Consider the following 144,179-nt stretch of genomic DNA (forward strand, 5'->3'; position numbering starts at 1 on the left):
AAAACTTCCATTTATATACAGAGTACCATCTTTCTTACTAAGAATTTTCTTCTTCATTCACATTGTCAAGATATTTATTTTAATAATAAGTGCTGCTTTATTTGATTTGCTTCAGCAGCTATGCTATAGTAGTCTGCTTTTATAGAAAGAGCAGTTCCATTATTTTTCTGTTTTCCTCAGATTTTATGTGTATGTATGTACATATATACACGTATGGCATATATATGTTATTTTATATATATATATTGTATACATAATAACAAATATACATCGTGGCCTCCTATTTATGCAGCCCTGTCCTCTCAGACTAGAATAATAATGTATACAACTCACTATGTAACATCTCTAGCTAAGTGTATCAGAAGCATTTCAAACTTAATACAGCCAAAAGTATGTAAGTATAATAATAAATAAATAAGACATAATTATCCCTTCACATTTGCACTTTCTCAATCTTTACCACTTAGTAAGTAGCACCACTATCCACTCAGTTGCTCCAATAAAATTCTAGATGTTTTCTTTGATTCTTTTTTGTTATCCTTCTTTTCTCCTCATCTATTCCATCATCATGTGCTAAAATTCCACATGTAAAAAGATATTCCTAAAAGTGTGCAATTTGGATCCAAGCCAGTCATATTTCCCATAGGTTATCATTATGACATTCTAATAGGCCTCCTTATTCTACTCTTGCTGCCTGAGCAGCATTCTCCACCTAGCAACAAAAATGGTATTGTTAAGATATAAATCAGATTGTGTCACTGCCTTATGTACAATATCTTGATAATTTCCAATCCACTTTGAATCACAACCAACTCCTCCTTTACTCTAGTTACATTTCAAGTGTTTAACAGCCACATGAGGCTACAGTGTTGGGCAGCTCAGAGAAGATTTCTATAACTGCAGATAGTTCTACTGGATGGTGCAGCTGTAGACAAACTAGCTTATTCCCCGTTTCTTGAATATTCCAGGTTTGTCCCCACCATCAAGTCTTTACCCTTGTTCTTCTTTCCCCATGGGTTGATCTCCCCCAGTCTGTGTGTATAGTTTCTCTTTTTTGGCATCTCAGCTGGGGGAGAAAGAATATGTCTCATCATTACAAGGCTCTTGGGCGAGATTCGTATAACAGAAGACAGATCAACAAGAAAAAAAGCATCAAGATTTATTTAATATAAGTTTTATGTAACATAGGAGACTTCAGAAATGAAGACCCAAAGAAACAGATAAATCTGTGTATTTTTATGGACAGTTTTGCAGAAGTATGATTGGAGGACAAAAGGGTATGCTCTAATGGTAACAAATTGAAGGGACCTTAGCAAGGCCTGTTTGTTCAGACTCTTCTTGGTGTCTTTATGTGATGTCCACTCCCTCCAGCTATAGGACAGGACACGTGTATCATGAGGGTCTTCAGGGGAGAAGGTCAGGGAGTGACCTTCCAAAGTTTTATGACGTGCTTCAGGAAAGAAGGGTGAAGGGAAGGTAAGAGTGGCCTTCCTGCTTCTGCTGTATTCTCAAACACCAGGGAGCCATATTTTAGATTTGTAGGTCCTGAATCCTGTCACAGTGTGAATGTCATCTTTCCGGATCAAGCTATAGCTACACCCAGGTAGTCCCTTTATATCACCCAGTTCAAACTTCTGCACAGCATTTATGGCTGTTTCATATGTCTCTTGGCCATATTTGTTTGTTGTCTATCTTCCCCACAAGAATTTAATCTCCGTGGTACTGAGACTTCAACTGTCTCGTGTCCATGTCTGTATTACCTATACGTAGACTAGTGTCTGGCAGATAACAGTCACTCAATAAATACTGTAGAAGGAAGGCAGGTGGGGGGAAATATGTTACTACTTACAGGACATATCACATCAAATATATTAATATTTAGAAGAAAACATCTCACAAAAATAAAGGGAAGGCACCTAATATATACAATACTGAATTCAGTAAGTACATCTTGAACTGAATTACAAGTCCAATGCTTATATTCCAGCTCTTCCTCTATCTTGGACATATTTTGCTTCTAAGAGCTTCCATCTTATTTATTAAAAAAGCAATTCAGACTGCAGTTAAAAGATTCATTACAGTTCCAAATTCTGTTTTTTAATGAAGATGTTGAACCCAAGAGAAATATGCAATATTTTTAATATATCTAGAAAAATACTTGTTTATATACCATGTCTTATGCCAATAGTTTGTGAATATTTTAACTATGTTTTAAATCATCATCATATTGCATAGTCTTAAGCTGCTTAAATGTTCATGGAGTAAAATTTTAAAAAGCAAATTTAATCACATAATGTTAGAGAAAGTTTTGCTATAAAGACACTTAGCTAGTGATTAAATTGGAATTTACATCTGCTTATGGATGTTTAATTAACCACAGTCTAATTGATTGTTAAGCAATTGATAAGATCAAATTAGAACTATCAAGACCCTTACATCATTCTGCGGTAGGTATGTCATGTCACATAGATACAGCCAAAGAGCCAGGTGAAAAAAACCCTATCCTTATGAGAACTTCCTTTAGAAGTTTCTAGTTGTGGAAACCACATTCATTGTTCAAACAGAACTGGTTTACACAGTTGGGCTTTTATATATCTGGTCATCTTTGCAGACAGTTCTACTTAAAAGAAAGAAATTCTCCAAGGAACGTACTTAGAAGGATATTCATGTCCTAAAACTCAGAAAAGGCCCACTGTGGTATACTCCACGAAACTCATTAACATGAAGATTTCCTTAAGTAGTTATAAGCTGAGGTTTTATCATGCTCATTTTTGTATCACCCCCAGGAACTAAGACATTACACCGAATATTAAATTAACTATAAATACTTAAGTAATCAATGTGTAAAGGGAAATGATGTAAAATAGCATATCATTGTATTTTTAGATGAGGTTATATAACTCCAGTAAAACTTCTGGCCATTCATAGAGCTTCTGTTGAATTTTTCATATCCCTCGTAGGCACTCATGAAAGAGGCTCAGACTATTTTCAGAAAAAAAAAATGTGGGCAGCAATTCCCAGTGCAGTGTCTTCCAATGGAAACACAGTGATGAGGTAAGAATCATCTTCATATCCAAACTGCTGAATAAGAGCAAGTTCAACAGGGAAAGACCCACACTGCCAAAGATAGCTTGCTACTGGAGCATTGTAATACTTGAGATTTACTGCTTATTAAAATGCAAAAGGCCATTACTTCCCCTAGAACAAATTTTGTGAACAGAGATGAACCTAGGAAGCTTTTAGCCCATTTCCTGAATCATAAACAAAGAGCTCCATACACAGCAACTCTACAAGATGGAAAGGGGAGTATATTATATGATCCTTATTGGATTACTCAAAGCCTCAGTGAAGCTCCCTTCAAAAGTGATATAAATCAAAGCTAACTGCTTCCATAGAAAAGCAATCAAGTTTTCAAGAGAATATCTTTGTTCCCTGAGGTTGCACAGTAAGATTTAGATGCTTCTATTAGGATCTCTGCAATGGAGCATGCTTCAGTAATTATAAAAATCTAGCCTGGAAAAACACCTGGACAGACTCCCAGGGGAATTAAATAGAGCTTTTGGTTTCAAGTTTTGTATACTTTATCGAAATATTTTCCCATCTACCTTATGAAAACACACACACACACACACACACACACACACACACACACACCTACTTTCACTACATTAAATTAGGATATTAAGTATGGTGAGTTCTAGAATCTTTTACTCTTTAGTATTATTTTCCAGTTTTAAATAACCTTTGTTATGTACTTCCATAAAGAAATGAACCCCTAAAAAAGCTTAAATTTGAGGAAACATTATACCAAAAGAAAATGTATCTTTGGGAATATTGGGGAAGTTATTTAGGAATATGAAATCATTCCTTCTCCAGAGGCTTTTATATTAATCAAGATGGGGTTCCACTATCTTACTGAAAGATGCCTTTAAAACTAGGCCAAACAATAGTGATATCTTGGCTAAAAATAATTCCCTTCAAGGTGTTAAAGTCCTCAGAGGGTCCATAAGAAGACCTTCATTTTTCTTTCTATCTCAGCCATGTGGTCAAATATTTAACAATGCTCTAGGTTTAAAAACACATGCAAATCTTGCTCGGTTTTGAAGCTGACTTTTGCCGCTTGGAATAGTAAAAATCATATTCCATAATTAAAAGTTAAAAGAACTGACATTTATTTGTTGTTTACTTTGAGAATTTGATCAAATCAATATGCCTTCCAGATTTTGTCTTTTTTAGAAAATATATGTGCAAAATCAGTACCAAATTTTCCCCTTTTATAGTCTCTAAAAATGAATAATTATCCAGTTGAAAAGTAGTGAGTTGTACTTTTGTGCCTAAAACTGTGCTAGATTATATAAAATGCAAATTAACTACAAGCTATAGTTTATGGCATCAAGGAGCCTGTAGTTTAGTGGGCAAAGATAACATAAAAATATGTGAATAATACAAGGTAATAAATATGTGTTAAATTCTGTGGCAAAATTATAGGTGTTATAAGAATTCAGAGACATGAAAAATCAATAGAGCTTATCAGGGTTGGAGAATTTCGTAAAGAAAGTGCAACTTAATTTGGAGAGAGGGATTTAGACTTGATGTGATAAATTGTTCAGAGTAATTGTAGGTTTTTGAGCAGGGGAGTGACAGATGAAACCAACACTAGAGGAAAATTTATAGAGCATCAGTATGCAGGAAGTCTTAGATGATAGAAGAGCGTATGCTAACTAGAAGCCTAAAAATATACCTCAGGGACAATATGATAAAGGCTTGGACTACAAGGTGGGTTGTGGGAATAGAAAATTGACATTTTGAAGAAAAAATTGATAGGTCTTCATAACTGCATGGAAATAGTAGAGAGGGATTATATTATAACTTAGAATATATATTACATGAATTAACAACCAGACACCCATAAAACATAATAACACTGTCTTAGTTTGTGTTCCTCGGAAAGCACAGCCTGAGACAAGAGCATGGATGCAGGTCGTTTACTTGAGAAAAGTCCCTAGGAAGGAAAGAGTGAGAAAGTGGGGAGAAAGCAGCAGAGAAAGGATAAAAGCCAGTGAAGGGTACCATTAAAGAGCTGCCTAGCAATGTGGATGAATAGGGCTCGATTCTACTGGGGACCTCCACGGAAACCATGACTAACATGTTTGAGAATTGCCCTGCCAGAAGCTGGGGAGGCTAAGGAATTCATCCGCTGACTTCCTCACCCTTGGCTGAGAGTTGCCCTCAGTGGCATCATCTTCCCTGTACATCTTTGTATACCTCCCTATGGATTGAAGCCTTCTTTTGCCTTGAAGAAGGCAAGCAGAGTAGGGACACTCAGTGATGCAGGCCTGACAAGTAATGCTAGCAATGGCACTTTATAGCCACGGCTGCACAGAAATCAGGTGGGGACTCAGAATGTTGCACTGTAAGCCTCTGCAATAATCAATGCAATTGAATACTTAACATAAGAATATCACATAGACAAAAGCCATGGAGAGAGACAGATGTTAGTGAGTAATTACTCAGGCTCTGGACTCGGAGGTCTTTGGGTAGGAATTCAGTGTTCTCCTCTGCAAGACTTTAGGTAAGTTATACTTTACTTCTGCTAAATTTCCTCTAGTCCCTCTACTGCTAAGTGATGACAATAATATTACCTAACTGGTTGTTACAAGAACTCAATGAATTAATGCATATAAAATAATTAGAACAGTGCAAAAAACAATCCCCAAAAACACTGGATGGTAGAAGTAGATTTTTAAAATTTGAATTCTTAGGGAAATTTACCAACAACATTAAATTAGTAGTGATTGTCAACATAAGATACCGCAAATTAAAATATGCATTTTCATATGCATTCTTATTCCAATGACAGGATTGCTGATAGCTCTAATTAAGGTACTTAATAAAGCTCTGAAATTATACTAGCATGTGCCTAATAGCTGAATACTACCTTCTTCAATTAAAATTCTCACTTTCATCAAACTTTAATAAAGAATCATTCCATAGCCACTGCTTCTTATCTCTGGTAGCTGGAAAATGTCTCTTTGCAGCACTTCACTGGTAGTGAAACTGTATTCCTTCCCAGACTCTGAATAGCTGTCAGCACCAAGGAGGACAGCAGTTACTCTCTGAACTCAGGCAGTCCTTCTCATGTGTATTCTCTTTTAGACTTGACAAACACTATTCATTCCAGGTATGACACACGCATGTTATGAGTTCCATCATATACACCCACGTGCAGCAGACAGTAGTAAGGAAATGAATTTTAAAGATAGTTAAAGAGCAACTAAAGAGCAATCTGCCTCCATAATTATGGTCAATGTCCACCTCATCCTTTATTGATTATTAAGTCTCAAAGTCAGTAAGTTCTATAGAGGTACTACAGTAGTTTAACTGGAGGGACCTCAGATAAATATAGACTCATAAAAAAGGTCCAGAACACAGTTCCATAAAATATTAAGTTCAGAAATGACCTCAAGATCCAGACTTTATAAACAGAGGAAACAAATATGAAAAATATTTGCCCATAATCATACACTGTTCTCATCACGAGACAAACCATATAGACCTCAAGCCAGCCAAACAGGGCTCCTCCTGCTTCACTGGATTGCCTCTCAGAACCCTCCCCTGCACCATGTCCATGGCCCTGCACATGCCCACACCTCCATGACCCATGGAGAGAAAGGCAAGGTAAGTTCATTACTTAGACTATTTATCCAGTAACATTGGAAGACATTTTTGTGACAAAGGATTTCCACATCTAGTCTATTCCACTGATGGGCCTCATAGTGTATCTGGAAGAGTGTCCATATGGGCAACGTGAACTTCATTCATAAATACTTAAGTGAACATGAGATTTTGCACAAATGCAAAGATATAAATTAGGATAGGAGGGCAGGAGAGAAGGGGAAAATGGAAAATGTTCATGACAAAGGAGTAGAGGAAAGGAAGGAAATACACAGTGTTCAAATATAGTACCAGAGTGAGAATATATAGCTTGTACTTTTCAAGGATTCTTTTTCTAACTATGAAAATAATATGCAATCATTATAGAGAATTTTTTAAAATAAGAAGATAAAAATCAAATAAAAATCAAATATTATCCTACTTAATATTGTCTACTGCTAATAGCTTGTTTTGTTTCCCTTTTGTGTTTCTTTGAAAACACAGACAAAATAATTTACAAATTGGTATATAGCTTTTCCACCAAATTTTATGTTGTAAACATTTTCCTCTATCACTCTACAAAATGGTATAAAAATACTTTGTAGTAGATATACTCACTAGGAAGGATGGAGAAGTAAGTCTCCTGAAATAACATTTTTTAAATCTGGCATCTAATCAGAAATAAAGCTAAGTTTTCCTCCATAATACACTAAAAATAACAGTTTTATGGAGTACTTAGATATTCTCCCTCTCACTTATTTTGTTACTATTTAGGTGAAATGTAAAGTAATATTTCTTCATTCTGTATGGTGACCAGAAAAGGAACATACCGGCATCTCCCTAGTCTTAAGCATATGAAAGACGGTTATTCAAATGGTTCCAATAAAGCTGTTATCTCTACATGGTGCCTCAATTTCCTTACCAAGAAATAAAGCCTTTTATTCTACAACAAGAGTCAAAATGAAAATAACCCTAAGGGGGAAAAATGATGCTATTTCACACTATGGTACAAATGACTGATAGCAGAGGCTTTTCTGAGGGCAGATGTGGACCAGAGACATGGTAAACAAAATGTGATAAACTGAGTACCTCAAGAAAAGAGTAGACCTTCTCAAGGCACAAGAGTTACCTTTCTAAGGCACAGATTTCTGTTGCAAACAGAAATCGAAGATACTAAAGACAAGTATGGAGTTAGACAAGCCAGTCCTCTTCTTTTCAAATAAAGCGTCACTAAAGCCTTCCCCAGAGGTCAGCTGCCACAGCGTAAGTGAATATTACAGGACTGGCCTGAAGGAGTTACAAGGAACCAGGGAAATCATCCAGCCCACTCACCTGTCCCAACCCAAACTCCTTAGCTCATCCAGTTTTAGGCATGTCTAAATCTCAAACATTTATTATTGAGTCAAAAGTTTTGTTTTCCTGACTGTCACCCTCTGATCTGAATTCCTTCCTCTAGAGCCAAAAGAAAATCTACTCCCTGGAAGAAATGTCAATCTTTAAGACACTTAAAAGGAACTACCATATGTCCCCTTAGGCTTTTCTGCAAGCTACACATTTCTGGTTTCTCTCATTCCTTCTACTTTATGGTATGCCTTATCAGTTTTGTAATGTTAAATAACCTGCAGTTATCAATGAACTTCTTTTAACCAGTGTCCAGAACTGTACACATTACCCAAGATGTTATCTGACCAACACAGAATTTAGTAGCAATTACTCTTGTGATATTGAAATTATATTTTCTTGTTTGTCCTCAATATGAGTTAGCTTTGTTCATGTGTCTCATATTAGTTTTACAGTCAGTCACTCTGCCATCTACTTTGTTCCAGTTTTCTTAGGATCATCTAATTCTCAAGACATATTTCAAAATCTCTACATCAATGCATACGACATAGATGAACGTCAAACATATGATGCTAACTGAAAGAAGCCAGACACAAAGGCCACATATTGTATGATTTTATCTATATGAAATATCCAGACTAGAAAAATCTATGGAGACAGTGGTGATGTTTGCACAGCATTGGAAATATACTAAAAACCACATAACTGTACACTTTAAAATGATTAAAAAATCAATTTCAAGTTCAGTGAATTTGATCTCAATTTTTTTAAAAAGTAAATGATAATGTGATGGGAAAAACAAGGATAAGGACATAAACTTTAACCAAGATATACTCACGAAATATAATATTATTCAGCATGTAAAGGAATGAAGTATTCATACATGGTACAGTATGGATGAAACTTGAAAGCTAAGTGAAAAAAGCCAGGCATAAAAGGTCATGTAATAATTGATTGTATGTACATATCATTCTATGTAAATAAAATATCCATAGTAGGCACATTCATAGAGACTGAGCATAGATAAATCCCAGAGGATCAGGGAGGGTGGAGTTAGGAGTGATTGCTAACAGGTGCAGGGTTTCTTTTAGGGGTGTTGGAAAGGGCCTGTTCAGAAAGCTGGAGAAAAGCACATCTCTTTCTTCCTCTGTCTTCTAAAGCCTCACCTCGTAAGTTGAACCATAAATGTCTGCAGGGTACTGAACAAATCCTCAAACAATTTTTACTCCCTGTGAAAAGCTGGATTAAACAAGCCTAATAAAATAACATTAACAAAATAATAATAATGCCAATTGCTAATTTATAAGTAACAAGTAATGATTAAGCTCTGAATATTAACAGAAAAGTCAGATTTTTATATATTCACTCCACAAGTACTTATTGAGTACCTGTTGAGTCAGGCATTATGAGATAGTGCAGTGAATAAGTTACAGCCTGTAAAATCTATTTTAATGATTTTATTTTTATACCTGTGTACTATTACAAAACCATGTTTTTATAGATGGGAACATGAACAGACAAAGCTAATAAAGTTGCTCATATCACATCAGATTCCAAGGTACCTGTTGCTGAAGTTTTCTAGGCAAACCTGCATAGTCACATAGTAGAGAAAATTTGATTAAATGATCTTGACAAAGCGATCAAAACTTAGAGTATCATTTAGTCTAAATTTGCTTTATATTGGTTGTATATGTTACTCAACATTGTTATGTTGTTAGTATATAAGACTAACAATTTTTGTATTGTGATCTTTTTACAAATGATATTTTTGGAAAAAGAATACTCCCCAAGTTAATCTTAAGGTTATTTCTAAAGTTAAAACTCTGTACAAGTAGAAAAAATTTTCCCTTTGATAAAATTAAAATTTTAAATGAATCATGTACCTAACAGTGGTTCCAGATGTATGTAATATCAGGAGATTTTTAACTTTGAATCGATTTGCAGTGTTTTAAGTTCGAGCTCTTCTTTGTTAATTGGTCATTGTTCAAGATTATATGTGGAAGTCATAATAAGTTATAAGAATTTATTTCCTTGTTGGCAAGGAAAGTTCAATAAGAACATTATTTAGTGATTGCAGGATGTAACTGCAAATAACTGTCCTAATTTTGACTTTCTAATTAATTACTTTCAGGATGGAAATAGACTAGGTATCATTCATAATAGCAGAAGAAACAGGGTTTTGTTTCTTTTTTTAATTCATAATCATTTTGCTGTAAATATTTTTCTAAAATATGAGTGACTCATTATAAGACCTAGAAAATAATTTGCTGATCCTCAGTAAACATAAACATATATTTTGTGATATTTATTGAATTCGATCAATCCCAATAATTTGATTTTGAAGAGTTTGTATGTGTTTAAGCTTTTTCACAGTGCAACACATCAGATCTCTTGATTTCACCACACAACCACTAGGTACACTGTCCAAGCTGTGCTGACTTGGGAGTTAAAGCTTACTTTAGAGGAAGGAAGAGGGACTTTACATATCCCGAATACCTGCTACCATTTTCCAGTGGATTGGGCCAAACTATTCCATATAACTTATCATGAAAATGCTTTCTTTGACCTGAAATACACTACCAATAAGCCTTGATCAGATGTTACAGATAAAGATAAATTGTGACATTTAACCACTTCTAGCCAATCAGGGGCTGTCTTGGTGAAAGTGAACTAGAAAGAATCAACTACCATCAACTAAGAGGTTTCTCTTGGTGGAAGAGGGATGGAAATGTCCTTACATAGCAGATAATTTTTTTTAAGCTTGACAAAGAACAGTGAGAACTGGTGCATGAAATTGTAGAAGCTAGTTTATTACTATGAAAATATTAATTAACTTATATAAGCCAAGATAGAGTAATCAAGAACAAGCAGGATTTGTGTTGTATCTTTTCCACTAAAATTCTACACCTGACATTTGATTCCTATCTAATTCAAAGGGTCAGTCACATTTGTGCAGGTTCATTAAGGTTGTTAATATTTCTGAGTTCCCTAACCACTTACTTATCTCAGGCTTCCTAGTAAATAGTCTGCATGGAATACAAGGCAGAAAAATTGGCTCCAAGTGAATGGCCAGTCACTTAAAAGCACAGCCACCTTTTGGTCACCAATACCTCCTTACACAGAAAAAAAAAAAGATAATTTCTGAGTTAACTAATTTGTTAATTCAATCAATTACAAATATTTCTTGGGAAAATACTTGGTGTCAAGCCAAATAAAAAGAAATATTCTCATACCTCAGACACATATTTATGAGGAAACTTAGCAATACAGACAATGACAAAACTAAGACCATATTGAATGGGAGCTAGGAAGAACTATTCCAATTTGATACTCATCCCACAGTATCACAAAGGAAGTGGTTAGGACTGTAATACACACTGACCGAAAAAAACCTAAGAGTATAAAGGTTGAATTAGGCAAATATAATATTTCAGGGTTTTTTACCAGTAAGTTGGGCACAGTAAGAGATGGAATTGAATGACAAACAGTAATACATAACATCAAATGGGTTGCAACTTCATGTTTCTGAGTGGACAGTGATCAACATAGCTGTGATTACTGGTCACAAGTTTCTACATTACTATAGGAGAAAATAAAATCTGGAACCTAGTAAACTATTCACAGTTAAATCAAGGTTTTGGCTTTAGCTAGAGTGGTGGTTTGAAAACCAAGTAATGTAGCAGAGCATGATGGTATCAAAATCCTAAAAAGTTGTGTTTCTGTTAATACAGATTCAAAATACACAAAGCAAAAACCAACCAAAAATACACTGATATGGTTTGGCTGTGTCCCCACCCAAATCTTATCTTGAATGTTAGCTCCCATAATGCCCACATGTCATGGGAGAGACCCAGTGGGAGGTAATTGAATTATGGGGGCAGGTCTTTCTCTTGCTTTTCTTATAAATGAATAAGTCTCATGAGATCTGATGGTTTTATAAAGAGGAGCTCCCCTGCACAAGTTCTCTTGCCTGCTGACATGTAAGACATGACATTGCTCTTCGTTCGCCTTCTACCGTGATTGGGAGGCCTCCCCAGCCGTGTGGAACTGTGAGTCAATTAAACTTCTTTGCTTTATAAATTACCCAGTCTCAGGTATGTCTTTATTAGCAGTGTGAGAACAGACTAATACATCCACCAAGGAATAACAGATACGTCCGTAACTATATTGGACCTGTGAAACAATATATAGTAGTCAAACACATAAGTAACTGAAATATCAGAAAGAGAGGATATAGAGATTAATGCCAAAAAAAATTCAAATGGCTAAAATTGTCCAAATACTAAAAAAAACTTGAACACACAAGTCAAAAAATTTAACAAGCCATAAGAATAATAACTATAAAATAACTAAATCTAGGCAAATAATCATTAATTTTATAAAAACCATAGATATAGCCTAAGGAAAGGGGACTTCATGATGCTAAAGAAGTCATTTCCCAATGCTAAAAGGATGTGTTCAACACACAGCTTGAGAAAAAGAATGCTTTATAAACAGGGGACCAACCACAACATTTGACTTCTTATCAGAAACAATGCAAGTCAAAGACAATGGAAGAAATATTTAAAGTGCTGGGAGGAAAAAAAATCTCTCAACCTCAAATTCTGTATCTAAGAATTAAAGGTTAAAATACCTTTAAAAAACAAAATCAAAATTAATGCATCTTCAGATAAACACAAGCTGGGAAAATTTGTCACAAAAAGAGCAGACCTGCACACAAAAAATCATACGGGAAGTTATTCAATTTGAAGAAAAACGCAGCAATCAGATGAAGAATGCAGAATGATTAAACTGTGGCAAATGTAAGATGCTTTTCCTCATTTTGTTGTTTCTTTACAAAATAATAAATAATTCAAAACCAAAATAAAAGTCATATGTTATGGGCTTTATAAGATATATAGAAGTAAATGTATGCCAACAACAGTACAAAGGACAGAAGTCAAGTAAATAAAACTATAATATCATAAGTTTTTAATACATGGAATGATGTGATATTCAGGGTAGTATTTGATAAGTGTGCATATTGGATCCCTTAAAGGACCTGGTAAAAATAAAAATTCAAAAAGTTAAATTAAAAAGCCAATTCAGAGAATAGAAAACAATACTTAAAAGCAGCCAGAAAGCCAGGAGAGGGGAATAAAAGGTAACAATGAGCAAACAGGACAAAGAGAAAATAAATACAGGACAGTAGGCTGAAACCTAACCATACTAAAATTTCGGTAGATACACAGTAAAATTACAGTCAATGTGTGAAACCAATTATAAGTCAGAAATTGTCACAGTAGTTTTTAAAAGTAACCCAAACATATGCTGTTTATAAGTAAATTACTTTAAATAAACAAGTACAGAGATGATGAAAATCAAAGAAAGGAAGAAGATATACCATATAGTCTGTAAGCATAAGAAAGCAGGAGAAGCTATGCTAATATTAGGCAAATACACTTCAAGACATAAAATATTAACCAAGAGTAAAAGGGATTTTCGTAATCATAAAAGAATATGTTCACCATAAAAGCAAAAACATTCTAATTACACTATTAAAAGAGCATGAAAATACATGGAGCAAAAAACTCAAAAAACTAAAGAGAAAAACACATAAATACACAATTATAGTTAGAGACTTTAATTCTGCCCTCATTAATTGATAGACTAAGTAGATAAAAAGTTAGTAAGAATATAATACTTGAAAAACATTATGAATCAATTTGACCTAATAGCTATGGAGGACAGCATCTATTAATACATAATGCCCATTCTTTTCAAGTCTGCATAAATAATTCACCAACATAAATAGACCATAAGTTGGACCATAAAACAAGTCTCAATATTTTTAAAGAATTAAAATCACGGAGCATATTCTCTGACCTAGTAAGATTCAAACAGAAATTAGTAGCAAAAATACACCTGAAAATTGCCCAAATATTTACAAATTAAGAAAAACACTCCTGTATAATCCATGGATCAAAGAAAAAATTCTCAAGATACATTAAAAGGCATTTCCAAATTAATAATAATCTTAAAAAAAAGAAAATCTGAGGGAAGATTATAGAAATTGTATAAAGATTTTATTGCTAAAAAAGATTTTAACTAAAACTTCCCACCTTAAGAAGCTATAAAAAGAAGAGAAAATTCAATTCAGTAAGTAAAAGAAAATGAAGAAAATAATAAAGGTAATAGCTGATATCAAAATAGTGGACAAAGTTCAGAGAGAAAAATACATAAAAACAATAGGTTGTCTTGAAATGATTAATAAAACTGATAAACCCCTAGCTAAACAACATAAAAATAAAACACAAAGTATCAATTATAGAAATAGTGAAGAGGTCATCATGACAAATCTTATAGATATTAAAGATAAGAATATATTATGCACACATTTATTCCAATAGACTTGACAAATTAGAGGAAACGGATATGTTATTTGAAAGAAATAAATTATCAAAATAATAATTACCAAAACTGACACAAGAAGAAATAGAAACTCTGTATGTTCCTGTATTTTTTGTAGAAAATGCTTTTGGAATTAGACCATTTCCACACGGAAAATGTGAAGGCACAAGTAAATTCTAGCAAACACTTGATGAAGAAATAATACCAATACCATCAACTTTTTTCAAAATACAGAAGCGGAAAAAGTATTTCACAACTAATCATCCTGACGCTAAAACCTGACAAGCATATTAGAGAACAAATAACATAGCCACAAAAAGTCTTAATAAAATATTAGCAAATAAGATTTGGCAACATATAAAAAGGATAACACCACATAACCAAATGGGGTTGATTCCAGAAGTACACAGTGAGTTCAAAATATTTTTAAAAAATCAATACAATATACATATTATAAATTATATTAATTATAATTTATAATCTATATTAACAGAATGAAGAAAAAATATATATGCTTATCTCAATTGCTACAGAAACATTATTTACAATATGCAACAATTAATGATTAAAAACTCTCAACAAGCTAGAAATAGAAGGAAACTTCTCAGTCAGATAAAGACATCTATGAAAAGTCTACAGTTGCTGGGCACAGTGTCTCACACCTGTAATCCCAGCACTTTGGGAGGCTGAGGGGGGCGGATCACCTAAGGTTGGGAGTTTGAGACCAGCCTGACCAACATGGAGAAACCCCGTGTCTCCTAAAATACAAAATTAGCCAGGTGTGATGGTGCATGCCTGTAATCCCAGCTACTCAGGAGGCTGAGGCAGGAGAATCACTTGAACCCGGGAGGCGGAGGTTGCAGTGAGCCGAGATCGTGCCATTGCACTCAAGCCTGGGCAACAAGAGTGCAACTCTGCCTCAAAAAAAAAAAAAAAAGTCTACAGTTAACACCACACTTAGTGGTGAAATATTGAACGACTTCCTCCTAAGACTGAGAAAAGGCTAAGATGCTCACCCAAACTTCTCATCTATTTGATAACTTACTGGAAGAATCTCACAGTGCAATAAAGTAAGAACCAGCAATAAAAGTATAAAGTTCAGAAAGCAAGAAATAAAATTCTTTTTATTCACAGTCAATATGATTGCTTTACATAAAAAATTCTAAGTAAAATTTTTTAGATAAAAAACACTACAACGAATTAATTTAATACATCATGATACATAATGTCAGTATTTTAAAAATAAATTCTAATTCTATATATTAGTAAGCATTGGAAAATACAATGTTTAAAATGTCCTTTTGAATAACTAAAAGCAAATCTATACACACATACCTTTAACAATAAATTCAGTGAAAGTTGTACAAGACTTCACTATTATGTTTATAAAAACTATGCTGAAAAAAATAAAGACTAAAACAAATAAAGAAATATGCCATAAACAGAAATATTGGTATTGTTATGAAGACAATTCTTTCCCCAGCTGATCTGCAGATATGTTATCATCACGATCAGCATCCCAGCAGACATTTTTACATAATTGACAAGCTGTTTCTAAAATTTATTTGAAAATGCAAAGGATGTAAAGGGAAAATAATCAATCTTGGAAAAGAAGAACAAATTAGAGGATTTACAAAATGTAATTTAACGCTCTTAAAGCTCTAAAAACCAAATCAGTGTGGTGTTGGCCTAAGGATGGACAAACGGATAAAAGAACTAAATAAAACCTCTAGAAATATACCTGCTCTTGATCTAAGAAATCTGTTTCGAAGCAATTTAATGAATAAAGAAAGCTTTCCAACAAATAGTGTTGGGAAAAAGTGGGAGTGCTGGGAAAAAAAGTGCTGGGAAAAACTCACACCATTTATAAATTTGATTTAATAGACATAAGTATAAAAACTAAAACTCTAATACCTCTGGAAAAAAAAGGAAAATATTTTTATGACCTGGAATATGTAATTAATGTTTTTATACCAAGCACAGAAAACACACTATCCCTAAAAGTAAATAATTGATGAAATGGGTTTCACCAAAATTAAAAACTCCTGCTCATTAAAATAAACCATTACCAAAATGAATGGCAAGTCACAGATTGGGTAAAATATTTGTAAAACATTTATTTGTAAAAGAATCCTTATCTAGGCCAGGCATGGTGGCTCACGCCTGTAATCCCAGCACTTTGGGAGGACAAGGAGGGTGGATCACGAGGTCAAGAGATCAAGACCACCTTGGCTTTCATCCTGGATTTCACATGGTGAAATCCCGTCTCTACTAAAAATACAAAAATTAGCTTGGTGTGGTGGCATGCACCTGTAGTCCCAGCTACTCAGGAGACTGAGGCAGGAGAACTGCTTTAACCTGGAAGGCAGAGGTTGCAGTGAGCTAAGATTGTGCCACTGCACTCCAGCCTGGTGACAGAGCGAGACTCCATCTCAATTTTTTTTTTTTTAAAAGAACCCTTATCTAGAATATACAAAGAATGTCTACAACTTAATAATAATTAACAACAACAAAAAAAGCAAATTTAAAAATGGATAAAAGACCTTAAACTGAAACTTTACAAAGGGAGATTCACAAATATGCAGTAAGCAGTTAATAATTCTCGAAAATTATTGGGCAGCAGGGAAATGCAAATTAAATTCGGTAAGATGTCCCTATCTACTCAAAAGAATAGCTATCAAAATATTGAAAACCTTAAATTTTGGCAAGGATAAAGAGGAAATTGAACTTTTATGCATTGTTGGTAAACATGAAAAATGGTACAACTACATTAGAAAACTATATGGAAATTTCTTATAAAGTTGAAGAGTAAATATAAGTTTGGTCCAGCAATTTCACTCCTAGCTATGTACCCAAAAGAAATCGAGCTAATATCCACAGCCAAGACAGATATAACAGTGATCATAGCAGCTCTACTCATGAAAGCCAAAATCTTTTTGTAAACTGCCTATTCACAGACAAATTGTGGCATATTCAAACAACTATTACTCAACAATAAAAATGTACAAGCTGATATTTACAACAACATGGATGAAACCAGACACAAAAGAGTATTACCACATAATTACATTTATATAAAATTTTAGGACAGCAAACTAAACTGGTAATAAAATCAAAACAGTGATTGCCCATTTGGGTTGGGGAGGGGGATTGACTTGGAAGGAGACATAAGAATTTTCTTAGCTTATAAAAGTATTCTATACTTTGATAGAGAAGTGGCTAACAGAGATGGCTGCATTTGCCAAAACTTACCATATTGTACACTTAAGATCTGTGTGTTTTGCTTTATGTCAAATATGTTCCAATTAAAAATTAAAGGGGAAAATAAACTCTGATGAATATTGGAAACCTGATTTTAATGGCTCACATCTTCTAAACATATTTTAAACAAATTAGTAATTTTTTATTCTGCTGTTGTTTTTCCCTGCTATGACTATAAATGATCCTTCATCACCACTCAGTGATCTGCCTCTAAGACTGGAAATTACTAAGAAAATCTCTAAATTTTCTTAGTTCCCAAAGCCTAGGTTTGTTTCATTAAATACGGATAGAAACAAAGAAAGTATCAGGTAAAACATTTGAATTTGGTTTTAGTCAAATATGGTCTAATACTAAACAAAAAGTTATTTCATCCTAATGCTAAGTTCAGTACAAAGAAAATAGATTTTAATAATTTAAAATATGACTTGTAAAAGGTTAACTTAAACATTGACTACATTCATTTGTCAATATATTTTGTTTCTCAAATACTCCTTCTTGTCATTATTTGCAAAACTTAGTAAATCGTGATTTCAAGTTCAACCATCTTTGGAACACAGACATGACTCAGGTTAGCTTTGGAGGTTCTCCTTGATTATCTATTCAAAAAAAGCTAATTTTGACCTTCTATTTTATGGGCTTTCATTCCTAAAGTCAGAAACCTTTTTATTCGTTCAATGGTAGTTTCTTTGTATTCCATATTCCAAGGTGTCTGAGGCTGGTGATGAGACCTTTTTAATATAAAACTAAGATTTCTCCACTGTATAACAGGAACAAATTAGGGCATTCATCTAAAAAAAGCAAAGTACCTGAATAGTGCAATCTCTGATGAAGAATGGGCAAAAATGGCACTTGAGTCCTCTAAATTAGAGCATTAGTTCTTGTCCTTTAGAAGGAAAAAAATCAGAAGAACATTAGACTAAACTAAATTGAACAGAAAAGCCAATAGTGAAGAATAAACTGGAAGGTGCTCAAATCAGGAGAGTGAAGGTGAATGCTGAGAACATAACAAGTTTCAAAGGTCGTATGCTTAACACCCAGGGATCTGAATCACATGACACACTATATTCAGTCGAGTCCAATCTAAGCTTCACAGTTTCTCAAAATAGAAAAAACAGTGTTACCAATTCAGACTGCAGATGCCCAAGAAAAGCTGTTGATGTCAGATGTTAAAATGGGGCCAGGACCTTAAGCAAAATGAAATGAAAGAGTAAGAAAATTATCTGGATACTTCAGGTTAAAATGTGTGTTTTTATTAAAGAAAATGTAGATTTTTTAGCTTATGAGTTTAAAAATGAATAGATTACATGATTTGTGAGTCCCTTCTGATGGCTAGAATACATGTTTATCACCTCAAATATCAGAATATTTCAAGCAAAGATGTTTGGGGCCTGGATATTCATATCACAATTTTTCAGTTAACTTTGCACATGTAGACACAATCTCAGTGGTGATTTGTATTTCATTTGGGAACCGTTTTAGTTTGGTGGAAATGGCCCCAAGGAATACTCTCTGTGCAAACCCAAGACTATGACACATTTACAGAGCTGGGCTAGCAGTGAAATACAGAGGTTTGAGGGCCATATATTTTCTGTGTAATTAAGGAAAAAAGGAGCTATGATGCCAGATTTTGAATTTAAAATTAAAATATTCCTTGCTTTCTACAATACCTTCAAAATGAGGTTTTAAGCATCAGATGGCTTAGTTAAATAGATAAGTAACAGAATTGTTTTTATCTGGCCTCTCTTTCATAATTCAGAGAATTATGTAACTCTAATCCGTAACTACCATAGAAATATAAATATTATGATTATGTGTTTAATATAAATAATTTTATATTTAGAACAATTAAAATCCAGATTAAATATGGAAAACACACAAAGTGAAGAAAAGAGACCCCTTAAATCTTTTTTTAACCAAGTGCACAGTAATCAGTACTTTTAAATGTATTTCTTTGTAAAGCCAGAAAATCAAATCATAATCAGGTTTTCTCCTAATAATATGACTAGGTTATTACATGTAGTTCAGAAAGAGGCTAGCGATATCTTTCGATTACCAAAGGAAACTTCTGGAAGGCAGGAACCCAACTGTATTCCTCTTTTTCTCTCATAGCACCTTTCTCACAGGAAATGCTGAAGACATAGTATCCTATCTGGATTGAAGACGGAGTATATATCCACACTAGCAGGAGAGGTGAGCTTCTCAAACATTCTCTCTAAAAAATTACTTGAAGCAAATGTTAAAGATTCAGGCCGGGCACGGTGGCTCATGACTGTAATCCCAGAACTTTGGGAGGCCGAGGAGGGTGGATCACGAGGTCAAGAGATTGAGATTATCCTCGCCAACATGGTGAAACCCCATCTCTACTAAAAATACAAAAATCTGGTGTGTTGGCATGCTCCTGTAGTCCCAGCTACTCGGGAGGCTGAGGCAGGAGAATCACTTGAACCCGGGAGGCAGAGGTTGCAGTGAGCCGAGATTGCACCACCGCACTCCAGCCTGGTGACAGAGCAAGACTCATCTCAAAAAAAAAAAAAGATTCAGATTGCCCAGTTCTGCCCCAGACTCCCAGAATTAGAATTTTTAGAGTGGAGCCAGGAAATGCATTTAACAAGTACCCTCTGTGATTCTAATGATCAAGCAAGCTAGAAAATAGCACAGTGTGAGATTAAACTGGAAGCCTCTCAACAAGAAGGGACAGGTCTGTAAAATTCCAATTCAATATTTTAAGGGCTCTATAATTTCACCCTACCTAAACTTTCCAGCATTATCTCCCTTAATTCAAACAAAATCCTTTGTGGAGGTCAGGCTGGTGTACTCAAGGCGGGCACAGTGGGTGTGGGCAGAAAGTATAGCATTACCATCAATATACCGGGTTGGAATCATGGCTTATATTACAAAAGAGTTTTGTAATTCTGACATCATTAGTAACATAGCTTGTTTCTACACACATGGGCTTGGCTATGATTAATGACTAGGACAATATACCCTTCACTTAGCAGTTTAACTAGGAGAAAATGTCCTGGCTCTTACTGCAACGAAGACAACTAATCTGAACTTGCCCTGTTGCCTGAAGTCCAGCCAACTGCTTACTCTCCCTCTACCTCACTTTTTCCTAATGTTAGAAGGTATAATTGTGTCAGCGCTTACTTTGCCACTGACCAAATCAAGTGATGACTTTCTAGTTTTGTTGGAACTATAAATTTAACTCAAATAAAGCACCTTGTTGATACTTACTAGTTCTACGGAGACATGTGTCACTTCAGCACTACAGCGCCAACTTGTGATTCCCTAATATTTGACCATTACAATGTCTGGATGCCAGACTTAGAATGAGCAAGCAGTTGTGATACAAGAAGCACTAACTGCTCCAGAGAACCCAAAAAATCCCTAAGGCCACAGCTGATACTTCATGTTGAACTAGACTGAAGTTAAGGCAAACCATGTATTTGAGTGAATAACCATTTGTGAGTCATATGCAGATATGCTTGGGCAAGAAAGTATTTGAACCTCCCTGAGATACAGTGAAATGGGAATAATGAAACCAATAGAGTTGTTTGGAATAAAGTGCCAGGCATAGACATCAGAACATAGCAGGAAATCTGAGATTGTTAGCTCCTTTCCTTATCATACCCTGAATACTCCCTGCCCATTTCCCATTTTTGAAGCTTTGCTCATGCGGAACTCAGCTTCTGGCCTACCTCCATCTAGTTCATTTACATCAATTTAGCCTTAAAGTTCCAATTAAATCCCATTGTATGACCCCTCTGCCTTTGTCAATTCACTCTAGGCCACAAGAGTCTTTTAGTATTCAGGGTTCATATAAAAACAAATTAGACACTAATCAAATATTGATATAAATTTCTAACACATTGTATGTGTACATTTATTCTACTGAATGAGCTTGTAAGGGAAGGGAAAATATCATATGCTTCTGCATATCTTCTGAATGAAAGTACTGTGAAATATGAATAGTAGAAAAAGATAAAATAAGAAGTAATTGCTCTTACCCCATTCTTAGTAGGACTGACAATTTAATCAGAAAAGAGGAAGTTCTTTATGTATAGCCCAGATATTCCTCGTGACTTTTTAATAAATAACAGCTCTAAATTCACCGACACTATTTTCTATATTAAAAACCTTACAAGGTCCCTTTAAAAATTAGCAGGAAGCTGCTAGAGAGAGCAGAGGTTGCTGCACCCTTGCAGTAGGGAAATGAAACAGTTTTGTGTTGTGGCACAAGTCTTATGCAAGGTGCATCCCCTTTCACCCAGGAATTCCACTTTGAGAAACTTACTCTATAGAATTACAACTGTGTTTAAAAAACAATGTCCATGGAAGTTATGTTTAAAATGAAGAAAATATGGAAAGAACCTAAAATATCCTCAGTATAAAATTGGTTAAATAAAATGCAATGCATCCATTTAAATTAAGGTCATAAAGGAATACCTAACAACATGGAAGAATATTTGTGGTATCTTATTAGTGTAAGTAGCTGTTTATATGAAAACATTATATAGTGTTCTAATATTTTGCAAAAATATAAATGTATACTTGTTCACAGAAAATTGATGAAATGGCTATGCAAAGATGATAACTACTGTTTTGAGGAATTATGGATGAGAATTTTTCTTTTGGTCATATCCTGTATATTCCAAATCTATAAATTTTTATATCCTGCATTGATACTAACCCTATTTTTAAAGGAATTCCATTGAAGAAAATATAAATGAACTGAAGTGAAATTTTTCTATATTTCTAGTTCCATAGCTCTCCAGTTAATAATATTATTTGGCATGAATCAAAGTGGTTAAATAAAATTGATATAATTCAGACATTGAATTGATCTAAACGTAATTTTAAAATTTTGAATAACTGAACTAACCTTCTTTAATTTGATGATTTAATATATGTCTAGAAAAAGTGACAGAAGATCAGGAAATATATAAGGAGGTGTCAAAGAAGAGCATAGTATTCCTCTATCTAAACTGTTACTTGGGAAATTAAACATCAAAAATTCCCACAGGAGAACTGATTTAAGATAGAAAGTCCCAGCATTGCGATTGGTATAGTCAATCCTTCTTCCCTGTTTTATTGATACTTTTTGTTTTACAGAGCAGATAGATAAAAAGTAAAAGCAAATAGGATAAGACAGGTCATAGACACTATAACAAATGTAGTTTATGTTAATATTTTATGTGAATTCAACTTGTCTTGTTAACACATTAACGAAACTAAAGATGATAGCGAAAAGAAAACAAGCAATGTTCTTCCTCTAATACCTAATTGTGTGGTCTGTACTTCATGGATGCCCAATAAATTCTAATGGCTGACTTTACATTGAATGTTTCCTTATTTGCAGGACAAAGCAATGTAGGTAAGGTAAGCCAAACAGATGGGTAGGGACAACTACACCTATTCCAGAAATAAACACAGTGGAGCTTTTTCTTGGGGTTGCAAAGATAAAGGCCTAGAAGAAGATCAAGCCAAACAGAAAACTATGAAAATCTGGTCATTGGGTTTCGGTAATTAGGAAGAAAGCTTGAAGAGAGAGACAAATCTGCTCTTCTGGGAGAATCCACACTCTTTCCAGCTGTTGCTAGATCATCAAACTGACATGCAGTTCTATGAATATCTGAGAAGGTCATTCTAACAAGATCCTGAAGGACAGGGTCTTGGATCCAGAAATAATACAGACATTTTTCTTTGAGGCATTTACCAGATAGACACATTATTCCAAAATCAAGAATCAGTAAGAGAAATAAAATCCACACAAAACTGAGTGAAAATTTTTATAACAAACAAACAAAAAAGAAAGAAAGAAAAAAAAGAGAAAAGCATAGCACTAAAAAAGAAAATCTGCTTTGGGAAAACATTTACTAAGGAAGCAAATTTCCTATAGCATCTGTTTGTACTGTCTTTTAAATCCAAGAGCATATTTGCTCTCCAAAATAAAAATGAACCATAAAATATAAAAAAGCAACTGGCTGAAGGGCAGGGAGAATTTTTTGAAAAAAGAGCTAAGTAAAATAGGGCAAGAATATAAGGAAACTGTTGATTCTGGAGCAGAACCAAAAATTGCAAAAGGTATTGAAAGAGAAAACTACACTGAAAGAGAAGAAAAATTTGAGAATGTAGAGAAACCTGATTCATTATCAACTACATTCTATGCTTAAGGCAGTATATGATTTTTCATTAATGAACCTATTAATTTTGACAGCTTCATAAAGGAAACACTATTATTATATCCAATAATAAGAGAAAACTGAGCTTCAGAAAAAACAATAACAGAGCATATGGTAGACTGACATTGATGTGGCTTTCTTCTACTAAATACTTAGAAATGCTTAATAAAAAACAAATCTTTAAATGAAATAAAAGTAGGCCTGGTGCAGTGGCTTATGCCTGTAATCCCAATACTTGGGAGGCCAAGGCAGGTGGATCACTTGATGTCAGGAGTTCAAGACCAGCCTGACCAACATGGGGAAACCTCACCTCTACTAAAAATCCAAAAATTAGCCAGGTGTGGTGGCAGTCGCCTGTAATCCCAGCTACTCAGGAAGCTGAGGCAGGGTGAAGGAATTGAGACCTGTATATACATTATAGCACCTTGTTAACTAATCTAGGAAAAATGGCCAGGGTGCCAGGTGCCAACAAGGCCATTTGTGGGGCGGCGGGGGGAGCTACAAAAATCATAATAACTCGACACAGACCAAATGTGGCTGTGGGATATTAGCTTAAACCATCTGCATTGTCTAGAAATCCTAACATAAGAAATTAAAATAAAAACATTTGAATCCTCTGAATTTCTATCAGTATCCACTATAAAACCTTTTTGTGAGGCCACTCCTACAGACAAGCCTCATAGGACAACCACATAGTGTTGCCAGATAATATACAAGGTGCCCAGTAATATTTAAATTGTAGAGAAATAATGGATAAATATATTCCAATATTAACTATTGAAAGAGTAAACTACACTAAGATAAAAGACAAACTTATATGTGACATAATTGTACTAAAAAAACAAATTGTCTAAACAAGAAGAAATAAAAGGTATAAAAATATTATAAAGGAAAAAATAAAACTTTTTTGCAGAAAACATACCCAGACTTTTTGTTTTAATTCATTAGGATTTGTCAGTTTGTTACCACAACATAATTTAATCTATTAAAAGTAATACACAATATCAAGATGCTATTTAGAAATATGGAAGTTTTCCATATTTGTGAGAAAAGCTAAGAACAAGCCAAAATAATTTTGTTTGAAGATTGGGATTTGGGAGCAAAAGAGGTAGAAGAATGAATTTTGTTTTGTATTATATGGTGTTGTATGTCGATTACTAGCCGTTTTGTTTTGTTGTAAGACAATCATCTATTGATAATTCATATTTCAACTCATCTCACAAGGAAGACACTGGCTAACCTTAGTTGCAAACTGTGGTAAGTGAGAAGGAATTTCTTTTCTCACACATTGCTAGGTTCATGTCTGAGACTCCTCAAGCAAAAGACAGACTAACAAGAGAAAAGGATACCAATTTATTTAATATAATTTTACAAGACATGGGAGTCTTCAGAAATGAAGAATCAAAGAAACAGGGAAACCTGTGTATTTTTATGCTTAGGTTTGATGAATAGTTGACAGTAAGGCATGAGTATGATTGGACAAAGAGGATATAATCTAATAGTAATAAACTGGGGGGAAACTTAGCAAGACAGGTTTGTTCAGATTCTTCTCTATGTCTCTGTGTCTTCAGAGACAAGAACGTTCCTTTTCTTTGAGTATAGAGAGGGTATCTCTTACATGAGGATCTTAGGACCTATTAATATATTAGAGGAAGATCAGATAATTATTTTTTGACCTGCTTCAGGGAAGAAGGGTGGGAGAAGGTCAGAGGGAGCTTCCTGCTTCAGCTGTTTTGTTAAATGCCAACATGCCATATTTTGGGGTAGCAAGTCCCATAACTATCTTTAAAAAATTTTTTGTGTAACAAATAGCCTTGGCATAAAGAGATAGTATTTCCCCTATATAGGGCAGGTTTTCTTATAGTCTTGGAAGATGCAATGTCTTCATTATAGGCCTGCTTATTGCCCATTATAAAGACTCATATTCTCTTATATGGACTATAACTTTCAGAGAAGTTTTTTTCCTGTAATGCAACCACCTGCATTTACAGGTACCATCTCCCTCTCTCTGTTTTGCCCTGTGGGAATTGAGGATCTATTAAGTAGCACTAAAATAATTCTGGGACTCTGGCTACTGCTATTGCTATGAGTAATATATTGTTCATCTCTGACCCAGAAGTCTGGAATCTTCTACCAGCATCCATGAATCTGTGCTGGGCTAACTTGACAGTTTGTATGTAGGGTAAAATATCAGATCTTTCAAAGTCCTTTATATCCTTATAATACTTTTATTAAGATTTTTATACATTTTTAAATTTAAAAGGTTAAAGTGAAAGGTAAAATGTGAGAATTTATCTATCAGTTCAGTAGAGACTTTCTATGGATAAAAAATAAAGGACAGGCAAATTGAAAATAGACTGTTTTCATTACATAATATTTTTAACTAACATGCATTATCGAATACCATCAACAAAATTAAGAAACTTGAGACAGGGCCCAGCACGTTGGTTCATACCTGTAATCCTAGTGCTTTGGGAGGCTAAGGTGGGAGGATCACTTGAGACCAGGAGTTGGAGACTACCCTGGGCAACACAGCAAGACCTCATCTTTACAAAAAAATTTAAAAATTAGCTTGGCATGGTGGCACATACCACATGTAGTCCTATCTACTTGGGTGGCTGAGGAGGGAGGATTGATTGAGCTCAGGAGTTCAAGGCAGCGGTGAGCTATGATTGTGCCACTGCACTCCAGCCTGGGCAACAGACACTGTCTCAAAAAGAAGAAAGAAAAAAGGAAAGAGAGAGAGAGACAGAAAGGAAGGAGGGAGGAAAGGGAAAGAAGGAAGGAAGGAAGGAAAGAAGGAAGGAAGGAAGGAAGGAAGGAAGGAAGGAAGGAAGGAAGGAAGGAAGGAAGAAATGAAGGAAGGGAGGGAGGGAGGGAAGGAGGGAGGGAGACAAACTTGAAAAAAAATGAACTATTTGCAATATTTTTAAAATAGCACTTATTTAATATTTAAAGAGCACCTTCAAATACAATTTTTAAAGGATGAATATAACTCATTAGAACAAAGGAAGCAATACTAATAGCCAATTACCTTGTGAAAAATATTCAGTCTATTTACAAATAAAATTAATTTAAATTTAAGATTATTGAGATGTTTTCTATATAGTTGGTTAAAAAAGAAAAAGAAGTGAAAGAAAATAAATTATAAAAATGTCTTAAGAGAGTAGGAAAAATCCGTCATATTGTTAAAATTGGAAATATTTATCGAAAGTCTTAAAAAACACCTTTACCTTTTGACTCAATGATTTCTGTTCTCAGAAATCATGTTAAAGAAATAAAGAAGAAAACAAGCAAAAAATTACCTGCAAAAATCTAGGTATTAAAAGGGTAATTATAGTAACACCTCCTTAATATTTAACAATAAGAAATTTTTTCAAGAATATGCTACAGTCACAAAATCATGTACACTTTAGGCATTATCATCCTATAAACTGATATTTTTGAAATGAAAAGTTATATACAGAATTGAGAAACATTTTTAATATTATATACAGAATGATTTCATTTGTCATAGCTATAAAGTCCCAAATAACATGTACCAGGTTGTAACAAACACACATTTTTTCTTTTTTCTCTTTTTTTTTTTTTTTACTATACTTTAAGTTCTAGGGTACATGTGCACAATGTGCAGGTTTGTTACCTATGTATACATGTGCCATGTTGGTGTGCTGCACCCATTAACTTATCATTTACATTTGGTATTTCTCTAATGCTGTCCCTTCCCCATCCCCCCACCCCAAGACAGGCCCTGGTGTGTGATGTTCCCCTCCCTGTGTCCAAGTGATCTCATTGTTCAATTCCCACCTATGAGTGAGAACATGCGCAAACACACATTTTTTTCTTGAGTTACATGGTAATAACTTTTCACTAATATGTGTTTTCTGATTTATCCAAAATAATGTCTATTACTTTTACTCTAAGAAAATATTTTATTTTTTAAACACAAAACATAAACACGCTGATCCCTTTGGGGGTGTACCCGAAAAAGTTAATGAGATGTGCACACTGATTTAAGTGTGTGAAGATCCATAAACATTTCATCTATCTGACAATAGGGGACTGATCAAATTGTGTAATAACCTCATAATGAAACCCAAAGCAGACATTAGGTACCATATTGTAGAAAAATATCATTATGTGGGAAACTGTTAATGACACATTAATAAAAGAAAATTATGAAGTAATATGCAGAGTATGAAGCTAATATTTTTAGTGTGCAACAACAGAAATATGCTAGAGGAAATATATCAAATAGGCACAGTATTTTTCCAATAAAATAACAAGTAATTTTAGTTTTCTTTTCTTTGAATTCCACATTTTCCAGATTCTCTACAATGAACATACCTTGCTTCATTTTATGTTAATAATACTATTAACGGTCTAGCCCTGCAATAAAGAGAACCAGAAGAAAGAGAGTAGATGTGGGAAGGAAAGCTAGGTAAAATATAGTGGGAAATGTTCAGGAGAATTTATTGAATTTGTTAATCTATTAACTGAAGAAAATGGAAGGAAGAAATGAAGAAATTGGTTTGGGTAAACAACATCATTATTTTTTAATTTGGGAATTCAGGGAAAGGAACTGACTTTAAAGACAAAATTTTACACTTCTGGGGTTTTTTTCTTCCTAAGTTTTTGCAAAACATGTAGGTGGATGTGCCCAATGGACAGGAAAACCAGGACACAGCCATGTGATCAATCAGGTATAACTATAGATTTGGAAGCCAACAACATACTGGGTAGAGTTAAAATCACTGCATGCATACAATTACCTAGGAATAATGAAATATAAGAAAATAAGAAAGCATGGAAAAGCACCTTGAAGAGTCCCAACCAACAGTTACCAGGTAGGCTAAAGCTGGCATGGCAGATATGGCTGCACACTGGTCAAGAAGGTGAACTTTAGCCTCAACCAGACCTGAATGAAAATCTGTACCTCACCACCTTTGTGGCCTTTTGTGTGTTATTCAAACTCTCTAAGCTGCATTTTCTCATTTGTTAGGTAATAATAACAATAATATCTGCCTCGTAGAGTTCCAGCATGTCTTCACTATGGCAGGAAGGCTCAATAAATGGTAGCTAATATTAATAGTAGGCCTTGTCCTCTTAGTGGTAGTAGATAAAAAGTAAGGAACTATTAGAAAGGGATGAAACATCAGGAAAAAAAAAGTGATGTCTCGAAAGACAAAGAAGGGGAACTTCAAGCAATGGCAGTAATCAATGGAGTCAAATCCAAATAAGATGCAAACCAAATCCAATGGCATTGAAATTTAGGAGGTCATTTGAGATGTTTGCCAAAATAATTATATCTGATTTTTAGTCATATTTCCTTGAAAAAAAAAAACCCTTAACAAATGGTTACTACTATTTCTTGATGTTTCATTTTGTGATTCATCCACTTTTAATTCATAAATAATGGGAATTTTGTCAAGATAAAGTTAATAAATTACTAAAGTAAAAATTTGCCACTGAGCAACAATGAAAGAGTTAAGGTTTTACTTTGGGTTGTTGTGTTTCCTTTCTACCTAATATTTCTGGGTGCATGTCCCTCACAAAAGGACTTTACAATGGTTTCTGAAAGTCTTTCAGAGTTACAAGCCAGAAACGTATTTGTCATAGAAATATTACTCTTAAAAATACTGATAGTGCCTCTGTTCTATCAATCTCTCCACAGGACTCACGGTGAGAAAGAGAGATGGGAAGAAATGTCTGTGTAGGAAACTTCTTTCTTTGAGTGTCTTGACTGGTTTTCCTTTCCTTTTTTAAAGGCAGCATAGTTGGAAGCACCTTTAGGTCTAAAAGGGATTGAGTGAGACAAACACATCATGAAACCAGAGCAAATACTAAAATATTTAAGGTAGGATAGGAAAGTCCAAGGACTAAAATTAGATCAGCAAAAGCAAAATAACAAACAAACAAAAAGGGAATATTTGGGAGCACTGAGATTCAGCCAAGACTTGGCGCTGCTGCTCAGTGAATGCCCCAGACAGTGTGCCCTGGCAGCAAGTTGCTGAGGCTGGGGCCCAGGAATGCCTGGTGCTGCTAACAAGTACGCTGTGCAAGCATCTTCAAAGTGAGAGAAAAGAAGGGCACTTCCGCGTGAGATGAGTTCTCCAAAGCCCTCATAGCTCTAGTCCTCACACTTTTCTGGTCTTATTTGTCATTGGGGTTAGAGAGGGCTAGGAACTGAAAGCAGGACAGACAGACCAAACAGGCACACAAAAGTCCATTGTAAAAAGTATCATTTTCAAGCTGAGGCAGCATATAATACATTCATAGAACGGGAATACCAGCCTACTCATCATGGACATGGTTATTTCATATTTAAGACCCTGAGAGAGTGTGAAAAGGGAATCCACATATGATTTACTTTTATTCCACACATTCTTAATTGAAGAGACAGAAAGATGCTATTCTTTAAAAAGTAAATTGTCCAGCTTAGAGAATTCATCTGAAAAATAGCAATCGTTTATATTAAAATCAGTGAAAAAAAACTATGTTTCATATGACTGAGTATGACTGCTCCTTTTCAAACTCCAGATAAAGCAGTAGAAAGGCAATACTCTCAGGTCTTTGAACTTGAAGGCAGCTGTAAAACCAAAAGAAACAGAAATGGGCAGGGGAGGGGGACAAAGAGGGAAACATTGAGGGAAACCCATGAAGTGTGCAGAATATTATTCTGACTCCCACATCCTTGGTTGTTAAATAAATAAATTCTGTTTCCTGCCTAAAATTCAGCACACACTCTTACCTTACAAATTTCCTTGATTTTGCTCTGTACTTTCTATTTCAAATATATTTCTGAATTTTAAATTTTGTGGATTAAGGAACACCTATCTTATTGCAATATATTGCAAGGATATTATCAGAAACTAACATGAGAAATGCAATTGTATTTTTGCCACAATGGAACACTATTAGAGTGACACAGGACTTTTTTGCCACCTGTAAATGTCTCCTTTTTCTCTTTTTGTTGTCACTACATCCAAAATTTATTTTTGAAATATATATTATTCATTATAAGAGCTTTTGAGTTCATATTTATTTATTAGTTGTATATATTGTTTTTCTATTTTTTTGGTGGAGGGAGTCTTTCTTAAAAAAAAATTTCTGATATGTTCTTTCTTCTAAACTGTTCTATTTTTTCCTAAAAGTAACCCCTTTATTGTGATAATAATAAAAATCCAAAGAGCTTTATTCAAGGGTTTTAGACATTTTAAAAATCTGTTCTATTGTAATAAGAAACCTTGGAGACTCATTGAAATAGCAGCAAAGGCACAAGTTTCTTTTTATTATGAAAGATGTTTATGTGAAGAACAAAATAGACAAGAGAAAGTAACTGCTTCAGAATACTTGATGGGCACTTTAATCTTCTATTAATATGCAAATTTTGTTCTTTAGAACCCCAGTAAGAGATTTCTTTTTCCATCAGGCTATTTGAAAATAGTCCTATTCTCCCAAAGGTCCTTCTTGCATGAGTCTAAGTGAAACGGTGTTTTTTATGCTAATTCCCAAGATGCTCTTATATGCATCATTTTCTTTGGAAATTATATGGAGTTTATTGAACCACATTTGTAAAACATTCCACAGTTGATTTCATTCTAAAGATCTCCTTTAATAGAAGTGATTCCCCTGTTGATCTGTGTCATAGGAGAAAGTTAAAGAAAATCAGTTTTAACAACATGGTAGAAATAAGAAAGGGCTTGTGGACAGAAACGAAGATGCCAACTTGTGAACAGGAAAAGAACAATTTCTATTGTGTAATTAACCTCGTCAAGAATTTGAGCCTACTAGAAACTACTCTGTTGATATCACAAATCACAATTATCAAGTACCACTTCATAAACATAAATCTCAAGAATAATAAGGTACATGCCTACAGTCTCTTGGCTTTTTTAGAGACATTTATTCATATTTCATTTTATTTCAATACCTTGCCTTCTCAAAAGAGGTTGTAATTATAACAACAATGCCACAACAATTCCCTTAGGGATGTAGAAATTAGGCTGAATAATAAAATTATTTTTATATAGTCATATTGTCCTCCATGCACCAACCACTTCAGTTACCTAGTTCATATTAAAAAGAATAAAACATTTTGCATTATTTATCCTCCTGTCTTATTGATAAAGAGGGAACTCTCAAACACCTTATCAATATGGTATCCAGACTATCATCTAATTATTTTTCTCAGGGAATGTGTATTTATTGTTTACCCACCTTGTTACATGGTTTTAAATAAATAATAATATCTGGAAGAGCTTTGAGTAAATAGTATTTCTTCTGAACTGAAAAGGTTATTATGATTTTTTTAAATTTATGTATTTATAGAAGTTATGACCCCTCCTCCCCCGAAACTCATCCTTACTTCAGAAATATTGACTCTTCATTTTTTTCTGGCATAAAAATTCCCTTCACAGTAAGTTATGATCCAGGCATAAAATTCAATCTCATCATACCTTTTTTTTTTTTAAACCACAAAGCTGTACCCTTCACCTTTATTATCCAATCTACGTACCTGAAATTCAGTTGTAAATGACATATGTTACCTTAAAGATTAAAATCACACTGAAAGAGAAGTTTTACTAACATGAAGGGAAAAGGGGCAGGCTTTCACCTGACATTGTGCCCTTTTAAATTTGCAGACATATTTTGGAGATACTGAAGGTTTGGTTCTAGACCACCACCACAGTAAAGCAAATGTAGCAACAAAGCAAGTCACACAAATTTTTTGGTTTTTCAATGCATGTAAGAGTTATGTTTACACTATATTGTAACCTACTACGTGTGCAACATTATGTTTAAAAAATAATGTGTATACCTGAATTTCAAAACACTTTTATTGCTAAAAATTGCTAACAATCATATGAGCCTTCGGTGAGTCCTAATCTTTTGCTGGTGGAGGGTCTTGACTTGATGTTGATGGCAACTGACCAATCAGGGTGATAGTTGCTGAAGGCTGGGGTGCCTGCAGTAATTTCTTAAAATAAAACAGCAATGAAGTTTGCAATATTGCTTGATTCTTCCTTTCACAAAAGATTTCTCTGTAGCATGCAATGCCATTTGAATGCACTTTATCCTCAGTAGAACTTCCTTTAAAATTAGAGTCAATCCTCCCCAACCTTGTTACTGCTTTATCAACTCAAGTTTTCATAATATTCTAAGTCCTTTATTGCCATTTCAACAATATTCACATCTTCTTCACCACGGAGAGATTCCATCTCAGAAATCATTTTATTTGTTCATCCATAAGAAGCAACTCCTCATCTTTTCAAGTTTTACGATGAGAATGCAGCAATTCAGTCACATCTTCAAGATCTACTTTTAACTCTGGTTCTCATCATTTTCACTTCATCTGCAGTTACTTCCTCCACTGAAGTCCTGAACCCCTCAAAATCATCAATGATGGTTGAAATCAATGTCTTTCAAAGTTCTCTGACATCAATATTTTGACATCCTCCCGTGAATCACAAATGTTCTTATTGGCATCTGGAATGCTAATTCCTTTCCAGAGGTTTTCAATTTACTTTGCTCAGATCCACCAGAGGAATCACTATCTAGGACAGCTATAGCTTTATTAAATGTATTTCTTAAATAATAGGACTTGGAAAGTCAAAATTACTCCTTGGTCCATGGACTGCAGAATGAATATTATGTTAGCAGGTATGAAAACAATATTAATTTCCTTGTACATCTTTAGAAAAGATCTGATATGACAAGGTGCATTGTTAGTGAGCAGTTATGTTTTGAAAAGTAACTTTTGTCTGAGCAGTGGGTCTCAACAGTAGGCTTAAAATATCCAGTATTCCATGATATAAACAGATGTGCTATTATCCAGGCTTTATTTTTCCATTTATAGAACAGAGGCAAAATAGATTTAGTATGATTCTTAAGAGCCCTAGAATTTCCGAAACAGTAAATGAACATTGGCTTCAACTTAAAGTCACCAGCTGCATTGGCCCCTAATAAGAAAATCAGTCTGCCCTTTGAAGCTTTGAAGCCAGGCATTGACTTGACTTCTCCTCTATAGCTACAACAGTTTTAGACGGCAACTTCTTCCAGTGGAAGGCTGTTTGGTCTACATTGAAAATCTGCTGTTTAGTGTAACCACTTTCATCAACAATCTCACCTGGATCTTCTGGATACTTCTTGCAGTTTTCCATCAGCACTTGTTGCTTCACCTTGCACTTTTATATCATGGAAACAGCTTCTTTCCTTAAACCACACGAACCAACCTCTACTAGCTTCACACTTATCTTCTGCAGCTTCCTTGCCTCTGTCAGCCTTCATAGAATAGAAGAGTTGGCCGGGCGCGGTGGCTCATGCCTGTAATCCCAGAACTTTGGGAGGCCAAGGCAGGCAGATCACGAGGTCAGGAGATCAATACAATCCTGGCTAACAAGGTGAAACCCCGTCTCTACTAAAAATATGAAAAATTAGCCGGGCATGGTGGCAGGCAACTGTAGTCCCAGCTACTCGGGAGGCTGAGGCAGGAGAATGGCGTGAACCTGGGAGGCGGAGCTTGCAGTGAGCCAAGATCGTGCCACTGCACTCCAGCCTGGGCAATAGAGCGAGACTCTGTCTCAAAAAAAAAAAAAAGAATAGAAGAGTTAGGGTCTTGCTGCTCTGAATTAGGCTCTGACTTAAGGGAATGTTGTGGCCTGTTTGATCTTCTATCTGAACCACTAAAACTTTTTCCATATAAGCAGTAAGGTTGTTGTACTTTCTTATCATTAGTGTATTCAGTAGAGTAGTAACTTTAATTTCCTTCTGGACCTTTTCGTTTACATTCACAACTTTGCTGTTTGTCACAAGAGGCCTAGCTTTCTGCCTGTCTTGGCTTTCAACATGCCTTCCTCACTAAACTTAATCATTTCTAGGTTTTGATTTAAAGCAGGGGTGTTCAATCTTTTGGCTTCCCTGGGCCACACTGGAAGAAGAATAATTGTCTTGGGCCACACATAAAATACACTAACACTTAACAATAGCTGATGAGCTTCAAAAAATTGCAAAAAAACCTCATAACTTTAAGAAAGTTTACTTATTTGTGTTGGGCCACATTCAAAGCTGTTCTGGGCTGCATGCAGCCCACAGGCTGTGGGTTGGACAAGGTTGATTTAAAGTGAGAGGTGTGTGACTCTTCCTTGCACTTGAACACTTAGATGCCTAATTTCAATACAGAGAATAGGGAGGCCTGAAGGCAGGGAAAGAGATTGAATAATGGCTGGTTGGTAGAGCAGTCAGAAGACACACATTTATTGATTAAATTTGCCATCTTTTAGGGATACAGTTTGAGATGCCACAAAACAATTACAATAGTAACATCGAAGGCCACTTATCACAAATAACTATAGCAGATACAATAATATAGAAAAAGTTTGAAATATTGCAAGAATCACTAAAATATGACACAGAGACACCAAGTAAGCACATGCTGTTAGTAAAATGGTGTTGATGATCTTGCTCAATTCAGGAGTGCCGCAAACCTGCAATTTGTAAAAGATGTAATACCTGTGAAGCACAATAAAGCAAAGTGCAATAAAACAAGGTATGTCTGTAATTTCCCTTTGGCTAGAGAGTCTTTCCCCATCTTTCACACCTGGAAAAATTCCTCAAGATATGAACCATACACCTCCCCACTCTTACAGACCTTTCCTTGATCCTTGCACTCTCTGCAGGTAAAATGGATCATTCCATCTGTTGAACACAAATAAACAAAACAACAAAAATTACTCACAATGTCTCTTACATATCTCTATCCCAATAGTTAATACACAGATTTGTAAACTTTTTGTTTACATGCCAATTTCCTTGAATAAAGTGCAGTCATCTGTCTTTTTTATCTTTTTAATCCCCAGAACATACTTAAGACTCAATAATTTACTTGCCTAGCCAGTGTATGGGCTTGACTACTACTGTTTTAAAAATGAACATGTGTAGGGGCAAAGTTTCAGGGGTAAGAACTTATCTTCATCTCTATAATGCTTTCTGACTAGGTTAATCATAAAATCTAAAGATCTACTGGTGCTATTTTTAAATGGAAAGCTCACTTTTACAGTGTAAATATTAGGTAGAGTTCTAGCAGTATAATCAATTATATAGCGTTAGGTTAATTAGAAAGAGAAAAATCCCTACAGCACTGAAATCTATGGCAACTCCTTCAACATTTGCCGGTTGAGATCTGTAGAACTAGCCTGACAATAAAAAATATCATTCCTTAGCAATAACAACTGTGGTGTATTGATAACCAATAATTTAAATCTCCGCAGATTTAACAAACAGTACCTACTGCTTTGGAACCTCGATGCAGTGAAAAGCATGGGATTTTAGCAATAGCAAGCAACAGGAACTAACACTAGTCACACACAAAAATTGATGGAGTGGGTTTGAGGATTGGTTTACAAAGCACAGAGCTGACTGAGTTATTGCCACTTGGTGCAGCCAGCACATTAGGGATAATAGCTGTGCAGACCATGGATAGTTATAGATACTAGCTCAGCAGAATCTAATCTGACCTAGAGAGAAATATTTATATTTAGTATACAAGTTTTTTTCAAAGGCATGAAAAGAGAGTCCACAATACACATTTGGATGGAATTAGTTCCATGGATGAAAGTAAAAAATACTATCTTAAATGGATTACCTGTGGGCATTAGAACCTGGGAGCTAGCGAAGCTACTAGCTGAAACCTTGATCAAAATGTAGTCATTACAACTGTGTTTCCTGAGATAAATCAGAGTAAAAAAATCCAATACAGTGCACACAATAGCATCCCTGAGAAATCTCTCACCATGCAGATATGATCCACTTAGAAATAAAGGATATGTCTAATGTATTTAGCAACAATTAATACTGGCTTTTGTCATTATCTTTGAAGTTGAAGTAGTTGGCCTCTGTCAACCCTTGTCTTCAAAGTTAAGAATTTGTCATATTTAAGTTTTTCAACGATGACTAAATGTATTCCTTAAGGATATGTGTTCCCACTGCTGAACTTTCTTAGAAAATTGGTGGGCCTACAAAGTAAATTATAATGTTCAATTATTTTCCTAATAAAACAACTAACCTTTGCTTTATGCACTAGGAATGTCCTCAGGAAAGAGAAACTAGAGAGAATTAGGTAAATTTCTTCTCTCATTATAAAGTGATATGCATTAAAAATAAAATAATCAGTGACCACAGTTTGAAATTATTTCCACAATCTTTAGCATTAGATTCACCATTTGTGCTCTATGCTCATTTCTACTGAAGCTCGAGGTTGGAGGAATAATGTTTAAACCTGTGGTCAGAGAGAAAAGGTAATTCTAGAAACAGTTTTAGAAAGCAAACTTTGCATGTACCAGAATGGAAATATATGAACTTTTAAGGAGAAGCCCTATCAGAGTAAGAATAATCCCAAAGTGTAACAAATGGTATGACATAGTGAGTCTTGTTTTGGTAACATCAAGCATAATATTTTACATAGTATTGGTAAAAAGACAACTGGGTGTTTGTTGAGGTATTGAGTTCACATTGTCATGTGTACCACGGGGAAATTTCTCAGTAAATGAGAAATTCTTCAGATAGCTTGTCATGTCCTTACCAGCCAACCAGAGAATTAAATTGCTACTCATGCTTAGCAAAGTGCAACAGGGCAGTTATGGGGTCAAATTTTCCAAGACCTTTGTAGCTAATTAGTAGGAATTCAAAGGTTATTCTCTGGAATTCTAAGGAAGTTGCTGACTTGTCTCTATTTCTCCTTTCTGGCACTCTTTCCCATCAGCTAAGGTATTTTATGAGACTTTTTTTTATTTCTACCATTTAGATCCTATTGTAAACCTATACTTGCAATGCAACTTCAAATACAAAACCACTTTTTCTAATCCAAAACAAATAACTTTGATTCATAAAAGGCTAATGGGACATTTTTGAGGTGTTGCACACATATTGGGAACTCTTTCTGCTTATAGGCTCATAATTTATCTACCCACAGGTAACTGTTAACTGTGCACAGAGGCCTATCTATTGTGTAGTAATAGATAATTTTATTATCTATTAATAAAAACACATAAATTGTATTAGTTCCTCAAAACCACTTTGGAGATGATTGCTCAGAATTATGGGATCAGGGATAGAAGTATCTTGTCTTACCCCAATTAGAGAGGGACAATCTTTTAAACAAATGACACTCCTAATCCATTTATATCTAGTATCACCAAAATCAAACTTGTTTTGTTTTGTTTTTGAGACAGAGTTTCGATCTTGTCACCCAGACTGGAGTGCAATGGTGTGATCTCGGCTCACTGCAAACTCTGCCTCCTGGATTCAAGCAATTCTTCTGCCTCAGCCTCCCAAGTAGCTGTGATTACAGGCATGCACCACCACACACAGCTAATTTTGTATTTTTAGTAGAGATGGGGTTTCACCATGTTGACCAGGCTGGTCTTGAACTCCTGACCTCAGGTGATCTGCCCACCTTGGCCTCCCAAAGTGCTGGGATTGCAGGCATGAGCCACTGCGCCCAGCCCCAAATCAAACTCTTGATTATACCAACTCCATGTGCATCCCAAGCCATTCCTTCTGTTTTCCCCATTTCAATATGTGATATACACCCAGTTGCTCAAGACAAAATCTTTGAATCATCATTGATTCTTCCTTCACCCTCAATTTTCCCATTCAAACTATCGACAAGTCCTGTTAGTACTGTTACCAAAATATATCTTGAATCCATCTATCTATCTTCATAGTCAATACCTATGATTTCAACCTCATTATCACAATCATCTTCTACACTGCCTACTTCTACCCTTGCCTGCCTACAATATGTCGTTTGCCTGCTGTTGTTTGGGATTCAAAATGGAAATCCGCTAATCTTTCTCAGCTTTAGAAAACCCTTGTGTGACTTCTCATTGAACCTTGGATAAAATCGAACTTCCTTATAGCAATACAACTTAAAGTGTGTTTTATGAACTGGTTCCAATCTATGACATGACATGATAAGTACAAAAATTAAGAGAATCATTTAGAATGTTTATACTAATTTGACAGTACTATGACATCTATCTATGTGAGCAGTGAACTCGTTGTGTTGCAAATGTAGACCAGTTCTAGTGTTGCCAGGATCATAGGTTAGGTTGTGTGTGGCTTGGTGGGCACACGGGTTTTGGAGAATAGACCCCCATGTCATTCCACTACAAATCACAGATTTTAAGAGAATAGTCCTTCACCACAAAGAGTTTGAGAAACTCTTTCTGCCATCTGCAATCTGGCACCAGCCCCTTTCCATTCCCTCTTGGACCACTTGCCTCCTCCTTTTCTTTACTGGACCACAGGAGCCTTCTGACTTCCAGAACAATTAATGATCTTTCTCCCCTCAGCCTTTTGCACTTGCAGTTCCTCATGCCTGGAATAATCATCATCCCATCCCATCAATTGCTTTGATATATTCTTACATCTAAGAGTTAGGTTTGTACCTTCTGTTTAGAGAAATTCCACATGCTTTTTTCTTCCCCAAATGTTCTTTTTCCAATTTCCTCTCTTGTTTTGAAGAACTGTCTGTTTCTTTTCATTTGCTTTGAAGATTTTTTTCCTTCTTTTTTTTTTCTTTTACTACTCCCTTCTCTTTAGCAGTTGTCTTCTAGGATATGCTTCTGGACATGAAATGGTTTCTTTCTGCTTTATGTTTTTGGGCTGACATGCGTCCATTTCATTCTTTCAGCACTCTGACATATAGTGACCAAAAGGCATATTTCTTTTCCAGTTTTGCAAAGCTCAGCTCATTTCAGTTAGACAATCAAGTGGTTGCCAAAGTTTGCCTTTGTTGCTCTGCCGACATGAAGAGGGGAGTATTCTGAGTGTCAAGTGTAAAACAGTCCAGTTTGTGAGAAAAAAAGACAGGCAGAGATTACTATAACATAGGGAGACAGGGAGTGAAGGGAAAACTAAAAAGGAAACCAATAAGAAGAACAAATGGCAGCTCCAGACAAAGCTATATGTTTCTAGCATCATTTAATACTCTGAAAAGCTAAATATATTCCTTAGGTTATTCATTGATTTAAAACTTTAATAGTACATTTATGGACCTCAACCAAAATGAATTGCTGACCTCTGATTTTGATGTTATTTTAGGTGTTCTGCAGGACCAGATATAATCCATGCAGAAAATAAAACTAAGTCTTGGGTGAAATCCATGTGAAAATAATTTCTTGTTAATATATGGCTTTGAAAAAATTTGCAATTAAATACACTGGATTGATTCATGTAATAATACCTCATCTAAGGTTATTTTTCCAATTATATCTACCATTCCAAAACCCATTGCAAGCATTACTAAACTCAAGTATTTTTATAGACAGGTGCAAATTATTTAAAGATTTCTCTTTTTAAAAATTTAAGTGCTATAATTCTTGGGGGTTACAATAAACAGTAGGAAATGTTAAATTTCCTAGTTCAATACAGAAAAGGAAATTTTTCAGTTCTTTGCTTTTTAGGAATATCACTACAGGGAAAAGAATAGCATGTGTCTACAAGCAGCCAAGCTGTTGATTACTAGACTAAGCAGTATTTAATAAAAGAAAAAGAGAAAAAATAGAAATAGGCCAGGTGTGGTGGCTCACACCTGTAATCCCAGAACTTTGGGAGACCGAGGCAAGAAAATTGCTTGAGCTCAGGAGTTAAAGATCAGCCTGGGAAACACAGCAAGACCTAGTCTCTACTAAAATTAAAAATAAAAGTCAGTTGGTCATGGTGGCACCTGCCTGTAGTCCAAGCTACTAGAGTAGCTGAGGTGAGAGGGTCACTTGAGCCCAGGAGATCGAGGCTGCACTGTGCTATCATCATGGCACTGCACTCCAGCCTGGGTGACAGAGAATGCCCTTATCCAAAAAAAAAAAAAAGAGAAAAAAAAAAGAAAAAGGGTAACAAACAATGCTTTAATTTGATAATAATAACATCATTAAAGAGGGAATGGAGAACAGAAAAAGGCAGAATCTTTGTCCCAGTGCTTCTTTACCAGGGCCAATGTCATGTCAGGAAGGTATTGTGCCAAGGGTCAGAAGAAATGTTGTGATAAACTACGCCGTCTTGTTCCAAATGATGAAATCCTCTTGCTAACTGTTCTGTTTCCTCCTCCTCCATTGTCACCAGAATGCTACCATTCACTCTCACCTGGACCACTGCAATAGCCTCCTCTCTGTCTCTTTCCTTCCAAGTGTATCTTTCTCTAATTTGTTATTCTCCTTCAATCACCGTTTTTTTGTGCAAGATATAAATTGATCTGCTTAAATCTGCAGTACTTTCCCATTGCCTGTATACTCTTTCTTTAGTCATAGAAAGGACATAGGATGCAAAGTCTGGCCCTCACCTCTATGTAACTCTCTCTATAACTCATTCTATCCCATTCTTTCTTGGTTCTCCATGTGCCATTTTAGGGGGCAGGGGGCTTCTGAATAAGAGCTCCCAAAAAAGAGGAAAGGGGGAGGGGTAGGAGAAAAAGGAGGAAGAAGAGGAAAAGAAAAAGAGGAAAGAAGAAGAGGAGGAGATGAAAGGGGGAGAGAGAGAAAAGGGGAAGGGGAGGAGAGGGAGAGAAAAGGGAAGAAAGGAAAGAGATGGGAGGACATGGGAGATGAAGGGAGGGAGAGGAGGATGGGGAGGAGGAAGAGTGAAAGAGAATTTAAATAGAGAGAATGGGGTAGTTTTGAGGAGTATTTGAGAAAAAGATCTGTATCTTGTTTGCTTCCCAAATGGTAAGTTGGCTGAGTACTAAGATCATATCTATTTTTTCCGTCATTGAATACTTAGAGCCTGGCATGGTACCTGACACGTAACAGACACTCAATAAATATATATTCATGAATGCACTTGTTCTAAATTTGCAAAATCTAGTGAAATGGCTTATTCCTTTGTAATTAATTTTCAGTACTCTTGTCTATTGAACAGCAACATAATGTCATTTATAGAAATCGCAAAAGATACAAAAGGAGAAGTATAAGGTAGTGAAAATCAATACTATTGACATCTTCCAAAGAATAATTATGACTAACATTTGCTATATACCTTTTGGAAATTGCACTAGTCAAACTTTGTTTCCTGCCTTTCTTATCCTATTTTTTAAGTCATACTATATGCAATGATAGGTTGTTCCGATTTCCTCCAAAAGTATAACATAGGTATTTTCAGTGTGGCATATATTTATTTAAAAAATACTTTCATTGGATAAATAATGTTCCTGGATCACTTATTTTAGCTCCAAATAATTTGAAAAAAAAATGACTTTTCATCTTAGTGCCTCCTATAGTTACTCAGCCCCTATATCCATCCCCACTGCCAACAACATGATGTTTGGCAATGGACAGTTGAAAGGAAATTCTCTAATTTCTTCATGCACCTGTTTACCCTGGTTGGAAATGCCATGGTTAATCTGAACAACCACATTTTGTGGAATCAGCCAGATCCCTTGAATATGTCCAAAACTTTTCTACCTGATATGGAAGAGCCTCTCTGCACCCCATTAGACTCTTAACAAGCAGAGCTCTTCTGCCAGAAATAAACAAGCAATAGATGAAGCCAGGTTTTCTATTTCTGTCTCCATCTTCCTCCCTCAAAGTAAGGAGTTTCCTAGATCTGCTGTATGGACAGGAAACAATAACATACGCTACTCCCTCTACCCTCAGGTCATTGGTCCCGGAGCATCAAGAAAGAAAACACTGAACAAAAAGCAGTCTTATTTAAGACCTTAGATTTCAAGTGCAGAAGTATGCTGGTTACATTTATTTTCTATTTTAAAAATGGAAATTTTTGAAAAGATTTACATAATGATAAGAAAGATTGTTTATAATATCATCAAGTTAAAAGCAAGAAATATAATTCTATTTTCAGTAGCATATTATATTTAAGTGCACAGTATATGGAGGCAGATTGCCTGAGTTTGTATCCTAGATCTGCAACTTACTAGCCTTGTAATCTTGGGCAAATTACTTAAACTCTTTCTGCCTCAGTTTCTTTCTTTATTCTTAATTGAGGTGAAATTCATATAACACAATTAACCATTTTTCACTGTACGATTCAGTAACACTTAGTACATACACAATGCTTTGCAACCATCACCTCTCTCTAGTTTCAAAACTTTTTTCATTACCCCAGAAAAGCACTGTATCACATTGAGTTATTCCATACCACCTTCTTCCCTTCATTTCCTAGCAATTAATTTATTTTCTGTCTCTTTTTGCATATTCTAGATATTTCATATAAAAGGAATCATGTAATGCGTAAGCTTTTTACCTGGCTTCTTCACCTAGCATAATGTTTTCAAGGTTGACCCACATCGTAAAATTAAAAAAAGCAGTATGTACTCCATTCTTTTCCACGGCAGAATAATATTCCATTGTACAGCTATACAAAAATTTGCTTATCTATTTATCCATTAATTAACATTAAAGTTAATTTGTTTAATAGTCCTTATCTTATAGGGTTCTTATGAAGATCTAACTAATTAATATTTGGAAAGCACATAAAATATTGCTTATTTCTATGTTTCTTAAAATGGATATAGTTCTATACTTGTAACCGTATATGTTATTCATATTTGCATATCTATGGAAATCACTGATCAAAAATATACCAAATAGATAACAATTACTTTCCTAAGTGTTGATATTGTGAATGGCTTTTATATTTTCTGAGGGTTTTATATGTTTTGAAATTTTAAATAAATGTATCCCTTTTATGTAAAATACATAAAAATTAAAATTACTTTGTGAGATACACTTAAGCATTATTCATATGTAATTTCAGCATCATGTCTATACATTTAGAATTTGTCTAACAAACAGTTTCATGAGTACATATGCACATGGAATTTAATGTTCTTTTTAAACTATATTTTTCTATTTTCCAATGGCAATTGTCCTAAGTAAAATTTGCCCTAGACATTGTCTGCAGCTATCTTTTCCTGTGTGTTATTGCAGTTCTAAAGCTCATGATTTGAGAAACCTCTTGTCCAGGACCCTCAGCCTCCTCTATCTTATCTAGCACCCATGAGGGTATAATGCTGGTGCTCCAGAGGTAGCGTCATCAAGTTGAAAGCTGCATCACAGAGCCACACTGCAGTGGCTGGTATGAGCCACTTTTTCCTAAAGGGACCATTACACTGACCCCAAACAGGCTTGTATCGGTATTGATATCAGTTCTACTAAGTGTTGAAAACTGCAAGCGAGGCCCATTGGCTGCCAGTGAGAAAGAGGAGAGCAGCAGTGGTTACAGACTCATCCATTATAAGTGTAACCCATGACAGCATGAAACCTACTCATCCTAAATCCATGTTGCAGAAACCCAATGTAAAATTTCTGGTGTCTTCTTTAGACAATAGCCTAGTCATTGTACTATATCTTAGTCCCTTGTAGAATGAAACTTAGGATATAAAAAACAAATATCCTACTTTTCCTTTTGTGATTGAAACCAGTTATATAATTTCAGAAAACTACATAATACCTTTAATAATGCATATATGAAATTTACAGAATAATCTCTGTACTCCTTGACTGTGTATCCAGAAAATAAATAAATGTCACTTAATTATAAGATCTGGCTTTTTGTGGTGCCCATATTCAGATGCTCTATTTTCCACTGTACTGAACAGAATAGGCCAAAGCAATACTCTGATGCATGTAAAAACCAGCCAGTTGCATCACTTTTTTTTCTGTTTTTCTACAGCATTTTTTGAAACACTATGTCAAAAATAATTTCTACCATTATCACTTGAGACTACATAAAAATTTCTGCATGCTGTCCTTTGCAATTCATTTCTATCAATAAATATATTTCTATTAGACCTTAAAAAATATGGCTGTTGTTTTCTTTCTTGTGACTACTATGAATAAAGGGTAGAGATGAAACCACAAACAACTGGAACATTTTCATAAAACTGAAGAGTTATGTCAATAATAATATCCGTAAAAACCAAACAAACTTCCTGAAAACAATATGAAGTAAAAGGGAGGGCCACTTTCAGAGAAACAAAATGTCTTCTTACTCTTTTTCGTTTTAATTAAAATGAATGAAAACAAAATGAGATAGGAGAAATCATACCTCACTTTCTACATAGTCCTTCAGGCAAGTTTACTAAATGACACTTGGCAAAATTGAATAAAGGATCTTATAAATTCCACTCCTGGAATTCATGACACGATCTCATATCTCACCAGTGCAATGTTGCATAAGGCTGCGTGAAATTGCCCAGTTCTGTGGTACCAATGTATACTATTATTAGGAACAATGTAACAGTTCGAATCATATCACATTAAAAAGGTTCAACAACTTTACCATATCAGCTTGCCCCTTGAGGCTGGGTGTGATGGCTCACGCCTGTAATCCCAGCACTTTGGGAGGCCGAGGTGGGTGGATCACCAGAGGTCAGGAGCTGGAGGCCAACCTAGCCAACATGGTGAAACCCTATCTCTACTAAAAATACAAAAATTAGCCAGGTGTGGTGGCGGGTGCCTGTAAGTCCACCTACTCTAGAGGCTGAGGCAGGAGAATCACTTGAACCCAGGAGATGGAGGGTGCAGTGAGCCAAGATCGCACCACTGCACAGCAGCCTGGGTGACAGAGTAAGACTCTGTCTCCAAAAAAAAAAAAAAAAAAAAAAAAAAAAGCCCCCTGAAAAATCACATGCTGTTATATCATGTATCCTGTAATGTTACATTTTGTTTATTTTCATTTCAGTATGAATTTAACAAATAATCACCAAAATCCAAATATGCCTAATTCTATATGAGGTAAACATAAGTTAGTATTTTGTCTAAAGCAAATGTAAGTAAAAGATTAAGATAGAATATATGTCAAAGATTTGTGGAAAAAAATGTTCTGTTCCTTCATAGAGAGGGATGAATGGAGGTAAACCTACTCACCTAGTGTGTAACTGCCAAAGGTCAATTCAAAGAGCCCATGGAGCACATGTGTTCTTTCCCATGACCCCAGTTCTCATTCTCCATATTGAAGCCGGAATGAATTTTCTAAGCATGATTAAGCTTCTGTCATTCCCTGGCTTACAGATGGCTTTCAATCGTAAATAAATTCAAATTATTTTTCTTGCCCATAAGGATCAATATCTCTGTCCCCTGCCTGCCACCCTGAATTCATCTTGCACTGCCTTCTGCTCTAGTCACTGTGCTCTGGCCACGCTAGGCTTTCTGATCTGGACATGATTAGCTCATGTACACCTAAGGGCCACCCAGTGCTAAGGGCCACCCAGTCACTCTCCTATCACTTTGCCTTATTTTCTTCCCAGAATGTATTAACAGAAAACTCATTGTATTTCCATATTGGCCTCCCAGCTAAATTTCAAGAGTAAGAATTTTGCCTATCTTACCTAATTCTTGATATATAGTAGATTCTCAAATAATATTTGTGCTATGGATAACCATATATAATGACCAATGACTTTGTATCCAATTTTTCAGAAAACCAATACGTATTTATCCAAGTATGGAATTGAATAGCAATCGTAAAAAGAAAAGAACTGGATAAGGATCCCTTCTGATTACTTTTAAGCTATAGTCTTAGTGAAAGTGAACACCCTTGATAGAAAAAAAAAATGCAGATAAAGCCAAGAAGGAAGCAAGGCCAAGACAACAGCAGGAACATGGCAGAAAACAAATAGCCCTCTCCCACTAATCGTACTTTAGGATCCTGTGGACACGTTGCTGAGAAGTGGAAATGTTTCCATAAGCCAATATTTTTTTGTATATTGAAATTACACAATATTCTATTCTTTAAAAAGAGTTCTAAGGACTAACACAATGACACTTCGGAAAGAATATCAAGATCTTAGCAGCTCAAAACACACGCAGGTTATACTGTATGAATGAGAAAAGATCAGCCAATAGTGGTGTTTAGTCACATAACTACTTAGTATGCAAGTATAATGTTTCTTTTTTAAACTATATTACTAATCTTAAAATTATTTTACTTTTAAGCATACAACCACATGTGTGCACATACAGGCAATATAAATTACGACCTTGAACAAATTAACCTGTTTGTATCTCAGTTTTCTCATCAGCAAAATATAGAAAATAGTACTCACCTCATAAAGTTGTTAAAAGTATGAAATAACTTCATACATGTAGAGCACCTAGAAGAGATCATGGCACAAAGTAAATAATATAAATTAACTAACTATATAAAAAGAGATTTTGGAAACACATTAAATATGCCTACTCTTATTAGATTGTAGTTATTGTATCATGTATACCAGTAATAAATATTCAGTAACTGCTTAATGCCTAACCAATCATAAGTATTTACATAAATCTGGAAAAGGGATCACAAACACTTAAGAGAAAATGATTCAAAGAACAAATAAAGAGAGGTTAATCTAGTACTAATAAAATCAATCCATTCATAAGATTAAGTTAATTCAACCCTAAGGGAAAAACGCACTAATAGCATTAGTAAAACGCTTAGCAGTTGACAAGCATTTTCACATACATTATCTCATTTAAGCTCCATAATTATACTTATGATGACTAAAATTTAAAATGTTTATGGGATTTACTTGTGATCACATTTCTAATAAATACTGATGCCATTCCAAATCCTGGACAGGTGTTGCTTTCATAACATTTTATATTTCCTTCAAAGCCACTAAAGAAAAAGCACAAGAACTATGACGGTTTCATTTCACATTATTCTTTCAATAAATATGTATTCAGCACCTACTATGTGCCAAGAATTATTCTAAGTATAGGAGATAGAGTTTTAACAAAATCAAAATATATTGCCCTTAATAGAGTTTATTCTCTACATTCTAGAGCAGAAAATAGACACTCCAAAAGATAAGTAAAATAATGAAATTTTAGATGGTGCTAAATGCTATATAGAGTCAAAAAAGCAGAAAAGGGAGCTAAGGTGTGCCTGAGAAATGAGGGTGTTATGACTTAGAAAAAAGTCAATATGGTGTTTAGGAAATCCTCACTAACAAGGTGATATTTGATAAAAATACTTTAAACTAGCTTTGCAGGCCATTGTGGATATTTTGAGGAAGCTCAATTCAGGCAAAGAGAAAACCCACACAGAAGAGTGTCTGACATTTTTAAGGACATCAATGGACTGAAGCCAAATGAGTGAGGAGTGTAGCAAGAGAAAAAGTCAAAAAGGTTATGGGAAGCCAGATCAGTTATGACCTTCTTGGTCATTGTAAAACCTTTGGTTATTTTCCAAGTGAGATGGGAATGGAGAATTCCATGAAGAAGGGTTTCATAACTTGACTATGTTTCAAAAGAATGACAACATGATGACTCCTGCTGGTGAGTTGACTGGAGGGAAGGGAAGCAGGGAGGTGACAAGGGCAAAAGATTAATGTTAGAAGACTACTGCTGTAACCAAGGGGAAAGATGAGGATGACTTGATGCAAGGAATTAGCAATGAAGGTGGTGGAATAGGTGGATTCTGAATATATTTAAAAGGTAAAGTCATTAAAATTGGATGGCAAATGAGATATGAGGTGTAAAAGAAAGAGAAAAGTCAAGGATGATTTAAGCCTGATCCCCTAAAAGAATGGAGTTCCCATTAACTAAGATAGGACAGTCTACTGAGAAGTCAGTCTTGGGCAGGGACATGCTTTATTTCAGACATGTAAAGTTTGAAATTCAAATTAGACAGTTAAGTGGAGGCGTTGAGTAGGCAATTGGATATCTAAGTCTACAGTTCAGAAAACAGTTCAAACTAAAATTATAAATTTAAAATATATATGTATACATATGCCAAAAATACACATATACACATGGATGCACGTGCCCACACACACACACACGCACACATATTTAAGACTGAGCCTGGAAGAGAACAGCAAAAGGATAAGAATACAGAAGGGAGGCTAGGAGCAGTGGCTCACACCTATAATCCCAGAACTTTGGAAAGCCGAGGTGGGAGGATCACCTGAGGTCAGGAGTTTGAGACCAGCCTGGCCAATGTAGTGAAACCCCACCTCTACTAAAAATACAAAAATTAGCCAGCATGGTGATGGGTGCCTATAATCCCAGCTACTCAGGAGGCTGAGACAGGATAATCACTTGATCCTAGGGAGTGGAGGTTGCAGTGAGCCACTTCACTCCAGCCTGGGTGGAAGAGCAAAACTCCATCTCAAAAAAAAAAAAAAAAAAAAAAAAAAAAAAAAAAAAAAAAAATAGAGAAGGGAACCAAGGTCAAAGACCAAGCCTGGGACTTTCCATATTAAAAGACAGGAGGGAGAAGGAATCAATAAATTGTTCCACGTGGCCACTGATGTCAGCAAAATTTATTTAGAGGAGAGTGAGCAATCATTAAGTGAAATTTATGCAATTAGGTATTTACATAATGGTTCACTAAAGAAAACTAGAGAATTGTTAGTCAACCCTAAATCCTATATTTTCACCATTTATCTAGGGTTCATAGGCAAAATGGCAAAAGAATACACTTTATAATGGGCAAAAAATGATGAAAAAAATGAAAATGTGATTATTATAGCAGAAACTTTATGACTAAATAACTCATTTTTTTTCTTCACATTACACCAAATGCAAGTTTAGTGGGAGCGGTGAGCAATTTCAGTCAATGTGGCACCAGCAGATAACACTGAGAACACATGAAAATGGTAAAAAGGGCACAGCTTTTTCCTCTGTCCTTATAGATCTTATAGTCATTTTAGCTTGGAAAGAAACAGTATTATAAATTTCCTTCACCCCAGAAATGAGGCATCAATTGTTCCAACTATGATTCTATGTAGCCTTAAATGTATTTTGCTCATTTTGGAAGAGATTCAGAAGTAGGACATCAAGCAACTAGCCTAATTATTTTTTGAAGATAATCATCGCTACTATAACACATACGCATGCTATTTGCCAAAATCACCACCCAAGTTCCCTTAGAACATTATTTTTATTTATCAAATAATCTGTTTATAATTAAAACATAATTCTGAAGAGATTAAGAGATTCATGTTCTTTTTTTTTTAACTTAAAAAGGATAAAGGTTTGAATGGTGTGGTAATGGTAATGTTTATAAAAGTTATAAGGTAGTTGTACCAACTGAGAAAGGCTTAGAAAATTTGAGACAGAAGAGCTCTGCCAGAAGGGCCAAGGTGAAGATTTCATGTAAGGAAATAAGAAATATCCCTTTGAATGTAAGTTTTGTTCAAATCATGATTTTTTTTTCTTTTAACCTGCTTTCTATTTAGTCATTCAAGTTTAATAAAAACAGAAAAAGAACAGATACAACCACAGAAATACAGGCTGAACACTTTCCAGTGATTCATTCTGTAAGAAAATTCACCAATATAATTTTCTCTGTTATTTATATCAATGCAGATCAATTTATACTCAAAACATACTGCTCTTGCCACTTACAGACTGACAGAAAGAAGCCAAAAGATACAGATGATCTCTCCATATGACTGCCAGTCAAGCATTCACAAATGGGTCCTAAATACTACCTTGGATAACACTTTTTACAGCATGACAATATGTATGTCTCACTTCAAGTTCAAATTGTTATAAAATACTTATCACCATAAAAATAAAGTTCAAAATTATAAAGATAACCGAGAATCAAATCGTTCTCTAAAAGAATTTCCTGGGGTCTCAAGTTATCCCTTGATTTAACATTCTCACGAATATGTTGTTTTCTACAAGCAAAATCACAGGATGTCTGTCATTTTTGCTTTGTTCCACAAAGTAAAAAATACTTGAGGATACAAAAATATATATATATTAAGTTTCCAAAAATTTATCAACACCAAAAAGTGAAGTATTATTTTAGTACAAATAAGGGGAAAATATACATTTTTTCTAAATCAGCACATATTTACTTTATAAAGACTGGTACCTGGGGGAAGAATGCCATTCATTTCTCATAAGTTATACAAGGAGTCAATGGCAGGTGTTAAGCATGAGATAGAAATGAAAAAATCTTCAAAGCAATAACAGACACAGGAAACACATCCCAAAGAGAAATAGGAGAACCACAGAAAAGAAATCAAGTGAAGTGAATACAACCTCACAACTAGTGCAAATCCCTCGGGAATTCTCCTAATATGAACCGTTGAAGCCACGTGTTTAACATTTGATAAATGTAAGTTCTTATTTGTCAAATGGGGAAGCTTCAGGCACAGTAAGCATTAACCTGATCCATAAAAGGCATTATATTGTCTGTCTTTGCATTTCATTGCATAATGACTTCACAAACATGCACATCCAAATCTTGCTTCTATGTTTCATTCTTATAAGTCAAATAAATAGATGACTTTCTTATTTGAACATTAGGTTCAAGGAGCTCATTCTTTACAAAGATGGTTACTGAAATAAATCATGGCCATGTCTACGTAATAGAAACATTGAAACAATCTCTTCCATGCTTTGCTCCACACATCCTATTTTCCTCAATCAACATGACACTCTAAAAGGGTTCAATGAGAAAATGAACTTCTCTGGTATCTTCACAGCAGATTTGTTACCAAGCATGTTTCACCCCTACTGAGAAGTTGCCAGAAATAAAAATAGAAAGATGAGTAATAGGAATGTGGGTGTGACAGTATGACCCAGAATTTAGAAAATGGACGTGGAGAGTCTTGTTCTAGATCTTTCATTAAGTAGCCTTCATTAAGTCACAGTCTTACTTTAGATTTCAGCTCCTCATCTATAACATGAAACTGTTGACTAAACAGTCTTTAAGGCCCTGCCATCTCTAACACCGTATTTCTAAATTATCCCAAGCTGCCATTAAACAGAAAGAGAATCAGCTAAGACTGTAAATTCTAGTGCATCAGGCTGTCCATCCCCACTCCCTGTCCAGGTACAGGCACTTGTTGCATACTGGGAGGGATGGTGGTAAATTCTTAACAAAATATTTATTCATTCAATGCTCATAACAACTCTATAAGAAAGAAATTGTCATCCTTTTCCTCTATTTTACAGATGAGGAAAAAGAAAAATTAAATAGCTTGCCACAAACTCTATATTGAATTCAGTATAATAATCGATAATAACTTCATTCTCTACTGCCTTCCAATCAGACAGATAAAGAAACAATTCTGTCAAGGAAGAGAAAGCTCAACCAAGCCCTCTGAAATAGCTCGATTAGTAAATAAAGTGATTAAGAGTCTTATTTGGAAGTCGGGAAAGCAAAATTGATTTCACAAAATAGGGACAAACTGACATGGATTAAGGCTCCCATTTCCAATTAATTTCTTAGCTGCAGAGATTTTTGTTGAAATCCTGGAGATTGACTAGAATGGTGCCCCAAAAACCCCATGACAAGTGAAGAAGCAATTGAAGTGCGATAATAAAGACACCTTAATAGGATCCATGCATTAGAATTTTGGACTAAAACAGAAGAAGGAATTAACATTCATTCAGCCAGATCCATGTATCTAAATCCAAGCCCTTTCTCTTATAACAGTTAGACTTTTTCTTCTTCTGTCACTATAATTCCCTCCATCGGCTTGTAAAACATCTCCTTAATTCAAAATTCTGTAATATCAGGAATAAAAACTATCCACAGCATGAGTACTCAGAGCAATACTTTGCCACAGTATTTTTCCAAAATGGTCCCAAATTCTAAGACTGTCCTACTTGAGGCTGCTTCTCTTGCCAGAAACATTTTCAACCCAGAAGATTTGCCTGCGAGTTTATTTTTATGTTTAAGGATACAGTGGAGATAACTAGAATATTATTTCAGAGAACTTTCTATTTTTAAAATGATTATTTAAATAGAGTTAATTATGATACAATTTTAGATCTCACAAACCACATGGAGGAGGTCAGGGACAAAGGCACACTTGAGAAATGACTGAAAAAAATATCACTTTATTCAGGGAACAAGCTATGTAAACCTTCCCTTCATGAAACAGTCTGAGATTATAATCTAAAATTCAAAGAATCATGACAGAGCTTTTCGGAGGCTTTTAAAGTTAGTATCCCTTTCCTTTAAAATACTTCAGTGGGCTCTCTAAAGTAGTAAGACAAGATGCTTTTACAGTGATTTATATGGTATTTTCCATCTTAACAGCTGGACTCTTTATGTTTGTAGTACTGCCATGTGGCATGCTGTTCAAAGCAATGCAGTTTTAGAAGTCCTGAAAACAGGATGTTCACTTAAGGACTGTACAGAACATGTTACAAATTTAAAATATGAAAAGGAAAGGAATTTAGTTGCAAAGAGCATGAAACCTGAATCCACAAGCTTTTCCAATGCTTTTAAATGCAGTCAAAAGGGGATGAGAAATGTTCATTCTTCCAACTGTCAGCAAACATATGTATGCAGCTTAACTGGCCTCATAACTCCCTTAGGGCTTATTCCCTTGTTTTAGCTTCATTTTCCAACAGGTTCTAAGAATCAATAATATTTTTAAGCAGCTCTTATCTCTTGCAACAAATCTTTTATTTTCTTTGGAAAAAAGAGGTAACTATTTTAGATTAGTGCTTATAATCCTCAAGGTATGCAGAACTCCTAATTTATATATGAATAAATACACATATATTCTAATATGTACACAAAATTTTAATATACATTGAACAACATATGAGGGCAAAGTATATTTTGATTACAAAGAATGATTATTTTGTTAGAAAAAGTTTAAAAAATCTTATACTATAACATACACAAATAAAAAGTTATTAATAATACTACACATTAGAGAATAATTTCTTGTCTTTGTTACTTAACCAAAAAATAACTGCTGGAAATAAAACAGAAAGAAATATTAGTCTCAAATGTGTACACTTCTTAATATTGAAACTATGTACAAAACAAGTTATGTGAGTGCATATTTAAAATACTTTCCATTTTTGGATCTAAAAATCCCAAATGATCAAAAATATTAGTATTAATGTTCATTTAATTTTTCACTTTAATCATTTTTAATTATTTTTATCACCATTTGAATCCAAATGTTTCATGGATTATATGCTAGAAATAATTAAAGATGTGACTTAAATAACCCATGCAAAATTTCCAAAAATTTATCTACGTTCCTTAAAAGATTCAACAGCATATAAAGGATACATAACATGGTCAAAGAAGATATTTCAAACTACATCTTTTTAGAAAATGGTAGACACATGGCTAACTGGATCTGAGAACGCTTACTATATCAATTTCAACTTTCTTCAAAATTGATAATTGAACTGCAATACAAGATAAAATATAAAAAGAGAATTGGAAAAAAATAGTTACTCAAACACAAAACTTATTTGTATCTGGAGTTTGCACATGTTAAAAGGAAAATCAAAATATAAAGATCGATGACTCATAGATATACACAGATAACATGTCACATCTAACAAAATGTCTACACTAAACTTTTTCATCCTTCATACTTGTTCCTGGCTCCAGCTTTTATCTTCTCTGCAATCACTTTGTAGATCCAACAAATCAAAATATAAAACAAAAATATTTTATGTAATGCTTAAATATATTAAGAGGAAGTGATTATGGAGGTGACAGGAGAGGAAAGAGTGGTTCCTGTCACAGTATCCATAACCTCTGGTACAGTCTCAAGTTTCAAGTTTACTGCAACTCATGTATTCTTTCATTCTTTCACTCAACAAATAATTATTGAACATCTCTTATGTGCCACATGCTGTCCTAAGCACTACAGACAGAACAGTGGGTTCTATAGATAATGTCTCTATTCTTCTGACCCTATGTTATGGTGTGAGGAAGACAGAAATTAATAATAATAACATAATAATTAGCAAACAAGATTATTTCAGACAGTCGTAAGAGCTGTGAAAACACTAAAATAGAGAAATGTGATGAAGAATGATTGAAGGGATGCAAGTTAGGTAGACAGGAAAGATGTCTGTGGAAAGGTTATATTTGAGCTGAAACGTAGATAGTGAGAAGGTAGTCATGTCCATATTTTGGTGAGACATTTTATAGCATGAGGAACAAATATAAAGGCCTGCATGCAATGTGAACATATGCTTAAAAAACAGAAAGAAGAAATATAAAGAAGGTTGGTGGAGCATAGTAAGCAAGGCAAAAGGAATGAGGTTACTAGATCAAGTCAGGTAAACAGGCATACAGGGCTGCTGCTTATGGTTGGGTCTTCTATAGGCATGGCTCTTCCTGAAGTTTTAAAGGGCACCACTAAGTAATATGCAGTGGAGTGGATTCATTAAGGTTCTCATTTTGAAGAGAAAGCAGGACATTCAGTACCACAGACATGTGCAAACTTCCTGAGGTCTTACACCAACCAGAACTTCAGGGAGCCTCCCAAAATCCCATGAGGACCTATTCATACTACTTACCACTGATAAACTCATCATCCCAGGATATTTTTACAACTGATGACTCAAGAGTTCCTGTGCTTCATTTAGGGAGTAGGTGTTTTTCATAGGCTAGGAGCCCGTATGCCTGGCATCTGGCCTCCTGGATGTTCCTATCTGAGTACTGTCAACTGATCATGTGCTACAACATACCAGAGGATAGACTGGTATCCTCCTTTTAATCTAAGGGAATGTCAATGTCTTCTACATTTTCATCTTTGCCGGTGGACTAATAGTGAAGGTACCAGTTTCTTAGATATGTTTACTCTGTTTTCTAATCATTAACTCCAGAAATCAAACAATTAAAAGAGGAAATTTCTGATATAGCTCTGAATGATACATCAATATAAATAACATAAACGTAAAATAAATATAAATTCAGATCTATCATGGAAATTTCATGTTTCTATACATATTCCTGAGCCTTAAAATAGTCTCAGAACATGCTAATATAGGCTATACAAAAATGCTTAAATATAAAATATTTTCTGTGTATGGTAAAGCTAATAAAGTTAAAATTACACCTAAGTGTTAATTACTACAATTTTTAAATGTTTTTCCAATTACAGAAGACATGCAATAATCACGCAGAAAATTTAGAAAGTATAAAAGAAATAAGAAAATAGGAATTAAGGTGAATTCTAACAGAGATAAGCAGTCTTAATATTTTATAATTTATCACTGATTTTTTTTGCCCATCTACATATTATAGATGGAGACAACATAGTTTCAGCCTATACTCTGCTTTTATTCTACAACTGTTTTACAGAAAACATCTCCATCTCCAACCAATTTAAAATTCTCCAAAACCTCAATCCTAATATTTATAAAATATTTCATTTATAATTACACCACAAATTTTATAAATCTCTCCTTTCACTAAGCAGAAACTTTATTTCCAATTTGTTCCTATTGTAAAAATAATGCAACGAAAAATATTGAATTAAAATCATTTTGTATTATTTCATAAGAATTCCTAAAAGTAGACATAGTAGACATCTACTTTTTTTGTTTTTGTAACATGTATTGCTAAATAGCATTCTACAAAGTGTTAATTTATCCAATTATCTGAGGATATGAGAATAGTCATAACACTACTTCAGAAAGAATACTATAAAATTTTAACTGAGCTTGATAATTATGGTAAGTGGTATCATATTGTCTAACTTGGACTTCCTCACTCACTACAGAGGCTGAAACCATTTTTGTATATTTCTAGAATGTAAGGTGCACCCTTTTGCCTTCTCATTATCTTCCAGCCTGCAACACATATGTGATAGTTGGATGGACTGAGAAATGGCCTTGAAGATAGCCCCCTCAAGTGAGAACAGTACAGATAAAATCTGAAACAAAACTGGACATTGATAATATCCAGGATCCACCATACCAACCCTGGACTTCTTTTCTCCGTACATATTTATGGGAATAAAAATAATGAGACGGGACAATTCCCTTGGCTCCTCTGCAGGACCACTTGCAAAGGGGGTGGTTCATTTACTCGGCTGCCATGCATTCAAACCATTTATGGGAGGGGGAGCCCACAGGTCAGCCAGGGCGAGTGCTTTTGAGCTCCAGCCCCATGGCAGTGTCAAGGGATGTTACAATGCTCTTTTAGCTTTGCCGTCTGTGGATGGCCGTCTGTGGATGGATGCCGTCTGTGGATGCCGTCTGTGGATGCCGTCTGTGGATGGCTCCAGCTCACTGGAGAGTCAGGGTGACAGCCTTTTACACCTTGCCCTCTTGGTACCCAGGTCCTTGTCTGGCATCCAGGGAGAATCAAGTCACGTGGACTTGAACGATGGTGAATATGGGGATTTTACTGAGTGATGAAGGTGGCTTTCAGCAGGATGGATGGGGAGCTGGAAAAGGGATGGAGTGGGAAGATGATCTTCCCCTGGAGTTCAGCCATCCCATGGCTGATCTCCTATCCAACTGTCCCCAGCCAAATGCTTCTCGACATTCAAATGCTCTTTCTCTGCTGTACAGCTCTGTTCTGCCAGTGGAGCTTGGGGTTTATATGGGCACAGGATAGGTGCATGGCAGACCAGAGTGGTCTTAGAAAAGGCAACAGTTGGGTGTGAAAACAGAAATGCCTGTTCCCGTTTAGGGCCTTTGCTGGGGAATTGCCCTCTTCTACCCAGTATTTCCTTGACTTCCGACTCTATCATTTATAAATAAACTTCTACGTTGTTTAACTTATTCTTTATTGTTGGTCTCAGCTAGTCAAAGCTGAACACAATTTCTAATTTATACAACTTGAAAAGTTGAGCATGATGTATCTATTTTTAATTTTTAATTTTCTATTTTTGATGTATCCATTTTTAAATGATACAAAACAGTATCATTTACAATATGACTTGGGTTGTTGTTTTAAGAGAAAGAAAAAAATTTATACCAAGATGTTGACAATAGGGTGGTTCAATTATGAGTGATTTATTTAGTCCTTGTTTTTATTTTTACCTGTTCATTTGTTCTTAGTTTTTCTATCACATGATTTAACTTAGGAAAACCTGTTATCTTTATAATATTCAATATTTTCTATCCAGGAACATAGCACAGTTCTCCATGTGCTATCCTTCTTTGATAGCTACCCATACACATGAGTAGCTTGCTTCACATACTCTACCATTTAACTCATTAGGATTTTTCTTTACTATTTTATATTATTTATATTAATGAGAAAATAGTCTTTTTAACTATCATTACCTTATATTTTGTTGTACAGAAAAGCTGTGAATTTTTATATGTTTATTTTATATCTTTCAATTTTACAGAATTCAATGAGTTACCAACTTCTATAAGTTAAAATGTTTTCAGCTGATGTAAGCAAACTATATGAAAATTACCATTTTTGCCGTCTTCAGTCAATCATTCTTCTCTTATTTTTGTTTTAAATAATAAATCTTGGCTGAAATTTTTATTAAAAAGTTAGAAAATAATACTCATGTGCATATAACATTTTTAATCATTTCAGTGGCAATAACTCCACTGTTTCCCAGTTAAATATCATGTTGGCTCTGGGCCTAAAAGAGATAGTCTTCATTATACTAAGCAATATAGCCCTATTTATCTAAATTTAAAAGATATAGCTCTTAAAATAGAAGTTAATATTTATTTCACACTTTAAGGCACTGTTAACGTATTAACTAAATTAATATATTTAATTCCCACAACAAAGTTCTGAGGCACATGCCATTAGTATTTGCATTTTTCAAATGAAGAAACTGGAGCACAGATAGGTTGCCTGCTAATTTTCTATCACTCTATCAAGATTCCTTTTGAAGAGGCTTCTATTAAAATTCTCATATGGCTTGTTTTGTTTATACTGATGATGCAATGATCACAAGAGAGGACTAAAAATTGATTACATTTGGGGGATCAATCCTGCTTGGTTTGGGTGAATAATTCTGCCAGTGTTTCCTAGTGCTATATTCCATTTATAATTTTGTGTCTATATTAATATGAAAAAGTTTAATTTTTTTGTGTGATGTCTTCTTTATGGTTTTGGTATCAACGTTATGCTAGATTCATAACATGAATTGGATAGCTTTCCATCTTTTTTCTATCTTCTCATACAGCTAATATTTTCTTAATACTCTACAAATGCAGTTTTGATCTCTTCTTTGATCCAAGTTATTTAGAAAAGTGATTTTAAATTTCATAGTGGATTTAAGTAGAAATCAATTAACAAAAGCTCAGATGAACAAAATGTTATTTGCTTGGTTGTTTAAGCTTTTGCTAATAAGGTCATCTCTATCACATTATGAGCAGAAAATAGTGAGTAAATAAATACTATTTTCTAAAACAATTTTCAATTGTTTAAAGTGTTTGTCCAACCATTGTAAATTTGCAAAATAATCTGTCTGCTTATAGAATAGTAAGCTATATAATTTATATATACACAGAGTTGTACCATGTTAAAATCTTACACTTGTTAGAGTTATATATGCTTATATGAAATGTCAAACCTTATTTATGGTTATATAAGCTCTCTATGACTTGATTTTTTTATTCCAGCATCTATCAAAGATTAAGAGAACATCTTTAATGTCTATATGCAATAATTGTACCTTTGTAAAATTATCTGTTCTTTGCTTTCTTTTTCCTTTATGTATTTTGATATTATAGCATGAAAAGTTCATAAAATCCATTATTTCATCAAAATTGTAGAATGTATATCATCAATTTAAAATTACCTTATTTGTTATATTTACTCATTGGTTACCAACTAAGCTACTCTTTAATTTAAATTTTTAATTTTCCTGATAAATTTTCAACATTATTTAATTTCAGACAGGTGTGTAATGTGGATTTTGGTTTGTCTATTTTAAATAGCAGATAATTGCATGTTGCTTTTTAATTCAACACTTGAGGTTTTCTTTATATAACATCATTTAGAGAGTTTATGTATATTTTTCATATATTTTTAGATTATTGACATATATCTATTCTTATATCTGGCACCCTCGTTCTTAATTTCTACTTTTCTAGGCTTTTTGGCTTTTTTCATTGTTTTCTATTCTATGACATTTATACTATTTGACTTTTTTCCTTTTTTGCATATTTCTCTTAATATTGTACAAATAAAAATGATACCTCTTGAGTTTTTCAAAATAGAAAAATTACCTTATTTCTTCTCTGCCTCACTCAGTCTTAATTGATAAAATATGATATTTGTGAATCAGATTTCTGTTAAAATTAATATTTCACATTGTATATCTTCTTTGAAAAAGTTTTGAAATTTGTATTTATTTTATAAGCATATTCTCAGCAAATTATATTTTATAATATGGGTTTAATGTCACCTTCATTCCTTTTTTTTTTTTTTTTGAGACCAAGTTTTGCTCTGTCACCTAGGCTGGAGTGCAGTGGCACGATTTCTGCTCACTGCAACCTCCACCTTCCGGGTTCAAACAATTCTCCTGTCTCAGCCTCCCAAGTAGCTGGGACTACAGGTGCCCACCACCACACCTGGCTAATTTTTGTATTTTTAGTAGAGATGGGGTTTCACCATGTTGGTCAGGCTGGTCTCAAACTCTTGACCTCAGGTGATTCACCCACTTCAGCCTCCCAAAGTGCTGGGATTACAGGCGTGAGCCACCGCACCCGGCCCATTCCTTTTTTATAAATATTTTACTATGAACTATTTCAAACATACAGGAAAGAAGTAATTATGGCTCATATTTACTAAGCAACTACTATGTACCAGGCACTATTCTAAGTACTTTAAAATAATTAACTTATTTAATTCTTGTAATAACTTTTCGAGATAAAAAGTAATTTTACTTCCATTTTGTAGTGGAGGAAACTAGGACATAGAAAAGTTATGTCATTTGCAAAAAGTAATGCAGATAAAAATGCAGAGCTCACATTCAAACCTAGGCTCTCTGTCCACTATGCCCACACTCCCCACTCTGCCGTTAAGCCTTCCACTGCAGGAAAGATAGAAGCACTTCTGTTCTAGAGTTTATCCTATTTGTGATTTATTCATTTAAGGTTTCTTCTTGATTTTATTTCTTACTCACGTTTTATTTCACTATTTCTACCTATTGGATATCTTTCCTTCTTTTACTTCTTTGAAGCTCCAAACTGTACTTATTCCGAAGTTCTATACATTTTTATTTTATCTGCTTTGAATTAAAATTCCAACTGTTAATATTTATTTTATTGGTTCTCTACCTTAATTTAGTTTTCTTCGTGGGTTTTGGAATTTATGGGTTTTTTTAGATAAAATAAATTGACAAGTATTTATGTTTTTGTAAATTCCCATTCACTCACTCTCTATTCTCTCTCTTCTCATGCCTCCTCTTCGCCACCACTTCCCAACTCCTACTCCATCTAGCACTTTTTGCTATCAAGACCCAGATCTTTTCTTTTGAAGAGATTCTCGCTGAGTACTTTCGATGACCCTGCCATAAGACTATGTTATGAAAGAAATAGAAAATAGCTTGGGGAACCTTTCATTGTCCACACAAACACTCATCTGTGTCCTAGAGCTTCAAACACTAAGATTCTCAGCAAACCGCAGGGAGATTCTGAAAACTAGGGAAATCTGCAAATGCTAATTATATGGCTTTTAAGATGTAATTAGCATTCCTTTTTCCCTAGATAGGACGTGATTAAGTGGATTTGCTATTATCCAACATGGAACATTCAGTCCATGGAACAAAATTTTGTTACCACTCTACTTTAGATTAAATATCTATCTATAGGCTAGGTCTTTGGTCCCAGCACAAACTCGCTGGCCTGAGTCATAGCATCTATTAAATACAGAGATTACCGGAGATGCTTTTGTTAAGGAAGAACCGTAAAGGTGTGGAGTTTTGTAGGTATCTTTTGAAACACCTATTCCTGACCTCTTAGTTTCGTTTCACCTCTCAGTGCCTTTTCTATCTGCATTTGTCACAACCTTATTATTCTTTTCAGTGAGCTGTATCTGTTCTGTAGTTGCTCAGATTTTAAAAAGTTTGGGAATCTCTGGCCTCCAGTATTTACTAATAACATAGCTGATTATATCCACTGTATTTCTGTTTTGAATCTACATGTATTTATTCCCTAAAATTTCACAATCAAAGCTATGGTCCAAGAAAAATGAACAATTATATAATTAGCTGGTAAATGTACTAGGAATTAGGAAAACGTTAGAGTAAAAATCAACTTGAATTTGAATCGTCTATATTGGCTGGACCGGATGTCTGAACTTCCGTGTGTAACTGCCCAAATTTATGACTCTAGCTGCGTGACATGAGGTACACATTTTCATAAAGGGCCAAAGACTTTTATAGAGCAGGAAAATGATTCTCTTGAAGGAAAACTAAAGGTGCTTGTTTTATAAAAATAAATGTTGGACCAAATGTTCATCCTTTATTATTCCCCCATAGGAGTTTTACAAGATGAGGATCTGGCATTTATTAGCAGGTCATTTGGGGGTCGGTGGCTGTGGGAACCCAGACTCTTTGTCTGCACTTTATCTTCACCATATGATTTTGGTATGAGTAGTTAAGTCTTTTAAAGTATAATATGTCATGAATATTTAATAATTACATTTTTTAAATAACACAAATTAAATCACCTGTCTGTTTTACTGCTCTATTGTCAACAAATACCCATTTAATTCTTCATTAGGGATTTTAAAAATATTTGTGGCTTGAACACTCATTTAGTTCTGGCTTTGTGTGTGTGTGTGTGTGCACTTATGTGTGAGTGTGGGTGTGTCTGTGTCTATGTGCCAGTATGCTATGAATGATTTCAACTATTAAATGTGATTTTAACTGTTTCCTTAGTTGAACGTTTTGAATATACAAGCAATTTTAGATTCCATGTAAAATTTTTAAATGGTTTTAAGATAAATAATATAATATAGGTATAAAGTGTATTTGCTAAACAGCTAGACAATCAAATACATCTACACTAAAATATTTCTGCTCAATTAGGAGTCTCAGCCAAGTCTACCAGGATAAATAAAGGAGAAAGATAAGCCTACTGCTACAATGATTCATCAAAAGTATTTAGAAAACGTCTACTGGAACTTTGTGCTACATAAAATCCAACCTGAGAAGGCATGATTCCTGCCTTCTGATTACTTTAACAAAAAATACGCAAGGAAGTTATGAAGAAAATATTAAGGCAGTTTCAAGGAGAATACACAATGGCATTATGGTAAAAACACAGGACTTAGGGTGTGAAGAGGAGACTCTGTCTTTTGGTTTTGCTACTTATTGTGAAATCTTGGGCAAATCACTTAACCTCTCTTGGTCCCAATTTCTTCTGTTTTAAAGGGTTCTTGGGATAATGTGTATAGCATATGTTTGTAAATCTCCTACCCGGCCCTTTGCTCAAAAGACTCCTGCCAGACTGAATGGCTTGCTATTCCTTAAATACACAAGCACCTGTACCCTGGGGCCTTTGGAGATGTTCTTCCTGCTTTCTGGAATGCTTGTCCCACCAGATCTGTTCGTGGACAACTTCCTCTTTTCCTTCAAATTTTGCTCAATATTCCCATAGTGGCCTGGATTGCATGCCTGCACCATAGTTCCACAGGAATCCTGTAAAGCAGGTAGCTGCATCTTTCATCTTTCATATGGGAGACTGCCTCTGACTCCTTTGAAGACCCAAAAGATGAAGAATTCCCTTGGGCAAACAAAACATTAACAACTTTGATTACAAATATTGAGAATGTTCCAAAAATCTTCAGACAATTACCACCAATATTATGTGTAAATTCAGAAATATCTAAAAAATGAGTAACAGTCCATTAAGAGTCACCCAAATAATAATGAAAACTTAAGAGTATAGAAGAGCCAGATAAAATGTCTTGAAAATTACTGTCTTCCCAGAGTCTTGCTCTAGTCAGTCACCCAAGAAGAGTTTATGGTACCCAGGAAGATGTGCCACGTAAGAGAACATTCTTGGCATTTAGGGAGTCACATGGCTTTTACATACTCAGTTCTCGTACTTTTACTCCTTCCCTAAAAATAATAGTTTGTACCATTAAAAAATTATGAAGTCAAACTAGACTTATTGAAGTTCTTTATTTGAATAGATTGATTACTTTGTGAGTCTATGTAGGGCAATATTTTAATTTGTTTGGATAACGGCATAAAAACCTTATCGAGCAGACATTACATATTACACACTTTGCTTTTTATACATTATTCCTATTCTTTAAACAACCTGAATGATTATCACTATCTGTATAGATGGAAAAACTGAGGTTCAAAAAGATAAAAACAATTGTCATATGGAATTATATTTTCTGTTCTGCAATTAGTCATTTATTTGGTACTTACTATGTGTTATCAAGTGCAACTATATTTATTCTTCTTTACTAATTTTCCCATATTTTCCATATTAAGGGGGCACACTAAAAAACTATAAAGACGCCCAGAAAAACAGAAATGAAAGACGGTTCTTTGGTAAGATGAAATCCAGTTCCAGCATTGTCTAAAGATTTTGCTTCCTCATTTTCCCTGACTCTATTTTTCCATTTTTTATTCTAGTTTTTTAAAACATAGTACCTACATGTACTTTGGTGCCTCAAATCCTATTAGGCAAGTTTATTTCCATAAACTATTTGATTGCTAAACTATAAATTATGCAAGATATCAAGTCACACTTTAATAAAGTATGATTTGATAAAACAAAGCAAAAAATATAAATACAAGTTTCCCATTTTTATAAGTATAAAATAGAACAGGATAAAAATATTTGTATACTCTGGCATGTATTATGGTATCATGATAACACTATTTTGGGGTCAGTATGGCTTTGATTTGAATTCAAATGTCAAAACATACTCCCTTCTCTGTAAAGATGAAACAATTCCAACTTTATAAAGTTGCTGCAAGTATTCTATGAGAACACATACAAGTTCCCAGTACAATGTCTCACACATTATATGCACTCAGTCATGGAGGTGTCTGGTTTATTCCGGTGTGACAATGATGGTATGTCCAGAGTCCTTGAACTACCATTCAGTAGCAGAGCCCCAAACAGGAGTGTGCCTTTCATGTTGCATTTAGATCCATCTCTATTAAAGTAGAACAGCCTGACTTATTTGTTGTTGTTTTGTTTATGGCCATAATCCTTTGCCACTTATTTTGAGATCAGCATCCTAATATTCTCTGAGGCAGTACTTCTCCACAACTCTCAGTCCATGCTGTTTAGGTAGGGATGTCTCACTAAACATGGGACAGCATGGATGTGACAACATGGATGTCTCACCCCATGCTGTTTAGATGGGGATGTCCCTTCTCCTTCAGGAAAAGGGACATGGCCTGGAATGGCCAATAAAAGTCACATGATTGATTAAAGAATGATCATGGGACTCAAACAGGATCAGTGGTTGTAACCCCAATACTTCTGCTGGAACTGATAGGAAAGAAACACTCACTTTCCACTGAATTGCTGAACAAGTGGGATAGACATCTGGAGCCATTATGGGCTACTGTGAAAGGATAACTCACCTAAGAATCAAACTAACTGGAGTAAAGGTGATGGAAAGAAACTGACATTTGATGGCAACTTTTAAGTTTCTGGATCCATTTGTGCTTGAAGACAAGTTATACCTCACCTTTTCAATTATGTGGATGAATCTGTGTGGCAGATGACTTTTAAAATGACCATCAATAATCCAACTTTCTAGAATTCATGCCTTTGTGTAATCCTTCCTCTTGAATATGGGTTAATAATTTGCTTTTAAAGAATAGAATAAGGCAAAAGGAATGAGATGTCAACACCATGATTAGGTTACAAAAGGCTGTGACTTCTGTCATACTAGCATGCTCTCTCAATTGCCATCTTGGCTTGCATACTGTGAAAAAGTAGCTGCCACAAGGGTGAGATGCCTGGTGAGGAACTCAGATGACCTTTGGTCAATACAAGGGAGGAACTAAGATACAGACAGGAAGCAGGAGAGCAGGGTCCCTGGTGAGGGGTCCACCCTCAAGCCTGGACCCATGACCCTAAATGAGAACAGGCATTCCTGTTTTTGCACCTGAATGTTGCTTTGTGGCCAACCCCTCCCTGCTATCCTGTGCCCATATAAACCCCAAACTCCACTGGCAGAGGAACAGAGTGGCGCGGCAGAGAGAAGAGAAGAAGCATCTGAACGTCGAAGAGGCAGCTAGATGGTTGGAGATTATCTTCCCACTCCATCCCCTTTCCAGCTCCCCATCCCACTGAGAACCATCTTTATAACTCAATAAAACAGCACATGGAGAGTAATTACTAAATATTAATAAAATATTAACACAATATTGCCGGTGATCACTAAATATTAATAAAATATTTAATCCGATATGATTCACCAAGTTACACTGTCAATATCTTGCAAGAAAATTTGTATTGTCTTTATGAAAAGAATGAGTCATGTCTAACAATTAAATTCAGTCTAGCACGCTTTACAAAATTTACATTCTGGCTGATAAGATTGCAACAGACACACAAAATGAATCACAGGAGAAAGTGGAAAAATATTTTTAAATACCTGATCCTACAAACAAATACAATTGTTACAATTATAAATAATGAAATAACGTATTATTGTGCTTTTAGGAAATCGTATTTTTTGGAAAAAACATAATGAGAAAGTAAAAAGAGTGATAATTATTACTACTATCATTAATACAAATATATTAATATTAAATTATAAATATTATAGTAGTAAAAATCATAATTGATTTTACTGCTACTACGTGCCATGCATTGCACCTTTTCCTGTAATTGTTTTATTGCTCATAACCACCCTGTGTGAAAGACGTTGTCACATTTTTGTAAATGAGGAAACTAAAACTCAAGAGAGAATAGGTAATGTCATTTAATCAGGGTGAAGTTTCAAATCTAGATCTGCCTGAATTTAAAGACTGAGCTTTTTCTCTAATGCTATAGATAAGTGCAGATAAGACTGCCTTTGGGCAGTCTATTAAACTACTTAGCTCATAAAAACTAGAAAAGTAGAAAACTGAGTTATTTGTTTATTCTGGCTATAAAGATAACTAATTTAAAGCAGACAGAGGCAGCTTCCATCTCAGATGAGAACCACCTTTATAACTCAATAAAACCTCCGCATTCACCATCCTTCAAGACCTGATTCTTCCTGGACACTGAACAAGGACCTGGGTACCAAGATGGCAGGCTGTAAAAGGCTCTCGCCCTGACTCTACACTGCTCTGGTTAACACTTAGCCGTCAGTGGACAGCAACTGCTAAAAGAGCATTGTAATACATTTGGACAATCCTGTGGGGCCCGCACAGGGCCTGCTCCCACCAGAGAGAAGTGGCCAGCCGTTCCAGCTTTCCTTCGCTCCAGTTTCTGCACTCGCTTAATTTGCATGTTTCCTCCTGTGAGGAGTGGCCAGCGGCAGGCTGAGTGAAATGAGCCTTTCCAGTTCCTGCTCACAAAGGAGTCAGGGAGCTCCCCAATTTCACTAAGACACTTGGTCCAACAGTGGCCCAAGGAACTGAATGTTACCAGTAACCACCGAATGATTTAGGTAGTGGATCATTTACCATTCTAGCCACCAGATGACACTGCTGACACCTGGCTGACACCATGACTATAGCCTTGTGAGCGACCATGAAATAGAGAGCCAAGCTAAACTGTGCTCAGATTCCTGACCCAGAGAGACCTTGAGATTAAAAAGTGTGGGTCCTTTTAAGAAGCTCAGTTTCAGAGCAACCAGGGACATAGTAATGGGTAACTAACACAATCCATTTAAGTCGCTTCTGTGTCTAGCATCCAAAAGTTCCTGACAATTTGTTTAGAAATATTTTTTTCATAGAATAAAAAAGCAGCAGCAAGATGAACAGCATTAAGAAAAGATGAACTTTTAGTAACAGTCTCAGTGGCCTTGAAACTGTCTAAACAAGTGACATAGCATGAGTTCTTTTTCAGGGTACCTTGTTTCTTGTTTTTCATTTTAACCACAAAGGAGGCAATCTTTAACTTTTAAAAAAGTCTTTAAAAGTTTAGGAATAATTTAAATGCACTTAACAGTTAAGTACTTTAAAAACTTTCAGGAAAATATGTAACAACTAGCAAAAATGAAAAATTCTCCCAGAAGACTTAAAAAAAATTATTTTTCCCTTAGGAGTATTGAAAGAGTAAGTAGAAGAAAGACTGAACAAGTTTAAGATAGAAAATAGAAATTCCGTGGTTTCTTTTTCCTTACCAAATCAGAAAATCACTACATAATAGACTGAAAATAACTTGTTTGAAGTTAGGGACATTTTGATGTAGGGAACATTTATCAAAAGACTGAAAAGACTCAGTGCAAATGACAAAATCGAAATAGCACCTCAGCTGAAAAATGTAGATGAAGCAAATGTTTATAAGCAAGCTATAAGTCGTATTTCAAGTCCTTGCCACCAAAGGGGACCTTAGAAATGTTCTAATCCAGTCTAATTCATACTGTAGGTGAGAGAACTGAGGCCCAGAACAGTTACAGTACTTTCTAAAGCTCAAGCAATTAGTCAATACAGAGCAAGGGTTGCTTTTATATCTTTGAACTCCAAGTTCTTTTCTTTTAGAAAATATTACAACTATATATTACAGACATTTATAATTGGGAGTGCCCTAGGAGAATTGAAGATGGAGTCCACAGAGCTCCCAATATTCTCCAACTACACATTTTCAGCCTTGCCATACCAAACTGCCCTAAAAAACAAACCCAAGGAGGAGCCTGCCATGAGAACCAGCCCCATCATCCAAAAGTGGGATTCAGTTTGGAAGCACTGATAGCAAAATAACAATTGTTTATAACTGGGCCATTATGACAGAATGGTGCCCATTCTGACTGGTGAGGGCCCATGCCATAATGGTTGTTAGCAAAATATTTTGAATATCATCCTTGACTACATCTCTGCTTGTCTCAGTCATCACAAGGAGCTCTAAACCTCAGGTCATCCCTTATGACCAAGATTCCCCTCTTCATAAGGCTCTCTGTAGCTCCTGGTCCAGCCTAATTTCTTACTCCTCCATTACTGCAGAAACATTTCATTGTAATGTTTGGAACTCATAGTCTGCCATCAGCAAATGATTTCTCTTCTAAATCTCTCCAATAACATTCCTTCCCATCCTAATGCTAACCTGGCTGAAAATGAGAGCATCATTTTTGCTCCTCTGTACCCTATTATTATTTTTCCCTTCATTATTATTTCCCATCATTATTTTTGCCTTCTCAAAAAAATCAAATGAAACCACTTAGCTACTCTAAAGTACAGGCCATCAGATTACAGACTCCTCTACCCCTGCTCCCACAGTCATCTTTCATCCTCCTGATTATCCCTGCTATGGTTTACATGTATGTGCCCCTCCAAAATTCATATGTTGAAGCTTAACCACCAATATGATAGTATTAAGAGCTGGGGCCTTTAGGGAGTGATTAAGTCATGAGGACAGAACTTTCTTGAATGGGATTAATGACCTTATAAAAGAGGTACAGGAGCACTGTCTCTCTCTCTTTTGCCCTTTCCATCCCTTCCTCCATGTGAGGACATAGTGTTCATCCCTTCTGGAGGATATAACAAGAAGGAAGCAGAGAGCAGCCCTCACCAGACACAATCTCTTCTATGGCCTTGATCTTGGACTTTCTAGCTGCTAAAATTGTGAGTAATAAATAATGATTTATAAATTACCCAGTCTGTGGTATTTTGTTGTATCTGCACAAATGGTCTTAGACAATCCCCCTTCACTCACTAAAGACATAAACCCTAGGATTGTTGCCTTTTTCTCCACATTTCTTCTATAATAATTTTTAATAATTGCAATGTTCACATAAAAGAACCATCCAGGTATTTCAGCTCCTAGAACTCCTTACGTCAGATTTTCTAATCTCCAGGCCACTTCTCCCACCCCACTCCCATGGTCACATCTTAGAACTTATAATCACCAATAGCATAAAACCTGTTAAATCACAACCACTTATTGTCTTCTCCATCCATTTCCAGAAGTACCTCCACTCCAATGATTCTTTGACTCCATGGGATCCACAATACAGTGGCCCTAGTAAGTTTATCAGCAGTCACTTACCTTGTCCTTTCCTCCCTGTTAAAATAGCCTAGAATTCCATGGTGGTTCATCATTTTAATCACAATCCATTGCCTGCACGGACCCTAAATTCTTTGCTCTTTTCTCTCTCTATCTTACACATCTCACAATAAACAACTGAAGAGAAACTAAATTTACCATTTGTTCTCTTCTTACTCATGAAACTGAACATGGCTAGAAAAATACTTGTCATATTGACCAATGGCACTTTAAATTTATGACTACACATTTCAAATGGACTCTCAAACATTGCCTTCATCTGATCAATTCATTCTCTTACTCTCCGAAATGTTTACTTCACACATTCTTCTCTCTCCTCAGAATTCTCCAAATTTTTCCATTCTTACTCTCAGTTTACCCCTTATTTCACTAAAAAGAAAAACTAAAACAATCCAAAGACATATGTCATATATATGCACTACCAAATTTACTAATACCTAAGTATCTGTAGCTAAATAATATTTCCTCCTTTGGATGTATTGTACATACTCCTACCAAAGTGTAGTTCCTATACTTGACCATTGGATCTGATTTCCTATCTTCTACTTAAAAACTGTGTTCTTATAATAATCCCCTGTCTCTCCTGAAACATCATTATTTTCCTCTCTCTCTCTTTCTCTCTCTCTCTCTCTCTCTCACACACACACACACACACACACACATACACACACACATCATCATTCCATTCATTCCATTAGTATGTAAGTAAGCAAAAATAACTGCATCTCAAAATAATCTTTACTGAATAGCCTGCAAACTGTTCATCAATTTTTGTATTTGTAAAACTCCTTTAAGACTCAAAATAGTTGTTTATAATCTCTGCTTCAACTTTCTCACTTGCCTTTCTCTTTTTACTCTAAAATGGCTCCATCCTCAGAAAAACTCTTCTCAAGCTGCATTTATCTAGGTCACTATGCTCTCCCATATTGCCTAATCCAGTGGTCAAGCCTTCTATCTTATTTTACTCTGTCAGCAGCATTTGACATTACCGAGTATCTTCTCCTTCTGGAAAGAGTTTTTGATGGGCTTCCAAGACAACACAATTTCTTAATTTTTCTCCTACTTCAGGACCAACTCTTTTTCAGACTCATTTGCCCAATTTCTTTTCTCTTTTCTACATCTAAATGTTAGAGAGAGCTTTGGGCTCTTTTCCTACATCTTCTGTCCCCACACACTTCACAGAGGATCACCAGTCCCATATTTTCAAAGGACATCTACAGCCAGACAACTCCCCAAAATATATTTCCAGCCTGGACCTCTCCTCTGAACTTCAGACATGCAGATTCCGCTGATTTCTACTCTTCCTTTTCTTTTACTTGTCTAACAGGCATCTTAAATTCAACATACAACCAACTCTTAATTTTCCCACCCCATTGGTGAGTCATTCCATTCCATTTTGGTAAATAATATCACAAAAATATATGCACTTATGAAATGTTTAAGTTTTATAAATCCATATAAATCAGGGGCACTATGTAGATCAGTTATCCACTGAAGCAGAGAGAAAAGAGAGACAGAGCGAGCATGCAAGGGAGCACAAGAGAGCAATTTAATAGCCAAGAATAACTAAAAAGTGATTCAGTTTTTACTGGACACTTCTGCTTCCATCCATGTTAAAGTAACATGGGTCATATTACCCTCCTGCCAAGAAGAACTATAATAGCTTGAATAGAAATTTAAAATTTGAGTTTGACAGCATTGAAGTTGAATTCAGTGAGGACTAGAGGGACAAAGATTCTAGAGACAGGAGAAGGTATTGAGGAAAGCCCAAATTCACGGAAGTCTTTTCTCTCTAGGCAGTTACTGAATAAAGATATAATATAGCAGTATATGCCAAGATATATGGGGCATATAAACAGAAAGTTGGTGGCATACTCCTGCTTAAGGAGGCAAAAATTTGAGTTAGGGCTATCAAGAGAGCACTGCTCAATAGGCCTATGTTCCAGAAAAAAAGGAAGTCCAGATAAGTAAGCCTGACTTTCTGCATGAAATCTTCCCTCAAATCACTTGCCAGATCTTAAGCTGTGAATCTGCAGAAAAAGGGTCATCAAGCCAATACTTACAAGAGGCTAAAATGTTAAATAGAGTTGTTTGAAGTTTTACAAAGCTAGAGAGATAAAAATTGAAGTCCAGTGCTCATAAGGAAAGAGGGACTCTTGTAGTTACTCCAGGCTCTCCATTGAGACTCTGAAGAGCTCTGCACTGCGAGTGAGGAAAAATCAAAAGGAGAGAAGCTCCTAAATCTAGCTCCACCTGAATCAATGGGATTTTCCCATATTATGTATGCCTACCAAAAGAAAATCAAGTCCTCTCTGGAGGAAGACATCATCCAAGACACACTAAGATTTGTCCTAGACAATGTTTGGTAATAAATTTAAAAATTACCTGGAAGACTTGGAAACAAGACCTTAAAATACCAAAAACCAAGATAAGCAATAACAGAGAGATGATCTAGATATTGTAGACAGTTATATAGGTAGGAATAAAATATAAATTTCAAGGCAACTATGATTACTACACTCAAAATAGATTAAAAGGTAGAGGATTTCCACAAAAAATTTGAATATAAGATAATCAAATGCACATTCTAGAAGTGAAAAATACAATAATCAAAATTAATTTAATAGATGAATTTAATAGCAGAGAAGATATAGAAGAAGTAACGTTTCTAAACTGGAGGATATGTAATAGAAAACATCCACATTGAAATGTAAGTGGAAAAAATAGGAAAAATACATAAAAGCTCAAGGGGACATAATTTAATCAGTGAAAAACTCTAACATGCATCTAATCTGATCACCAGAAGGAGAAAAGAAAAAGGATGAATCAGACAAACTATTTGGAGAGCACTACAGATAATTGTTTAAAACTGATGACTATTTCAAGCCACAGATTGAAGAAACTCTACTAACCAGCAACAGGATAAATCATATTTAGACACACAATAGTGAAACTGATGGGAATCCAAGATATAAAGGGAAACTCTTAAAAGCTGCAGGAGGAGGGCAAAATCACTGGAAAGGGGAAAACGATGACAACAGAAGACAATGAGAAACGATATTTAAAATGATGGAAGAAAAGTAAGTGCCAACTTAGAATTCTATACCCAGAGAACATGACTTTCAGAAATAACAGTGAATTTAAATAATTTCCAAGAAAACCAAAGCTGAGAAAATTCACTGTAGGAGATCTGATTAAATGAGACACTAAAGGGAGTCCTTAGAATAAAAGCAAATGATACCACGTAGAAGAACAGGTAATGCAGGAAGTAAAGATTATCAAAAAGGGTAAATAAGTAAATAGGTTAGTAAATCTAAATGAAATTTTGGCTGTATAAACAATAAGAACACTACTACATGGAGTTTAAAATACAGAGATTATTAAGTATTTGGCAACAATATTATGAAAGGCAGATGGTGGGAAGAGTGATTAATGAAACTAAATTTTTTCAGGTCCTCTAAATTGTCTAGAAAGTGATAAAAAAATATATTCCAAGGTAGAGTCTAATAATTCAAGGATTCCTGTGGAAAACTCAATGGTAGCCTCTAAAATAATAATAAAAGAATCCTAACAGAAGGGGGAAGTGGATTAAGAGAAAAAAAATCTTGAATAAACCAAGAGAAGGCAAGAAAGGAAAATAAAAGGAACAAAAACAGATGAGATACTTATTAAGAGAGTAGAATTAAACCCAAGTCTTTAGTGGAGTCTCTTGAAAAATATCTAATCATTTCCAATTCATAATCTCCAATAAACTTCGTACCATCCTTCTAGGGCATTCCATCTCACAGCTGTGCTAAGACTCTGCACTCTCTCTCTCTCTACCCCCAAACCATCTCTCTAACAGCTTCACCTTTGAAACCGTGAACTATGAACAGAAGTTAAATAATATAGGAACAGATGCAAATAAAAACACCATACTAGTGGAAGTGCAAAAGGAAAAGGAAAAACAAAACTTCCTTCACAGCTCCACCCACCACCACAAATTCCTCTCCATTCATGATATAGATAAATACTACATTTTTGCTTCCTTTACTTTGGGAGAAGACATCTGCTCCTCTATCTCCACTCCAATCTGCTCAACAGAGGAGAGCTTTCATTTCAAACCAAGAATAAGAATTCTCCCTCCTTAAGAAGAGGGGAGATAGAGGAGACTGCAAACATTTATAATGCAATGTCATTTTATACCTGCCCTATTTCCATAGTACCTTTTTCATTCCTATTCCCCAAAGCCTACTATATGTTCCCAATACCATGAAATTAAGCAGTGTAAGCAGCAACTTGTACCCCTCAAACACCTGGCAGGAGCCGGGGGTGGGGGGGGCTATTTCTGTTCATTGAATTTCGCAACTAAAAAAAAGGAAAGGAGTGACTCCCAATATCCATGTTTTAAAAGAAGGTGAAAGAAGTAACTGAAAAGTTATAGCATATAAAGTCATTTTTTAGCTAGAAGAGAATTGTAATATTTCCACTACAAAGAAAAGTGTTTGAGGTGGTAGATATTCCAATTACTCTAATTTGATCATTACACATTTTATACATGTATCAAAATATCACATGTACTCCAAAAATATGTAAAACTATGATATATCAATTTAAAAAATTTAAAAAGTAATTGTTATGTTCTCTGACCTATGTCCTCCAAAAAGCACTGAATTTCAAATCAAACTCCCAGGTGGAATCTGGGCTTCACCAGTTGACTAGTTTCATGACCTTGGGCAAAGTGGCCCCACACATCTGAACCTCACTTTCTTCATCCATGAAATGGAGAAGTAAAACAACTAAGTGAGGGTAAAAAAAAAAATTTGTAAAATACTATGCCTAGATTGCAATATGTGTTCAGTAAGTGTTAGCTCCTCTTCCTTTGCATAGTTTGGTCAGTATCTGTTTTCATAACTGAACTAACTGGATATGATTTTTTAAATTTGTGAGGTCCAGGATAGCAAAGCTCACACAATGCTCTGCTTCTCCTCCATCTGTCTGCCAACTGACATTCTTTGTTGCTAATCTAAGACCAAGCCATATGTTCTCCATATGGGAGACTCTTTCCTGCCCAGGTGGGGAAGCAGACGCAATGATCTAATAAGTCTTTTCTGTCTCACTAGGGCAAGTCTTGGGAAAACTTCCAAACATTGAGAGGTTCTGATGAGACACCACAAGCTTGGGCGACTATGTTGTTCATCAATTTTTTTTTTTCTTTACTTTCTTATTTCTTCCCATGATACCCAAACCATGTTTCAATCCTGTCATTACCTGTTTCCTTGTCTCTGTTTAGTCTAGCAGACAGGTCAAGACTCTAAAAAACATTTCAACATGGGATGTCTGTGTGGTGTCAAAGACAGTATAGATGAAAATTATACATTAAGAATTGGAGAACTGAGTTGAGTTAGGCTCTGATCTCCAAATCCCAAACCTGCAGCATCCCAGCCAAATGAAATATGCCACTTTGGAAAGGGATGTTAAAGGTAGTCATAGAGGCAGTGACATTGGGTGGTTAGAGTTTAATGGAACTGTACTCAACCAGAAGTAAAATGTATGAACAGAAATTTTTGAAAAGAAAAAACAAACGCCACAGTAGTAGAAAGTACAAAAGAATGCAGGGAAAAGACAAAATTATATTCAGAATGGAATGAAAGGAAGAAACAACACATTGAGAGTAAAGGTAAATATTTATTCCCTGGGTCACAAGTAAACAGTGTAAGCCTAGCACGTTAATGTGACCACAGCAGACTGAGAGAAATCTCTGAGATGCCCTTGCTATTTTGACAGTTTTATAAAACAAAAATGAGGCTTTCACTTTATATTTTCTTAATATTGTACTCTTTTCATTATTTTGAAAATATTGGAAAGCTCATGCTTAAATAATCCTGCAAAGTTACTTTAATTAATAGTAAAATGCAGCAAAATATGGGACATATTACTAACAGTCAAAGTCATTAATTGCAGATTCAATATGGGTGTGAGTAGCTAGCTACATTGGCCCCTTGTTCTATCCAGTTGCCTTCTACTTTCACAATGTTTAACTTAATTTGCATTGTTTTAGCCCACATGTATGACTTAGGTAAACTACTTACAATCTCTGAGCTTCAATTTCCACACTCACAACACAGTAATTTAAATCTCTGCCAGCTAACTGTCTCATAGGGAGTGTAATAGTAAAGGCATTTTTTCAAAGTGGTTTACCTCTTCTAAGGAATTACACTAAGAAGTTGATTGCCATACAGAATAAGCAGAGATTTATATATCCATTGAACTGGCTCCCTGCAAAGAGTGTGACAGGCCTTGACCTCAAGCCATGTGACCTGGCTCTAAATACGTATCATGATTTGGATTTGTGTTCTGTATGCTAATTGGTCATTATAATCTCCCTAATTATACTCATAAGAGAAAAGATTTTTTCAGAAAGACCGAAAATCAGTGTCAGTTTCTCAGGTGATGCCACCACAGATCACTAATAACTTTACCTTCCTGCATGTACGAACCTGTCCAAGGAAGCTTCCCGTCATCATTTCCAGCTCTTTTCACCATACACTAGGTTACATTATGCTACCATGTCAAAGAAATACACAATTAACAAGAGTATATAATTAGAGTTTATGCCCTGTCCAGACTATCTTGATGTTTCTCACAGGTAGGGACAGGCAATACATGTCCAAAACTTCCATTGCATCTAGGAGGCATGCCACAGATCTTAATGTTTTCTGCTTTCACATCTCCAAAAAGAAAATTCAACAGAAAGATGTCTGTAGCATGTTCAGTGACATGCCTTTGAATTTATCTGAGGCTCTGTTCTTTAAGGAAAGCATTCCTATGACTGTTCATGAATGTAGTAACAAAAATTACTTCTGTATTAGGTCAGGAGCTCAGTGTATTTACCATGTACAGAATTTGTGTACCTCTAGGCAGCCGGTCTCTACAAGGATTAAAAAAAAGTGAGAGAGATCTGATATTATATTAAAGTACTTCATTTCTTTCCCAAATTAGTTCTCTTTCTGGAAGATAATGCTGGATAGTTATCCATGTAATACTTTCATTATAACAGAATGGCGAAGAATTACATTAGCTTCAAAAGAGATATGAACTGGAAAGGTCATTTTTGTGATAACGGAATTCATCAAGGAGACTGAGGAGACACCAGGAAAGATTCACAAAAGATGTCATTTTTTCCTTACTGTCTAAATTTTTTTTTCTGATTACCAAAAGAACTTAGGTCTTTATAAAAAGCATACTTTTGAATTCACCTGGAACCATGTTTCTGGTTTATCACTGGTCTCACTAAAAAGATATTAGGTATTTTGGTCTAACTGTGAATTACACTGGCTCATCAAGAGGACCTGAATATTTAACATTTAGCAAAGAGGGTTCTCCATCATGTTTGATTTCTAACCATTTATATCCCAAAAATAGCTTTTCTTTTCCAGGCATTAAAGTAGATCTTTGTGGGGATGTCCCAATCCTTAGGGTTCTAAATTTACCTCAAATCTTTCAGGTTCTACATTTAAGATGTCTTAAACCTTAGAAGGCTGCATCTCACTCCCAAGTTACAAAATTTTAAGTATTTTCAAAAGCAATATAAGTTTGTCTTGCAGAGCTTTGGTGGGGCTCTTACAAATGACTTATCACAAACAGAAGTCACTGTGAGTATTTTCAGGGTTTTCTTAGTCATTGGCAAAGCTCAATGATGTTTTACTAAATACTAAACAATTTATAAATACTTGAGATAGATTCTCTGTTCTTTCCACGTCTAACCTGCAATTATTCCCTCAGTTTCACCCTCTGTTGAACCTTACCAGCTATGTGATCTTGAGAAAACAATTGAACTTATTTAACTCAGAGTTTTCACCTCTAAAATGGGAAGGATCATTTTCGCCCTATCTATCCCACAGGAATGTGCAGTAATTATATGAGATTATGTATGTAAAACTTAATGGTGAAATATGAATTGTCACTTATCAAATGCCACTATTCTTATTTTTCCTTTTTTTTTCTTTTGAGATCAGAACGCCACCCACCCCATTTCTAAACCCATTGTATTTTATTTAATAAAACAAATGATGAGACATAGGTCCTTCCCACTCTCAGATTTAAAAGAAAATCTTCTCTACACTTTGGGGAAAAAAACTCCATAGAGATTTTCTGCTGTGGACAGAAAATGTTATGCCCTGCAGCTGCCAGCTTGATTTGGAGTCCTTGTAATGTAAAAGCAGCACTAGGGATGTCTACAAATTGAGTCAAGGTGAGTTCATGAAGATAAGGAAAGGGAAAGAGAGATGCTGATGAACAGTCTTCCATCATCTATTCCCTTCTCAGTCATTCCCTTCTCAGTCATCATCAGCTTTCAAAGAGAAACAATTTTAATGTAACATTCTAGAACTGCCCATCATGTTTCACAGGAGAAATTGCCCCGCCATCATTGTTTGCTGCTCTGTGCTTAGAATCATTTGGTGTGGGCTACTTTCTGTCTACTAGCCAACAAAATAGAGTCAGCTTCTCATATTCCAAAATTTCATTAGGAAGCCATTTGTTCACAACCTCAAAATCATCTGCCTATAATAATAGGAATAAGTAATGCTTGGGTCTCCACACAAGCCTAACAAGTCCATGTTGAACCTGAAATACCACACATATGAAAAAAATTAGAGCGAAATCGGGCAAGAATTAAATAACATAAAATTGGACAAAGCAAAAATAAATTAGTTGCACTCTGGTTTTTGAGGAAAACTAGGTTTATTTAGAGAGAAGAGATAGACTGAGTTTTAGGAATTCTGAAAGAAAACTGAAGATAGATTCCAAGACTCTCAGGTTTTAGTGTCAATGCTGAGTTTTTGTTGTTGTTTGTTTGTTTCACATAAAGGCTACATAATTTCTTGATAGTGATGTGTCCAATCGCCCTTATGTAGCTTATGATTATGGTCATTTGAGAGCTCACAATTGAGACATGCACAAGGAAAGATAGAAAGAAAAGGCAGAGGAGAGAGACTTTACAGACGGACCTAGGCAAAAATTACAAGACGAATGCAACACACCTATGTAACAAACCTGCACATGTACCCACTGAAGCTAAAATAGAAGTTGAAAAATAATTACAAGACAAGGGAAAAGAGAAGTTAAAATAAATGCATGAATATATGCAATGAAAAACATATGCCAGAAGTGGTGTTGACTGTGATCTGAAATGAACAAAAGCAAATACCAAGATACTTGTGAATTGGCAAAGATAGATTAAAATCATGACATGCACCAACTACAAGAAAAGAGCATCCTTAAAGAAATTTCTTTTGGAAGTCAGAAGCAGGCTCAGAATGAGGGGTATCTGAATTTGAAGGGCAAGGGAAAAGGGCCCAACAGCAAACTGAATGCAAGGATGTTTGCAAATCAAGTTCTTATCATTTGGGGAGTGCCTGCACTTTAAGGCATAAACAATATCTATGTGGAAGACTTGAAAAGCTGCTGAGTGCTCATAAATAAATGTATATTAAAATAGATGTTGAAAAGTTAGGATGCTCCCACACATCTTAAAAATGTTTTACACAAAAGGAACAGTAAGCATGCAGAAAAAGCTAAGTAGAATAGAGTGCAAACGTATTAACCATTAGGCCAATAATAGCATCTGGCATTGTCGATTGTCATGAAATGTCTTGATAAATTTCAGTGGTTAAAAAAAAGGATATTACCATGTGATAACTGATGGTTTTCTACCACTGTCTGACTGGACTACAACTCGCTGAAACAGCAAATCATTTTATGAGCACTCTAACAAGCAAGCAATAGAAGAATACTTTCCAGTATTGAGATTTTTAAGGGTAGATACAGACTACCTTTCATAACTCCTGTGCTTGACACAGTTTCCCATCAAGAGGGCTGTAGCTGAAACAGCATGGAACCATTATGCTTTGGAGAATGCGATAGAAAAGCTAGGGCACTAACAAAAGAGAGGAGAAACAAAGGAGATGGCATGACATCAGTCTGCCCATAGTAGTAGCAGAAACACCATTTTAATGTCATGAAAATTCTCTGCTGTCTGTAAGTCATTTCATTTGTGTTATTTTACATAGTTGATAGTTAACAGCATATTAGTCAAGTATACATTAGTAAGAAGCAGTTATTAAGAATCCAATGATCACTAAATATTAATAAAATATTAATGCAGTATGTCTAGCGATCACTAAATATTAATAAAATATTTAATCCAATATGATTTACCAAGTTGCACTATCATTATCTTGCAAAAAAATTTGTATTGTCTTATGAAAAGAATGAGTCATGTTTAACAATTAAATTCAGTTTAGTGCGCTTTACAAAATTTACATTCTGGCTGACAGGATTTCAATAGACACACAAAACAAATCACAGGACCAAATGGAAAAATATTTTTTAAATACCTGACCCTACAAACAAATATAATTATTACAATTATAAATAATGAAATAACTTGTTATTGTCCTTTTAGGAAATTGTATTTTTTGGGAAAAAACATAGTGAGAAAGTAAAAAGTGATAATTATTACTATCATTAATACAAATTAATATTATATCAATATTAAATTATAAATATTATAGTAGTAAAAATCATAATTGATTTTATTGCTACTATGTGCCATGCATTACACCTTTTCCTGTAATTGTTTTATTGCTCATAACCACCCTGTGCGAAAGATGTGGTCACATTTTTATAAATGAGGAAACTAAAACTCAGAGAGAATAAGTAATGTCACTTAATCGGGGTGAAGTTTCAAATCTAGATCTGACTGAATTCAAGGACTGAGCTTTTTCTCTCATGCTATAGATAGGTACAAATAAGATTGCCTTTGAGATTCTATTAAACTACTTAGCTCATAAAAACTAGAAAAGTGGAAAACTGAGTTATTCCTTTATTCTGGATATAAAGATAACTAATTTTAAGCAGAAAGAGGCAGCTTCCATCTCAGACGATCAGACACAGCCTGGGGAAACTGCTCCTTCTTACCTTGAACCCTTGATGCTACCACTCCCACATCAGAACAAGTGGAACAATCTTGCCATTCCCAAGACCATGTGACCCAGTGGAGTTAGAAGGATTGGGATACAAACCCCAACTCTGCTACTTGCCAACTTTGTATCTGGGAAAACATTATTTCACATCTCTGAATTTCAATGTTCTCATCAAAAAGCAAGGAAAATTAGCACAGGCTTTTGGGCTTGTCACGATTTTGAACATGTTTGAAAAGTGCCTCAACAGTCGTTGGGACAAATTAGGAGCATAATGAACTGGGACTTTTATTCTTTCTAAAGCCGCAAATCTTGTGAAGGCTCAGGCCAAGGACTAAAGAATGGACCTCAGCTGGAAATGCCCCATGCTGTGTAAGGTATCCTCTGTTAAAGCTCACTCATAGAGAAAAGAAAAGGGGGACTTAAGCCCAAGGTGGGACTCCTATACTAGCAAATGAGAACAAACTGGCCCACTTCGTCTAGCCTGCTCAAACAGTTGGAGCTGGAAAAAGTTGGCAGTTTGAGCTGACAGCTTTTGCTGTCTGTATATTATTAACTGGCTTCCCCAACTGGCTGTGACTGTTTACTCCCTAAACTGAATTTTTTGACCAAGATCTCAGGCAGACCTGCAGACCCTAGCCCTATCAGCAAATCCATCACTGGATTAGTTGTCCCTTCTTGATACTTTAATTTTCTCAGTCATATAAACTGGCCAGGTGTGGTGCCTCCACCTATACTGCCAACACTTTGTGAGGCCGAGGCAGGAGGATTGCTTGAGCCCAGGAGTTTGAGATCAGCCTGATCAGCATAGCGAGACCCCTGTCACTACAAAAAATACCAAAAAAAAATTTTACCCGGTGGCACATGCCTATAGTCCCAGCTATTCAGGAGGTTGAGGTGGGCGGATTGTTTAAGCCCAGAGGCTGAGGCTGCAGTGAGTCGTGATGGTGCCACTGCACTCCAGCCTGGGTGACAAAGCAAGACCCTATCTCAAAAGAATAATAATAATAATATAAGCTTAATTAATGTGCATAGAATACATCTATTTTATGTATCAAACGATATTTTCCTCCAACTCAAAGAATTATCTTTGTTTGAATCTTCTAAAGTGCAAATAGTATTACTATTTCCAAACCAACATTTTCAAATTAACCTTTCAGGTAGTATTTTCCCATGGCAACACAGGAAATAAGACAATAAGCAAAACTAGAATTGCTTTACCCACATTCACTTCACAATTTCCCCAAAACTCATTATTTTCAAAAAGGTAACAGTTATGTAAACACTGAGAATGATCTATCAAAGCCATCAAACATTCCTAGTTTTATTGTCAAAATGGGGTTAGCCACAAGGTTTATCCCACAACCCAGTGAGTTTGGAAAACTATAAAAAAGTTTTAAAAGTAAGAATCAAGGTGATGAAAGAAAATCTATCTCAATACAGAAAACCCATGTCATATTTAAAAGACATAGGAGTCACTTGTGAGCCTACATGAATAGGTGGCGGAGTATGTAAAACATCGTTATCGGATTGAAATGAATGGAATGCTGGTCTTAGATCTGCCTTCATTGTTGGCTCCTGAGAAAACTCCCAGACCTTGAGTACCTTATATTGAGTTTTCCTTAATTTTAAGAGAGAAGAGTTGAAAAACTGTGATCTGCCTGAACCTTGCCAGAAGCTTCTTCAAACCATTCCCATTTTTAAAAGGAGAAACTAAGATGAAGAAATTTTGAATACATTTAAGCTAAAATAAAGACAGCAAACCCTGCCCTATATCCTTAGAAGTTTATTCTGGAGAGAAGGGGAAAATGTATGCAAAAGCTTTTGGATAAGTTAAAAGATGTATTAGTATGCAAAAGTTTGCTTCTATTAAGAAGAAAAATGATCTTGAATCATAGAGGGAAGGTTTCAAGATAGATTTTGTAAATGATGCTGAAATATGCTTTTAGGAAAGGATGTGGGAATTTCTGAAAAGAAAATTATTGAAAGCTATTTCATGGTGTGGTTTAAGTGTTTGCAGAAGACAAGTTAAACTATATGACTTTCTGAAATTTCTCTGAGCCTAGAGTCTTTGAAATTTAACCCAAGAGCTTTCAGACCAGACAGTTCTTTTCTTCATTTATTGATTCACTTGAAAAACATTTGACGAGCATCTACTATGTGCTAGGTCCTGTGCACAGTGCTGGGGCATGCAATGATGCACACGATGCTGTAAGACAAGTTTCCTGGCCTACAGACTCTCCCAGAGAGGAGACTGCTACAAGGACAGGGCAAAAGTGAATGGCTAAGTAAGCACGGCTGTCTTCGTTGTGTTTGCACCAGTCTCTTTTGCAGCTCGCTCACACTAGCCTCCCCTAACCCCCTTTGATAGTCCCCCACTCAGAACTGGCCTGTCTTACTAGGTGCTTTAGTCCCATCTCTCTCAATTTTCTTCTGCCCTACCCCAGTCTACAAGTCTAAGAGAGAAGGACATGCAGTTTTATCAATGCATTTCTAATATATGTTTTATTCAAAACCATCCTATTGAGGGAAAGAGGATTATAGATTAAAAAATGACATTTATTGGCCGGGCATGGTGGTTCACACATGTAATCCCAGCACTTTGGGAGGCCAAGGTGGAAGGATTGCTTGAGGCTAGGAGTTCAAGACCAGCCTGGAAAACATAACAAAACCCCATCTCTACAAAAAAATAAAAAATAAAAATTTGGCCAGGCATGGTGGTGTGTGCCTGTAGGCAGACTGGGGTGGAAGGATCATTTGAGCCTGGGAGCTTGAGGCTACCTTGAGCTGTGATCATGCCACTGCACTCCAGCCTAGTAACAGGGCAAGAACCTGTTTCAAAAAAAAAAAAAAAAAAAAAGGAAAGACATTGAGATTTATTAATACAAATTTATTATTCTCTAAGGATACAGGATAGAAAATAAGGCAGAATGAAGAGAAGGTAGTTATATAGGTGTGAGAGACAGTTGATGAAAGATATAATTCTTGGTACTCTTTAAATCACACCAATATAAACTGTGCTCTTATAAAGCCAGCCCTTTACCCTTTTTCCTCAGGGTGCCAAAACTAAGTGTCAAACAGCTGAGGCTCCATAGATCTTTGCCTAAGCATCTCATACCCGTCCCCTACATCATCTTGAATGAATGTCCATTTTTTAATGGTATCTACATTTCTGTTTCAGTGAAAGAATTTTACGTCTTTTAGGGATCCTAAAAGTATACATTTCCATGATTTAAACTGAAGCTATCTCAGGGGAAACACAATGTATGGAACATTAAAAAAAAAAAAAGGTGTTATTAAAATTCTGTTTGCCCCTTGCCTATTCAACTACCACCCAATTCAAACTACATATAGACATAGCCTAGGTCTATACCATTTGAATGGCAAGTTAAAAATGCAAAGAGACATCTGGATGTTGCCAAGGATCCAAGTGCTTGGCATTATGTAGACAAATATATGGATGATGGCCAGGTTGTTAAAATGCTGGAGATAGTTTATGAAGATGCCTTCTCATTACCCAAAATATTCCACAAAGGGTGAAATATCTTCACCTCAAGTTTTCCTGTGGAGACTATGTAAAAAGTGATTTGGAGAAAAGATAAAGGGGCCTGTCTTCCTGTGTAGTATCAGACACTAGCCCAGAATAAATGCTTTTGGCTAGTCCAATAGGTAAAATTATCTGCTTCTAAATTTCAACGTCTGGCATTTCTCCATTGTAGCTGACCTCATAATGCTCTATTCCCTGAAAGGCATTTCTTTCCTCATTCAGCTTTCTCCATTAGCCAGGCAAATATGGATAGAACTGATCCTGCAAACAGGTTTCCTAAAAGCAAAGACAAATATAAAGCTTTAGTTCATTAACATTAATTTTAAAAATTTCTACATTTGGATAAAATTAACCCTATTTGCAGCATAAAACTGACAAGCCCATACAGACTTTTAACACCCCATTAATCTTACTTTGTTAGACTGGGGCATACACCAGCCAAAAACTGGAAATTTGATTAGCTGGTCCCATGCATTAACTATCTCATTGGTATGGCATTTTAAAATATTTTCCAGATATACAAAGCCACTTTAGTTTTTTTCAAGATCTAGATGGGGTTAGCAAAAAACATACCAAACAATCTCCTGCTCATGAAATAGTTGCACTTCAGCTACCAAAAAATGGATTTTCTCTTAGGGATTTTTTTTCACTGATAAATAATAATCTTGAAGAGGACTATGCAGGCTGAACTTTGATTTGTGGTAAACTTTTAGCTCAGGGCATTTTTTTCCCCTAATCCTCTAGATTTATCAGGATCTACTAAATTTTTTTCCAGTGGCAATTTGATAATAATTTTCAACTTTATACAATACTCTGGGGTTCTCAGAAAATCCTTCTGATGGACATGAATCCGATTGGAGTCATTTTGAAATGGATAGTCAATTTATTGGATTAGTTGATAAGGTGATGAAAATCTCTTCTAATCAGATGAATACCTTTAATGAATCAAAAAGGGCTTTTTCATCCATCTCTAACTCATTAAAAGCCTTTGTAAATCTCCTAGAATGACTTAATGGTACATTTTATGTCCCTTTCTTCTTTTGAGATTTTTAAACAGCTTAGCAAATTGTTCATAGAGAAAACTGTGTATCACAGCACAAATGCTTCAGTGCAAAAGCTAATGCAACCCCTTGCTCCCAGGGAGTTGGCCAACCAAGCCCAAATCAGAAGGACACCAAAACTAATCTATTTTAAATTCTCTGAGACCAGAAAAATAAGTTGTAATGCACAAGGGCATTTTCTCCTGGAGTTTTCACCTGAGATTTCGATCTCTCCTCTCCTGTCCACATTAAGCAAAAAGAATAGAAGCATGGCCTGAGGCAAAGCAAGGCCTTTTCTTCTAAACTCCTGAATAGTGTCACAGTTGGTGAAAGCAGCTGATTTAACAGAGTGACTTACAACAGATATATTCACCTAAGGATTCTTTCAGTTTCTTAGCAAAATAACTGGGCAGTTAAAGGCATATGCCCTTTTTTGCTATTCCGTTCTTTAACTGATACTAATTTGCTAAACAATTCTATAGAAACCAGTGTTTCCAACAACTATTTTCATTCTATCGGTATTCAAATTAGTATTCACTACCTTTCTTCTCCTGTGCCAGTCTGGTACACACCCTTACTGTCACTAAGAAACCTCTGCTAGGGCCTAAGAAATTCATAGCTAAACGAGCAACCTCAGTATAGTCAGGCATCAATTAATGACAGGTATACGTTCTAAGAAATGCATCAAAGATAATTTTGTCATTGTACAATCGTAGAGTGTACTTATACAAACCTAGAGGGCATAGTCTACTACACATCTAGACTATATGGTATAGCCTGTTGGACCTAGGCTACAAACCTGTGTAACATGGTACCGGACTGAATATCGTAAGATAACACAATGGTAGCTATTTGTGTATCTAAACATACGTAAACATAGAAAAGGTAAAGACATGATAATTGTAAACTTATGGGACCACCTTAATATGTGCGGTGCATTGTTGACCGAAATGTCTTCATGCTATATTCTGAAAAGGTAGCTACATTTACTTCAAATAGGAACAAGGAGGTGATAGCAAACTTAATTGCTTTTCCTGAGTGTCAGGTCACTTCTCATAGCATATGGGTCACCAAGGCCCCTGTGAGCATTTCATCCAACCTATCACCTCCTCATTCAGCTTCTACTCAATGACAAAGTCACCAAATACCACACTAATGCTGATGACTATTTTTAATCACAAAAGGGATACAGCTATTATCTTATAATACAAAAAAATCCATCAATCATATGACATTTTGAACATGTCATTCTAAAATTTGCAAAGTTTTAAGGTTAGCTCCTTTTAAGCGTAAGATTCCTTTCTTATAATTTGCATTTCAGAAAACTAACCTAACCATGCCAGAAAGCACAGGTTTTAAATTCGCAAATGCCTTAAAATTTGGCCGAGTTTTTATGGGAAAATCATAAATTTATGACTCATATATATTATTTTTCTCCTTCTGTTTTTAGCCAAGACCATTATATTTTGCTAATAACCAATTTATCACACTATTTACATTTTTAAATATAGATTTTAATATTGAGTTTTAACTGATTTCCTTGATTCACACATCTCATGTCTTACTTGAAAGAAGTTACATGAACTTTAGCTGAGGAGTTTTCACATGTTCTCATCTCAAGTGCAGTGTCTGCAGGGAATAATTTCCTGTGGGAAGTAACCAGAGGAGTATCTCCACTGTTCTATGGAAAAGTAAGAACAGCTGCAAATTTTTGAAGAATAACCTATATAGATATATGTCATACTAGGGGCATTCCTACCTTTCCCCTGACTAAACACAGCCATCGTTCTTTAAGCACTTACTAAAAGGAAATTTGTTAACCCAGCTAATGTCCAAAAACAGGCTAGATATCACTAAACAGAAATACAATAGTATTTTTCTCAACACTATGGAAAAAACAAATACCATTTATCATGTCTGGATTAAAATGATTAATTAGGCATACACTTCCTTTTTCTTTGTTTCTTTCTGTTTCTCATTCTCTCTTTCTTTAAGTCAGTAATCACATACTGAAGTTACAATACTTTATTAGTTTCCTGTATACAGCAAAATTATGTGAAAAGAGATGTTGTCCCACTGTGCTGAATAGAAACAATTTTTAATGTATATATAGATACATAAATAATATTATAGTTATTGTACATGTAAGGTTAAAAGTACATAATATTTATTTAATACACACAAGTAATTCCTGAATTTTTCTCATTTGATAGTTATTCATATGAAAATGAAAAAGGTAATTTGTTAAATATGTATCTATCTATAAAATGCTTTTTTAAGATAACTTTTTAGTTCCTTAGTCTTAACATTGAAACATGTGGTAGGGGCAATGTTTGTTTAGGCAAGTGTTGCTCTCTGCTTGGTAAATTGTCAAATAGCACCTAAATTATACTTCTGGGAATTTCTAAACTGTACTTAGAATTCTGAGTACTCTATTAGGACAACATCTGTAAATAGTCTGATACATGAGCTCACTAGCAAACATAATGGTAGGTTTCAATCCATATTGGTATTTCAAATATGACCCCAGAATATTTTTAAAATATCATTTTGAAATCAGACAGCATAGCAAGGATGTAGGTGTCAAAATTAGACACAAATGGAAATGAAGTCCTTACTTACAGACTAACTTTTAAAAATTACTTTGGGTCCTTTTTTGTTGGGGTCATGTACATGTTGTCATTTGCTTTTGAATGATGGAAAAACAGATTATTTCAAATGTTAGACTGTATATTTCACAGCATTGTTGGGGCCATGGCAAGAATTTCATTTCTACATTATATACTATAATGCTCCATATTTCCTCTAAAATGGAAGAATAATAAAAATGAGAAATGCCAATATTATAGTAAGATTCAAGGGTCATACTTTTTTTTTAAACAAAAACTGAGAAGAAGAGAAAAATACTGGGAAATAATCTGAAAGACAGTGTGTAATTTGCCGATTTCTATCTATCCACTTCACAATGTCTCTAACCTCAATGAACAAGACAGGATCATTTCTTTCTGAAACTAAACTACAAAAAAGTTTATTAGACACATAAAGAAGATGCTATACAAATTATTAAGTTTTGACTAGTATGTTATAAAGAAGAAAAGAAGCAATTAAGTCTTCACTGGTATGCTACAAAGAAGAAAAGAAACAATTGAAGGGATACCTGAAAATGACAAAAAACATTTGGAGAAACAATGTACTCAAAGTTTAAATGTGAACACTGCACCTAATTAAAGAGAACAGCAATTATGGAACTAAGTATTTGTAGTAGAATCACACTGTATCAAAGGAGAGGCCAAATTTTGCCCCATATTACTTGAGGACAACGTCAAGAAAACTGAAGAAGTGACTGGATCTTGTGACTTTGGTCAGTTTCACAGATATATGGTCTCTGAGCACATAAAACTTCATTACAAACCTCACTGAAAGGGTTCTATTGGTCTTCCCAGGACCTAAATTAAAGACTATCAGCAAATTAGTCCAAAGAAAGAGTGATTAATACTTTCAGTAGCCTAATGGTACTATTTTTGGATTAAATTTAGGAACCATGTGTCAGTGTCTTTTCTGGGTTCTTCATAGTGCTTAGGGCTGGGCAAACAGAAGATGCTCAAATACTTTTTGACGCACTGCTGTTCAACACCTAGCGGTGCTTCAGACACAGGAACAAAAGACTGAGTAGAATCTGGCTAAACATTCCATGATGTCATCACAGATTTGAAGCCAATGTGAAAATGTTTGGGAAAAAGCACCTCACAAAAGAATAATTTTAATGGCGAAAAAGTAACTGAGAAGTCAATATCGAGATGAAAAATATTGTAAAAATAGTTTACTATGCCTAGAAGACATCTTTCACTTGAGGAAAATTTTACTTGAATATTTAAGTGGTGTTGAAACTTCGAAATGGCATATGTCTAAACTAAACGGAAAAATCTGTAACCAGGTACTAAGAATTTTAAATGGTACTTTTACTGATAATAATTTATATAAAATATCTAACATTAAAGGAGAAATAAAGGGATGAGGTAAAGTAGGACAAGAAAGAATAAAAAGAAAGAAGTAGTTCTATATAATTTTTGAGAAAGATAATTCAAAGGAGGACCCTTTGTTTGTATCAGAAGTTAGATAATTTTTTGCTTCAAAATTCTCATAACTGGTCATAATATTTTCTTACATCTATCCAATAAGTGAATAAATGAAGATCAATACTAATGCAAGGATTATTCTCTTTTCATGTCAATGTCTTTTTCATGTTAAAAGATAAGGTAAATACTAGGTGAGGCAAAGAAAAATATATTGAGCAATATTGAATAAGTTATCTTTTTATCCAATCTTTAAATACAGTACACTAAAACTATTTGCAATTGATAAAATGATTTAGAAAATATTTTAAATATAATTCATTAAAAAGAACCATATTGATCCACTAAGAAACATTCTTGGCAAAAATCATGTCTCAAGAAATGCTCAGCTGTATACAGAGCCCCCAACCAATGCTATTGAAGTTGTATTGTTTTCTTTATTGAAAAAAAGCTGCACGAAGGGAACTAGAGACTGCCAAATGATGAAATTTTTTTTTATTTTATATGCTTAGTAAAACTTAAACGTATTTCATTCATAACCTCAAAACCTATACCATTACATGAGTACCCACAGAATCAGGAAACAAAGCCATATAACTTTAAAGTATTTTAAAGAAAGTGCCAAAAAGGTTAATCCAATTCCACACTAAAGCATTCCCTCAGGTCTCCAAAGTAAAGTTTAAAATGTATAATCTAGTCTCCTGTGTCTGTTAATCCTTTGCACTTATGATCAGTTCCTGTTTATGTTAGCAAATAAAAAAGATTTAATGTAGGTCAAAGGTTCTCTTAGCTTGTTTCTTTAAAAAAAAAATCAATATCTCAAGGAAACCTAACTCTGCTTTCATAGGAACTGATTGTCTCTTAATAATAATAATAATAACATAGTCTAGATGACCTAGTTGAATCAACTGGATTAGTCACAAACTCAAATAAAATCAAAGTTAGCACTAGTTTACAAGGGTCAAACAAATTAAGCTTTCTCTGAGATTTGGACCAGCATCTGAGCCTAGGAACTAGGCTTCTTAATTGAAAATTAACAACTGTCAAGTGTGAGGAAAACAGTGATGATTATGTAATAGCTTTCTATTGAGATTATTCTTGGCTAGCATATGGACTATTTCACCTCACACTTCACAAGTTTTGATACTTCTGACATCTTAATCTAACGTAGATACTGTTTAAAATCCTGTGATCACTAAAGTGCTCTAAAATATGAGCTATTTAAATATGTATTTCCTGGCAATTAATGCTCACTGGTGACAGTGACCAAATGTTTTATTACACAATGGTAAATGAAAAGAAGCCATAGCTGAAGAGGAACATAAGAGAATTAACCTGGACATTTTTCCCCTATAATCTTTCATGTTGCCACAGAATAAACAGATTTAACACAGTAGTTCTTTAATCTTCCTTAAAAGCATGATGATGGGAAATATCCTACGTAAAATATACGGTTTTGAATATAGTTATTAATCAAATTAAATATCCAATTTAGGAATTGCATGAAAGGTTGTCAAATTTACAGAGAAAAGGTCAAGGTAGTTTACACAGCCTGGGTAAATTATTTTCTCATCTGACTATATGATTTTTTTGACACAGACATTGCCTATGAAAACAGAACATTGAATCAGAAAGGGTAAATCTTAACTCACTATGTCTGGAAAGAAAAATATTAATTCACTGAGTTAATGCTATGTCTATTTTAATTACTCAAATATTTTAAGCTAGTAACAAACAACGTGCACACAGAGCAATATTACAACTACATAAACTAAGAATTTAACCTTGGAAAAATAAGAACAGAAGAAAATGCACCAAATCACTAACTGTGTGTTTGAATAATGAAAATATCAGCGATTTTGATTCTCTTCCTTTGCTTTACTTCCCACTATCTTAATAAATATGAAGTGTTTTAAAGAACACGGATGTTTCTATAAGAACAAGTATTTATGTTTCTTACATGCAATATAATTTTAATTTTTACTGATACTTTTCAAGAAATGTGTGAAACACCTGAAGCTGATGTTTTGTTTCAATGGTTGTTTCTGCAGGAAAAAAATGCAAGTGTTTAACAAGTGCAGTTTAGTAGGATAGACAATTCTTCATATATACTGCCTTAATTTAGGAGTTCTAAGGTTCAAATCACAAATTAAAAAGCTTCCAGAAACATATTTAATATACACAAGATTAATTCGGTGTTTCAATTTACTTCTCCAAGTATGTTATCTTTTCAGTGGTAAATGTTGGCCTCCTTTCAGTAAACAGTGCATTTGGCAAGAAATGGAGCATTTTCTCTGCTATGCAAGTGATGATTAATGATTCAGTGCTCAACAGCATCATGATCATTTTCACTGGTTCCCTGGTTTAAATTACATGTATATATAATTTAATTTTTTATATATACCCACACACACATATAGTTCATATTTTCCTTCTGTAAATTCATATATATAAAAGAAAGAGTAAGATCCAGATTGTATCACGTGGCATAGAGATAGGGAATGCATTTAAATGTAAATATTTCATCATCCTAAATCAACTCTCGTTCCCCCACTCCCCCCAATTTATGAAAAGTCAAATCTTATATTTATATTATGATGCATGGAAGTTCTTTAAGTAGCTAAAAAATAAGGAGAGCCCTTCCTTTGAGATAAATAATGCTCATATATATACCCATAGAAGCAATAATTTTCCATGTCACCAACACATTCTAAGAAAGTGAACGTGTGAGAATATGGAAATATATAAAACAATAATAGTGGTTGTCACTTATGGAGTGGTTATTAGATATTGGGGAATGAGCCAGGTACTTACAGATACAGTTCATTGATGCTTTTATACATCTCTGAGAATAGGAGTTTCTGCACTCTCTTTATAGATGAAGAAAGTGAGACTCCAGAACTTAACAAACGTTACAGCTCATGAGAGGTAGCACGGGATTTGGAATGTATCCTGCTTTACTTCAGGCCCTAGGGCTTTCTGCTATGCTGTGGTACTGCCTTCATGTTGCAGAAAGGGGCTACTCATGGCCTGGATTAAGTGGCAGACCTTGGTGAGAGCCTTCAAACAACCTTGTCATCATAACTGAGATGTTCATTTGTTCTACAGTGGAGCAAATATGAAGAGAAAAATCTTCCAGACTAGAAGAAAATGAAATGCATGTCAGTGGAGAGAGGTAGAATAAATGGGTTATACCCTACAGGCTGGCCTACAGAGATTTCTTCAAGAGATTTTTAAAAGGAAAAAGTAAATTTCCTCTCCTAGCTTTGAGTCATCATAGGTTCTCTCTTCTGGAGTCTGAGCCATGTCAGGTAAGCCTCATATCTAGGGAAAGGGAGTTACTGAGAATTATTTGGCCTGAACCTTCTTTCTGTATTGAGATGAGCTTTTAGGAAAGAGCTTAAGCTAGTATTATTTAATTATTTCTGCCTCTCTGCCATTTAAAACATTTGACTTTTGAAGGAAAAATAGACCATTAGAGGGAGAAAACATGTTTTCAAAAGACCTATTTCTCGCAAAGACATATACGTATTTTTTAATTGATTGCTTAATAGGGAGATTGGTTTAGTTTTCTGAGGTGTTTGGTCAATAAATTGGAGATTTTTTTAAAATGTATTTTTGTTAAAGTAAAATATACATATATAATTTACCATAAGTGTATAATTTACCGATAAAAAATACATTTTCTTTTTCTACTTCATCCCCTACCCTCTTTTCCAGCCTCTGGGAATCTACTCTCTATCTTCATGAGATCCACATTTTTAGCTCCCACATATGAGTAACAGCATGTGATATTTGTCTTTCTGTGCTTGGCTTATTTCACTTAACAGTTTGGAGATTTTTATTATCCCTGAGAGCCAGGAGGAAATTCATTGTAAGCATTTGGTTTTCACAATGATTATAGTTTTATTATTTTTCCTTGATAATTTAAAAATTCAAATAATATAAGAGATAAGAAAGACAAACAATATATAAGAGTGAAAGAAAGTAAAACATACCTTGTAATTAATTCTACTAGTCTACAAGGGGAATCATTAACACTCTGGTAACTAAACTTACTTGCATTATTTTACACATAAAAACAGATGGGTAGGTAGGTAGGTAGGTAGAAAGATGATAGATAGATAGATAGATAGATAGATAGATAGATAGATAGATAGATAGATAGAATTTTACATAAATGGAACCATAACAACATTTAGTGGTTTGTTTTCATAATCATTAATGTTTAGTGTTGTCAATTTCCCACTTATGTTCACATAACAGCCATTCACTGCCACCTTTAGATAAGTCGCATTAGGAACTTATTTGTCTTCTCTATATTTTTCCCATTCTTCGGTATCATTTGCAATGACATACGGGGACTTTGCAATTGTTTGTTTCACAAAATTTAGATATTTCTTTTCCCCTTAAAAATATCTTGAGGAGGCTGGGCGCAGTGGCTCAAGCCTGTAATCCCAGCACTTTGGGAGCCTGAGGCGGGTGGATCACAAAGTCAGGAGATCGAGACCATCCTGGCTAACACGGTGAAACCACGTCTCTACTAAAAATACAAAAAATTAGCCGGGCGTGGTCGGGGGCGCCTGTAGTCCCAGCTACTCGGGAGGATGAGGCAGGAGAATGGCGTGAACCCAGGAGGCGGAACTTGCAATGAGCCGAGATGGCGCCACTGCACTCCAGCCTGGGTGACAGAGTGAGACTCCGTCTCAAAAAAATAAATAAAATTAACAATATCTTGAGGAAACCTCTTCAAGCGAGTTGACTTAAACATAATTCATGTTTTTAATAGCTGAATAATGTGCCACTGTATTAGAAGCATAACGTGTTATTTCCCAGTGATCACTTCATGTATTTCTATCTTTTAGAAATAGTATTAAAAGGAATATCCTTAGTTAACTATGTCTTCGATGTATGAGGTCTTTAGGTTTTTTAAAAAATAAATCTTGTATATATTTAAGGTATATAACATCATGCTATAAATGCATATATGTAGTAAAATGGTTACTACATTGAAACAAATTAACATATCCGTCATCTTACATAATTACCCATTTCCCCCAGACTCTGTGTTAAGATCTCTACCCATTTAGGAAAATCACAAATACAATCCACTCCATTATTAACTATAGACCTTATGTTGTACATTGGATCTTCTGATTTGTTCATCCTACCCATTTGCTATTTTGTATTCCTTGACCAACATGTCCCTATTTTTCTCCCCCAACCCCTGACCCTGATAACCGTTTTTTTCTCTATCTTTGTGTTTGACTTTTAATTTTTTTAGATTCCACATATAAAAGAGATCATGCCAACTTTTTTGCTGTGTCTGATTTATTTCATTATGCATGTCCTCCGAGTTTGTCCATGTTGTGACAATGTACATATACCACAGTTTATCCATTTGTCCATTGATGGACACCTAGATTATTTCCATATCTTCACTATTATGAATAGTGCTGCAATGAACATACGAGCAAACATCTTTATGAGGAGTGGTTTCATTTCCTTGGGATATAAATCTAGAAGAGGGACTGCTGTGTCTTATTGTAGTTCTATTTTTAATATCTTTAGGAATTTCAAAACTGTTTTCCATAATGGCTGCACCAATCCACATTCTCACTAGTAATATACAAAGGTTTCCTTTTCTGTACACCTTGCTAATACTTGCTGTCTCTTGCCTTTTGATAATAGTGATCCTAATAGATGTGAGGTGGTATCTCATAATGATTTTGATTTGCATTTTCCTGATGATTAGTGATGTTGAGCACCTATTCATATACCTGTAGGCCATTTTTGTGTCATCTCTGGAAAAATATCTCCTCAAGTCCTTTGTTCATTGTGTTGAGTTAGTCTGATTTATTTATTTTTGTTTCTGTACCCTGGGCTTTTGGTGTGATATCCAAGAAATCATTGTCAAGGTCAATGTAAAAGAGCTTTCCCTCTATGCTTTCTTCCAGGAATTTTATGGTTTGGGGCCTTACATTGAGGTCTTTTATGCAATTTGAGTTGATTTTTGTATATGGTGTAAGGTAAGAGTTCAATTTCATTCTTTTGCTTGTGGAAATTTAGTTTTCCCAACACCATTTATTGAAGAGACCATCCTTTTGCCATTATGTCTTTTTGGTGCCCTGGTTGAAAATTAGTTGGCCATATATGTTTGGATTTATTTCTGTGCTCTGTATTCTGTTCACTGGTCTGTATATTTTCATGCCAGTACCATTCTGTTTTGATTACTATAGCTTTGTAATATAATTTCAAATCAGGTATTGTTATGCCTCCACATTGTTTTGAATATTGCTTTGGCTAGGTCTTACTTTATGGGATAGATTTTTAGATGTGCAGTACAAGGTCAAAAAATATATTATATGTTAATTGTACTAGGTACTACCGGATAGAATTTTTAAAGGCTGTAAGAAGCTCCATTTAACATGGATATGTTAAGTGACAATAAAATATATATTGTGTTTCCGTTATAGTAAGTAGCAGATATTTAAAATCTCTCTTTCATTACTTCTTTTGTTCAATCATATATTTACTGAGCACCTAGATGCCAGGTACAAAGCCAGTCTATCATTTCACTTAGAATTACCAGAAATTGTTCAATTCCCGCATGTGAGTGAGAACATGCGGTGTTTGGTTTTTTTGTCCTTGCAATAGTTTGCTGAGAATGATGGTTTCCAGCTTCATCTATGTCCCTACAAAGGACATGAACTCAACATTTTTTATGGCTGCATAGTATTCCACGTTGTGCACATGTACCCTAAAACTTAAAGTATAATAAAAAAATAATAAAATAAAATGAAATAAAAATAAAATAAATAAATAACCAGAAATTAAAATTAATGTGTCTAGATCTAAGACTCTTACCCACAGTTTTAACTGCTTTGCAAAGACTCTCAAAAATATCCCCCAAGGGAGCATTTGAGAATTACTTCTTTCATGTGAGATGGTTGGTTGACCATCCACCCAGTAGGCTGATTTTCAGTCTACTCCACTTCTTAAATTCACAGAATCATCCTCACCATGAGCACCTATTATTGATGGGAGTGTATTCTGTTCTTTAGGTGTATTACATCAGAAAAAAAAGATTAAAAATTAACGCTGCTGCCACTAACCTAACCAAATTCACTGCAAGTTATTGTCTGATTGCAAGAGCTATAAAGCAGTTTTGTCCCTGAAATCAGATGACTGATGTCTACATTCACATAACATTATTTTAGAAATGTTTACTAAATTTAGCTAACCAGGCTTGCTGAAATAAACCAATTTTAAAAGAATTGATCAATTCTTTTAAAGTAAATATATATCATTTTAAATATACATAACAGATGTGATAAGGTACCTTAGTAGAAGCCTAAGATAGTTGCACCCCAGAATTCAATAAAGAAAATTTGTAGAATCCACATAACTTACACATGGCTTTGTGTCTGATCATATCATATAAAGCTATTTTGAATTTTATTTTTAACTGACACAGAGGAGAAAATGCTTTATTAATTGAGGGAAGAAATCTTTGAGTAGGAGTAGCATTGACTTTTAAATTATTGGCCTTATCTTGCTCTTTTATGTATGCTCAGAATAGTGACAGCATTTTCAACAGTGTTCCAAAAACCATTTAGCTTACAAGGTAGAATTATTGTGATACAGAACACTTAATGCATTTCTTCTTCATAGCATCTTATTTCATAAAAATCAATTGGATTTTATGCCTTGCATAGAAGGGCTTTCTTCCACAATGAAGTCAGAGTTATTATGGGTAAGCTGGCCAGATATCATCAAATGCACTAGAACCTTTCTATAGTATTTATTGTTGTACAGAATGCAGTGTAAGGCACTCCACCACACTACGGTAAGTAGCATTTTCTCTAGCACATCCATTGTAGGAACCCTTTATAGGAAGCTATTAATATTAGAAAGGTAGACAAGAATGTCTTGAAGTTTTTCCAGAGAGTACTTTACTAAAGTAACAAAAAAGCTGCCCTAATACAAGTTTAAACACAGATTGTACCTAGCACAGTGCCTACCCCGTGGTAGGCATTCATTAGATATTTGTTGAATAAATGAGTGAAAGGAATTCTCTGGCATGCACATGTAATAAATGAGTGAAAGCAGTTCTCTGGCATGTACAAGGATGACACATGTACAAGAATAAGACACCAACAGACACAAACAAAGGACTCAAGCTCCACTGACAGATAAGAAAATGATACTGGATTTGCATACAGCTAAATAATCAGAGCTGGGGAACCAGGAGCTTATTTTAAACTGAAGGACAAACTTCATTGCTCTTTGGAAGCCCAGTCAATGAGATCTCAGATTAAAATTCCATCTGGTTCTTCTGAAAGCTTGTTTTTTGTTTGTTTGCTTGTTTGTTTTGTTTTGTTTTTTTGTTTTTGTTTTTTACATTCTAAGAGGCCTTATAACTTCCTGGCTTCTTTCAGTTCTTGTAGAGACTCAGTCTATGTGCTTGTTTGTTTATCAAATGCCAATGGCTGGTAACAACCATAGTGCATTATTACCATTTACTGAATACAGGAATACAAGGAAATGTTCTTCGATTTATATCTCCAAGTATTAATAGGCCTGGGCTTCAAGACTTTTTGAGGCCGATTCCTGCAGCATGAATCAGCAAAGTTTCAGTACATGCTCATTTCCTTTAAATATTCTTAACAGTAAATACAATACTTTTAAAGGTATTTCTTCCAATGACCAAAAATAAATGCAAGCCTACTTCAGAGATATTGCAGATTTGGTGCTAGACCACCACAATAAAGTAAAGATAACAATAAAGGAAGTCACACAAATTTATATTTATGCTATACCATAGCGTATTAAGTGTTTACTATATTCTTCTTTTAGACATAATGAAATAGCATCATGTCTTTAAAAATACACATAAAAACTACTTTATTGGCCAGGTGCGGTGGCTCATGCCTGTAATCCCAGAACTCTGGGAGGCCGAGGCAGGTGGATCACTTGAGATCAGGAGTTCAAGGCCAGCCTGAACAACATGGTGAAACCCTGTCTCTACTAAAAATACAAAATTAGCTGGACATGGTGGTTCACACCTGTAATCTCAGCTACTTGGGAGGCTGAGACAGGAGAATCGCTTGAACCCAGGAGGCAGAGGTTCCAGTGAGCCAAGATCATGACACTGCACTCCAGCCTAGGCAACAAGAGCGAAACTCCATCTCAAGGAAAAAAAAAAAACAAAACACTACTTTATTGCTAAAAATTGCTAACAATCATCTCAGCTTTCAGAGAGTCATAATCTTTTTCTTGAGAAGGGTTTTGCCTCAATGTTGATGGCTTAAAATTAGACAATAATAAAGTTGGCCACATCGATTGGCTCTTCATTTCACAAAAGATTTCACTGTAGCATACAGTGCTGTTTGGGAGCATTTTACATGCTCTCAGTAGAACATTTTTCAAAATCAGAATCAATCTTCTCCATATTTGCCACTGCTTTATCAACTAACTTTATGTAATATTCTTTGTGGTCATTTCAACAACATTTATAGCATCTATGCCAGGAGTAGATTCTGTATCAAGGGACCACATCCAGAAAAAGCAACACCTCATCTGTTCAAGATTTATCATGAGATTGTAGCAATTCAGTCACATCCTCAGGCTGCACTTCTGACTCTAGTTCCCTTGCTAGTTCCACCTCATCTGTAGTTACTTCCTCCACTGTAGTCTTGAACCCCACAAAGTCATGCAGGAGGGTTGGGATCAATAACTTCCAAACTCCTTATAATGTGCATACTTTTACTTCCTCCAATGAATCACAAATGTTCTTAATGGCATCTAGAATGGTGAATCCTTGCCAGAAGGATTTCAATTTTATCAGCAAAATCACTTTCTGACAACTATTGTTTTACAAAATTTATTTCTGAAATAATGAGGCTTGAAAGTGAAAATTACTCCTTCCTCCATAGGCTTCAGAAGAGATGCTACATTAGCAGGCATGAAAATGCATTAATCTCCTTATGCATCTCCATCAGAGCTTTTGAATGATGAGGTGTATTGTCAAGGAGCAGTTATACTTTGAATAATGTCTTCTTTCTAAGCAGTAGGTCTCAACAGTGAGCTTAAAATATTCAGTAATCTATACTGTAAACAGATGTGCTGTAATCCAGGTTTTGTTATTCTATTTATAGAGCACAGACAGAACAGATTTAGCATAATTCTTAAGGGTCCTAAGATTTTTGGAATGTAAAATGAGCATTGGCTTCAACTTAAAGTCACCAGCTGCATTAGCCCTTAACAAGAGAGTCCCCTTGTCCTTTGAAGCGTTGAAGACAGGCATTGACTTCCTCTAGCTATTAAAGTCCTAGATGGCATCTTCTTCTAAAGAAAGACTATTTTGTCTACTTTGAAAATCTGCTATTTAGTGTAGCCACTTCCATCAATAATCTTAGCTAGATCTTCTGGATAACTTGCTGCAACTTCTACATCAGCTTTTGCTGCTTCACCTTGCACTTTTATGTTATGGAAGTAATATCAACCTTAACCTTAAACCTATTGAACCAACCACTTCTACCTTTAAACTTCTCTTCTGCAGCTTCCCCACCTTTGTCAGCCATAGAATTAAAAAGAGTTAGGGCGTTGGTCTGAATTAGGCCTTGCCTTAAGGAAATGTTGTGGCTAGTTTGATATATCTAGACCACTAAAACTTTCTTCATATCAACCACTATTTTGCTTTCTTATCATTCATGTATTCACTGAATTAGCACTTTCAATTTCCTCAAGAAATTTTCCTTTGCTTTTACAACTTGGCTTACTGTTTGGAGCAAGAAGCCTAGCCTTCATCCTCTCTTGGCTTTTTACTTGCCTTCCTTACTGAGCTTAATCATTTCCAGATTTTGGTTTAAAGTGAGAGACATGCAACTCTTCCTTTCACTTGAAAACTTAGAGGCCATTGTAGGGTTATTAATTGGCTTAATTTCAATATTGTTGTGTCTCAGGGAATAAGAAGGCCAGAGCAGAATGAGAAAGAAATGGAGGAAAGGCTGTACACAGACATGGTGGAGCAGTCAGAATACATACATTTAAGTTCTCCCTCTTATATGAGGACAGTCTATGGTGCCCCAATAGTGACATCACAGATCACTATAACAGATAGAATAATATTGAAAAAGTTTGAAATATTGCAACAATTACCAAAATGTGACACAGAGACATGAAGTGAGCACATGTTGTTGGAAAAATGAACCCAACAGACTTGCTGAATGCATGGTTGCCACAAACCTGCAATTTGTAAGAAAATGCAATATCTACAAAGCACAAAAAAGTGAAGTGCAATAATATGATTTATGCCTATATTGTATAACTATGTAGTTCTATATAGTCAGCAATATCCATCTTTCTTTTCAAAATTTCCTATTTTCTTATTTGGGTTAAAAGCTTTCCTTTCTTTTCCCCATATTTCTGAGACTAAATATTTTCCCTACATTTTTTACAAGGCTGTAAGTGTTCTTTATATTTCTTTATATTTAAGTTTTTATCCCAGATATGAGATGGGGACCCTACTTTATTTTATTGTCTTCCAGATAGATGGTAACTCAGCAAGAAATACCCTTTTTACCCTGTGTTGAAATGTCATTATGTCTTATTAAATTTTTATATACATTGGGATCTTTTTCTGGATTCATTATTATTTAATAGGGCAAGTCTCCCTTTATTATTGTGTTCTGTCATAATTTTCTTGATTATCTTAAAGCATCTCTTCTTCTATGTAAATTTTAATGTAGTTTATCTGGTTTAAACAGTCTTTTGAGATTCTAATTAGTGATTTATTAAATTAATTTTTGTATCAGATTATTTCCACCCAACTAAATAATCTTCTTCTTATAGAGATATTCTGTATGTCCTGCATATTACCAATATAATTTTATGGTTTTCCTTTTATAAGTCTAGTTTCTTTTTTGTTAAATTATTTCCTAAGAATTTTATCTTTCTCATATGGTTGTTAATAACATTTTTGTTATATCCATTTCCAGGATCTTATTGTTAACATGGAAAACACTCATAAATTTTTTATATTTTTCTTTTATCCAAATAATTTACCACACATCCTCGTTAATTCTATTTGTGTGTGTGTTTTACTAAAGTTTATTAAATGTATCAACATTTATTTCTACTTTCAATGCTTACATCAATTATTTAATTTTATTGTCTTAAAGTTTTATCTAGAACTTTCAATACCCTGATGAATAATATCAATAATGGCAGATATCTTTGCCTCTTCTTAATTTTATTGTAATGGTTTTTGCCACTTAGAAAAGTAAAGATTTTTATTTTTAATAAATAGCCTTTGTTAAGTTGGCTCCTTTTATTATTATTTAACCTAGAGGTTTTAAAAAACTGGTTGCCAAATTTAAGCACTTTTTAAAATTATTTTTTATTTCAATAGTTTTGCGATACAAGTGGTTTTCTGTTACATAAATGTGTTTTTTACTGGTGAATTCTGAGATTTTAGTGCACCCGTCCTTCAAGCACTGTACACACTCTCCCCTCCCAAACTCCTCCCCAAGTCCCCAAAGTCCATTGTATCACTCTGTATGTCTTTGCATCCTCATAGCTTAGCTCCCATTTATAAGTGAGAATATATGGTATTTATTTCATTCCTGAGTTACTTCACTTAGAATAATGGCCTCCAGCTTCATCCAAGCTGCTACTAAAGACATTATTTCATTCCTTTTTATGGCTAAGTAGTATTCCATGATGTATATAAAACACATTTTCTTTATCCACTTGTTTGTCAGTGGGCATTTAGGTTGATTCCATACTTTGCAATTGTGAATTGTGCTGCTATAAATATGCATATGCATGTCTTTTTCATATAATAACTTATTTTCCTTTGTGTAGATACTCAGTAGTGAGATTGCTGGATTGAATAGTAAATCTACTTTTAGTTCTTTAAGGAAACTCCATATTGTTTTCCATACTGGTTGTACTAGTTTACATTCCCACTTAAAGTATAAAAGTGTTCCCTTTTCATGATATCTAAGCCAACATCTATTGTTTTTTAACTTTTTCGTTCTGGCCATTCCTTCAGGAGTAAGGTGGTATCTCGTTGTGGTTTTAATTTGTGTTTCCCTGATTAGTGATATTGAGCATTTTTTCATATGTTTGTTGGCTGTCTGTATATCTTCTCTTGAGAATTGTCTATTCATGTCCTTTGTCCACTTTTTGATGGGATTAGTTTTTTTCTTTGCTGATTCATTTGAGTTCCATGTAGATTCTGGATACCAGTCCTTTGTTGGAGACACAGTTTGAAAATATTTTCTCCCATTTTGTGGGTTTTGTGTTTGCTGATTATCTCCTTTGCTGTGCAGAAGCTTTTTAGTTTAATTAGGTCCCATTTACTTATTTTTATTTTTGTTGCATTTGCTTTTGTGGTCTTAGTCCTGAATTCTTTGCCTAAGCCAATGTCCAGAGAGTTTTTCCAGTGTTATCTTCTAATATTTTTTATGCTTTCAGGTCTTAAATTTAAGTCTTTGGTTCATCTTCAAGTTGATTTTTTTTATAAGGTGAGAGATGGGGATCCAGTTTCATTCTTCTATATGTGGCTTGCCAGTTTTCTCAGCACTATTTATTGAATAGAGTATTCTTTTGCCAATTTATGTTTTTATATTCTTTGTTGAAGATCAGCTGGCTGTAAGTATTTGGCTTTATTTCTGGATCCTCTATTCTGTTCTCTATTCAGGTATAAGTGCCTATTTTTATACCAGTGCCATGCTGTTTTCGTAACTATAGCTTTGTAATATAATTTGAAATCAGGAATGTGATGCCTCCAGATTTGTTCCATTTTCTTAGTATTTAGGCACATTATTTTTAATTTCTGTGATCATATTTTTTAATTTGTTGTTGTAAAGTATCGTGCTGCTATAGTCTAACATTTAATCACCTTTGCATTTCTAGAACAAACCCTGTATCATCTAGATGCATTATTCTTTTTCCATATTGGAATCTCTTTACCAATATTTAATTTGGCAAATTTGTGCCTCTATTTTTAAGTGAGATTATACTATATATTTTTTCTATATAATCTTTATCAGGTTTATTACTAAAGTTATACCAGCTCCAAAAAATTACTAAGGAAGCTTTTTTAAAAAATTTTTATGGTGTGAAACAGTTTAAATAGAATGGGAAAGTTAAATTGCTAAAAGTTAGATAGAATTCATCTACAAATCTTTCTGATACTGGTGTTTTTCGAAGATGGCTCCATGATCTTCTACTCAAGATCTACTCAAGACCTATGTTAAATAGTCTGTCTGAGTATTCATCTTAAATTGTTTTTACTAATCTAATCTGTATTTTTATAGAAAGACATTTGTTTCCTATGAGTTTTCAAAGCTTTTGCCAAATAATTGCAGTTTCTTCTATAATTCCTTTCATCTTTCTTGTCATTCTATTGTTTCCCAAAGGTAATTTTGTGTGTTTTTCCTCTATCTCTTTTTTCTTCATCAGTTTCATAATCAAAACTTTTAGTTGATTTCTTTAATTGATCATTTTATGAAAACCATCTGGTTTAATTAATTCTATCACTACTACCTTTTTTATTTATTCAGCAATTTTAAATTCATCTATTTTCTCTCTTTCTACATGTTTTTGGTGAAATTTTTATTCTTCTGTCAATTTCTTAGGATAAATACTGGTTACTTTATTGTTGATGTTTATTACTGTCATTTAAAAATGGAATATGATAAAGGGTATACATTTTCTTCTAATTTCATAGGCAGTGATGTGAAGTTCTATACTCCCTGCTTTCTGGAGTTAGTAATGTCAATTTGCATATCCTCTTTGACATAAGAATAATCTAGGAGTGTATTTCTTAATTTCCAAGTAGTTTAATTGGGTTTTTGCATTTACTGTTTAATTTATTTCATTTAAAAATATGATCCTCAAATACTCTAGTTTGTTTTCATTTGTTGAGGTTTTCTTTAACAGCCATGTATCTTAGCAATCTTCATAAATATTCCATGGGCAAATAAAAGAAAACCTTTATTTTCTTTTGAGAAATGTAAATCAGTATATTAAAATGAGTATATTGATTATAGTTATCAAATTCCCTATGTCTTTCTATATTTTTGTCTAATGTATCTGTTTAGTTTTGAAAGCAGTATTTTATTACATCATATCTATTCATAGTCTATTTAAATTACAGTCCCTTAATTTCCAACTTATCTTATAATATTATCACTTCTATATTGTTTTATGTACATTTGCATGGTTTTTTAAAAAAATATATCTCTTTATTTTCTACCTTTCTTTGATTATTTTAAGAGTTTTTCTTATAGGGTTTTCTTTTTAAATTAATATTAGAGTCACTACTTTTAATAAGAGCATTTAGCCTATTTACATTTAATAAAACAAGAATTACACTTAATTTATTCCTTCCATTTATTTACATGCTTATGTTGTTCCTTCTTTTCTCTTGATCAAATTATTCTCTTCTTCCACTAGTTAATTTGGAAGTTCTACCTTTCAATACTTTAAATGTTACATTTTTTCCTGGTACTTACGTTATAATATATATTTCCCTACTATTATTAGAAAAAGAGGTATGAATTACATTTCTTGCCAAGACATTCTATTTCTGTGTACAAATACTTACCCCAAATGTCAAGAAGATGACCATAGAATACTTTTATTCTTGAATAAAATCAAATATCTTTTTTCCTTCAAAAGTTAAATGCTATTTTGGCTAGGTATAAGATCTTAGAGTTACAGTTCTTTGCTGTCATAGTGATGCCTATGAAAAGTGTAATTTGAGGACATTATGTCTAGTGAAATAAGCCAGGAACAGAAAGTTAAACACCAGGTGTTCTCACTCATATGTGGAAGCTTTAAAATACTCAATCTCATAAAAGTAAGAACAAAGGATACTAAAGGATGAGAAGGGTAGGAAGAAGGAGGAGAAAGATTTATTAAAGGAAACAAAATTATAGCTAGATAGAAGGAATACATTTTTAATGTTTTACACCATTGTAGGATGACTATTGTTAACAATATTATATAGTTTCAAATAGTAGGAAGGAGGATATTGAATGTTCCCAAGTCAAAGAAATGATAAATGCTTAAGGTGGTAGATAAGCTAATTATCCTGTTTTTATCACTATACATATTTTTCAAAATATCACTATGTACTCAATAAATTTATACTATTATTATATGTCAATTTAAAATCTAGAATATAAAAAGCATATTTTCTTTAGCTTTTTTCCCCAGATAACCTGTTCTTTGAGGCAACTTAAATTTTTTTTTTTCCTTTATTGTTAGATTTTGGACATTTTATTAGGATATACCTATATAAGTTTTTCCTCATCAAATATGGCTGAAACCCAATATGCCCTTTCAACATGTGATCTCCTGTCCTTCTTTAGCCTTAAGAAAAGTTTTATGTTATTATTATCTCTCCTTCTGTTGCTTTGATTCCTTCTGTACTTTCTAATATTAGCACGTTAAATATTCGGTATGTGTCCTCCAAATCTGTTATCTAGTTTTCTTATGCTTTTAATTTCTTTTATTTCTGTTCTGTGCTTTAAAATATTTTTTCCATTTGTCTTCTAAGTGACTAATTCAGGTCTTAGTAGTGACTCAGTTTATCTTCAATTTATCTATTAACTTTCATTTTGGTTTAAAAATTACTGCTTTTATTTCAAGAGAGTCTTTTATGCTGTATACACATCTTCATAAGCATTATCAATTTTTGTTGTACAAGTCTTTTCCATTGGGTACTTCCTTTGCTTATCTTCTCTGTGATTTCTGGGCAGTATTTTCTAGCTCACTGTGACTCAGGAATGGCTATTTCATATTTTAAATCACAGCAATCCCAAAAGAAATGGAAGGAAAACCATAATCTACCACCACAGGCAGATTGGGGAGCAGCAGGCAGGTTGCCATTCCTCCTCTAAAGCACTGGGATTAAATCTCCTTCATCTCCAGGCTCCCCATGTATTCCTGTCTTCATAAATAGGGTGATAACAGCTTAACCACTCAGCAACTCCTCAGATTCTTGCCTTAGCAACTCCTCAAATTCTACATACTGGGGTTAAAAACCAATATGTAGAGCCAATAACTGCATTGGAAATAATTCCTAGATAGTAAAAAACAGCAATATGCTTTACTGAAACAGAGCATTTAAAATAAAACAACAGTAATCTATTGTGCTAAGTTTTTATCACAAGAACACAAAGAGTTTGCTAATTATTAAGGGAATTATCTGGAGAAAATTAGTCAGGGTATATTGTTTGTATGTAAGTAAGTGATCTAGAATGATAGATAGATCTTAACTTTCACAACCTTTACAGAGATTAAAAAATTTCTACCACTTCTCTGAACATGTTTAAATGTGAAAATTTCAATCAGACATTAAAGACTGCAACAACAACAAAAAATCCCGGATAGGTTTTATTTTTTTTTAATCTGATGAATGTTGTCCTCCTAACCACACAGACATTCTCACTCCCTCAATTCCTTCCTCTAAAAGATAAGCTTGCCTATGTTCTCACAAAACTGAATGATGTTTTAAACACAAATAATTGAAAATATGAAGAGAATCCTTTTCAACTGTCCAACTCATGTGTAAAGTAGGTAATCAAGAAGAATAATTTGAATCCTGGAAAGCTATTGAATTCTATTTATTAAGTACCCACACTTCAGCTAAGCAGTGAAAAATGGTTGATGAACTATAAAACATCCTCAATATATTCTCTTCAATATTTTTCCAGGGTGATATGATTTCAGTATTGATCAAAGAAGTGTTATCCAAACATCTTTACATTGTGCTTTTGTAAGATATATATTTTAATAAGTTGATTAGAGACACTAATGAAATAATACATTATGTATATTTTAAAGTAATATAAATACGTGTTTTTAAAGGATTAAATAAAATAAATATAAATAAAACTAACATTTTTCTGTACTTCCACAATCCATTTTCTGTTCTCCAGGCTTTAGAAACCAGGTGCCTAGATCAAGGAAGAAGGACTAAATGAACATCTGATATCTTTTCTGGTCAGAGTGTTCTAGATCTGTCTTTCTGCCTTTAAGAGCATTTTCCACAATTGTTTTAAGATGTCATCTCCCTGTGATAGAATGCAGCAACACTAAACACCATGGCCAAAAAAAAAAAGCTTAATGTTCTATCCAGATTTTACAAATCAAATGCAATATATAAGCCAGTACTGTTATATGCTGTCAAATATGCTAGGTTATTACCTGACAGCAAATATGAACATATCGAAATCATAAAAATTATTCTAACATAACATACTTCAATATAAAATATCTTAAATAAATAAATTATATGCAAACTGAAACATATTGTTTTTCCTAAACCTAAAAGAATATAAGTTTTGTGAATTCCATTTAACACTGACCATTTCTATAGTACTTAAAGTGAATAATGTATTTTAAAATGGGTAGAAGATACTAAATTACATTGCACAAATTACAGCACAGAATTATTTATAGTCTCTAAACCACTATGTTAGCTTCAAGGTCAAGAGCTTTAGAACATAATCCAGGGTTCTATCATTTTATTTGGTTTGTTTGTTTGTGTCATTCGAGCTGGCTGCAGGCTCAATCAGAGGACGAGATGCTCATCAGGTTGCAGCATAAAAGTTCATCTTCACAAGCAAAAGGAGTTTAACTAAAACCTCTCATTGTCTTTAAATGCAAGCTTAAGAAATACATCAACATCTTTGGATTGAAGCTATGTAAGATTTTGTAGATCTGTATTCCCCTCTATTCACAGATTTAGCATATACTATCATGAGACAGTGGTAGAATTTCTCTAACTTGGAATATTTCCTATTAATTTCCAAAATACCTTTAAAACAGTGTATGAACACTTCTAGTTAGTGGTTCAAAATCGTTCAAAATAACTCTTGGAATCACATTTAAGAGATTCCAACCCATTAAGATCAGAAGTCAGTGTTAATCAGACAGCGAGGAGAGGGCTTCCAGAGTAATTCTTTTCAGCCATTTGATAGAAAAAATGCTGACCAAAGAGAATAAAAAATGTTACATATAAAAGTAATTTCTGAAGAAAATAAAACTGAAAGGGAAAACAGCTCTGCACTATTATAGAAAGCCTTCCCTCTCAACCAGAAGTTTGGAGAAAGAGCTACAGTCCGCAAGTGGGTGCTCCAGGAAAATTATTTCTCTAACAGATTTGACACATCTTGCAATGGATTCACACTGCCTTGGCAAGCAAATGGATTAGCTTTGATGGTGTTGCCAATAAAGCCACAGTCTTTTGTTGCTGCACAAACACATTTTTCTCTTTCTTTACATGGCCTCCAGCAAACTACACATGTTACTTTTGTTTGGTAATTTACTGTCTTGGAAAAGGAAGTATGAAACTACTTTTCAGAGAAAACCATTGAAACTTCTTGGCTAGCAGCATCAGAATCACTGGCTTCAAAAATATACCACAAAGGTTTCTCTGATCAAATGGAAATACTCAGAGGGGGGAAAAAAAACTAACTTCTTAAGTCCAATCAGCAAAATTCCCCCAAAACCCTCTTTAACAAAGCTTGATTTTTTTTACAAGCCATCAGTTTCCAAATAGATTTTTTTGCCTTAAATATCTCTCCTCATGTTCCTTCCAACCACGTTCCCCATTATTTACCTGCAAGATTAACAAAGATCTCTGAAATTAGAATACTAACTCACTTCACACTCTTTTAAAATTGTTATCTCTTCTTGTTTAAAAAAGTTAAAATTTAAAAATTTGTACTTTACTTTTTTGGCATTTATTGATACTGAATTCAACTATTGCTTTATTTAATATCATAGTTTGCTTGTTTGATAGCTTGTTTGCCTTTGGTGTTCACATTTTCTTCACATTTTAGAGAACTTTTTTACTTAATAAAATCTGCTGCTTACATAATCTGGAAATAAAACAGTAAACTAGCAATTTACAGGGTATAGAAAATATTTTTCCACTGTTTCCAAGGAGTTGTGATGCTTTTTTATACAGTAATTGTAATTAAACTTTTAAATTTAATATTCAGTTATTTTTAACAATATTTCTTTAAACATAAAATAAACTAGGTCAACCCAAAGGATTTCAAAAAGAAATTTTAACTGTTTGACTCTAGTAAATTAATTTCTTTTCAGATGCTCATCCCCAATCATTAGGGAAATACAAATCAAAACCACAATGAGATATCACTTCACACCTGTTAGGAGGATGACTAGAAAGAAAGAGAGGAAAGGAAAGAAGGAAATGAAAGGAAAGGAAAGGAGAGGAGAGGAGAGGAGAGAGGGGAGCGGAGGCGAGGGGAGGGGAAGGGAGGGGAAAGGAAAGGAAGAAGGGAGGGAGGGAAAGAGAGAGAAAGAAAGAAAATAACCAGAGTTGGCTGCATGTGGAGATTGGAACCCTTGTGTATTGCAGCCTCTGTGTGGCGGTTCCCCAAAAAAATTAAAGATAAAATTGCCATATGAATTAACATATAATCTAGCAATTCAATTTCTGAGTATATACACATAAGAATTGAAGGCAGGGGCTTGAACAGATATTTGTGCATGAATGTTCATAATAACATTATTCACAATAACCAAAAGGTGGAAATAGCTCAATGTCTATCGACAAATGGATAGTTAAACAAAATGTGGTATAGACATACAAATATTATTATTCAGCCCTAAACAGCATGAAATTCTGACACAGGCTCTAACATGGATGAAACTTGAAAACACTGTTCTAAGTGAAATAAGCCAGATACGAAACAACAAATATTGTATGATTCTGTTTATATGAAGTACCTATAGTAGTCAAATTCATGGAGAGAGAAAGTAGAATAGTGGTTACCAGGGCCTGGGGAGAGGGAAAAATGAAGACTGGTTTAATGAGTACAAAGTTTCAGTTTCAGAAGATAAAAATGTTCTGAGATGCATTGGTGGTGATAGTTGCACAACCACATGAATATACATGAGACCACTGAACTGTACATTTTAAAAAATGGTTAAAATGGTAAAGGTTATGTATATTTTACCAGAATAATTTTTTTCAAAAAAAGATACATTTCTTAATACAGATTGAGTTAAATGATATCACATATTCACATTATTTTGAAATGAATTTGCCCATTTAACCCAGGAAGTTTATTAACCTCATAATCTAGGACATTAACAAAATTCCAATGTTCTATTCCGGGCTTAAAAGCATCAATGGATATTTGGGACCTAATAAATCTGAACGTTATCCAATGCCTATGCCAGAGAAACAATCTTTAAAGCCCTTAATGAGTTAGGAACTCCACAGACAGCTCAAGAAACCTGATACCAAAACTCCCTTTAGGATCTAGTAGACTTACCTCCATCAAGGATAGATAAATAATATGCTTATCTTCATGTCTGGAGAAAGACTGGGGAATATTGTTGTTGACACCTTGAGGGTCACTTACAGGGGTTCAGAGAAGAATTAAGGATTCTGTTATCCAGTGAAGTAGGCACCCCACCAAACTAAGCTATTTTAGAAACTTCTCTTGAGTGTGTACATAGCCTATATTTTCCAAAATGCATTTGTGTGACTGATGTGAACCACATAACTCAGACAGCCAAACATTATATATAGTTTATTTACTCCCCTTAACCATTCTCGATTCTCCTCTTTGTTTTTCTTTTATGCCCTTTGTTTATTTTTGGTTTTGTTTTGCTTTGGTTGGGGAAGAATTTAGGAAACCATATTAAGTGGATTTTAAAATGATCTCATAATAATAAGTTCTACCACTCCAAAGCATGTTTAAAACATGTTAAAATGTTCAGAAGTTTTCAGTTATTTGTAATGAATTCATAGTCATCAACCATAAAAGTAAACAATATCTAAGCTATTTTTAAATGACCACATGTTCCAGGGTGTTTTTTTGTTCTGTTTGTGGTGGTTATAAGTTGCTGTTGTTATTATAGGAAAGAAATTCATTCACATTACCACCAAATATTCCTTATATTAACTATGTAAAAAAAGGAAAGGGAACTTTTAATTTTTTTTTATTTCATCTACTTAGAATGTAAACTATAAAACTCAAAAATTTATATTGTGTACATTTTTTCTAGAGAAATGTACAACAAAAAATAAGTTTATAAGTGACGGGAAGGCAAATATCATGTAGACACCGTTCTATTGCTTTTCAGTGCCTTGAGTAACACTCTGGTATGTACACATACACAAACACACACATACACACATACACATACATGCGTGCATGCATCTGTGCTTGTTTATTATCCTTATTTTAAGCATTGTACATTTATCTTAAGAAAATCATCCTTGAATTCTGACAGTGCTCTGAAGTTGCAGTGAATCAAGAAATTCACTTTTTCCTGTATTTTGTTTTAACATATGCATGGATATTCATTGCTGTGAATATTTTCTCTGTTCATAATGCTTGAACAGAGAAAACCCAGTTTTGTGTATTCAAATAAACCAAATTATCAGATAGTTTTATATTTATCTGGATGATATATTTTCAATTTTTATTCTAATTTTTTTCACTCTGTAATAACTCTATGAATTTTGGTTTCCTGATAATTAGGAACAATAAAACTATAATTTTAATGTCATCTGGGTATTTTCAAAGGCTATCTCTTCTACAAATCCACCTATAGGCACAATTTCATGAGAGCCATTCCAGGCAGATGTCTCTCTATTCCACTTGTAACCTGGGGAAAAGGGCTGTTTCTCTGGCCTTCAAAAAGCGTTCTATAATAGATGTCTCTCATATCAAATACCATCTTCCGAGAGCTATGCTCACCGCTTATTCATGGGGAACCCCGCCCAAGGATAGGACTGCTTCAAATTTTTACTGTGTTAAACTTGGGGCCAATCTTATTGGTGACCACTTCAACCAGCTTTTGCTCTGAGCATAGTATGGATTACTCTAGGCTTTTGTTTGCAGGGTGGGAGATTGTTTTGAAGGTCATCTGTAGAGGGGTGCATGGTCCTCACTTCAGCTGATTTTCACTGTCAATGTGGAATTTGCTCATTATACTTTTCTGCTGCTATCGCTTGCATTTGATGGCCAGGTTTTGTATGAATTTACTATTATTTTACTATGTCTTCTATCATTATAACAGAATTTAGGGAAAGAGGAGAGAAGACATGAAGCCATTTTAAATAACAGCCTATATCAGTCAGGGTCTAGGCGAGAAAGAGATGACACCTTCAAACAGGGTGATTATGTTTGAAATAGAAGTTTTTAGAAACATGTGCCAGGCACTGTTTGAAGTACTTTTTAATATATAAACTCACTTGTTCCCTACAGCAACACCATGAAGCAGGCATTATTATAATTCCATTTTCCAGATGAGAAAACTGAAGCACAGAGAGTTTAAGTAACTTGCCAAACAGTAAGCAGAAGAGACGGTACATGCCACTACTGGGGCCAAGCTGTGGAGCCAGAGAGTTGCGTGTATGTGTCTGGCATGTTCATCACACAAAAAGAGATATGTACATTTCCCCTCTTTTTACACTGGAAACTCAGTTATTAATTCGAAACACATGTGCTTCACCTACACTACTTCCCTTTTGTACATTACTTGCTCTTATACACTGAAGAAATGTGAATTTGAGACTGGAGACACTCGGATCTAATAGAAACAGTGGACTGAGCAAACCTCAGATGTATGGTTTCTCCTTAGCCAGGCCTTTTGCTGGACAAAACTTGTTGGGGGTTTTAGATTCTCCTCCCTCAGGAAATACCTCAAGTGCAACTATTCCATGTTGCAAATTTTAAATAAGACATGTCCCTTTAAAGATAACTTACTTGATAATTTCCTGACTTCAGATCTCTTACTTTTTCAGTCAATTCCAATGCAACTCAAGACAATGTTAGAATTGAGTCTTCTTAGCTACTTTTTTCTACACCTGGCAGCTCCCTCTTCCAAAAGAGCCCACTAAATAGCAGGTGTATTTTCTGCATAGAAGAAACAGAGAATTGAGAAATCAGCTTCATGATATAAAAAGAGTTGGAATTTCCTTCACATGTTTCTAAAAACAAGAAAGGAACTTCTATTTCGAGCATATTCAGTTTATAGAGTTGAACTGAGCCAAAAGAAAAAGAATTTAAAAATGTTGTAACCAACTTACCCTCATCTATGAATTCCTGAAGGATATGAAAAAACAAAATATTATCTTTAGTTTTATATAAAGAGTATGGATGGCCTTATATTCCAATAATTTAAGTTAAGCCAAAGAAATAAAATGTTCTCCTATTGTTTAGTCCAATTAGGTCCCATTTCTTTCCTTAATTTTGCGTAGTATGTTTAGTTTGCCTTTAATATGGACTCTAGGGAGCTAAACAGTGGGTGGTACTCAGTTTTATACTGTATACAATATTATTGGGCATTATTAAATGTTTTATTATTTTCACATGAAGTAGTAAAAAATTCTTTAAACCAAACTCACAGCAGAATTGAAGATAACAATTCAGTTTTTCATGGGAAATTCCCACTGAAATAAATTATGTCTGGATTGTAATCCGTCTCAGACATGATGCAAAGTAACCACAGTGAAACGAGGTGGGTCATATAATAAATCAATTGAGATAATCGCTGGGGAAGGTAAGATAATGATATTAGAATTATAGATTTTTATGATTAGTATTACAAAACACGCTGCCTAATAGAGTTGTTTTTTCTGTTGTGACTATTGAAAAATTTTGGATGGATTCCTAAACGTCAAAAAGAAAAACTTTCACCAACACACAATCAAAATTTTAAATATCCACCTGTTCTAGTTGAAACTATGTATTCTCTCCCATTATAGCCTATCATTACAGATACTTACTGAAAGCAATTGACAGCACAGTCATAAGAAAACTATCTCTCATGGGGCTTCCACAAATCCACATAGGAAATCAATTTCTACAGTGACAGGAGAGAAAAATACAGACGTCTGGACTGGGAAACTATCCTGCTGTGGCTTTGCCTCATACTTCTCAAGAGTTGTGTAAATATTAAAAGGATAAATTTATTTTACAAACAATCTTATCATCAACCCAATGAGACGCATTTACCTCAAGGTAACAAGGAAATCAATTTGGATCCCTTTGGGGGAAAATTTAAAAAAGAAGTAATAAAGAACAAGTTTATGCATTTGGGAGAAACATTTTTATGGGATTAAGGTTGGAAGTTGTGATGCTAGTATTTGGGGGAGGGGAAAAAATAAATGTAGCAAGACTAAAACAGTTCCCTTCTTTTTTTTTAATGATCAGGGATATGGTTTTTTAACCCATGATTCCTTTGTTTGCGCACCCAGCCATATAACATTGTACCTCCAGGGTAATTGCAAAGGCACAGATATTGATTTGCTCCCTTTAAAAGAAAGGATGATGTGCTTTCTTGCATTTAGGCAAAAAGAGAAGGGAAATTATTGTAAATGTATTCTATTCCGCTCTAACATTTTTTAATTAAGCTACTTTTCCTTTTATGGTTACAGTACTTAGATTAATCAAGACTGAAACAGCTGCAGCAAAGTATCTATGGGTTCTTTATTCCAGCAGAGAAAAGTAAGCCTCCAAAAATAGGAGACTATGTAACATGTTCTTTTACGAAAAAGCCTTTGATAATTACTCTCAATAGTTAAATATTTCTTTCACCCTTTTACTCTATTAATCTGGATGTCATATTTATACCTTTAATAATAATTTCAGTTACCCATTTGCAAGTGTACCTTCTCAGATTCAGATAATTCTTCACCCCTATTTGACTTATTACCGTCTGCTTCTTCCGCTAAAGATAGACCATGTTTAATGACAATATTATGTAAAATACCACCCGGCAGAAATTTCTTGCCTGCTTTACGAAGGCAGAGATATAATGTTTCACCAGATTTGCCTAGACATCAAAACCTCAATTTGTGGTTAATATCCAGAGTTACCTCAATAACCATTCTGGAAAAATATATATATATTCTTTATTATTTTCTTCAGTGACAGAGTTATTCAAAACAAAACTAAAAAGAGGCAGTAACCTGAAAACAAACAATCTGAAGCCCATAATTGTGTTTCAAGAAAAAATTAAAGTTATAAACAGAGCATTTTACAGAATTACTCAAAAGCCAAATTCTCCCAATTTATAAAAAGCCTTGCATTTCTGAAGCAGATTGTCTTAAGATGAATGAATCATGACACGATCCTGGGTACTTAGCTATGACATCTGTTAGGTGGTAAATTGCATCGCGCGCCACATGCATAATGAAGGAGAGAACAGTTTTTAGTTCCTAGAGTGTTCCTCATGTGGAGATGTGCAAATTGAGGTAGCGAAACTCAGGCCAGATGGAAGAGCAGTGATGCTGGAGACTGCGTTTAACTTACTGGTGGTGCTAGGTGTCTCTTAAAAAATGTATAACTCAATGAGGTCTCCAGGGAAATGTATTTATAAGCTACTCAATATTCCAAATGATGACAAACCGATGTATTTTGTGAGATGTCTGCTGTTACCATGAAGAGTCAGTCAAAATGTACAACACCTGTGTCATCTTGTTCATGCATTATCTTTTATTCTTCGCAATGAGAAAACATTTCAGAGGTTAATATACAAATAATAAATATGCACCTGCATATAAGAATACGTTAACATAGCAAACTGTTTTGAAGATTAAACACTGATTGTATTTTCTAAATGATCAAGTACTGTATCTCCTAATTAGTTTAATTAATAACTATTGAGACATTTGATATGTTGGGGCAGGAAGTAACCCACCTCATTCCTCTATTTAACAAGCTAAATATAGTTCTTAAACTTACTAAGCATGGAGCATGCCTTACATGTAATCTGTATGTGTACACATATGTATTTTTGTGACTTATATACATACATTTATATGCTTGTACACATTTACATTTAGTTTACTGATGAATCTCTATACTGACTCATGTTTCAGATCTGCCACAGTCTATTAAAAAAGGCTAAGACTTTGATCTGCAGGGAGATCCTTTTCACAGATGACAAAAAGGTATATTGGAAAATCCTCATGTTTAGAAAGCACATCTACTCCTATCTTGAGCTGTTGCCAAGGGAACTTTGCTGTACGTCATACTGTCATCCACATTCCCAGGTTTTAATTTGGCTAATTCGGTGGTCATAAGATAGAAAAAAATTAAACACTTCAATGTAACCCAATAGTCTGAAAAATCCAAAAGACCTGAAAATCACTTAGCGGGAATTTTGAGTATCAATTTTCTTTCAACTACCCTACAGTGGGCAACTTATTTAACACCTCAATTTTCATTCTCTCTTCCCTTCAATGGGGCACAGTGCTTGGCAGTTTGCCAGCCATAGTGATAGATTCTCTGCAAATTCAAAGTGCTGAGCATTATTTACAATCTCAAAAACGTAAAAAATGGAAGAGCTTACACAGGTTCAAGTGGCAGGGTTTTGGGGGTTGTCACTGTTTGTTCTCAAACTTGGCACTTACACAATACAGACATAGTACAGAATTCATCTTTCTCAAATAGGACGGAGCCGAATGCTTTGAGGGCTGTCTGGGCAATTCTGAAAATCGTTTGAGGCACAATTAATGATACAGAGACTACTTTTTTTCAGGTATATAATTCTTCACTCAAGTAATGCTGGAACGCCTATAATATGGAATTAAAAAGCCTGAGAATCTGGAGGTTAAAATTTATTTCTCTAAAGCCAAAAAAGAAGAACAAAAGTGCATTTTTCCTAGACAAAACAAAAAATTTTTCATTTCATGGAATTACAGTTTTGAAATATTTATTTCACTATAAAAATTGTACATTCTAACTAAAGAACAATTCAAATATATATATTTAAAATAGTTACCATAATACTCACCAGCCAAACATAACCACTATAAATACTTTGATATATTTCCTTTTTTAAAAATCTACCAGTGAGTGTTTCTCCCCAAAGCTCTAATCATAATGGTCATTGGAATTTTTACTTATTATATAATAATTATTTCCTTTTTATTACTTATTCCTCTTAAGCAATGCTAAATTCTACATAATAATCTATCACATAGGTATATTCATAGGTAACTACTTCTCTATTATTGAATATTCAAGTAGAATATTTATGAAAGTTTGTGTTCATAAATATTGCAATTAATAATTTTAATGATTGAATTTTTATTTCACATATACACTATTTCTTAGGAGAGAATATAATTTACATGTGGATTAAAAGATAATAACATCTATAAGTGTGGCGTGTATTACTATATTACTTTCTAAAATTGCCACCAGCAACGTATAAAAATGTTCATTTTACTCTTTGAAATGAACTACACAGTATTCTCAGTATTTGTTGCAGTGTATTTTTCAGTTAATAGATTAAATGTGGTAAACCGTTTTAATTTATTTTGTTTCTAGTAAAATTAAGCATTATTATGCTAGATAAGTTTTTGTCTCTTTAAACTACTTTTTCATGCTTGGGTCCATTTTGTTAAGTCATAACGATGTTCTGTTTAGTTTAATAATTTCATTTTTATTATATTAGTATATTTTGACATGTTCTCACCAATATTAACTTTTTTTATATTTTCTCATATGCTTTCCCAAAGATTAAGTCTTTTAAATTGGTTATTTTATGCAAATATTCATCTTTTCAAAAAGTTACCAGCTTTTTCTACCTTTTGTACATTTTGAAAGTGTTTTAAGATTGTAGTCAAGTATTCATTTCTAGTTTGGTTGTTTTTGTTGCTGCTACTGCTGTGGTAGTGATGCTGATGATAATATTCAGCCTTTTGATTGTTTGATTTTTAATATTTAACCCTCCAATATATTTGAAGTTATTTTAGGTGATAATGTTGAATATATAAATTGACTTTTGTCCAAACAGCTAATCAATTGTCACCGGTCCATCACGCAATTAAATTCTAAATGCTTACAAGCAGGTTTGGCTTATATTTATTTCACTAAGAAATTTCAGAGCCGGGGCCAAGATGGCTGACTAGAAGCAGAGGTGATCAGAGGCTCCCAGCGGATAAAAATATAATAAGCATGTGAATCCTTCGCCGGCAGCAAGGTAAGCTGGTTCTCTCATCAAAACTGACTAGAAGGGCTGGAGTGACCCAAGGAGAGAAAGAAGGGCAATGTGGTGCAGTGGCCCACCTGAGAGCCACATGGGGAAGGGGAACTCCCGACCCCAGCCAGGGAGGTGGTGAGTGAGCGTGCTACCCAGCATGGGAAACTGCTTTTTCCACGGAGCTGTGTAACCCATGGATTAGAAGAACCTACTGGTGAACCCACACCACCAGGGCCTAGCGTTCCAAGCCCAGAATGCACAGATCCTTATAGCCTCTCAGCTAGAATCTTCTTAAGCCTACTGAACTCCCAGCGGGAGCGGTGACCAGCACCAGCTGTCTGCTGTCTAAGCCATTTGAGCTGCTTGCGGGAGGGGCAGCAGCCAGCACTGAAACTCGCAACTGCCTAACAGGCTAAGCTGCCTGGGTGGGGGAAGGAAGGCACCCATTTCTATAGCTCCAGGCTGCGCTTTTCCCCCTGCTGGAACCTGGGAGGCTGGACAGCTTGTTTCCAAGACTTGTCCCCACAGCTTAACATACCAGCTGTGGCAGTCTGTGGCCAGGCCTAACCCTGACCCATCCTTCCTCAGTGGGTGGGACTTCCCTACAGGATCTCCAATAACTGCAGCCAGAGGTTCAGGGACAGAATTCGGATCATCCTAGGCCTCAGCCCTGAGCCTGAGCCCCTAAGGGAGAAGTTGCCACAGTCTCTGCAGACCAGCAGACTTAGCCTCTCCTCCTGGTAGTTCTGAGGAATCCAGGCAACCCAGATGAATGGGTTTTCCCCCAGCAAAACACACCCTCTCCACCAAGAGACAAAGTATTTGGTTAAATGGGTCTTGCTCCCTGTGCCACCCAATTGGGTGAGACACTCCAACAGGGGTTGTCAGACACCCTATACAGGAGCGATCCTACTGGCATAAAGTTGGTGCCCCTTGAGGTCAGAGGTCCCAGAAGAAGGAGCAGGCACCCATCTTTGCTGCTCTCCAGCCTCCTTGAGTGACATCTCCAGGCACGGGAGTGAACCAGATGAATAGGGCCTGAAGTGAACCCCCAGCAAACTGCAGCAGCCCTACAGAAGAGGGACCAGACTATTGAAAGAAAAACAAACAAGCAGAAAGTGACAACAAGAGCATCAACAACAACAACAAAAAAAGGACCCCACAAAAACCCCATCCAAGGGTCCGCAGCCTCAAAGACCTAAACTAGACAAACTCATGAAGATGAGAGTCATCAAAAAAACATTGAAAACCCAAAAGGCCACAGTGCCTCTTCTCCTTCAAATGATTGCAGTGTCTCTCCATCAAGGTCGCAGAACTGGACAGAGGACCAGACGGATGAATGGACAGAAGTAGGTTTCAGAAGATGGGTAATAAAAAAAATTCCACTGAGCTAATGTAGCATGTGCTAACCCAATGCAAAGAAGCTAAGAACTTTAAATAAAAGGTTAGAGGAATTGCTAACTAGAATAACCAGTTTAGAGAGGAATATAAATGACTGAATGGAGCTGAAAAACACAATACGAGAACTTCATGAAATATACACAAGTATCAATAGCTGAACTGACCATGGGGAAGAAAGGATATCAGAGTTTGAAGACCACCTTACTGAAATAAGACATGCAGACAAGAATAGAGAAAGAAGAATGAAAAGGAACAAACAAAGCCTCCAAGAAATATGGGACTTCATAAAAACACTGAACCTACAATCAACTGGAGTATCAAAAGGTGACAGGGAGAATGGAAACAAGCTGGAAAAAACACTTCAGGATATTATCCAGGAGAACTTCCCCAACCTAGAAAGACAGGCCAACATGCAAATTCAAGACATACAGAGAACACAATTAAGATGCTCCACAAGAAGATCAACCCCAAGACACATAATCATTAGATTCACCAAGGTCCAAGTGAAGGAAAAACTTTTAAGAGCAGCCAGAGAGAAAGGCCAGGTCACCTACAAAGGGAAGCCTATCAGACTAACAGTGGACCTCTCAGCAGAAACACTACAAGCCAGAAGAGATTGGGGGCCAATATTCAACATTCTTAAAGAAAAGAATTTTCAACCCAGAATTCCATATCCAGTCAAACTAAGCTTCATAAGCAAAGGAGAAATAAAATCCTTTCTAGACAAGCAAATGCTGAGGGATTTCATTACCACCAGGCCTGCCCTGCAAGAGCTCATAAAAGAAGCACTAAATATGGAAAGGAAAAACTGGTATCAGCCACTACAAAAACACACCAAAATATAAAGACCAATGATACTACGAAGAAACTGCATCAACTAGTGTGCAAAATAACCAAATGTCATCACGATGACAGAATCAAATTCACACATAAAGATACTAACCTTAAATGTAGATGGGGTAAATGCCCCAATTAAAAGACACAGATTGGAAAATTGGATAAGGAATCAATACCCATCAGTGTGCTTTATTCACGAGACCCATCTTATGTGCAAAGACATACACAGGCTCAAAATAAAGGAATAGAGGAATATTTACCAAGCAAATGGAAAGAAAAAAAAGAAGCAGGTGTTGCAATCCTAGTCTCTAACCAAACACCTTTAAACTAACAAAGACCAAAACCGACAAAGAAGAGCATTACATAATGGTAAAGGGAACAATTCAACAAGAAATGCTAACGATTCTATATATATATGCACCCAATACAGGAGTACCCAGATTCATAAAACAAGTTCTTAGAGACCTACAAAGAGACTTAGATTCCCACATAATAATAGTGGGTGACTTTAACACCCCACTGTCAGTATTAGACAGATCAATAAGACAGAAAATTAACCAGGATATGAGGACTTCAACTCAGCTCTGGATAAAGTGGGCCTAGTAGACATCTGCAGAACTCTCTACTCCAAATCAACGGAATATACATTCTTCTCAGTGTCACATGGCACTTATTATAAATACAACCACATAATTGGAAGTAAAACACTCCTTGGCAGATGCGAAAAAACTGAAATCATAACAAATAGTCTCTCAGACCACAGTGAAATCAAATGAGAACTCAAGATTAATAAACTCACTTGAAACCACACAATTTCATGGAAATTGAACAACCTGCTCTTGAATGACTCCTGGGTAAATAATGAAATTAAGGCAGAATCAGGAAGTTCTTTAAAACCAAAGAGAACAAAGAGACAACACATTAGAATCTCTGGGACACAGCTAAAGCAGTGTTTGGAGGGAAATGTATAGCACGAAATGCCCACATCAGAAAGCTAGAAAGATATCAAATTGACACCCTAACATCATAATTAAAAGAGCTAAGGAGGCAAGAGCAAACAAATCCAAACGTTAACAGAAGACAAGATATAACTAAGATCAGAGAAGAATTGAAGGAGACAGAGACACGAAAAACCCTCCAAAAAAATCAATGAATCCAGGAGCTGCTTTTTTGAAAAAAATTAACAAAATAGATAGACTGCTAGCTAGACTAATAAAGAAGCAAGAGAAGAAACAAAAAGACACAATAAAAAAAGATTAAGGGGATATGACCACTGACCCCACAGAAATACAAACTACCATCAGAGAATACTATAAACACCTCTACACAAATAAACTAGAAAAATTTAGAAGAAATGGGTAAATTCCTGTATGCATACACCCTACCAAAACTAAACCAGGAAGAAGTTAAATCCCTGAATAGATCAATAACAAGCTCTGAAATTGAGGCAGTAATTAATAGCCTACCAACCAAAAAAAGCCCAGGACCAGATGGATTCACAGCTGAATTCTACCAGAAATACAAAGAGTAGCTGGTACCATTCCTTCCGAAACTATTCCAAACAATTGAAAAGGAGGGACTCCTCCCTAACTCATTTTATGAAGCCAGCATCATCCTGATACCAAAACTGGAAGGAGACACACACAAAAAAAGAAAACTTCAAGCCAATATCCCTGATGAACATCCATGCGAAAATCCTCAATAAGATCCTGGCAAACTGAATCCAGCAGCACATCAAAAAACTTATCCACCACGATCAAGTTGGTGATAAGATCACTAAGATGGAAGGCTGGTTCAACATATGCAAATAAATAAACATAATCCATCACATAAACAGAACCAAAGACAAAAACCACATAATTATCTCAATAGATGCAGAAAAGGCCTTTGATAAAATTCAACATCCCTTCATGTTAAAAACTCTCAATAAACTAGGTATTGATGGAACATATCTCAAAATAATAAGAGCTATTTGTAGCACACCCACAGACGACATCATATTGAATGGGCAAAAGCTGGAATAATTCCCATTGAAAACAGGTACAAGGCAAGGATACCCTCTCTCACCACTCCTATTCAACATAGTGTTGGAAGTTCTGGCCAGGGCAATCAGGCAAGAGAGAGAAATAAAGAGTATTAAAATAGGAAGAGAGGAAGTCAAGTTGTCTCTGTTTGTAGATGACATGATTTTATATTTACAAAACCCCATCATCTCAGCCCAAAAACTTCTTGAACTGATAAACAACTTCAGCAAAGTCTCAGTATACAAAATCAATGTGCAAAAATCACAAGCATTCCTATACACCAACAATATACAAGCCGAGAGCCAAATCACGAATGAACTCCCATTCACAATTGTTACAAAGGGAATATAATGCCTAGGAATACAGCTAACCAAGGGATGTGAAGGACCTCTTCAAGGAGAAGTACAAACCACTGCTCAAGGAAATAAGAGAGGAGACAAACAAATGGACAAACATTCCATCCTTATGGATAGGAAGAATCAATATCGTGAAAATGGCCATAATGCCCAAAGTAATTTACAGTTTCAGTGCTATTCCCATCAAACTACCATTGACATTCTTCACAGAATTAGAAAAAACTGTTTTAAATTTCATGTGGAATCAAAGAAGACCTTGTATAGCCAAGACAATCCCAAGCAGAAAGAAGAAAGCTGGAGACATCATGCTACCTGACTTCAAACTATACTACAAGGCTACAGTAACCAAAACACTATGGTATTGGTATAAGTATCAAAACAGATATATAGACCAATGGAACAGAACAGAGACCTCAGAAATAACACCACACATCTACAACCATCTGATCTTTGACAAACCTCATAAAAACAAGCAATGGGGAAAGGATCTCCTACTCAGTAAATGGTGCTGGGAAAACTGGCTAGCCATATGCAGAAAACTGAAACTGGACCCTTTCCTAAACACCTTATACAAAAATTAACTCAAGATGGATTAAAGACTTAAATGTTAAGCCCAAAACCATAAAAACCCTAGAAGAAAACCTAGGCAATACCATTCAGGACATAGGCATGGGCAAAGACTTCATGACAAAAATGCCAAAAGCAATTGCAACAAAAGCCACAATTGACAAATTGGATCTAATTAAAGCAAAGAGCTTCTGCACAGCAAAAGAAACTATCATCAGAGTGAACAGACAATCTACAGGAGAAAATTTTTGCAATCTACCCATCTGACAAAGGTATAATATCCAGAATTTACAAGGAAGTTAAACATATTTACAAGAAAAAAACAAACAACCCCATCAAAAAGTGGGCAAAGGATATGAAAAGACACTTCTCAAAAGAAGACATTTACATGGCCAACGAGCATGTGAAAAAAGCTCAACATCACTGATCATCAGAGAAACGCAAATCAAAACCACAATAAGATACCATCTCACGCCAGTCAGAATGGCAATTATTAAAAAGTCAAGAAGCAATAGATGCTGGCAAGGCTGTGGAGAATTAGGAAATTTTTTACACTGTTGTTGGGAATGTAAACTAGTTCAACCATTGTGGAAGACAGTACGGTGATTCCTTAAGGATCTAGAACCAGAAGTACCATTTGACCCGGCAATCCTATTATTGGGTATATACCCAAAGGATTATAAATCATTTTACTATAAAGACACATGCACATGTATGTTTATTGCAGCACTATTTACAATAGCAAAGACTTGGAACCAACCCAAATGCCCATCAATGATAGACTGGATAAAGAAAATGTGGCACATATACACCATGGAATACTATGTAGCCATAAAAAGGAATGAGATCATGTCCTTTGCAGTGACATGGATGAAGCTGGAAGCCATCATCCTCAGCAAACTAACATAGGAACAGAAAACCAAACACCACATGTTCTCACTCATAAGTGGGAGTTAAGCATTGAGAGCACATGGACACAGAGAGGGGAACAACACACACCAGGGTCTGTTGAGGGGTGGGGGGTGAGGGGAGGGAACTTAGAGGACAGGTTAATAGGTGCAGCAAACCACCATGGCACATGTATACCTATGTAACAAATCTGCACGTTCTGCACAGGTATCCAGTTTTTTGTTTTATTTATTATTATTTTTTTTTTTGAGATGGAGTCTTTCTCTGTTGCCCAGGCTGGAGTGCAGTGGCATGATCTCGGCTCACTGCAAGCTCCGCCTCTCGGGTTCACGCCATTCTCCTGCCTCAGCCTCCTGAGTAGCTGGGACTACAGGTGCCCGCCACCACACCCTGCTAATTTTTTCCATTTTTTAGTAGAGACAGGGTTTCACCATGTTAGCCAGGATGGTCTCAATCTCTTGACCTTGTGATGCAGCCGCCTCAGCCTCCCAAAGTGCTGGGATTACAGGTGTGAGCCACTGTGCCTGGCCTTTATTGTTTTTTTAGAAGAAGTAAAGAAAAAAAAAGAAATTTCAGATTGAAGAGTTCACCACATCACATATAAAGTTCTGCCTTGATTTGGGCATTCATGGAGCCAGAAACCATAATCACACAGGTATGCCTGGGCTTTATGTCTTTGAAGACTTTCCCAACCCTCTTCTGGCACCAATCAAAACTTAGTTCTGACTGCGTCGGTCACTATTCTGATTTTACACAAATCAAACAGTTTACATAACAATCACTCAACTTAAGAGTAACCTTTAACAAAACTCATGCAGTATTAATAAGAAGGTAACTTTTGACAAAGCACTTTGGTGATTTCTATCAAATGTAAACATGCATATATTTTTGACCCAGAAATTCATCTATTGAAATTCATCCTACTGATGTCCATACATAAGAGTATACTGAGCTGAGCATGGTAGCTCATGCCTGTAATCCCAGCACTTTGGGAGGCTGAGGTGGGTGGATCACCTGAGGTCAGGAGTCCAAGACTAGCCTGGCCAACATGGTGAAACCCCATTGCTACTAAAAATACAAAAATTAGCTGGGTTTGGTGGCACGTGCCTGTAATCTGAACTACTCAGGAGGCTGAGGTAGGAGACTCGCTTGAACCTGGGAGGCAGAGGTTGCAGTGAGCCAAGATCACCCCACTGCACTATAGCCTGGGCAACATTTTGTCTTTGAGTGAGACTGTGAGACTTTGTCTCAAAAAAAAAAGTACACTAATGTACAGGCAAGGATGTTCCCTGGAGCTCTGTTCGTAATGACAATAATCAAAATAGAAATAAACTAGATGTCCATTAGTGGGGAATTGTTTACTCAAACTATGGAATTTCAAAACAATACACACCATGACACTACTAGAAAAGAATTAGGTGAAGCTGGATACGATGACAAGGAATGATCTCAAAGGAGTATTATTAAATTGAAAACACAAATAGCCTAATATTTAATATTTTTACATACATTGTACTAAATATGTGTGTGTGTCTAGATGCAGATGTGGATATAGATGTAGCTTTACATGTAGATATAGAAAAAAGGCTAAGAACATAGATATGGCTACAGATATAGATGTATATGTTCATACTGATACAGAGATGAGATGATGATAGAGATGAAGACAGATTATCCTCATTTTCCAGAATTCTGAAAATTAGTATGTCCCAGTACTTAGACCTTGTACTTTTTTGCATCTCTTCTCTCCTCACATTCTCACCGTTAGTTAGATCACTTAGACTCTTGACTTTAAATACAATTATATGCTGACAATGGCAAAATGGATGCCTCAGACTGGTACTCAACCCTGAATCCTGTTCAGTTGTTAATTGAAGAATATTGAGTCAAGGTAATAAAAAATTTCCTGGTAAATAATCATCCAGGCCTTTATCAAGTTGAACTTCATATATCTCATCATATATTTCACATAGTCACTTAATAAGCATAACAAAATTAAAATGTTCAACATTAATCTCCTGGTTATTCTCACACCAACCTCTCCTCCCCTGTATTTCCTTATCTCATTAAGTGGAATTGTTATTCTTCCAGTCACTCAGGCAAAAAGTGCATGTTTCATATTTGATTTCTGTTTTACTCTTGCCCTGCCTCCTACACTACATAGGGCCAATTATAATTAATAACACATGAATATATTTGCTTTCACTATACATGTTGAGATTTATTTATATAGTTTTAAATTCTAAAATATTAGTGATGTGCATTTGGCCTGACAACTAAACACAGAGGGAAATATCTCTGACTAATACATGATTTCATGGGTACATAGTTTTCATCCACATCAAATCTTTTATTGCTTAAGGCAACATTAGTAGCAATTCTAGTTCAACAGTTGCATGTCACACAAACCTGAGGATGTTTTTCTCAAAAATGGGAGTGGCAGCTGATCCTTAGGTTGTATAAAACTATTTGCTCCTGTTCCCATATATAAGGAAAAAATATAGAGGGATAAGGGCGTATCTCCTATTGAGTCTGATTCCCATGTGCTCTAAGGGGCATCCGTTTCTAAGTCAGACCCCTCTGGAAAAAATATTAACTTTTCCAGGCCAAAGCAATACATAAAACTAAGCATGAAGATATCAAGAAGAAATCTGATTGAAATGTCATCAGAACACTCAGGTGTTTAATCAATTTGTGTATAGACCCACAAGAAAGCCCATCAGAGTATTCTCTACTCTCTCTCTCTCTCTCCCTTAGAGACAGACACTTATGTATATGTATTTTCTTCATGTACAAAAGAGATGAGCTATGAACAACTTCTTAAGAAATGTCGGCCGGGCGCGGTCGGTCACGCCTATAATCCCAGCACTTTGGGAGGCCGAAGCGGGTGGATCACGAGGTCAGGAGATCGAGACAATCCTGGCTAACATGGTGAAACTCCGTCTCTACTGAAAATACAAAAAAAAATTAGCCAGGCGAAGTGGCGGGCGCCTGTAGTCCCAGCTACTCGGGAGGCTGAGGCAGGAGAATGGCGTGAACCCGGGAGGTGGAGCTTGCAGTGAGCCGAGATCGCAGCACTGCACTCCAGCCTGGGCAACGGAGCGAGACTCCGTCTCAAAAAAAAAAAAGAAAGAAAAGAAAAGAAATGTCATCACTTTCACTTAAAGACCTACTGAACAGAAATAAATGTCACCAATAAGTAAAATCCCACCAATACCATCAAAATGAGTGCACTACTTTGGATCACTTAAACCACAAACAGCAAGCTAGTTCTAAGCAAGTAATTATACAGGCAGCTGAAGTAGAAAGTCAGAAGGCGGGAGGATAGAAGAAGCATTTCCAGAATTCACTGAAACGAAGCTTCCAAAAACATCAAGTGGCCAGTTGAAGAACCCAGCAGCTGCACACCTATTAGCCATTTTCATGTAAATTATGAATCCAGCAAGCAAGTCAAAAATAGTGACAAACACTTAAGCTAGAGTTATAGTCACTAATCAAAGGCTTGCCTTCACCTGTGCCCAGTGGGAACTGTGCTTTATTCTTTTATTGGCCTTTACTTTCAAGCTAACAGAACACAATTAACCAAGAAGAAGCGCAATTAACCAAGAAAAGTCATCCAACAATAAGTTATTCAGGAAAATGCCATGCCAATGTATTTCATTCTTGGCTCTCTCTATAGCAGATGATTTCATAGCCTTTTTATTAAGAAGAATAAGGATATACAACACTCCTCTTTCTCTCCACATTCCTGCCTCTCCTCGTGCTGCTATGAAACGTCTTTGAATTTATTTTCTGATTTCTGTCCCTCTGCTAACCAATTAAGTGTGGATAAAACTCACGTATAGTCAGTGTGTCCCTTATGCATATAGAATAAGATCTGAACTGCTCCTCCTAGAATTCAAAGTCTTTCACAAATCAGCCGCCTTGGGTCTCTTCACTAATCCCCCATCATCGTGAATGGCTGCATGAAGATGAAATACCCAGGGAAATGTAGGGACAAACAAAAGGGTGTTTTCAAGTGAATAGTGGGGCAGGTCTTTCATGCATTCTGAATATACCATCAAAATATCAGAAAGATGCTTCATGAGATGCAATGCATGAATTTTAAAACCTTGTCATTTCAGTTACTAATTTTTAGCAGAAACGTGATTAAGAAAAGCCCTAGACAGCCCTAACTCCCAGGCCTTCAGGAAACAGCTATATTTCCTGCTCACCAGTATGACATTTGTAACAAAACAGAATATGTTGGAATCAAAAGCTACTCTTTAATCACTCTCTATTTGATTTAAAACATATTCTTCACCAAAGAACTCAAGCTCACTTCTTAATCTTCATCACTTTAAAAAATATAACAGCTTTTCATCAATAGCATTCATTTTATCTATATTCTTGTCATAGTTCCCTTGAGATGCCTCACATTTCTTTTATTAAGACCCTCCTAGGCCTTTCTGTAATATGCAATAAGGGTATATTTACATCACACTCCCACTGCACAAATCAGTACAACATAAGTAAATTATTCCAAAAACTTTCTCAGAGTCTGGCTCCTTGGCTAAAAACCATGTGTATCACAGTTTTTACAAAAACACATACCACTTCCTCAATAGAATAGGGTGGCTCCATCTGTGTGATTCTATTCAACTATTGTACAGCATGGGAACACATATTTATGAATCATTTGTCCAACAGACCTCATTGGATCCCTAACACCTGCTGTGTAAAACATATCTTCAGGCATATGATGAAAATATTTCAAAACTCATAAGAAGCCAAAATAAAGCAGCTCTTTCTTAGTTTGACATCACAAAATAATAAGTTTAATTAAAATATATTTCTGAGCTGGACTTGAAAGAAGGCAAATACCACTTTTAAAAGATGATGACAAAGACCTTAAGAAGACTAAAAGGGGTAACTATGAGTGATACTCAGGCCTCAAAGCAATCCCAATCATCTGTCTGCTGCAGAGTAACCACTCTAGTCAAGCACCCTCTTTCTTCTGACATCTGCCTTCCCATTCATTTTCAAACCCATGCTTTTATTTTTAAGGAATTCTTGCCTCTTTTGTCTTTGCCTTTGCACTCCCTTCAATTGACTGTTTATTCTAAAAGTTATTCAAAATGTACATAACAGTGAAAGTTAGTGCTGATACCAAAAAAAAAAAAAATGTTAAAATCCTAGTCTCATGCTATTTTTGTTATGAGTAGGTGGCTGGTCCAAATAGCATCTATCCACACAACTGTCTTGTGACCCGAGTTGCTTTGGTTCATTCACATCTCCTGCTTTTCTCTCTATAGCATTACCCGCTCAACACTGAAATAGCTAATCATTTCACAGACAGCTATCTGACTGATTTGTAGATAGCGTACTAAACAACTGGGTTGCCTGCTATTTCCCCCTGCGTTTTCCCCTGCATTGATCAAATAATCCTGAATCACTGTGCCGCAGCCTTCTTTCTCACCTATTGACTTCATACTCATTTTTCTTCTCTGCAGACTCTATTTCATTTCCTCTTTATCTGACTTGGTCTCATTTTTACTTTATCATAGGTAGTAAGTCAATTTGTAGTCACAGGGTTATCAGTAAAGATGATCAGAATGGACATCTGTCCTCCACACCAAAAGAAAAAAAAGTGCTTGATGACTAGATGTATGGGGAATTACACACATGCATGCACACACATGTGTGTGAGCACACGCACACACACGTGTGCAAGTGCACTCCCACCTAAACAAATCTGTCAGCTGTCATTCTGGGCCCTTGCTAGCATTTCACTTTGAATGCCAAGTGGCCTCCAGGTCAAAGGGTACAAGCAGAAAAACAGGGGAAAGCAATAAATAAGTTCTTCTGACAAGGGAGCTTTTATCACCAACAGTGGTGTGGTCATTAAATACACAGAATAATCCAATCTTAATTCCTCTTACTCTCTACAGAGAGGACACTTTAAAACATTTAAACCTCTCAGTCAGAATATTGTATTTTCTTTGAAGGGAGAAAAAGAAAAAAAGAGAATTAGCTCACCTTTGTTATTTGGGATTTAAAGTAATTTCAAACTGTGAAAGTTCTATAAAAGGGTTTACTGCAAATGTTTGAAATGGAAACAGAATGACATGATACTCAGTCCTGAGAATGGTAAATGTTTATATGTAGCCCATGACTGCATTCCCATAATGATAAAAGTTCAGTGGTAATTGAAATGAGAGATTATGTTGCTATTTCCTGTACTGGGAATTAATGTTAATATCCCTATGAATTATCTAAAAGAGGCATTACCGAATGAAATTCACAAGTTTGAAAATGAAACAGCTATTTTTGAAAGTAAAATCCCATGCACATGGAGATACTCTAATGCAGTGATGATTTCATCTGGGGATAATTTTGCCCTCAGGGGATATTTGGCAACGTCTAGAGACATTTTGGTCATTACGATTCGGTGGATACTACTAGCATCTAGTGGGGACAGAGATGCTGCTGACTATTCCTGGCCCCACTTACCATGAACAAGAAAGTCCTCATCCCTGCAACAAAGAATTACCAGCCACAAATGTCAGTTGTGCCAAGATTCAAGAGCTCTGCTATACTAAGAAAGCATCCAAGGCCCAAGGTTCATTTCAAAATGAACAAAGGTAGTAAGATAAAATAAAAAGCCCACAAGACTGTTTACAGTAGGATGAGTTCTGAAATACCAATTGTTACTTAGGAAAGAACAATATCCTGGAACTTTAGAGCTGGAAGGAACAGAACAGATTATCTAATCCAAACTTCACTTTTCAGAGCTTGGCACCAATGAGGAGGTATGCTGTGTGCTTGCCTGCAGCCTGCAAACTCCTGGCTGACAGTGGGGCATAAGGAAGAACAGTGGGTGGACTTGATTTTGTAGTGGTAGACACAGTCCTAGAATCTCATGGAGCTATTAAGAACTGTTGTCTGAAATGGTCACTTTAATAAGATCAGGGTGGTTCAATCTGGATGGCAAAGAGTAAGAAGGAATATCACTGAGGTTAATAGCATAATTAAGGAAAACAGGTAAACATACATTTCTACATCAAATGTTACTGTGTTACCAAAATACCAGGGATTTGATCTAGGTCCTGTTGCTTACCACACAGAAAGCCAATCACCAAGACAGCAAGTATTACTAGGGAAAAAGACTTTATTCGGGTGCTACATCCAAAGAGACAGGAGATCAGTCTTAAACCCATCTCCTCAACTGACTAAAATTAGAAGCTTAATTATATAGCAGGGAAGAAATGTAACCATGTGTGGGAAAACATGAATTAGAGAAGGGTAAGGAAGGGGAGTTGATCAATAGGAAGCAGGTGGTTAGTTAGGCAATAAGGACAGGTAAGAGGTCTGGCGTCTCAATGTCCAAGTGCGGTGATCTGGTAAGTTTCAGTTCCTTGATACTATCTGGGAAGACTGATGGTTGGTTCTCTGAGAAGGGAACTCAGATAAGACAAATGTAACTTTTTCCAGTTTTAAGATTGGGAGGACCAATTTCTATGATTATTCAAAAGAAACCACATATGTCAGCTCTATTGGACACTTGGGCCAGATTAGACTGTATAAGAATTAAGATAAACCCTTGGAACTTGAAAGTAATGAATTTGTGGAAAAATAGTCCACATATTTTTCATACATTTACTAAATTTATGAAATTTGACACTCTTGAAAGGCGACTTAGATTTCAAAAATTAATAGCTTCCAAAGATGTTATACAAATTTATGGGCAAGAAAGTCATAGCAAGATAAAACAAACAAACAAACAAAAAAAACCTCAAGTGATTTGGAAATTGTATTGGACAGAGTTGTGCTGGCTCTCGCTGTATAAGCCAAAATAGAGTCTACTAAGAGGATGCCATGTGATTCACAGAAATATTGGAAAGAATGAAGAACCAGGCTAAAGACTGTATTCTGGAAACAGCACAAAACCATGCTCCAACACTGAATGGATAAGAATGCTGGCCCAACACTGATCAGCTCTGCTGCCACTTTTACACTGAGCGCATTGCTGTTGTGGCCAGAGATAAGGCATGACAACTGAGATTGTACACTGGCTTAAAGGAGCAGCCCCTGGTTCAGTGGCATGTACCTGTAGTCCCAGCACTTAGGGATGCCAAGGTGGGAGGATTACTTGAGGCCAGGAGGTCAAGACCACCCTTTGTAACATAGTGAGGCCCTGTGTTCACAGCTACTCAGGAGGCTGAGGCAGGAGGATCACTTGAGGCCAGGAGTTCAAGGGAACCCTGGGCAATATAGCAAGACTTCATATATTTAAAAAAAAAAAAAAAAGGAGCAAAAGCTGCTTCTCACTGACACCACTTGCTCACCACAGATTGCAGCCAACTCTGTGCTTTATTATCCCCACTCTGGGTCCCAGGCTGATAGAAGCCACTATCTGGGTTCTACTGTTCTAATTTTACTGTTCACTGAGGCAGAAGGCAAGAGTTCCAAAGGGTCTCAGTTATTGAACAGTCTTGAACTGTTCAATTCAGTTATTGAACACTCTGAGCCAGAAATAACACCATCACTTTCACTCACAATCTATTAGTCAGTACTAGTCACCTGTCTCCACCCAACAACAAAGGGGCCAGGAAGCATAATCCTGGCCCCTTTGTGTCTCAAAGGCAGAACGCTAATGAACCCAACAACTACCTCTACTGCCACTCTGATGTCACTCGGCCTCTGGAAGCCCATTCAGTCCACACCACTGCTCTCACCACCAAAAGGCAAGTGTGAACTCTCCCTCCCTTTGTTCTTGTGACACTAACTCTTAGTCTGTCACAGGTGGATCTGTTTGACAGGTCAAATGTCTGCGCTGTAGGATTTTCAGCTCCCATAAGCTAACATGCCCCTTCGAGCCTCCTAAAGTGCAGCCATTCCTAATCATAAAAATGCCACAAAAATTTAGATGCTAGACGTCCAAAAATATAATAAATTCCTACCTAGGAAAGTAATTTTAGAGACATTCATGTTCTCACCACATATGTCCCTTTGAGATACTGCTTAAGTATTGTCTTGATAGGTCAGATCAATAAGTCCTAGCCTATTCTCCTGGATTCCCAATCAAAGGTGCCCAGCACAGCAATGACATGGAGAAAATAAAGTGCATTGGAAGGAAGCATTGGCTTTAAAAGCACCAAGAAGAATACAAGAAAAGAGTGCCTAAAGTGACTGTGTCAAATTGATATTGGGTCTCCTAAGAGCAGAGCACAAGAGAGAGGGCTCAGAGCAAAGATGAGAAAATTGTAAAAGGCCAGTTTATATTTGTGGAAATGATCTTTGCAATAGCCAAAGGCAATCTGCAACTGGCACCTTGGTGCTGGTCAGGAATATTGAAAGCTGCCCAGAGGCTGAGCTAAATTGTACTCTTGACACGCCCAGAAGCAGCCATTCCCATCATCAATCTAGATGATTTTATCCTCTCTGACTACAGGTTTGGGTTTTTTTTTTTTTTTTCCATTTCTTTTCTTGACTTTCTCCACTTTTGTAATAGAAAAAGGAGTGCAAAACTGAGGAGATGAAAGCTGAAATTTTAAAAAGTATATTAGATTAGCTCAAGAAATAAATTACATATGGTCAAATACTTCATATTACCTAAGTGTGAGTGTATTTTGTCTTTGAAGTTTTTTGCTGAAAGGTGCTCTTCTAATTACAGAACTTCCTAATAGTAATAAGAAAGTTATATTTTATGAAACTTTCATAAGTACATATATTATAACTAACTGACATGACTATAGTTATCCCTCTTATGCAAATATGGAATTAATAGTCTTTTTAAACTATGAACTCCTTTCCATTGATATAATTTTTGTCTTATATATACCAATATGTACATTAGAAAAATCTTACACACCTGGAATATTTTCAATTCACTTAAAGAAAGTTTTGAGAGTCATTTGTTATTTTAAAATAAAGTGTCTCTACTTATAAAAGAGGTAATTTAAATTTGAAAAAAAAGTACTTGTTTCCTACCATGGAGGTATGCTTTCTTTTCATTTTAAGCATATGTATACATATGCTTACAAACTTATATATGTGTGTGTGTGTTTGCCTATATGTATATGTATGGATGCATGTGTCATGCAGCCGTATTAGTGAAAAATATATATATATATACGTATAAATATTTGTAATTTTACCTCATATGGATTGTATTAGTCCATTTTCACGTTGCTGATAAAGACATACCCAAGACAGAACAATTTACAAAAGAAAGAGGTTTAATGGACTTACAGTTCCCCATGGCTGGGGAAGCCTCAAAATCATGGCAGAAGGCAAGGAGGAATAAGTCACATCTTACGTGGATGGCAGCAGGCAAAGAGAGAGATTGGGCAGGGAAACTCCTCCTTATGATATCATCAGATCTCATGAGACTTATTCACTATCACGAGAACAGCATGGGAAAGACCTGCCTCCATTACTCAATTACCTCCCGCTAGGTCCCTCCCACAACACATGGGAATTCAAGATGAGATTTGGGTGGGGACACAGCCAAACTATATCATGGATTTACAATGCATTATTTTTATATGAGATCTGGGTGGCCATGTGCAACACCCAAATCCCTCCTACAGGTCTGAGGCACTCATTTCCTCAAATGCTAGGAGAGGTGGCCGGTGGTACTCTCACCTGAGGCACTCTCAGAGAACTGCTTGCAAAGAGAGCTAGCTCACCAAAATCACACCCCTTCCTCTCCTGTCACAACCCTTCACTGATGACTGTTCAAAACAAAGGTGTAAAGGTCCAGTCAGCTTACTTCAGTTCAAGACAATTCTGAAGGATCAATCCAGCTCCAGAGCTCCATGTAGGGTCTGCTGAGACTTTCTTTGTAACCACATCACATCTTCATCACATCTTAAGTCACCTCTCATCCCAACCCTACTTCCTCTGCTTTCTCTCTTGTGTTGACCTCCAAGTCTTCAAAATCCCTTTCCTGGGGAGCCTGAACTAAGACAGGATAAAAATAAGTATTTTTGCATATTATTATAAACTTTTCATTGGGCAAGTTACTCAACTTCTTCATGCTTTAGTTTGCTCACCTATAAAATGAAGAAAAATAAAAGTGCCTATCTCACAGAATTATTCTTATAATGAAAGTGATAATACTAAAGATCTTAAAATAGCATGTAGCATGAAATAACAGTACTCGATAAAATATTAAACATTATTATCATTTTGGTGGAAGTTTAAATATCTTTCAAATGAATGAGCCCTATTATACTTAATCAACATATTTAGATATTTAGATAAACCCTATTTTGATATACATTCAGTTATACCTTTTTTGTGAATAATCATTTTTCACATTTGAAATCATTTTGTAGAAAATATTTGTAGAGGTAAAATTAATGAGTTAAAGGTTATACATATTTTTAAATAGTATCTATTTTATAATTATAAAGCCAATAAATATCCATTATAGAAATGTTTTAAAGTACAAAAAAGTGGGAAGTTATAAAGAAAAAAACTGATATTCTATAATTTTTTGATATTTAAATTGTAAAGATTTGCTACAGTGTACCTCTATATACTGATAAGATATGACTATCAACTTATTTTGTTAATGATAGAAGCAAGCTAGATAAAATTGTATATTGAATATACGTATCTTTATTTTTTAAGAGGTTACAGTTTGCAGACTCAAGCTTGCATATACATAGATATCTCTGGAATTATTTATAAGGAAGAGATAACCATAATTCCTTCTAGGGAAAGAGACTTACTTTTTACTATATACTCTATTAAATTATTTTTTGAATACTATAATGTGCTCGTATTAACATTTTAAAGTCCAAAAACAATTTTAAACCATTTTATGAAATTAGGTTCAGGGGGAAAATTTGGTAAAATAGAAAATAAATTTTTTTGATATTACATTGCAACCAAAAACTCATGGGAACACTAACATTCCTGAATTCTTGCCAGCATCCAGTATTTATAAGTTATCAATACTTGCTGATTTTATAGACAAAACAATATTTCATTAACACTTTAATTACTTTTTAAAAATAGTATAATTAAACTATTTTAAACATACATGCTAAGCAATTATATTTAATAAATTATTTGGATAGGACTTCTGGCTATGGTAACATGAAGTGGTCAGTGAATCCTCCCCACAAATAAAATAAAATAAAATAAAATAAAATAAAACAAAACTGGGCAATATTTTCAAAAACAACCTTTTAAGAAACTTCTGAAAAGTGATCAAACAACAAACAGAGATGCTTATTCGTGAAGAATTTCTGAAACTCTAGGTAAGAATGGTAGGAGTCTCTTGAGCTGCTCCAGTTCCCCCAGAAGATGGGCTAAAAAGCAGAATTGAAATAACAAGAAAAATTCAGTGAACTTGAAGTTAAATCAATAGAAAGTACACAATCTGAAGAAAAGAGAGAAAAAGGATTAAAGAAAAAGGAACGGTTCTTGAGAGAACTGTGGGCCAACATCAAACATACCAACATATGAACAATGGATGTCCCAGCAGGAGAGGAGAGGAAAAGGCAGGAGAAAAATCATCAAAGAAATAATGATCTAAACCTCCCAAATTTGATAAAGAATATTAAGAAACAGAATCAAGAAGCTCAAAAAAACTCTAAGTAGGATAAACACAAAGCGACGTATACCTAGATATATCACAGTTTAATTGCTAAAAGCCAAAAACTACATTTATTGTGAATGGGCTAAGTACTTCCATCAAAAGGCAGAAATTTTTAGACTGAATAAGAAAGCAAGACCCAACTTTATGCTACCTACAAGCGAAACATTTCAATTTCAAATGTACAAAACAGATAAAAGTACGAAGATGAAGAAACATCTACCATGCAAACAGAAACCATAAAAGAGCTAGTGTGATTACATTAACACCAGACAAAAATGGACACTAGGGCAAAAAAATTATTAGAAATAAAGGGAGGCTATGAACAGTAGAGGGAGGGAGGAGATGAAGAGAGGTTTATTTATAAGCACAAATACACACTTAGATAGAAGAAATAAGACCTGGTATTTGACAGATCAGTAGAGTGACCACAGTTAACATTAATAGATTGTACATTTCTAAATATCTAGAAGATAATAATTCAAATGTACCTAGTATAAAGAAAAGATAAGCATTTAAGGCGATAGGTATCCCAATTACTCTGATTTGATTATATGAGTACATCAAATTATCACATGCTCTGCAAAAATATGTACAGCTATTATATATGAATATAAATAAATAAGTCTTGAAAAGAGACACTTCATAATGTCAAAGGGGTCCATGCATCAGAAAGAAAAAGCAATTATAAATGTAAACACATCTATAAAAAAGGTCCCCAGAAGTACATGAAGCCTAAACTGACAGAATTGAAAGGAAAATAGACAATTCAACAATTATATTTGGATATTTCAATAGTACACTCTCAGTCATTGATAAAACTACCAAATATAAAATCAGTAAATATGGAAGATTTTAAAACCTAGAACAACAACTTGAATAGCCTAACCAATACTAAAAGCACCCCATCCCACAACACCAGAACATAGATTGTTTTAAGCATATATAAAACATTTTCCAGGGCAGATCATAAAACAATTCACAATAAATTTAATTTATTTGTGATCTATTCTTATATTTCATCATTTAGTCAATGTTATTATAGCATTTGTCAATTTAAGTAAAGTTTTAATTTTTAATTTTTGTGTTTATGTAGGAGGTATGTATATATAAGTAAATTCTTTATGTGATAATTATACTATAGTTCTGACTTCTCATATTTGTTGCTTCTGTTTTTCCAATTTGATTTGATTTGATATTTTGGTAGGGGTTTTTTTGTGTGTGCTTTTCAGACCTACTAATATTTCCTCTCACTAGTTCTATCTTTTACCTGCTTAGAAATTCTCTCTTACCTTAGAGGGTTGATAAAATTAACTTCTGTTACTTTCAAACTTTTCTTGCAAGACATGTTTTTATTATTTAAATATTTAATTCACCTAGAATATGTGAACATTTGAAGTGAGGATCTAAGATTTTTCCAAAACTTTTTCTAAATTTTCTAATTAGTTTAATTCCAATAATCCCATACTTATGCATTGATTTGACAGACATTTATTGGATATCATGTTCTTACAAAATTTCAAATTGTAAGACTAAAATTTATAAATTTTTGATAATTATTATTCAATTTATAAGCTTAATGCAAGTTTACTCATGAACCTTTTGTGATTTTTTAAAGAAAACTTGACAAAATGATTAAACATGTTCACAGGAGAAATAAATTTGGAAAGAAAAATTTTAAAAGGTTTCAGGGGAGATATTCTCTCACATAATTAAATGATATGTCTTTGATGTATAAAAAACAGAATAAATATTAAAATTCAGTTGACTATACATACATATATATATATACCTCAAATGATACAGAGCATTTATGAGGAATTCTATTTGATAAGCTAAACTGTGACCACTGCAACCAGAGCAGATCCAAAAAATGGGGTGAGAATTAAAGAGGATAAAACATAATAGGCCGGGCACAGTGGCTCACACCTGTAATCCCAGCACTTTGGGAGGCCGAGGTGGGCGGATCACGAGGTCAGGAGATCGAGACAATCCTGGCTAACACGGTGAAACCCTGTCTCTACTAAAAATACAAAATATTAGCTGGGCGTGGTGGCGGGCGCCTTTAGTCCCAGCTATTCGGGAGGCTGAGGCAGGAGAATGGTGTGAACCTGGGAGACGGAGGTTGCAGTGAGCCAAGATTGTACCACTGCACTCCAGCCTGGGCAGCAGAGCGAGACTCCATCTCAAAAAAAAAAAAATACATAATATAGATAAACTTTAAGCAGAAAAGGTAGATTTTTTTATATCTAGAGAGCTGAAAAGTGATCAGCAGAATAGTAGCCTGTCAAATAGTAAAAATAATTGATCTATCTTTGGGCAGTCTTGAAGATCAAAGAAAGAGTTGCAGAATGTCTTCAGAAAATGACTACACTAGCTATTTTTCAGACATCAGATAAATGTTTTCAAATTCAATAGCATACAAGGCACAAATTATTAACAAATTTGAATTCCAATTATATACTTTTGTCAGAAAAAGCTAAAAGGCAACTAAGACTATATGTTTGTTTTTTTTAAATCTACATTAGGTAAGCAAGAGAAATAAAGAGAGAAAATACGATAGTTTGTGTGGTGATCACTCACTGGGCATGATATTTAATTGAATGCAATCAATCCATGGATTCTACTTACTAGGTTTAGAATTGAAAACTGTAAGTTTAGGTTCAGGATGATAAATTTTTACTACTTAAAAATTACATTCTTCCAAGAATACCACATCAGACATGGTATATAGCATTACCAAGGAAACCATTTGTGGGAAACTTTTGAAGCACCTAGATGATACCTTAGACTTGCAGATGCACATGCCTTATTTAAAACATAAAATGAAAACAAGAATCACTTCAATGATAAAGAATAGTGTTAAAAGTAGGGCACTCCCCAGGAGGAAATGGGATGAAGATCCTGGCTGGTCTGCCAGCTTTATCACAGCTCTCATGTAATGGACCGAATGTCTGTGTCCCCCAAAATTCATGTTGAAATCCTAACTCCCAGTTTGGTGATATTCAAAGGCAGGGGCTCTGAGAGGTAATTAGGTGATGAAGGTGCTGTCTTCATAGGATTAGTGCTCTTATAAAAGGGAACCCAGAGACCTCTTTGGCTCTCTTTCCACCATGTGAGAATACAGCAAGAAGTCAGCAGTCTGCAACCTGGAAGAGGGCCTTCACCAGAACCAAGCTATGTTGGCACCCTGATGTCGAATTTCCAACCTCCAGAGCCATGAGAAATAAATTTTTGTTGTTTATAAGCCACCTAGTCAAAGTATTCTGTTATAACATCCCTACTGACTAAGACACCTCACTTAGATTAACATTACTGTAATCAAGATCCACATAATGAATCCTTTGTATTGATACTTTTCAAAACTTCAATTTTGTCTGTAAAAGTTAGACTCAATAAATATTCTTAAACGTGGCTTTGGACTTACTCTTTGTATAAAATGTTTTGTTAAAGCAGAAAAGAGCAAATATGCTTAGAATTATGTCAACTACACTACCATAAAAGATGACCCACAGCCATGGGACAATGCTGTCTTCTCCCATTACTCATTCTCTCTTCCTGCCATCCTCCTGTCCAAAGACTACTTTAGAGACCCATTCTATTGTTTGTGCTCTGAGTACACAAGGACATTACTTCAAACTTTGTCATTATTGAATATTATTGCCATTTGTATAAATGTACCAATGCACTTAAAAATAAATATTGAAAATTAGCCAGGCGTGGTAGCGGGCGCCTGTAGTCCCAGCTACTCGGGAGGCTGAGGCAGGAGAATGGCGTGAACCTGGGAGGCGGAGCTTGCAGTGAGCCGAGATCGCGCCACTGCACTCCAGCCTGGGCGACAGAGCGAGACTCCGTCTCAAAAATAAATAAATAAATAAATAAATAAATAAATAAATAAATATTGAACATTGTTGGCGGGAACAGCATTTAAACAGTGACAACACCATTAAATAATTATAACTATATACATTGAATTTGAAAAGTTCTAAAAGTATGTAGATTTTATATTACTGGATGCTGGAAAGATGCCTTTTCAAAGTTAATTAATACTTTACTCAGCTGGAAGCGTATTCACATTTTCCTTACCTCAGGGCACACTGAAATCATCCTGGCCAAAGGATTTATCTTAACTTCTTCTTAAACTGTGTTGAAGAATAATATAACTGCAATAGTTGATGTATCACAAAACAAGCAAATCATTATTACAGAGGAGAAAATAGTTAAATGCATGAAACTGTTAGCTCAGACATGTTGATTTTGCTATCTCCTTTAATTATTTTAAAGTCTGTCTTGGACAATTCTGCCTAAGGAGTCAGTTGCGAACAAAGAACCCAACTAAGTTTGTAAACCCTACAAAACATATTAAATGCCCTCTTAACCCTTACTTATGAACAGTTGTATTAGTTCATTCTTGCAATGCTATAAAGAAACACCTGAGACTGGATACATTATAAAGAAAAGATGTTTAATCTGCTTCTGGGGAGGTCTCGGGGACCTTTTACTCATGGTGGAAGGCAAAGCAGGAACAGGTGCCTTACACAGCAGGAGCAGAAGGAAGGGAGGTGCTACACACTTTTAAACAACTGCATCTCATGATAACTCACTATCACCATGACAACATCAAGAGGGATGATGTTAAACCATAAGAATCCTCCCGCATGAGCCAAACACCTCCCACCAGGCCCCACCTCCAACACTGGGGATTATAATTTGACATGAGATTTGGGTAGGGACACAGAGCCGAACCATATCAATAGTGTAGCTATGAAACTGACATTAGACTTCCCTATTACATTTAAACCACAGATATTAATATGCTATTAAAATATCCTAACATCTGAGAAAGACCTCTCCAAGTTTACACCTAAAAAACAAATGACTTACTGTGACTCCTGGCCCAGTATTCTCATGTCTTCTCCACCCATCTATGAAACTCTAGTAGACTAAGTTGTTAGCTTGCAAGTATAGTAAAATCTCAGATCCTTCACAGGTCTTGCCATTTGCACAGTCAGAATTAAAGAATTAGAACAATTACTCTTAAAATTCTACTGAAAAGTGTAAGTGCACATATTAGTCCATTTTCACACTGCCAATAAAGACACACCTGAGATTGGAAAATTTACAAAAGAAAGAGGTTTATTTGAACTTACAGTTTCACATGGCTGGGGAAGCCTCACAATCATGGTGGAAGGCAAGGAAGAGTAAGTCACATCTTACATGGATGGCACCAGGCAAAAGAGAGAGCTTGTGCAGGGGAACTCCTCCTTTTAAAACCATCAGATCTTGTGAGACTTATTACTATCACAAGAACAGCACTGGAAAGGTTTGCTCTCAAGATTCAATCACTCCCACCAGGCCCCTCCCACAACACATGGGAATTCAACATGAGATTTGGGTGGGGACACAGTCAAACCACATCAGTGCATTATAAAATATTCTCCTACTATAGTTTTTTATCTTAACTTTGCTCCAGTTTTAGGTTATTAGGATGAAGATTGCCACAAAATGAGCATCATGGAGATGTAGAAGTCTTGATGCAGAACTAAACAAATTGAGTTAAAATACTAGCTTTGCCATTTACAAGCTGTGTGATCTTGGGGAAATTATATGTTTACATCTCAGTTCTCTAAAATGCAAGAGAGGGCTAGTAATCACCTTTTAATGTAACTGTGAAGATTAATTACAATCATGAAGGTAAAGTGCCTAGACCATAGTAACCATAAATAACTTTTCTCAACAAATACATGTTAAGCATCTTCTCTGCTAGGCAATTTTCTGGGAATACAAAAGTAAATAAAACATAAAATGAACTATCTGCCCTCATGAATCCTATAATCTGATTAGAAGTTGACAAAATAAACAAGTTAAAAATAGTAATAATTGTTTACAATTATTAAAAAGTAATAATAATATTGAATAATAATATGTTAAGGAGGAAAAATAAAATAAAGATTTGAGAGAATAGAAAGTGTTGCAGGTGTGAGGTTGCAATCTCCAATAAGGTGATCAGGATAAACTTCATTGAAATGGTGACTTTTGTGACAAGACCAAAGAGAAGTGAGCAAGAGAGACAGGTGGCTATGATGGGGAGAGTATTCTAGGCAAAAGAGCTTACCTGGAATATGGCTAGAATATTCAAGGGACAACAGGGAGATTTGTGATAGCTGCAGCCAAGTGATAAGGAAAAGAATAGTAAGAAATGAAACCAAAGACCAGGCGTGGTGGCTCATGCCTGTAATCCCAGCACTTTGGGAGGCCGAGACGGGTGGATCACCCGAGGTCAGGAGCTCAAGACCAGCCTAACCAACATAGTGAAAGCCCATCTCTACTAAAAATAAAAAATTAGCTGGGCGTGGAGGCAGACACCTGTAATCCCAGCTACTCAGGAGGCTGAGGCAGGAGAATCGCTTGAACCTGGGAGGCAGAGGTTGCAGCAAACCAAGATAACGTCATTGCACCCCAGCCTGGGCAACAAAAGCGACATTCTGTCTCAAAAAAAAAAAAAAAAAGAAAAGAAAAAGAAATGAGAGCAAAGAGGAAAGAAAGGGCATGGAGGTCAGATCATACTAGCTTTATAAGTCATACAAACAGCTTTGGTTTTTATTACCAGTGATATAGGAAGCTATAAAAGGATTTTGGTAGAGAAGGAACATGAAGTGAAACATCTTTTAACGTGATCACTCAGGCTGCTAGAGGGGAGCAAGGGTAGAAGCAGAGAGATCACTTAGGAGATTATTTCAATAATCTAGGCAAAAACTGAAGCAATTTCGACTATGGTGGTGACAGTAGGGAGGCCAGATTCCAGACAGATAGAAAGTAGAGTCAAGAGGATTTGCAGTTGGTTGGACTTGGAATATAAGAGAAAGAGAAGAGCTGTGAATGCTGTTAATGTTTGAGAATAAGAAGTGAATTTTTCCAGAATTTTCCAGAATAAGAAGTGAAGAATACTGTAGGAGGTGCAGATTTGGGCAAGGGGGAGTATGATGGGGAGTTCATTTTGGACATGTAAATTTTGAATATGTAAAGTTAGAAACTCATGTGGAGTATACTGTGGAATATGTGAGTTTGGAGTTGAAGGCCAATATTTTAATATTTAATTTGATACATCCTCATCGGTTGCTCAATATCATCTCAATTATGTAGTCATTTTGGAGTAATGACCAGTGTCAACCTCTTATTGACAGACACTGCTACA

The sequence above is a fragment of the Pan troglodytes genome, chromosome 4 (assembly GCF_028858775.2).
Source record: "Pan troglodytes isolate AG18354 chromosome 4, NHGRI_mPanTro3-v2.0_pri, whole genome shotgun sequence".
NCBI classification, from domain to species: domain Eukaryota; kingdom Metazoa; phylum Chordata; class Mammalia; order Primates; family Hominidae; genus Pan; species Pan troglodytes.